Source organism: Hibiscus syriacus, unplaced genomic scaffold (assembly GCF_006381635.1).
Source record: "Hibiscus syriacus cultivar Baekdansim isolate YM2019G1 unplaced genomic scaffold, ASM638163v2 tig00110831_pilon, whole genome shotgun sequence".
NCBI lineage: Eukaryota > Viridiplantae > Streptophyta > Magnoliopsida > Malvales > Malvaceae > Hibiscus > Hibiscus syriacus.
The window spans coordinates 6082740-6226918 of record NW_024062882.1 but is presented as its reverse complement, the minus strand read 5'-3'; the positions used below and the strand labels follow the sequence as shown (position 1 = coordinate 6226918).

Below are 144179 nucleotides of genomic sequence, written 5' to 3'. Positions count from 1 at the left end.
TAATGATTTTAATCCAACAATATATGTTTTGATAAAAAAAAATTGAAACATTAAAGGAAAAATATCCCAAAAAATAATAAAAGGTAAAGTAACCATTTATATAAATATTGAGAGAGCGTTTGGTTCACGGAATGTAAGATTACCTTTGGGAATAAGATTACTTGAATGTCCGAATGCTATATTACCTTGTTTGGTTTGTTTAGCAAGAATATAAATTATTATATTTGATTGGAGGGATATAATATCAATAGGATGTGTATTTTACCAAGTTATCCCCATGATATATGTTTTTTTTAGACAAGTTAAACTTTAATATTAAATTATAAACATTTGAATGAAAATTCATAAAAAATATTTTCATTGTTAGAGTATCTAACTTTTGAGAAAAAATATATATTTAACATATAATTAATATAATTAGAATATCAAACATATTTTTAAATAATTTCATAAGTCATTTATTTATGTAAATATAATATAATATGAAAAAATATTATGATCTCAAGCAAACAAAGATATTATTTTTCAATGCATAAGATTTATTTTTAATAACTCAATGTAAGATATTATTTTAAATAATTACATATTTTATAATAATATCATTTTCACCTCGAAAAATTATAAATAATTAATATATAAATATTTAAAATATAAAATAATTTTAATTATTCAAATTTATTGGTATTTTATTAAATCAAACTTTATATATATTATTATGATGTTTATAATTTTAAGTAAAACGTGAAGAATAGAATTAAAAAAGATATGTATAAAAAACTCATTATTTTTAGCATTTTCTTGTAACATTCTCACTATTTTAACCAAAAACTACTAGTAGTAATAATTATTACCTGATAATAATAATTTTTCCCATGAATTATATGTGAGAATACAATTCCAGAAAATATTATTCTCTGATAATGATATTTTTCACAGACCAACGCCTTTCAAAGGATAATTGTGTTATCATATCAATCTTAGAGAGTTTATTTTCTTGAGAGTCTGGCAACATAATTAAAAATAGATTATCTTAGAAAAAAAAAGTGTTGATCTATTATTGATTGTTAAAAATAAAAAAAGAAAGTTGTAATAAAGTATTGAGAGGGGGGATTACAAAAAACAAAAAAGATGAAAAGAAACATAAACAGGCGAGGCAATCATATGGACCCTGCCATAAGCAGAAAACACATCATTTCCTATACAAAGGATTAAAATGTTCATCATGCATCAAGTAATTCATGTTGCCGTCAGACGAGACGCTCTACGACAGCAGCGGCAAGAAGGCTTCACGAATAAATCGTTCTATATAATCCTAAACACACACTTATAGGCAAGCGGGGTCGATTAAAAGTGATAAATATGAATCAAAATGAGAGTTCATCAGGAGCTTTACACGTGTGAACTTGGATTCCACTTTGTAATTTAGCCCCAAGAACACTTGAGCAAGGGTGGAAATGTAATAACAAACACATAAATGCAGCTGGCACCTTAGCTAAGAGGTTCAAAAGCCACTAAAGATTGGGATAAATTAGGGTTCTGCTCCACTTGAGCTCAAATACAGGCTTGAGATCGCTGATGAATGAAGTCAAGCTTGAGATAGTATAGGCTTTTTAGTAAACCTACTTAATCAAGCTTATTAACGGGCCAAACACGAGAGAGCTCAGCTTGAATTATCGCCATATTCCTCAAAAGATATGATAAAGAGCACATAGGTTAGCTCATTAACGAGTCATGCAATTGAAGCTCTTGCCATCTTTAGTCAAGCAAGTCCCATTAAACAAGTCCTATTCGTATCAAACCTAATAATAGTGTCCTATAAGAGGGAAAGGGAGAAAAATATCGCATAATCAGTGGCTAGCTCAAACACAAGAATAAATGTCCCTGAACCACGTAAAACAAACATCTTCTAACAGAAGAAAAGGAATTCAAGTCCCGACAATAATTTGATCGTAGTCCAAACCTAAGATATAAATGGTTTAATCACCCAAATCCCACAATTGTAACCTTGTGACAGGAAATGCTCCTGGGGATTCCATTTCTATCTAAAACTATGTGCAGATTTAGGTGAAATTTTAGCAAATAATATGAAATAAAAAGCATGGAAAAGCTCATGATTCTATCGTACTAAAGAGTAAAGCCGGCTATGAATGCACATATCGACTATCTATGGTAGGAGAGAAACATGCAACTACATGGACGAGGAAAGGGTAGACAAGAGCAAGCTTTACTTTAAGGGATACTATGCCCAGTGAGGGATGGGACATCAAGTTCTAGAAAATGTGCTGATAATCATGTAAATAACCAAGTATGCACTTCCTGGGGTAAAAGGATTGCTGTATAGGCATAAGAGAGTTTTAGGGTTTGCTTATAAGAAAGATGTAAATTGTAGCAGTTTTTGCCTCTTGGATGAATTAAAAATATTACTTATCCAAAGAGAGAAAAAAAGAACTAACTAGATTATTTATTATCCATTCCCAAATATTACATGAAAGAACTGAGTACAAGTCTAAGAAAGTAAGAATATAAAATGTTAAATCTAACACGAGAAGAAAAACAAATGCATCTTCAGCATTCTGAGATGAAATCTACACCAGAGTTGAGGATGGTGAACTAAATTGTGTAACCAATGGGCAGCAGAAAAACTTAGGACTATTTTATAAGATGTTCGGCGTAGGGAAAAATGCCAGTTATATGCAAAGAAGACCAAACGAGAACATAAGGCACTCTAAACATCGAAATATAGTATTCCCACAGTATGTTAACTCACAATCTAAATGTTCGAAATGCAGACCACAGCATGTTAACTCAAGAATCGCCCTTGATTTCGTCTGAATCCGAATCGCTTGCATTATAACCTAAGATACCCAGAGAAAACAGCAAAAGCAATCAAGTATAAATTATCAGTATTTAATCAAAAGGTGATGAAGATAATGATATTTACAGAGGTGAACCTGGACGCTTATCGCTGACTTTCCAAACAGAAGACCGAAGCCTCGATGCCCTTGTCATCCAAATTCTTCCCTGTAAATACCAAGCAAAACTTAGAAACAATTGGAAGCTTAATTGGAACAAACAAAATGAGAAATAAGATTAAGAATCCAAAACCTTGGAACCTAAGTAAATAAAAACAAAATGGAAATTTTTCGAAATTTAACGGTGTCAGAATAGCAAAGTATAAACCCTAAATCCCATAGGCGAAACCCAAACAAAATGAAGATAAAAAGGGGAGAAAACCACAACCTTTTGGGCATCTCGGGGAACACCATAACCGCTATAATACATTTGACTGACAAGGACCTGCATGTTAACATCACCTCCTTTGGCTTCTTTGAGAGTGTCTTTGAACCAACGCTTGAGGCAATCGGAGACAACCTCGGAGAGAGGCAGGCGTTGACTGGCGCTGGAGCACTCCATCTTCTTCCTAGGATTGGATTTGTCTTCGCTTATAATCCTCCGCGGCGTAGGAGGCGGCGGCGGCTGCGTTGGGATTTTAGCCTTTTTCGCTGCGTTGAAGGCGGTGACTTTTGCTAGCTGCTGAAGCTTGTTGGTTGCGCTGGACAGCGATTTTCCCATAAACCCAAGCACAAGAGGTGTGTCTTAATAACCAAGGCAAAATAAATTAACTTTTGGGACAAAGTACATCACAGGTGACTAACTATGTCATAATAATCTTTTTGATCATCTAACTTTCAAATGTCATAAAATGGTCATTGAAATTAACCATGAAAAGGACTGCAGTTATCATTAACTTGGTCATTGAAAGCTAGCTGCAAATATCATTCACACAATTCGAGTAGAAGTGAACAAAATTCGATCCAACTTGAAAAAGCTGATTTTTTTTAATTACACAAATCGAATCATTCGAGTCAATTCATTTTTTAATTTAAATTTTCTAGTTTGGTACCAGTTTGGATTTACCAATTTGAAAAATTGAAAAGCTGTATTTAATTATTTTACAATTTAATCATTGGTTTCTTTTTTTCTATAGCGAGATAGATGTCAAGGAAGCTTGAGCTGGGTCAATCCCTTCTATGCATGCATCAAGGACAGAGATGAACACAAGATTTATTTTATAATGGATATTTTTGGCTCTCTATGCTGCAAAAAAATTGCAGTAAATACCTATGATGGATCTTTTCCATGCCAGTTAGAAGCTATAATGAATGCTTAAGGTAAACATCTGCAAAACTGGAGAGAAATTGATAACTTGTGTTTAAAGGTGAAGTCTCAAGTCCTACTGTGCCTTTCTTCTTCCTCGTAATTAACCAAATCCAAACCATATCATCCCCCACCGTTACCGCTCCCGTTGGAAACACAACGAAAACAGCCATAGCCTTACACGGACAATCGATTTCGAGTATTACCAGACTTAGGCCAACAGATTGGTCGAAGGTCTATTCTTTGTTACTAATACTATGAACTGATTTTATTATAATTCAAAATTGTTGTATTTGGGATTCTGGATCAAGATTTTATGCAAGGAGTGCGAATTTAGAAAGCTACATTAGAAAATTAAGGAGTGAAAAAATAAAAAATTTAAGGGAGTTCAAAAATATAAGCAAAACATCAAAGCAGGCATCAATTCATTCATCCATGAATCAATTGTTAAGAGAAATCAAGACCATCAGGGTTGAATCTCCTACACTACTATATATATAATACTCATTGCAAGGTCAGGCTCCAATAGCCCAATGGGCTAACGGCGCCACAGACTCAAGCAAGGCAACTACTTTTATCACTATGCACTAGTACTACCATTTTATAAGAATAGGCATTTCTACAAACAGTTTGTGGGCTGAACAACACCAAGGGGAGTTCCACCAGCGTGCTTACATGAAGCTGCAGGTACCTCATTCTTGTCCGTAAGTGACACCCCTTGCAATCGAATCCCACTGCACGGATACTTAGAACTGCAATCGAAGTTTACGGCAACCTGCGTCGCCGACGTCCCGTGTATGTCTCGGTACGTCAAGTCGCTAACTTTGATTCCCGAAACCTGATCGGGACAGTTATTGTTGCCGGGGCAGTAGTTTTGGTCGATCACGATGGGGTTCTGCACGTTCTTCATGGTAACATGTTGGAAGACGATGTTCCGGGCAAAACCATTGCTGGGTCTGGCCCAAGATTTTATCCGCACACCGTTCAGGGTACCGATGAATGTGGCTGTTTTGATGGTCACATTCTGCACTCCGACCTCGTTCTGGTCCTTCCCCAAGTTCCCGATGCTATAAGCACGCAGTGTTATAGCAGAATATGCAGACAGTTTCTCTTATGTTGACGTTGATGGTGGTGGTGGTTTTTACCTGATGCCGTGACCGAGGCCACATGTGATTTGCTCCATCCAGAGATTAGTTGCGCCAGGGCCGACCGAGACACAATCATCGCCTGTTTGAATCTTGGAGTTGAGGATGGTCACGCCGCTCGATAATTGTACATGAATACCGTCGGTGTTGGGGCTATCACCGGAGGTGGTGACCGTCACTCCTTGCATTTTCACATTCTGGCATCCGTTGATGACGATGTGGAACATCTGGCTGTTTACCGATGTTAATCCGGCGACGACTATGTTCTTCGATTTGCTAAAGCTTAGTGACAGCATTCACAAATAAAACATAATGTAACCAAAATGTTTTACTTCAATTTTATATAATTTGACCACTTTACTATGCTTAAATTTGACATTTAGTCATTTTACTTCAATTTTATATAATTGATCATCTAGTATATTTTATAATATCATTAATTCTAATAACCATCATTATTAACTATTTTCATTAAAATGCTAACATGATATTTAGGTATTTAAAAAGATCTTTTACCAACCGGAGTTGATTTAAGTGGTAAGTAACTTGATTCTGCTTAAGCAAGGTCTCAGTTTCGAGTCCTTGTGTATGCAGAAAATCCCTGCTGGGAGACTCACCCACCAAAGTTAGGCGTGCGACACAGGTCGGTTCAGATTAGTTAGGATAAAGTCTTAACCGGGAGGGTAACAAAAAAAATTAATCTCTTTAAAGAATGAATATTGTGTAAGAATGAATATTTTTTAGAGAGAAAATGAATGTAAGAATTTTAATTAAATATTGTGTCATTCAATTATTTTCTTGGTTTTGTTTTAATTTCTCAGCTATTCTTTTTTTTCAAAATCATATAAATTTACATTTTTATTCTGTTTTAGTCTTCAACTGTTTAATAGTTAATAGTGATTTAATGTGTAACTATTAGATAAAGTCATATCATTATTGAAAAATAAAAATTATCATGTCCGTAATTATGTTTATTTTTAATTGCAGGCTACTGATGATTAAAACGGAACAAAAAAGTAAGTTTAGTCACGATTTTAAGAATGAAAAATAGTTGGTGATCAAAACAGAACCACGAGAATATTTGAATAACTAAATTCGTAGTTTACCCTATAATTTACCGATTCAATGTAACGGAAAAGAGATATCACGGCGGAGTTCAACTCACCGTCGCACCGCTGGGCAACTCTTGCCGGAGTTCTTGAAAGCCCACAAGGCAGTCCCCCTGGCATCAAGTTTTCCGCCAAAGATCAAGACTCCATCAACATCCTGAAACGCAACCCAGCTGTCGGCATTTCCGATAGCCCCATAATCCGCCGGAGCCACGAGGGTTCCGTCGATTCGTAACGAGATAGCTCTGTTCCTGCATCGTCACTGAAACTTCACCTTGCGTAGCAAAAACATCCCTCTGGGCACGTAGATGCTCGCGGGGCTCGTCGAGGCACAAGCCTGAGTCCATGCAGCTAAAGGCTTTGGTCGAGTCGGCTGAGCCGTCGGGTTTGGCACCGTAACTCAGCACGTTGAGTTTGATTACTGCACAAAAAGATGGGTTGATGAAGAGAAAGAGAAGTGGGAGAAAAAGGAGGGGACGAGTGGTCATCGTGTTGAAGAAGGAAGTAAACCGAGTGATGTAGTAGTGGTGATAATGGGAGTTGAAACGGTTTGAGTTTGAGTCGAGACTTGAGGGAGCGAATTATTTATATTCTCTTATCGTAATAAGTAATAATATTATGCTAAATAAAGTTATTACCGGTTTTGTTATTTTTTAATAAAATCGATAAAAAAAATTACATAAAATATTATTATTTATACATAAAATATTAATATTTTTTAACATTTCTGATAAAATGTCCAATAATAATAAAATCTGTAGAAAAAAATAACAAAATCAATAGCATTTTACCGGATATGTTAACAAAACTGGTAAAACGCCTAATAATAACAAAACCGATAGAAATAATAACGTTTCCGGTAATTTTTTTACCGATTTTATTAAAAATAAAATAAAATCGATAACACTTTTCTTTAGTTGTATACTAAAATTGTTGTACGTGAGACTTTTCCAACAATATACTTTGTATTAAATGGATTAATTAATGATTAGGATCATAATTAAGCAAGCTGCGCCGGAATAGATCTCCAAGAGTTATAATTGTTTCGGTTATTAATTTTAAAAATTGTAGAATAATTATTAAATTATCAGTGCAACAGTATAATAAATATAAAAATTTAAGGTAAATATAAATAGTCCCCAATTATAAAGTATTGCTTTGTCGAATCCTCTAAATATTAAAAGTTATAAAATGGTCCCTCAATTATAAAGTGTTGCTTTGTTGAGTCACTATATTTTTAAAAATTACAAAATTATCACCCAACTATTCATATGTTCCAAACTCTTCTTTTTTCGCTAAAAAATGTCGATCATATTAGCTAAACGTTAACATGCTAACTGGAATACGATTGTCTTTCGAGATTATAGGATCATGTTTTATCATATCTCAGTCAACAAGTTTTTATCCAACTCATATTGTAGTCATTTTTTAACGGAAAAAGGATAAGTTTGGAATATATGAATAGTCGGATGATCATTTTGTAACTTTTAAAGGATTCAACAGTGCAACACCATATAATCGGGAGACCATTTTATAACATTTAATAGTTGGATAACTCAACAAAACATCGCTCTACAGTTAAGACTCAAGAGACCATTTATGTATTTTATCCAAAAATTTAGTGAATTTAGTGAATTTTCTAGAATTCTTTATAAATATACGTACTAAAAAATTAAATTTTAAATATATTGAGTATCATTTTTGAACAATTTAATTGTATGTATGATCATATGAATTATTTGGATCCAAAAAAAAAAGCGTGAACATGATATTTTGATATGATACGATGAGAGCTTCCCATGAATGAAGAAAATTAATAAATTAAAAGATAATAAAAGGAGTGGTGTATATACGTACTAAAGTTTAAAATTTAAAAATTTGATAGTTGAAAATATAAACATACTAAAATATTAGTGATCACTAATATAGTTTACCATATTTTCAGTTTTTTCCCGAAAATTATAATCACTAATATAATTTTGGATGCTAATTTAAATTATAAAGTATATTTTATTTCTAGAACTTGTAATATTGTGGTACATATTTTCGCTAAGTGAGCTCTCCGTTCTGGAAATGTATTATGTTTTGACTCGGTTTGTCCCGAGATTATTACGTTTGTTATATCCAATAATTTTTTCTCTGGTAATACAAGATCCTAGGGCAGTCTTTCTCCTCCTATAGGTCTTAAAAGGGTTTTTAACGAGAACCGTTTTCTTAAAAAGAAATTTTGAAATTATAGTTCATCAAATCACTTTAGTATTTTATTTTTTTAGTTCAGTTTAATCTTTAAACCTTCTAATTAGAAAACCTTATTTATTTTATTTATGTTTATCGGGTTACAAACTTATAATGTGTTAGACGTTTTTAATAACATTTTCATTATATTTATTTAGCCATTATTTTCTTTATTATTATTTAAAGTTGTTATTTAGCCTCAAAATTTTTAATAATCGTTGTTATTAACAAATATTTAGATTAAATATTTAATAATAATATTTTAAGAATCGATCAAGCGATCTTATCGGTTAAAGAGAACGTTGTTCTCCCTCTTCATTTGTAGGGCGTGTGGGTTCATTCTCAATTGATTGAAACAAGTTTGAATAGATATTTTCATGTAACCATCGTATGCTAACAAAATATTTTTTTAATTAATAAATTTTAAAATTGCCATTTTAACTGAAAATTTTCAATAATCTTTGTTTTTAAATAAACACTTCAATTAAAAGATCATTCAGATATTTTTATTTTCACAAATATTTCATATAGTTATAACTTATAATTATTGTTATTAAATAATCTTTGTGGTAGTTACGACTGGTATAAATGTGTCGTAAATGTAAGCAAATGAGATAGTATGGATGCTTCATTGAAATTTAGAATGATTCTTTTCTTTGTAAGGTTGAGATCTTTCAAACATGCTAAATATAGGGACAGAAGCAAGATTTTATGTAGGGGACGAATTTAAACTTAGGGACGAATTTAAACTTAGGGACGAATTAAAATTATAGGGGGTAAAAACGGATTTCAATAGAAAATACAAAAAATATATATATAATAATTTTAAATTTTCAAGGAAACGACTGCCGCGTCTGTCTATCTTGTTTAGATCTCTCTATCAATTATCTACTAGTGAAAAATTAGAAATCAGGATCTCTAATAATGTTCATATTTGAGCCTCTAAACCATGCTCTCCAAGATATTTAAATTGTATAGCAAACCTAAGAATTCTACCCATGATTCAAGTATATATTTTTTGGGTAAACTACGTATTTAGTCACTAAACTATTCTTGTGATTCTAATTTGGTCACTCGACTACTTTTTTAAAATAATATCTAAAGTAATGCTTTGATTATGTTTTGGTCACCTATTGTTAAAAATTAACAAGGTTATTGATATGTCACCATAAAGTAATGTCACATCATCATTGAAAAATAAAAAATAATTCTCGTAAGTAATTATGCTTTTTTTAACATCGAGTGACGAAAATATAACTTTAGTCTTTAGGTATGATTTTGGACAAAAATAGTTTGGTGACAAAAACATAACCACAGGAATGGATGGATGACTAAATACGTAGTTTACCCTTTTTTTATAACTCTATTTTGAATAACCAAACAAAATTACCTTAGTAGTTAAAGGAATGGTTGTCATTCCTAGATGTACCGAGTTCGAGCACCATCTATTGCAGTATGGGTGATTGAGCGTTCATTGTCAAAAATAATTGACAGTATTTAGAATAAATATTACTTTGTAACTTAATATACACATACACACAATATCTAACCTTTTCTGCTTGTTGTATAATAGTTAGTCCTCGTGTGATGCCGTCTCTTTGAACTCGGACGGCGCCCTCTGTGTAAGTGAGAAGTGAAGGATTAATGGCTGCAAGTATGGCCGTTGGATCGTGAAGGTACACACCTGCAGAACGGTAGTGAATAAATTAAAAGGCCGTGATGCTCTGCTAAAATCCCTTAATCATTACCAGCAGAGAAACCTTTCGTGCTGTATGCTTCATAATGATAATTGAAGTATACCCCTAGAATTTTGCACAAAAACCGAGCAAATGTTCCAGTTGAGCTAGCCAATTTGTCACAATCAGCATCTAAAATATGTCAAATTTGATAAAAACTGATGGCAACTGAAAAGCAAGACTAAAAAATGAAGGAAAAAAGTTGCAGAAACTAGAAATATAAGGTATTCACATAGATGTATAGAGAAATAACCAACATGAGTTCCAGTGAAAACAACTAGATGAGTGACATCTATCCCCACAGCCACAATATTTGCTCCACTTGTGAACACATATCTGCAGCATCTGGATCACCAATGATCTGTCATTCGATTCAGAAATCCGAACAAGATGTAAGATAAAGTGTATGCGGCCACTACACCAGTCTGGTAAATTGTCGTGTTCGACACAGAAAAGTAGATACCAAAGCGTTGAGAAACTTACATTGGCCTCTGCAGCTGGATTCGGATTGCCGTTTACTGCAAAAGCGCCACCAAGAAGAACAATTTGCCCAATGTTTTTAACAAATGATGGAACTTGTTGAATAGCCTGCTCAAAGTAAAATCTAGCATGAAACATTAGGGTTGTCATTTACAAAGGAAATCATGCCACAATAGTGGCAAGCAAATGATCAAAACCAGACCAGTACAGGATTTGTTAGCGGTCCCAATGCCACCCCAACCCCTCAAATCGAAGAAAGACACTAAACCCCATAAATCATATATGTTTTTATTTAATTCATGAGTTTTAAAAAGATTTTGAGAAAATCTAAACAAATAAAATAATATAGGAAGATTAGACGAGTTCACCGATATTAAAGATAACTATGGAATGACAACTTCTCATTACGTTGAAATGAGTGAACAAATTATAATTTTGACGAAGAATAAGATGAGATAAAATAAAAACTTTATTTTACCTTCACATTAGCTTATATCAATTTTCATGCCAACAACAAACTAACATGTCATCTAATTGTTAATATTTTAACAGTTCAATTCATCAATTAAAAAGTAAATTAAAATTTAATGATATAATTAATGCAGATCTTAAAGTTTAATGACTAATAATACAATATGCCGAAGTAGAAAAAGAGGGTAGAAAACATGGTAAAGTTGGAATGTGAATTGGCTCATCTTTAACGGAATCTATATGACGTTTTCTTTGGACAAATTTCACGAATAATCCCTGTACTTCGCTTATGTTATGAAATCGATGTTCCCATTTTCCATTTTTTATGTGAATCTCCAAATTTTGTGAACAGTACCGTACACCACACCCCATCAGCCTCAACCGACAACCAGCGACACTGATAGACAGTCTGGTGGCTCAGCACAAATACATAAAAGATTATATCTAACTAAGCTTGGTGATTTGGAAAAACTGCTCTTGCGTTTAGCTGATGCGTTTGCATATTTGTTCATCTCATATGGACGAACATAAGATTTTATATTAAAGAGTAATATTAAATTTATAAAATAAAGTGAATTTAAACTTATAAAATTTTAGTAACGAAAATAAATTTTTAATAAAAATACATAAAAAAATTAAAATACATGTTAATTTTAAATTTTTAAGGAGACGATTGCTTCTATCCACCTTCTTAATCCATCATGGGTTCCTCTCATTGAACGTGTATTTGACATGCTTCCATGGTTAGGTTACAATTGGATGGATGGTGAGGTTAACTCTGCTAAGATCGAAAATAACGGAGACAAAATTAAATATTGTCAGGAGCCGAAATATTATACTATTTAAGAAAAATATAAAGACTTATTAGGTATTTAAACTCGAAATTCAGCATGAACTAAGCGACTTTAGTGATTAAGGGATTGTTGTTATCTTTGAGGTCTCGAGCATGTAAGTAGGGGTATGAGTTTTCATTGTCAAATAGTTAAAAATCTTTGTACATATATTACCTTGTATTCACCCTAAATTAAAAAAAAAACTCAAAAGACAACTTCTAATTTGTCTAATATTTAAACTTACAATGACTTAAATTATAATTCTACAAAAAATTTGAAAACACAGACTTATCATTTTTTAGTTCGACTCATACTTGATTAAACATTTAATAGTTTTTTATATTTTTTAAATTTAAATATTTATTTTTACATGAACCAAAATACTATTAAATCAAAATTATATCAATATATAAATTTTAATAGGGGTCGGGGCTCCCTTGGGCCCTAAGGGAGCTTCGTCCCTATATTATGGTAAATGAGATTAATTATAGATTTTTTTTATCATTTATTGATGTGAATTTAATTAAGTTTATAATTTATTTGTAACATCACAATAATGTCTATGAAATAAATTGTAGATTTTTACTTGTTATATTAATATAGATTTAGACGATTTAAACTCAACAAGTTTAGTAATAATATTTTTTTGAATTGATTACTGGTATATGATCTATTGACTAACTAATTCAGATCGAGTACTGCAGAGGAGAGAGCTCCCCTCCCAACCCAATTTATTTTATTTACAAACACTATGATTTGAATCCCTTAAAAGAACTATCTTTTTCCTTCCATATATAATATCTAAATATTTTTACTAAAGATATGCTCTTTTAAATACATTTTGCACATGATATATCTATATAAAAAATGAATGTTATTTTTTAAAAATAAATTTTTTAGTATTATTTTAATTAATAACTTTAAAAAATACTATTTACGTAATTTTAACGAATTTTTTTTTAAAACAAAGCCAATTGTCATTTGCCATTTGCAGAATAAACGACGGATAAATGTTTTTTTGTTCAAAGAAAAGCATTAAACTGACACGTGCCATTCCCTCAAGCATTTTGACTCGGCAGAGCCACCGGAGAGAGAGAGAAGAAAAGAAGAACAAAGCTCTCTCGTTCCTCGTAATATTGGCGTTGGAAATTTCTTCATTTTATCCCCTTTTTCTGGGAGAAAATCGAAGAGAGATGAAAGATATAGATCGAAAACGAATCCCACAACCTAATCTCCGAAACGTTACGTTATGAACCTAATCCATTACGCTTCAAGGATTCATTTCAACCGATCTGACCGGTTTTTATTTGTTTATTTTTTTTGACTCGACGGTCAGTGGTGAAGGAGAAGGAAGGGGGAGCTTAATCAAGTGACCGGACCGTGGAAGAGCGGGAAGGATGCCGTCAACGGGAGACCTAGAACGTCAAATCGAGCAGCTGATGAAGTGTGAGCCACTATCGGAGGCGGAGGTGAAGGCGTTATGCGAGCAGGCACGAGAGATACTGATGGAGGAATGGAACGTGCAGCCAGTGAAATGTCCGGTAACGGTATGTGGAGATATTCACGGTCAGTTTTATGATCTAATAGAGCTGTTCCAGATAGGAGGCAATACGCCTGATACTAATTATCTCTTCATGGGAGATTATGTAGGTCAGTTTGTTTCTTTGCTTAAACTTTTTTTTTCCGGATTATTTGAAATTTGATGTGATTTTTAAAATGAGTGCGAGGCGGTTTTTTATTTATTTTCTTTTTGTGGCATACTTTTGTGAAGAATATTTGGTGAATATGTTCTGTTCTCTGCTGTGCTTTGTTAATTTTTATATCATATTCATGTTTTTTTATGTGAAATTTTGTGGATTAATTAACGGGATTTTATAGAATCAGATTTGCATCAAATCTTTCCTGGCTTTGCCAAAAAAAGGAGGAGGAGGAGGCATTGGCTACCTTCAATTCTTCAAATGTGGATAGATTGGATGATTATTGTGCTTAAACTGTATCAAATCCATTGGTTCTATACTTATATGTTCTATATTCATGCTACTGAGTTTGCTGCAAATTTAATTCAGTGCCCCTCCTTGGATGCTTAAATTGCTGCGAATCTTGGGGTGGGAAATGGGAACAGTGTTTGTGCGTGCCGAGCTTCATCTATACTGTGGACAAGCGTAGTCTTTTAGGTCCTTACCTCTAACGGATAGGAGTTATATTTTCTCAAATCTGTGATACCAAATTTCTTGCTGGGGATAAGTTGGGACATGTGTCAATATTGTCAAGGGCTCTTGTCATAAATAGAAATATTAGCTATGTGCAGGGACGGACGTAAGATTTTATTCTAGGGTAATTTATAAAATTAAGCTATGTGCAGGGACGGACGTAAGATTTTATTCTAGGGTAATTTATAAAATTAAGGGGGGAAATAAATTATCAATGAAAATATAAAGAAATTCTTAAATTATATGAGAATTTTAAAACTTTTAGGAGACCACCCTCGGTGAGATATGGATTAAATTGTGTTTGTAAATTATGTTTGTCAAGTATTATATGAATTAATTGTAGTCTAGTCTAAGCTATTAGATGGTTGTGGCCATTGAGGTTATGAGATATGGATAGGAATGAGTTCATTTAATAGTGTTTCCTGTTCTCAAAAGAAAAATTGCAGTTGGTTGAAAATTTTATAATTTGAATGGATCGACTACTGAGATGTTCTTTTAACCTTTGCTTTGGGCAGATCGTGGATACTACTCAGTTGAGACTGTCACACTCTTAGTGGCCTTGAAAGTCCGTTATAGAGAGAGAATCACAATTCTAAGAGGAAATCACGAGAGCAGGCAGATAACACAAGTGTAAGATCTTTTCACTAGATTTCCTCCTTTCTTTTAATGACGTTATATCAGATACAGGAACAAAGAAAACAACATTTAAGCTTTGCTTGAAAGGATGAAAAGATTTAAATGTAAAAAGAAATTGTCGATCTAATGATTAAGTTACGAGATAGGAAAGGTGTTACAAAACTTAATCATTGGCCACTATGTAAGGCCTTCATTCTTTCTACTAGTAAAATTTCCAAACTATGTTCCCTGTTTTGTTTAAATGGGTTCACACTTTATTTTACCAACTTCCCCTGTGTTTTGAATCGATACTCCCTTCCAAGAAAAAAAAACTTGGAAAGGCCTGTGGATGCCATGCCATGCCTGAAGCAATACATAGATACTAGAGATAAGGATGTCAAATTTAACATTTGTCAGTAGTTACAAACATAAAGCAACTAATGAAAAGGGAAATCACATTGACATTTAATTTATAAAGAGAACTTTGAAAATCGTGGCAGTTTGTTTATTGGTGTTTAGAACTTCTCACATTGCATTGTACGATGAGTGGTATATGGGCTGCCACATTATCGTTTTTCTAAAGGTTTTATTTCCCCTCCTTTTCAGGTATGGTTTTTATGATGAATGCTTGAGAAATATGGAAATGCCAATGTGTGGAAGCATTTTACAGACCTGTTTGATTATTTACCACTCACAGCTCTTATTGAGAGTCAGGTCTGACTTCAACTTTACCAGACTGTTTAAGTTATTGTCATTGGTGGCTTCTGAAAACCATAGCATTTTGACATGACAGATCTTTTGTTTACATGGTGGACTGTCACCATCTTTGGAAACATTAGACAATATTCGAGACTTGGACCGTATGCAGGAGGTATGTATACGAGTGATACTCTCAGCTTTCGTTAGTCATCTTGATCCTTGTTCAAGTGGTGTACTGGTAATTTGCCATATACTTTGATTCTTACGTAACCAATTAAAGTATAAAAACTTGATAGATTATGAATGGTAGGACAGTTGAGACTTGAGAAAATGGCCAACAAGTTTCTGTTGGGGTCTATGGTGCCACTGAAATTCGTGATTAAGTTGCCTCGAATCTTTGGTTGCATCATTTCCGAAACTTTACGATGTTCATTCATTATCTGGCTCTTCTGTTTTTATAATCCGACATTCTGTTGGTCTATTCATGGTAGGTTCCCCATGAAGGACCAATGTGTGATCTTTTGTGGTCTGATCCTGATGAGCGATGTGGTTGGGGTATATCACCACGTGGTGCCGGTTACACATTCGGACAAGATATTGCTGAACAGTTCAACCATACCAATGGTCTTAATCTGATATCACGAGCACATCAGCTTGTGATGGAAGGATACAGCTGGTGTCAGGTGTGGGAACCAATTCAAGACATGTTTTCTAACATGTTTACCGTCATAGAAGTATATTGATTACTTATTATGTGCTTCCCTTCAGGACAAGAACGTGGTTACCGTCTTCAGCGCTCCGAATTATTGTTATCGGTGTGGGAACATGGCCGCAATTTTAGAGGTTGGGGAGAATATGGACCAGAAGTTTCTTCAGTTTGATCCGGCACCCCGGCAAATCGTGCCCGACACCACACGGAAGACTCCCGATTATTTCTTGTAATTATATTTATATAATGATATTTGCTGGTTGTTCCTACTTTTTAGCTTCCGTTTACTGATAAGAAGTTTTGGTCCATCTCCAGTTCATTCTTTGATGTTTAGAGTTTGTGCAGTTGCTGCACCGATATAGGCTCGAATGACCTTTTTTTTTTGTCTTTATATATTTCTCACAGTTTGCATCAATTTTTTTTTCCATCTAATTTCAATTAGTTATGATATTTCCTTGTTGTATGAAGATCTCCCAGAGGCATAACGAATCCATTACACCGATCTGTAGGTTTTAGAATTTTCTTTTTTAGGAATTTGACATAAATGAACCAAAAATTTATGCTAAAATTGATATTTTATTTAAACTTTAGATGTTAAATTAAAAATTAATTATTTTTTAAGGTGTTACGTTATCAAATAAATTGATAAACATAAGTAGAGATAACCATGGGTCTGGTTGAGTTTTTGGCCCACTTGAATCTGACCCAAAAATTAAACTCATTTACCTGCACTTAAACCAGTATTAGCTTTGTTGCCGATAACGATCCAGTGTTTATGTTTTCTCACAAATGGCGATGTCGATAGCCTTATCATGCAGCCATCTCAGTCCTACAGCCAAGCTTCCCCACTCCTCAATCTCCCCGCCCACAACGCTTCCCTTCCCTCACAAATCCTTCAGCCTCAAAGCCCCAATATTCTCCATTTGCCGTAGCCAGGTCGCTTTCTTAATCGAGTTTCGAAACCCCTTTTCTTCAGTTTCTCTAATCACCGATTTGCAACTAAATTTTTGATTTTTTTTTTAAAAAAATCAGTATGGTGGTTCGGGTTACGAGGAAGCTGAGGCGGTCGACGAACTTTTCTTCCGCGATTTGGTTGAGGAGAGCGACGACGACGAAACAGAGAGCAGCGTTGATTTATTGATGAGATTCTTGCAGAGCATGTTAAGGAAAGTCTCGAAGCGTGCCAAGAAGGCTTCTCGCTCTATCTTACCTGCTGGAATATCGCCCCAACTAGTAAATTACTCAAATTTCTTCTTGCTCTTTGTCTTTGAATAGTGTCTTGATGCTATGAATTAGCCTGTGTGTTGGGATTTATTGTTACTCTGTATGTTCAATTTACATTCTCTTTGCAAGTGTAATTAATGTTAATAGAGCTTAACTGCTTAAGTGAGTGTCAAATATCGATATAACATGGACATCGTCGTCGAATATGGATACATATACGGGCATCGTGGTCATACTTGAAGTGTTAATGTTGTGTTGCTGTGTAAATTAGCAGAATTGTTAGCACTGAGGCTCATTTGATTTGCTTGTTAGTGCCAACATTGACTCCTATTGCTGGTTTCTCTATGTTTCGGATCTCGACCTCGGAAAAATCAGGTGTCCTTTGCAGTTGATGGAGTACTCTTATTTGCTGCACTTTCCATTCTCAAATCACTTCTTGAGGTATCAGTTACACTTTCAGTTCCTAATTTTGTATATGGTTAAGACATCGATCTATGTTACTCATATACGAATATGTATCTGACACGGATATAGTTAGTTTTTTTTTTAATTTTTCATGTATTTGGAGAATCCATGGAGGCCACATCTTGGTATCCATATGTTGTGCACAAGTGTTTTTTTCTTCTTCTTTTTTTGAGAATGTCTACAAGTGTAGAACACGGGTACTTCAAGAAAAATGAAGAGTCTGAGTAACATGGGTGTCGATTGATGCTGCTAGTATGATGTTTAAGCTTTGACTAACGCATGAATACAGCACTAGATTTTCATTATCTTAAATCCATATCTTGTATGCTACCTTGCATGATATAAATAAGCTGGCCTAAATCAAACCGAACCATTATGAGAGAGTTGCATTAAGCTCATTGCTGCAGATTGAAGCTGTCTTCTGTATAGTTCTTCATAAATCATCTTCCCTTTGCTTTGATAATGAAAATAATTTGCCAAAATCCGTAATGATATGAACTATATTGATCACAGGTGGTTTGCACTCTTGGAGGCACTGCATTTGTCGTAATACTGCTCCTTCGCGTGATTTGGGTTGCTGTGTCATATTTTCAATCGATTAGCAATGGTTTTAACCAAGGTGAGGGTTTCTTCGGCGCTTTCAGCCAATAATACAACCTCATCATTGGCTAAAGATGGGTTTTGGAAGTTTTTTTTATGCAGATGTGCTCTACTATTTCCTCTTGTACATTTGACGAGGAAAATGCAAATATGACAACCGTGTACACTTTTTTACACTAGCACTATTGAATGATTGATCATACGGCGAAAACGACGGTGGAGCCGTTAGGTACTGAGTTGATCATTCTTTTAGACATCAACGGTAGCTCTGTGGCCCATGCTGAGAAAGGAAGATTGGTTTTCTACTTTCCAATGGTTTAATATGATGCGTCATGTACATCTTTGGCAACAACTAGAGGGAGCGTTTGCAGATTGTTTCTCGAGCATTTCTAGCTTGTCTGGTTCTTTTAGAACCGGTGTCGGTACACAACCACTGGGAGTGGTGTACTTCGACTCTGTTCTGTCATCACTTGTGAATAGAGTTGCACAAAAAATCCGATTTTGCTAAAAAAAATCCGAAACCGGATTTGGGAAATATCGGTTTTTTTTTAAACCGGATCAGATATTTTAAAACCGGATAGTATAACCGGTTTGGGAAAAAATTGAACGACTGGTTTTTTTACCAGATTAAAAATCGGTTTGAAAAAAACCTAATAAAAATCAGTTTTTATCCAAAAAAATCCAGTATGGGGTTTAAAAATTAGTCGTTAATATAACCGGTTTGGGAAAAAATTAGACGATCGGTTTTTTTATCGGATTAAAAACTGATTTTTTTAAAAAATCAATTTTTTTCAAACCGAAACCGGTTACATCGGTTATACCATTCGACCCTCCAAACCGGTTAGGATTCGAACCGGTTTTTTAAAATCTGGTTTTTTGGTTAGGTTAAAAAACCGGATCGGTTTTTATCTGATCTGTATCGAATTTAAATCCGACTTTGTGCATCCCTACTTGTGAACAGAATGTTAAACCGGTAGCATGAGACGGATGTTCACGGTACTTGAATGCCGAATGAAATCAACCGAGCATTGGTCGATACCATTCAAGGGAAATACCGTTGAAATGCATCATAAAAATAGCAAAGATTATGGGACGCATGTACAAACGTGTTACAGTCTTTGTAAATAAATTATTAACATATAAAAGTGTACAGAAAATTATAATATTTAGTGAATAATAAAATAATACTAACGATAAGATATAAAAATAACAAAATTTCAATGAAGATATGAAAACATGATAAAGTTCACATAAAAATTATTAAAATTTATCTAACTAAAAGGGGTGAATTCACGAGATAATGTTCTCGAATTTTTTTTTTCACGATATGGTGCACATTCCAGATTAATTGCTGGAATGGGGTGAATTCTACAGTGATCATAGGACGCCATGCAATCCAGGCGATCTTGTAGGACGCCATGCAATCCAGGCGACATACGGGGTGACATACGGGGTGACATACGGGGTGACATACGAGCCATACGAGCCAATGGGGAGAGGTTGCCATGCGAGGTCGCCATGCAGTCCTATACGAGGAATAGAGAGGTCGCCATGCAGCCTAGGCGACCTTGTAGGTCGCCATGCAGCCTAGGCGACCTTGTAGGTCGCCGTGTAGTCCCGGCGACCTTGTAGGTCGCCATGTAGTCCCGGCGCCATTCCCATCATCCATGCACATGCAGCCACATAGATTCCTTCACGTGCTCCCCGCTGCATGCTGCATGCCTATAGCTCCCAATGAAACCATGTGAACAATTTGAGCCAATGCATGCATGTGAAATAATTGGTACAATAATTGAACCATTGCTGCGTGAAATATCATAGCTGCAATTGTACAATTATTGGTGAAATAATTGAGGCAGTCGGTTGGTGAAATAATTGAGGCATCCGGTTATAAAAGAAAGAAAGAAAGGGAGAAGAGATTGCAGAAGAAAGTTAGAAGAGATTGCAGCCGAGAAAGAAAGAAAGGGAGAAAGGAAAGAAAGAAAGGGAGAAAGGAAAGTAAGAAGAAGAAAGGGAGATAAGGTAAATTTTTTTATATTTAAATTAGTTTATTATTATAAATGTTTAATTTGTTAGTTTAGGGTTTAGGGTAAAACAAAAAGCAGCTAATTAGTTTGTTAGTTTAGGGTTATATGATTGTTAGTTTAAGTTATAGTATACATAAATTAAAAATTATTTAATTAGTATATGTTTGATAGTTATATAGTTAAAAAATAATTAATTAGTTTGTTTTGTTAATAGTTAGTTATATAAAAAAATTATTTAATTAGTTTGTGTTAGTTAAATAGTTAAGTTATATTTGTTTGTTGAATTTATATTATATAAAAAATTAGTTAGTAAATTTATTAGTAGTATATTATAATGAAAAAATAGTTTATTAGTTAGTTTTAGTTATATAAAAGAATATTTTATTAGTTGTTTAAGGGTTTAGCGTTTATGTTTAACTTATATTTTAAAAAGTTTAGTTTGTTAGTTTATTAGTTTATTATATTATAAGTTATTATATTAAAGTTTAGTGTTGTAAATTAGTTAGTTAGTTTATATTAGATTATATTAAATGATTTTTTTAATATTGTTGTTTAATTTTTTTTACAGATTCATTCCAATGGCTGACCAAATTTCACTGTTGAGGCTTGACAATGAACATATTTCAAGTCATTTGGGAATAATGGTGAATAAAATATTTGTTTAATGAATTATAATTAATAAATATTTGAATATTATTTTATGATTGTGATAATTTTTTTGAAATATTTAATTGTAGGAGGACGAGCAGCGAGTCCTTCGTCTTCGACTACATAAAGTGCCCAAGCCACACCCACTAATAGAAGAAAATTTGCAAGAGGCTGGATTTTGGTATATCACATTTGTGCGAGATTACAAGTTGGTCCCAGGTTTGATCAGTGCGTTGATTGAACGTTGGAGACCAGAAACGCACACGTTTCATTTGCCGTGTGGCGAATGCACGATAACTTTAGAGGATGTGGCAATGCAACTCGGGGTCCAAACTAATGGGATGCCGGTGCTAATGTCACATGAGTTTAATAAGGTGGAACAACTTTGTAACTTGTTTCTTGGGAAAGCGCCCGTACCACCAGAGTGTAAAGGGTGGCGGGTGAGGTTGTCATGGTTGAAGAATGAATTTCAACTTCAATCAAATAGTACGGAGCACGAAATTATATATGCAACACGAGCATATATATTACAATTGATTGGGGGAATTTTGATGCCTGATAAATCCGGTAGTTATGTTCACACTCAGTATCTTCTTTTTTTAACAAATTTTGAGAATTGTAGGCAATATAGCTGGGGTTCGGCGATATTGGCGTTCTTGTATCGTGAGATGTGCAATGCGTCATTAGTCGTGAATGATAATAATACAGTGGAAATCGGTGGATGTCTGTTGCTGCTACAATCATGGGCTTGGCATAGACTTCCGTTTTTGACACCGATTAGTCGGACTGCGGTTGACTTTCCACTTGCCGGAAGGTAATATGAATCATCTATTTTAATATAAAATATTAATTAAAAAATATTTATTTTGATTAAAATTATTGAACAAAATGTCTCTATTTTTGTTTTGATTGATATACAGATGGAGGCATAAAATTGAAGGCACAGGGTTGGTGCACAACAACATTAAAGAGTTCAGGTTGAAGATCGACATTAATGTCAAAAAGGAGGTATGCATAATTTGTATTTTTTAATTATTATTTAAATTAACTATATTATCTGATTTAAATAAATTTTATTGTTTTTGTAATTTTACAGTTTAATTGGAGACCATACATGAATGAAGAATTATTTGCGTTGATACCGCACGATATTTTAGATGGGTTTCAATATTGGTGTGCTGTTACACCATTGATCAATTTTGCTTTTGTTGAGATCCAATTTGGGGATAGAGTGCTGAGGCAATTCCACTTCCACCAACCTATTCCGCGAAGTCCATGGGATCATGACCTCCTCCAAAACTTAGATGGTCGTCGTCCAGTGAATTGGGTTGAGACGCATGACGACCTGCACAGATTTGATGGTCGTCGTAAAGAAAGCGTTAATTGGGTTGAGAAGCATGTAACCTACATTAATGGTTGGAACAATAGGGCTTCATTCATGCCAACTCTTGACGTCATTCAAGACGACGACTTTAATTTTGAGACTTCGGCTTACCTTGCTTATTTTTTGGATAATGGAAAGCCGTTCCTCACAACAATAGTAGAGAGGCGACAATTTTTGAGGTTTAAGAAAAGATTTGGTAAAGCTGAATACTCTCTACCGAGTGGGAGTGGGAGTTCATCTCTACAAACTGAAGCGGAAATGACCGATGTGGATAATAGCGCACCACAATCGTTGCATCACGCAGTTGATGATTCTACTGGCCCGGCATACATACCAGAGTTTGTGCAGCCTGAGGCACCCATCTATTCTCTTACGTTTTCGTCGACGTATGACTTTGAACACATGACAGTTCAAATACCCCCAATGAATGAGGGGGATGGGTACAATACTCTTGAGCCACAACGGCCACAACGTATCAGACGTCCGCCCCGACATTATCATTCAACAACACCCCGACATCGACAACAATTGTAAACTCGTTTGCTATTTATTACAAATTATTTATTGAAATTAGACTACTTTTTTTAACCTTAACAATGATTTTTAGTATCAAATCATTACTAGTATCAAATAATTAAATATTTAGTAAATCAACTATTTTAAATCATTAGTATCAAATAATTAAATATTAACAATAAATCCTTATTAATAATAATTAGTAAATCATTAGTATCAAATCATTAAATATTTAAAATCATTAATAAATTCGACTATGTATAAATTTAAACTCAGTAATCCACACTTGTACACTCATTTGTTAGTATTCTATAATTATTAGTAATAATTATTAAATCATTAGTATTAAATCATTATTATAAATAATTACTAATAATAACTAAATAATTATTATAAAATCATTATTATAATGATTATTATCAAATCATTACTAAATCATCAAATCATTAATATTTAAATCATTATTAAATCATTTTTATAATGATTATTACTAAATCATTATTATAATGATTATTATCAAATCATTACTATAATGATTATTATCAAATCATTACTAAATCATCAAATCATTAAATATTTAAATCATTATTAAATCATTTTTATAATGATTATTACTAAATCATTATTATAATGATTATTATCAAATCATTACTATAATGATTATTATCAAATCATTACTAAATCATCAAATCATTAAATATTTAAATCATTATTAAATCATTTTTATAATGATTATTACTAAATCATTATTATAATGATTATTATCAAATCATTACTATAATGATTATTATCAAATCATTACTAAATCATCAAATCATTAAATATTTAAATCATTATTAAATCATTTTTATAATGATTAATAAATACATAGAAATACATATATGATTACTAATGATGAGGCCTATATCTTGGTAAATTAGGACAATTGTTTTTTGAATGGCCTTCACCCCTACATAATCCGCATCTCTTTGCTTGACCTCTCTCTTTAGCATGAAAATCCATACTGGTATGAATTCGAGTGGACTCAGGTCGACCCTTTGGACTTCTGCGAAGCATTGGATTTGGTAGCCATTCATCATGATCCTTTTTGGGCCAATATGATTCATTCGGGATCTGTCTGAACACATAGCTGTAGACATTTAATATCCTACGTAGGTGGAAGCATTCATCAACATAAGTGTATGCGCTTACACCAGCATACATACATGCATCGACTGCATGAGCACATGGATATTTCCATGCCTGAAAACGACTACAATCACACCATTTGTGTCGTAAATCAACTCTAAATGTTTGGTCTTCTCCTCCAACGTTACGATGTATGCACGACACGACAAAAGTATGACCAACTCGGTCGAAATTATGAACAACCATTGATGTTGCCAATCGCTCATTTGCTTCCATTGATTCCACCACTGTAGGAGCCCAAGTTTTACCTCTATTTATGAGACTCTCAATTTCCTTGCCTTTGTCCGACCAAACTTTACCCAGTCTAAAGTACGTCTCTTTCACCATACTCGCTATTGGGAGATGGCGTGTACCTTTTAGTACCGAATTAATGGCCTCAACAAGGTTTGTGGTCATATGTCCGTATCTCCGACCTTCATCGTATGCTTGCGACCATTTTTCCCGCGGTATTTTTGAGCCCACTTCCAAACACGCTGATCATCGTAAAATACCTTCAAATTCTCCAATCTCTTGTCAAAATTTGGTCGACGTAGTTCGTATCATGTTCCATAATATATTGTGTTAAACCGCAATTAAAAAAACCACGTAAAAAATACACAAATATTGAAAATAAAACTTACCCATGCTGACTATCTCGCTACGAATATGTGCGTTATGAAACTGGTCGATACTATTCTTGCCAATATGACGGATACAAAATCTCGGATATGCATACGGAGGTATCCAACGACTTCCTGGTCGTTCAATTGCCGCCAAAATACCCGTTCCTCTATCGGATATCAAGCAAACTCCATCTTCACGAACGACATATTGACGTAGATTGGTCAGAAAGAAATCCCAAGCCTCTGTTGTCTCTCCCTCAACAATGGCGAATGCAATTGGGAAGATATTTCGCTCACCATCTTGAGCAACTGCCATCAAAAGTACATGCCTATATTGACCATACAACCACGTACCATCTACTTGGATCATACGTTTGCAAAATGGAAATCCTTCAATACATGCCTTGAATTCCCAAAATAGTCTATGAAATATTTTCTTCCCTGGCAGAAGTTGACCTTCTTCGTCATATGCGGGCATGGTTTGAGACTTCACTATAGTTCCTGGGATAAATCGCTTCATTGCTTGTAGCAAATGTGGTAGCTCATTGTACGATGTATCCCAATCTCCATACGTCAACTTCATTGCCTTCATTTTCGCATTCCACACCTTGCCATATTTTACTTGATATCCAAATTGGCTTCGAATAGATGCAGCTAACACTGAACAAGATATCATTGGATCTTTTTCAACCATCGCCTTCACATATTCACATATTACATCGGAGTCCAATAGTCGGTGGTCTTGTTCGATGGAGTTTCGCAAACATGTGTGCGAACCATTGTACCTCGTGATGACCCAAACATCGTGCCTTTGATTTTTCGACACTCTGATCTTCCACTTGCACTCTGGGCCATATTTTACACTTTGCGTATAGGGTTTTCTGGTTGGACTCTGCACATGGACATCAACATGGCATTTGATGCAGTACTCTTTAATAGCCAGCGTAGCTTCATTTTTTCCTCTGAATTGCACCACAACTGAAAATTCACCAGAATTATCGAATGATTCAGTCATTTGGTACGGAGGTAAATGTGGCATGTTTGGGAATTCAGGTGCCCTCATTGCATCATAATCTATCTCGTACATGTGAGGAGTAGCTTCATACGGTGTCGGAACTTCATCAATTGCACCTCCACCAAAAATATTTTCGTCACCGCCCAAAACGGGTTCTTCAGTTTCTTCATCTTCGCTTGAATCATCATGAATTTCTCCCCATCGATTTTCAGCGTCAATATCAACAACCAATTCCGGTATGTTTCTCGTATCATACTCTGCTGCTGTAGATGTCCCCCCGACTTCATTTACACTTTCCAATAGTGCCATAAAACTGTTCGGGAACCTGTATGTCGGCTCCTCAAACTGACTATATAAAGCCATTTCAGATGGATTTTGAGCCACACCTCTTGATGACCCAGGAACATCACATATGTTACGCACATCAACAAATAATTCAATAACTGCTATATTGGTTGACTCATGTAATCCAACCATGGTTCCAATATCATCATCTTCTTCAGTGGAACTGCAGCATATCTGACTGGGTTAGAGCATATCATAAACCTATACCTCAAACCATCAACTGCAGCTCGAATTTTTCTTTCTATCTTATGCTTCATTTCTATAAATGTGATGTCTTTTTTGAACATCATATTTATTGGTTTTTCAGACTGAAAAACTACTCCGACCTCATTTTCCATAATCTGTCAATTATAATGGACAATCGTGAAAAAGTTGTTGCTCATTTTCTCTACAAATAAAAAATAAATTAAATTTAGATTAAAAAATTAGATAAGATAATTTCATAAATTATTAAATATAATATAATATACTATTATATTAATGATCAAATAAAATTTATTATTTAACTTGATTGATTGATTACTAATAAACCTAATAATGATTTGATAATTACTATTAATCTAATGATTTGATATTTACTATTAATCTAATGATTTGATATTTAATGATTTAATAATAATATGATTTAGTCATAATCACTAATAATTATTTATTATAAATATTTAATGATTTAGATTTGATACTAATCATTTAGTAATTATTACTAATAATAATGATTAGTTTGATAATATTTTTTATTTTTTAAAAATATCAAACAAATTTGTTAGGCAAAACTGTCGAGATAATGTTCTCGAAATAATTATTTCGCGAGATAATGTGTTGTCCGGATTATTTCATTCAATTAATTTTTACTTCTTACTAATATACACATACAATGTAAATTAAACAAAATATTTTTAAAACAACACTAAATATTTTTAAACACAATATTTTTTAAAACGGAAATTATCTCGCACAAATTAGTTTATATAATCTAATATAAACTTACTAACTAACTAATTTACACATACACAACAACAAAAAATGGACAACAAAAAATAATAAATTACTCACGTCTTTATGCCTTCTTCCTTTACTTTCTTTTCCTGCCTTGTTTCTTTCTTCGAATCAATCTGTACATGGGAAAATATTGTGAAATAATGTCATGTATGTGTAAACAAAATATTTATTTAAACAACAATAGCTCCCACAAATTAATTTATAATCTAATATATTATATATACCTTAAACTAATAAACTATTTCTTATTATAATATAACTTAGTTAAAATAACAAACTAATTAAGCACTAATTAATTTTTTTATAATATAACTACAACTTCAACGAACAACCTAATATACGTTAAAGACACTAACTAATATTTTTTATATTTAATAACTTAAACTAAGAAACTAATTAACTAATTTTTTATATATAATATATAACTTAAACTAATAAACTAATATATAACTTAAACTAACAAACTAATAATTTATACTAACAATCTAATTAACTAGATTTTAGTTTTACCCTAAACCCGAAACTACCAAACTAATAATTTCATATAATAAACTAAATTAAACAATAAAAAAATTACCTCACGAACTATGTTTGAGCCTTTATCTTCTTTTCTTCTTCTTCCTTTTCTTTCTCTCGGCAAAGTTTATATGTGCTGGTTCTGCTTGTGCTTCTACCTAAACCCCATATCCTTTATATAAAGCAACTGAGCGTTAACTATTGAGCATTGAAAGGCTGACAGCTAAATTAACGCTGCAATAACGCAACTATAGATGCAACACATACAGCTACGGGTGCAGGAATCTCTGAGCTATGATGCAACACATGCATGCAGCTACAACAGCTACAGGACCTTGGTCGCCGAGACTCCATGGCGACCTACCTACCACGCCGCCGTGACCTACACCGTTCGACGTGCATGGCCATGCACAGTTCCCACGTCCAATGCACAGCATGCATCCCCTCCCCCATGCATTCTCACCCCCATGCATTCCCACGTCCCACGCATCCCCTCCCCCATGCATTCCCACGTCCCATGCATCCCCTCCCCCATGCATTCCCACGTCCCATGTTGATTGCATGGCGACCTATTCCTTGCAAAATACACACAGGTCGCCCGGATGCCATGGCGACCTCTAAGGTCGCCCGGATGCCATGGCGACCTTGGAGGTCGCCCGGATGCCATGGCGACCTCCAAGGCCACTGTAGAATTCACCCCATTCCAGCAATTAATCTGGAATGTGCACCATATCGTGAAAAAAAAATTCGAGAACATTATCTCGTGAATTCACCCAACTAAAAATTGTATGTCAATTTATAATATTTTATTCATAAAAGGCATTTAAGTAAGCTACTATATATTTTTTTTTGTCAAAATAAGTCCTTAAACTATTATATATTTTACTTATTTCATTATAAATTGTTTCAATTTTTTTGTTAGAGTTTTTTTTTTCGGCCAAAGAGATAAAGTAACATTTAAATTTAAACATTTTTTTACTTATTTATTTGTGATTCAATTTAAATATTTTACTTATATCCCACATTAAATTTAAGTTAACCTTTAACGTTCAATTATATTGATGAAGCAATTGATTGATGTAATGTAATGTTAATGTTTTCAAAATGTAATTAGAACATTTTGAAGTTTAAGATCAATTCGAAACATAAACAAAAAATTGGGGATGCCTATTACAATTAATCCTTGTTTATTTTTCGAGTTTTTGTTTTGTTTTCTTCCTTCTTTCGCTCAGAAATCTCACTCCGAGTCTCGAGTCTGAACTCTGAGCAGTATTTGTCATTAGCTTTTTTTGACTCGCAAAGACGTTCTCCTTAACTCAACTGGCCACAAACTAAACAGGATTTCTGGGTTTTCACCTCTCTCTATTTTGGCTTGCATCACCTCGTTTCATAAGGTTTGATTCTCATCTTCCCTCGCTATTTTCCTCTTTTTGGGTTCCTTAAATTATTCTGCTTAAAAATTAAAATCATGGATCTTTCTAATAATCGATTGTTAGATGTGAAATTATGGGGTTTTTTTATAATTATTTACACGAATTCTTTGTTTTCTTGTTACGAATTAATGTTTATTTGCTAGTAAAATATAATTTGTTATCATTACGAATTGCCAGTATAGTAAATTAAAAATGTATATAATGAAGTAATTATTATTGGGTTCTTGTTTTTGAGTTGAAAAGAAATACTCACACACTCAACTAAATGAAAACGAATGTTACCCCTTCTGAATTCTGGTTCTTTTAGGCGCCCATTCCTCGCATTGTTATCCAAAGTTAAAAAAAAAAAATAGCCTAGCCGTCCTTAGCCATCGGAAGGCAAGGTCAATCACCAACAACTATGCATATCTTGTATTCTCACGATTTTGATATGAATATGAATTTTGCGGGTGATCTTTGGTTGGGCATGTTTAATTCAGTCTCTTATGAACTGTGAGTATATTTTTAGAATTAGCTTTGTTATAAGTGTTCAATGATTTTTGGCGCTTGATATGAATGATGGAAATGAGGAAGGATGGAAAATTTGTTAATCAAATGATTAACATTCATAATAACTTCTACTTTGAATCTTAACCATTTGATTTACAAATTTTCCATCCTTTCTCATTTTCATCCTTTATACCAAGCAAAACCTTTAAGTTTTTATGCCGCACTAAGCTCCATAATGCCTCCATTGGATGAAAAATTAGGGTTAAAGTATTAACTCTAATTGTAACATATGAAATCAACTTTTTGTTTTTTCTCTCCTTATTTTTTATGTGATTGAATGGAGGTCTAAACGTGAACTGGATTGTGTCGAAAAGATGTATTTGCATGGCTTTGAAACAATAAGAATTGTGGTAAACTATTGGAACAAAATAATGCAAAAATAAAAGTATATCCATAGGTGAGTCCTCAACAGATTCTTCATTTTGTTTTGTTTATGTATCTAACCAAACGACAACTTTTCAGCTCAACCTCAGGTTGAATTTCAGGTTTCCGCCATTGCTAAATATTAAAAAAGCTGCTTCAGAAACAGAGATCAAGTAGATAGAAACCAAAAGCAAGAAGCTGAAAATGAATCGAACAGAGTCAGAATTGCTAAAGGCCTTAACCAAAATCATACAAACCTCAAAAAACCCAATAGGTTCCTTAACTCCTTACACTCCTCTTCCATCTCCAAACATTCTCCAATCCCTGGTTTCCTCTCCTTCCCTTTCCTCCAACCCTTCCACCCTCCTTGTCCTCCACAAACTCTCCCTTTCCCTCTTCCCTTGTCTTTCTTCTTCGGCTTCTTTCCTTCTTTCCCTTCTCCGTCCCCTCCTTTCCAACCACAAATTCTCCGAATCTAAATCCCTCTTCCTCTCCTTCCTTTTCCTCTGATTCCCTAAATACCCTCTTCAACTCCCTCATTCACAGCCCCTCTCTTTCTAAATCAAAACGCTCCTTGAAATCTCAGTTTCCAGCTATGTCCAATCAGGGAAACCTCATTTAGGTTTTGTGCTCTTCTGTGCTAAGAAAAGGCTTAAAAAGAAACCCAACTTGCTTACTTGCAATACTCTTATCAACGGGTTAAAAATCATCAATTCAACCACACATAAAAAAAAAATATTCATCACAATTGCAGACATAATCAGAATTAACATACAATTACAAACCTTGTCGTCGACATAGGCAGCCCAGAATCGAGACTGGGCTCGTTCATAAGGATCGGAAGGGAGAATGGAAGGCCGAGAGGAGGACCAGAGCTCGTCGGGACTCGCAGACGGGCTTATCGCCATGGATGAGAACTGGAACTTTCTTGTGAAGGGGGTTTGATTTGAGAAGAAGCTCGCTTTTGGCCTCCAGCAAATTTTCTTCAATGTAGTCGTAGTGGATGGATTTGAGGTGAAGGGAGATCCTTACCCTCGTCACGAACGGGCTTGCCCATGTTCCCAGTACCTTCACGTCGCCATTTCAGCAAAAAGTTCAGTGCTGTTTTTATATGTATATATGGTCGAGCGATATTAATTGCGAGGCTTGAGAGAAATTTCAAGATTGGTGGCAGATTTCCACATAGTTGTGGGGCTTAGAGAAATCTCCATATTGGTGATTTGTTGCCCTTTTTAAAATCTAACTAGATTAAGAGAAATGGGATTTTTAATACATATACATATAATCATAAATTTTCTTAAAATGAGGTAATCTCCAAATTAATTTCTGATTGGAGCTTGCCATAGAGATGGTGAGTTTATTTCAATTAATTCATCATTTTTTAGATTTAAAAATCTTTCACAAAAGGATTGGTAAATCTTTAATTTTTATTTAGTCGATGGGGATATTAATTTTAATGTTAGTTGTTGAATATGCTGATTATTAGTTTTATTATGTTTTATATTATGCTTTTTGTTGCCCTCTCGATTCCAATGTTTTGACTTGACTAATCTGAACCGACCCGCATCGCACACCTGACTTTAATGGGTGAGTCTCCCAGCATAGATTTTTGTACATACACAAGGACTCGAACTCGTGACCTTACTTAATCAATAGCAAGCTGCTTACTACTTGAACCAACCACTATTAGTTTTATAGTATGTTTTTTAAATTTTAAATAATAATATCTATTCTTCTGGCACATTCTTATTTGTTCTTGTGACCCGATCCTTACGACTTTTGGTACGTTTTTGTATATCTTTGAGATCGGTTTGGTGCTCGCACAAAGACCCTCATGATATTTACTTTTTGATTGGTATACCTTTAGTCACATATTATTGAACGTTTGAGGTAGCTACACTAACAACAAGATACAAGAACATAATGCTTTCTTTTTCATTTTGCAATTCTTCATTTACAGCCTTTATATAGGTTCAAGCATACAACAGTCACACACAACTAACATTAGTTACAACTATAAACAGTTTACTTAACAGTCTAACACCCTAACTGCCTTAACTACACGAGCAACAACCTGCAACACTGATCAGCTGCACTTCATCTCCATGAGTAGTGATTGCATGTAGCACATCACATGCACATACAATCCAACATTCTCCCTACTTTCTCTCCTCTCCTGCTCCTTCAACACATCTTCACACACAATTTCTCTCGAAATTCTTCAAATGCATGTCGAGCTAGTGGCTTGGTCAAGCCATCAGCAATCTGATGAGCAGTAGACACGTAGTTAACTCGCATTTGTTTTGCTGCAACCTTCTCTCGCATGAAGTGTATGTCAAGGTCAATATGCTTTGTGCGTGCATGATAAATAGGGTTTACGCTCATAGCCCAAACGCTAGTGTTGTGGCACCATATGACTGGTTCTTCTTTTTGGCACATACCAAGTTCTGCAAGCAGTGCACCAACCTAAACCACGTCTACTGCAATGTCAGCAACGCTTTTATATTTCGTCTCTATTATGGAGCGCGAGACTGACTTTTGTTTCTTGGAGTTCCAAACCACCAAATTATTGCCAACAAAGACACTATGCCTAGATACCGACCTCCTGTCATCGAGATTGTCACCCCAATCTGCATCGACAAAGGCTGCAACTTTCACCCCAGCTCCAGCAACAGTGAAAACCAGACCAAAGTTCATCGTGCCTACCAAGTAACGCAGAATCCGTTTCACTGTGATCATATGCGATTGTTGTGGTGCATGCATATATTGAGCCACTTTATTAACACAGAATGTGATATCCGGTCTTGTGTGGCATACATAAAGTAATCCTCTAACGATGCTGCGATAGTTGTATACATCAGGTATAAGGTCCCCCTCATCACCGCGCAACTTGGTAGAACCACCATGGGAGTTGGTGTAGGAGTGGATTTTAATATGTTAGCTTTTTCCAGAAGTTCAATGATGAACTTCTTTTGTGACAGAGCTAGACACTTACATGTTCTTCTTACTTCAATGCCAAGAAAGTATGAAAGCTGCCCGAGATCCTTGAGTGAGAATCTATCACTTAGTAGTCTAACAACTTCATCTATCTCATTGCTCGAATGACCTGTGATTATTATGTTATCAACATACACTAGCAGATAGATAAAGTTCACACATTTCTTCTTGATGTACAACGAGACATCAGCTCGTGACTCTTGGAACCCGATACATAGCAAATAATCTCGAAGCTTGGTGTATCGGCTTCTAGGTGCTTGTCTTAGCCCGTAAAACGCCTTTTTCAATCGACAGACCAGCTTACTGCCATCAGGAGTAGTCTGTTTAAAGCCTGGTGGTTGTTGCATGAAGACCACCTCTTGAAGCTCACCATTCAAGAAGGCATTATTGACATCTACTTGTTGAAGGGCCCAATCGTTGGTTATTGCTAATGAGAGTGATATTCAAGGTGGTGAACTTAACCACGGAGATGAAGATGTCTCTGAAATCGTAGCCAAGTATTTGTGAGAACCCTTTTGTAACTAAACGTGCTTTGTATCAATGAATTGAGCCATCAGGGTTCTTCTTGAGCTTGAACACCCACTTACATCCAACCACCTTTCTTTCTTCAGGTAACCTGCTAACTCCCAAGTCTCATTACGTTGCAGTGCATTGTATTCTTCATATACAACTGTCTTCTACTCTGGTACTTTAAATGCTTCACGTACCGTGTATGGAACATAGTCCAGAGCAGACCCTATGTAGGCTTTGGGTTTAAACACTCCACACTTACTCTGAGTTAGCATGGGATGAGTGTTGCCACGAGGTTCTTCGGTTTCAGTATCATCATCGCTGACCACATCATCAGCATGTTGATTCATAGTGCATTCATCAACAGGTTGACTGACAATATTATCGTTTGCTTCCATATTGCAGTGTGTTGTTCTGGACTTGACTCACGTTCAACACTCCCACTATTGACATGAGCATCCATATGGATCTCATTGTTAGCCATATGTTCAACACTTTCCTCCACACCGCGAGCAGTAGTTGATGTTTGCAAGTCACCCGATGAATTGCTGCTTGCATTTGTAGGCAGCCTATGAGATTCAAGTTGCTGGGCCCTGAATTTGGTAATGTCAGTGATTAACTCAAGGGATTGAGACTGTCTCGTATTCGAGCCTGCAACGGAACTCCTGCTAGAATCACCTGCAAAAGGAAACACATCCTCATTAAATACCACATGCCTTGATATATAGACACGTCTATCACTTTCTAAGCACTGAAACCCTTTGTGTTGCATGTTGTAACCCAAAAATGTGCACACTTGAGACCGAAACTCTAGCTTGTGACGCATGAACGACCTTAGATGAGGGAAGCATCTTGTAACACCCCCAACCCGTACCCGACCCGGATACGAGTCAGAGATACTACATTGACTTTAAAATACAACTCTTGACAAATAATAGCAAAATATTTGAACTTATATTAAGAAAATACAATAATATACATATTGTAATATAAGTTTATCAAAATGTTCAGAGCATACACAACTTAACCCTTTAATTACATGCCAACTGCCATTTACATAACAAAATGACCTACTGATTAAGTTACTTCTGATCTGGTGGTTGCAGGAGTAATACTGTCAAGCTGCTTCACCTGTCTCGTCTATTTCCTCGGATCCTACGTGTGAAACACTCACACGCTAAGTCATCGACTTAGTGAGGCAATAATAATAACAAGGCAATGTAATGAAAATGTCATGATCATATGAAATGAGATGCAAGCATGTACTTAATCAATGTAGTATACATCATTAATATCCATACCTGTAAGCGTATGACTGTAACATTCATGAATCTGTATTAATAAGTTTATTGGCCCATGATAGCATATTGAGAACCTAAGGTATCGGAGTAATGTGAGGTTGTGCACTATGCTGTCACCACAGCTCGTATAAATGCACCGAAGTGCCCGTAGAATTGCACCGTAGTGCCATATAATGATCCATAAGGACCACATAGAATTCTTTAAGAATCATATACATATACTATGGATCAAGTATGTGTCTTTCAAAACCTCACACATGTTCCAAAGAATATACATATGTCCCAAAGAACCGCGTAGACCCTCTACCCTTGGCATGCCAACTATACCTATAGTTCTCATCTACATAACATGGGCTTTTACATTTCACGTAGTCTATATCGCGTAGACATGTAATTCCTTACCTTTTCACATAGCTCATAACTTTTTCCACATATTCATGTCATATAATGCATTTTATATGAACTCATGTCATGCCTCATAATACAGAATATGCTCATGTACCAAGATATAAAATCTAGACTTATCACAAGTCTAGAATGGAGTATATTTCTATAATCATGCTATGCATATGCACTCACCTATACTTCTTTGCCTTTTCCTCGATCGATCCTACTTGTAGATTGTTCCCGAACTTGTGTAGGCTCGGTATCTACATAAACATAATTTTCAAGATGATCATCAGATGTCTATGTCTTGAAATTAAGCTTTAATAGCTTACTAATTTAAGAAATTAATAGCTTAGTCTTTCTTTCTTTTCTTCTTTTTTTTTTCTTATGGGGGAATCGGTTCCCCCCTGGGGGTATCGATTCCACTCCAGCATTCTGGAAATTCATATTCGTTGAGGGGGTATCGGTTCCCCTTGAATGGGTACCGATTCCCCTAACCCGAAAATCCTATTTTGAGCTCGAAAATCCTTTTCTTTCAGCTCAAATATACATATTTCACTCCCTTTAATACTCTTAGCTCTCATACACTTACTTAAACTAATTATTATCCATTCCATACCTCTAAAGCTAAAGAAACTAATCATCCATATAGAATTGAAGAATCTTACTCAAATTCCAACTTGTTCTAATTTCAATTCTATTACCTCATACTTCTTAATTAACTTATTGACAAGTCAAAAATCTTATTCAAACTTTAAAAACTCATCCATATCAAAATTCCATCTAAAAACTCATTTCCCAAATCTATCTCTAAAACACTTATCTTGTTGTTTTAATGTCATATAAGCTTTCCTTTAGCTTATATAACATCCAAACTTTCATTTCCAATCTTAAAAATCAAAGAAACTACCAAGGTTCAGATTCTTACCTTTACTTGCAAGCTCCACGTTTGAAGAAGGAAAAGAAGAAGATAAGAAAGAAGGAAGAAGAAATGAGAGAATTCTGGAAACCTAATGCTCCACGTGGGTTCTAATATATCCCATAACATTTTTTTTTAATTATAATTTTCTTCCTTACAAATGACCATTTGGTCCTTACATCCATTTCATATTTACTAACCATTCTTTTTAAACTATATAATTATTCTACTTCAATCACCAAATGTTGAAACTTTGCAAATTAATCACTAACCCGGCATGGAGGATGTTACAAATCTCTCCCCCTTAAGAAAATTCGTCCTCGAATTTTCATTGCACGAACAAATGAGGGTATTGATGTCGCATATCTTCTTCACGTTCCCATGTTGCTTCTTCTACTTTGTGATTTCTCCACAACACTTTGATCAAAGGAATAGTCTTGTTCCTCAATTGCTTAACTTCATGTGCTAGAATTTGAATCAGTTCTTCCTCATAAGTCATATCCGGTTGTACCTCGATCTCTTCTGGATTTACGATATGGGAGGGATCAGATCGATATCTTCGAAGCATTGAAACGTGAAAGACATCATGTATCTTTTCCATTTCAGGTGGTAAAGCTAGCTGATATGCTACAGGTCCTACTCTCTTTACAATCTCATATGGTCCAATAAACCGAGGACTCAATTTTCCTTTTCGACCAAATCTCAACACCTTCTTCCATGGAGACACTTTTAAAAACACTTTATTTCCAACTTGAAATTCAATTTCTTTCCTTTTAAGATCAGAATAGGACTTTTGCCGATCAGAGGCCACTTTGAGGTTATGCTGAATTTCTCGAACTTTCTGTTCTACATCTTGAATTAAATCCGGACCAAGAACACTTCGGTCTTTGAGTTCGTACCAATTTAATGGAGTACGACATTTTCTTCCATATAATGCTTCATATGGGGCCATCTTTATACTAGACTGATAACTATTATTGTAAGCGAACTCTGCCAGCGGTAAATACTTTTCCCATGATCCTTTAAATTCCATTACGCATGCTCTCAACATATCTTCCAATATCTGAATAGTTCTCTCTGATTGCCCATCAGTCTGAGGATGAAAAGCCGTACTAAAGTTTAAACGAGTTCCCAACGCTCCATGCAAAGATTTCCAGAATCTAGAAGTGAATCGAGGGTCTCGATCAGAGACTATGGAAACATGTACTCCATGCAATCTAATAACTTCTCTAATATACAGCTCTGCATACTTTTCCATAGAGAAATCCGTTCTAACCGGAAGGAAATGCGCTGACTTAGTTAATCGATCCACAATTACCCAGATTGATTCTCTTTTGTTCGGGGTCAAGGGTAACCCCGAAACAAAATCCATCGTAACATTTTCCCATTTCCATTGAGGAATGAAAAGAGGTTGCAATAATCCTGATGGAACTTGATGCTCGGCTTTGACTTGTTGACATATCAAACACTTAGACACCAATTCTGTGATGCTTCGCTTCATCCCTGACCACCAAAATCGATCCTTCAAATCCATATACATCTTGGTTCCACCCGGGTGCATCGTCAATGGACTACAATGAGCCTCTGTCAATCTTCTCTTCAAAATTTCTTTCTTCAAATCTTCATTTACTTTGCAATTCTCCTATTCGTTCCAACCATGCTGGTTTAAGGGTTAATTCTGCACAAAGACCACCGTCTCCCGTTAAAGATAATCTTGCATCCATAGCTCGTAAAGCTGCAAACGTCTTTCTACTCAGAGCATCTGCTACCACATTAGCCTTTCCGGGATGATAGTCAATTATCACATCATAATCCTTTAAGAACTCTACCCATCTACGTTGTCTCAAATTCAATTCTTTTTGAGTCATCAGGTACTTCAGGCTCTTATGATCCGTATATAAGTAACAACGCTCCCCATAAAGATAATGACGCCAAATCCTGAGGGCGAATACTACAGCAGCCATTTCTAAATCATGAGTGGGGTAATTCCTTTCATGTGGTTTCAACTGTCTCGATGCATACGCTACCACATTTCCTTCTTGCATTAATACACACCCCAACCCGTTATGGGATGCGTCACTGTATACTACAAAATTCTTGCCAGATTCTGGTTGAACCAATATCGGAGTTTCCGTCAGAATTCTCTTTAAAGCTTCGAAGCTTTCTTGACATTCAGAAGTCCAAACAAATGGTACATTCTTTCTCATTAGCTTTGTTAGAGGCAGCACAATCATCGAAAAATTCTTAACGAATCTTCGATAGTAACCGGCAAGTCCCAGAAAACTCCGAACTTCAGACACATTCTTAGGAACTTCCCAATCCATTATAGCTTTAACCTTCTGAGGGTCTACTCTAATCCCAACTGCCGAGATCACATGCCCCAAGAAAATTACTTCCTTTAACCAGAACTCACATTTGGACAATTTCGCATAGAGATTTTTATTCCTGAGAATTTGCAACACTAGCCTCAAATGTGTGCCGTGCTCTTCATGGGATTTCGAGTACACCAGTATGTCATCAATAAAGACAACAACAAACTGGTCCAGATAGGGCTGAAAAATCCTGTTCATGAGATCCATAAAAGCAGGGTCTACTCTAATCCCAACTGCCGAGATCACATGCCCCAAGAAAATTACTTCCTTTAACCAGAACTCACATTTGGACAATTTCGCATAGAGATTTTTATTCCTGAGAATTTGCACACTAGCCTCAATGTGTGCCGTGCTCTTCATGGGATTTCGAGTACACAGTATGTCATCAATAAAGACAACAACAAACTGGTCCAGATAGGGCTGAAAAATCCTGTCATGAGATCCATAAAAGCAGCAGGTGCTTCGTTACTCCGAATGGCATTACAATGAATTCATAATGACCATATCTCGTTCGGAAAGCTGTCTTCGAAATATCTTTCTCCTGGATCTTCAATTGATGATAACCCGAACGTAGATCGATCTTCGAAAATACCGAAGCTCCTTTTAGTTGGTCAAACAAGTCATCAATGCGCGGAAGGGGATACTTGTTCTTAATGGTCACCTTATTAAGCTGTCGATAATCAATACAAAGACGCATTGATCCATCATTCTTTTTAACAAATAACATCGGAGCTCCCCAAGGTGACACACTTGGTCGAATAAATCCTTTTTCTAACAAATCTCGCAATTGATTCTTTAACTCTTGCAATTCCTTCGGAGCCATCCGATAAGGTGCCATTGCAATTGGAGCGGTTCCTGGCATTACTTCGATTTGAAATTCTACCTCTCTATCCGGAGGTAATCCTGACAACTCAGCAGGAAAAACATCAGGGAACTCTCGAACTATTGGAATCTCCTCTAACCTTTTCTCTTGAGCTCTTGAATCAATCACATTTGCAAGAAAACCCTGACATCCTTGTAACAATAATTTCTTGGCAGACATCACTGATATTACATTTGCTAAAGGATTACACATTTCACTGATCACAGTAACTTCTATTCCTTCTGGACTCTTCAGGGTTACCTTTTTCAATCTACAGTCGACATTCCCATAATAAAAAACCAATCCATTCCCAGAATCACTTCAAACTCGTCAAAGGGTAATTCCATCAGATTAGCAGGGAATTCAATTCCCTGAACCTTTATGGGACACCCCTTACAGACTTTGTCCACCTGAGTACTATGCCCTAACGGATTAGTTACTATCATCACATTACTCGTAGCTTCTATAGGAATCCTCAACTCCTTTACTAACTTACTTGTAATATAAGAATAATTAGAACCCGGATCAATCAGCACCAATACTAATTTATCATACAACTGAAAAGAACCTGCTATAATATCAGGGTCATCACGGTCTTCACTTGTTTTTAGGTTATATACTCGAGCAGTGGATCGAACTTCAGGTTGAGCAGAGAATTCAGACGGGTTCCTTCATCTGCCTCTTCCTCGTCCTCTTTGGGAGAAAGAATCAGCTCTTCCAAATGATGCCGGCTCACCAACAATCAATGGACAATCCCGGACAAAATATCCGGCATCTCCGCATCGAAAACAAGTCCCAGCAGCCATACGACAAGCTCCTTAATGGTTTTTCCCACAATGCTGACACTGTCTCCCTTGACCCGGAGTAGATCTCCCAGCACCAGATTCCACTGACTGCGTCTGTCTAGGTCTTGCCTGACTTGCTCCCCTAGCAGACGATGCAACTGATTCTGATCTAGTTTGTGATCGAAATCCCGAGTCTCTTCCCCTTTTTGTCGGTACTGATCTAGAAGAAGTAGTCGTCCTCTTTGATGTCTGAACTCTTGAGTCTCCAAATCTTTCATTCTGAGCCCTTTCAAGAGCTTTTGCACGATTGATCACCTCCTGGAACGAGGACAAGTTTAATACTATCAACATTTCTTTAAGTCTAGGGCGCAAGCCCTCCACAAACCACTCGCAAGCATCTTTTTCAGTAGGCACAAGCTCAGCTGCAAACCTGCTCAGCTTATTAAACTCACATTCGTACTCATATACAGAGCGGCTCATCTGCTTCAAATTCATAAACTCCTGCTTCATTTGTCGGATAAACTGATCTCCAAATACTTTTTTAAATTCTTCTAAAAACAAAGACCAAGTCAACTGGTCGGTTGACATTCTCATGGTGACGTTCGTCCACCATATCCTCGCCTGACCCCTTAATAAAGACACATCTCCATCTAATTTCTCCACTTCGGAACAGTGAAGACCATCTAACATGATTTTCAAATCATTCAACCAAAGATCCGCTGACACTGGACATTCCTCAGCTTCTCCCTTAAATTCGGGAGCTCCTAAACTTCTCAACTCTTTTGCTACATTAATTCTTTGAGTTAGTGGAGCAGGAGGTTGAAGACGCGTCTGACACTGGACCTTCCTCAGCTTCTCCCTTAAATTCGGGAGCTGCTAAACTTCTCAACTCTTTTGCTACATTAATTCTTTGAGTTAGTGGAGCAGGAGGTTGAAGACGCGTCAGAATAGCGTCTAACGTTCTGAAGAACGTATCTTGATCTTGCACATGCACTCCTTGAGATGCCTGTTCTTCACCTTGCCTGGCCAGGGCATGTGAATTACTGCTTTCAGCATGCCTATCTTCTCCCGCTTCACTTCGGGAGCTATTATGTCCGGACATCTAATAAGAATAAACACATTGTTCTATTAGCAAAACAACATACTCATACTATACCAGATCAGAAGTTCTCGCTATTTGTTGGCATGTATTCCATTTAAAGACTCTATAGACTCTGGTTTATGCCTAGAATCGGCTAAACCATAGCTGATACCATTAAATGTAACACCCCCAACCCTACCCGACCCGGATACGAGTCAGAGATACTACATTGACTTTAAATACAACTCTTGACAAATAATAGCAAAATATTTGAACTTATATAAGAAAATACATAATATACATATTGTAATATAAGTTTATCAAAATGTTCAGAGCATACACAACTTAACCCTTTAATTACATGCCAACTGCCATTTACATAACAAAATGACCTACTGATTAAGTTGCTTCTGATCTGGTGGTTGCAGGAGTAATACTGTCAAGCTGCTTTACCTGTCTCGTCTATTTCCTCGGATCCTACGTGTGAAACACTCACACGCTAAGTCATCGACTTAGTGAGGCAATAATAATAACAAGGCAATGTAATGAAAATGTCATGATCATATGAAATGAGATGCAAGCATGTACTTAATCAATGTAGTATACATCATTAATATCCATACCTGTAAGCGTATGACTGTAACATTCATGAATCTGTATTAATAAGTTTATTGGCCCATGATAGCATATTGAGAACCTAAGGTATCGGAGTAATGTGAGGTTGTGCACTATGCTGTCACCACAGCTCGTATAAATGCACCGAAGTGCCCCGTAGAATTGCACCGTAGTGCCATATAATGATGTCCATAAGGACCACATAGAATTCTTTAAGAATCATATACATATACTATGGATCAAGTATGTGTCTTTCAAAACCTCACACATGTTCCAAAGAATATACATATGTCCCAAAGAACCGCGTAGACCCTCTACCCTTGGCATGCCAACTATACCTATAGTTCTCATCTACATAACATGGGCTTTTACATTTCACGTAGTCTATATCGCGTAGACATGTAATTCCTTACCTTTTCACATAGCTCATAACTTTTTCCACATATTCATGTCATATAATGCATTTTATATGAACTCATGTCATGCCTCATAATACAGAATATGCTCATGTACCAAGATATAAAATCTAGACTTATCACAAGTCTAGAATGGAGTATATTTCTATAATCATGCTATATGCACTCACCTATACTTCTTTGCCTTTTCCTCGATCGATCCTACTTGTAGATTGTTCCCGAACTTGTGTAGGCTCGGTATCTACATAAACATAATTTTCAAGATGATCATCAGATGTCTATGTCTTGAAATTAAGCTTTAATAGCTTACTAATTTAAGAAATTAATAGCTTAGTCTTTCTTTCTTTTCTTTTTTTTTCTTATGGGGGAATCGGTTCCCACCTGGGGGTATCGATTCCCCTCCAGCATTCTGGAAATTCATATTCGTTGAGGGGGTATCGGTTCCCCTTGAATGGGTACCGATTCCCCTAACCCGAAAATCCTATTTTGAGCTCGAAAATCCTTTCCTTTCAGCTCAAATATACATATTTCACTCCCTTTAATACTCTTAGCTCTCATACACTTACTTAAACTAATTATTATCCATTCCATACCTCTAAAGCTAAAGAAACTAATCATCCATATAGAGTTGAAGAATCTTACTCAAATTCCAACTTGTTCTAATTTCAATTCTATTACCCTCATACTTCTTAATTAACTTATTGACAAGTCAAAATCTTATTCAAACTTCAAAAACTCATCCATATCAAAATTCCATCTAAAAACTCATTTCCCAAATCTATCTCTAAAACACTTATCTTGTTGTTTTAATGTCATATAAGCTTTCCTTTAGCTTATATAACATCCAAACTTTCATTTCCAATCTTAAAAATCAAAGAAACTACCAAGGTTCAGATTCTTACCTTTACTTGCAAGCTCCACGTTTGGAGAAGGAAAAGAAGAAGATAAGAAAGAAGGAAGAAGAAATGAGAGAATTCTGGAAACCTAATGCTCCACGTGGGTTCTAATATATCCCATAACATTTTTTTAATTATAATTTTCTTCCTTACAAATGACCATTTGGTCCTTACATCCATTTCATATTTACTAACCATTCTTTTTAAACTATATAATTATTCTACTTCAATCACCAAATGTTAAAACTTTGCAAATTAATCATTAACCCGGCATGGAGGATGTTACACATCTGCAGCCAAATACTCTCAAACCATTGTAATATAGTGTTTTTTCCATACAAAACCTTGAAGGGAGATTTGTCATGCAGAACTCGTGATGACAATTTATTAACTAAGTGCACCGTGGTCTGAACAGCATAGGACTAAATTTTAATAGGCATGGACGCTTGAGCAAGTAAGACTAAGGTCACCTCGATAATGTGTCTATGTTTTCGCTCGACTACACCATTTTGTTCGGACGTATGGGTGCATGTAAGTCGATGAAGCACACCAACCTTGTTTAGTTCGTCTGTCAAAGGACGAAACTCTCCTCCCCAATCAGTTTGAAGTGCCTTAACTACCCCATTGAATTGCATAGCAACCAATTTTTGAAATAACCTAAATGTTGTTACAGCTTCAGCCTTTGTTTTTAGCAAGTACAACCATGTAAACCGTGTGACAGCATCAACAAATGATACATAGAATCGAAAACCATTTGAGGACATGTGTGAAGGTCCCCATAGATCCGAGTAAACAGTACTGGATTAAGGGAAATGTAGCTTGTGACTTTTACCCAAGTGACATGTTACACAATTTTTATTGATATCATGAAAGGCTTTTACATCAATTTGTTTACAAACTTTAACAAGCGTGTCATAACCAGGATGCCCCAGTCTTCTGTGCCAAGTTTCAGATGTCTTAGAGGATGTTATGGCAATATGAGCTTTAGCTTCATTATTTCTTCTCTGAGTGATGTCAGCTTTGAAGGAGTAAAGGCCATCACATTCTATGCCACGCAACAACATAACCTTTGTGTCTTCATCTCTAACACAACAGATTTTAGCATGGAATTCAATAAACACACGATTATCCCTAGCAAGCTTGGAAACAAAAAGCGGATTCTTAGTAATAGAGGGAACATGTAGAATATCACTTAAAGATAAGGTGCGCGATGAGGCTTGTAATTCAGCCTTGCCAACTTTATAAACAGTCAACGAATCACCATTCACAACCATTAACTTACCCAGATTGTTATAGTTTGAGTATGAAGTAATCGATGATACATTAGAAGTAACGTGGTGTGTTGCACCAGAGTCAATCACCCACTGTTCTTGTCCAGCAAAACTAGAATGTCCCTGGTTTTGCCCTGCACTTTTATTGCCATCATGATATGCATTTCCATGACTGCATTATCCACATGCACTACCACTGACTACATTGATAGCATAATATGCTTTAGAGCCTTCAGACCCAGAGGTATGATCATCAAGCGTGATACCAGTAAAATCTTCATCAAACCTATGCCATCATTGACTGACAAGGTGTCCATTTTTTTCACATAGTTGGCACTGTACTTTGGGTCGAGTTCTGCCTCTACCACGAGACATTCCTCGTAAGTAGGTCAAGTTACTGCTTTATATTGTTGTTTCTCCCTATTCTTGTTAAAGTCAGCTTCTAGCTTCCCTTGTGCAAGACTCGCACTAGCAGGAAAAGACTTGGGCTGATAATCAAAGCCCTCAAGTTACGTTTCAACATCAATGAGCATGGTGAAGATGTTGTCAAGTGACAACGAGTCACACATGGCAGATATGACTGCAATGAAGGGCTGGTATTCCCTTGTAAGACCTTTAAGGGTGCTAGCAATGTGTTCAGATACTGAAACTGGACTGCCACAAGAGGTTAGTGCATCAGTGACTTCTTTCACTTTGGTAAGATAAGCCCTCATGTTGTCTCGTCCTTTCTTGAGGGACTGCAGCTTGTAATGTAGACTCATTACACCAGTGGCAGATCGATTTACAAAGAATTGTAAAGCTTTATTCCACACCTGTGCTGAAGTTTCAACACCAACAAACTGTGGGAGTAAGTGAGTGCTTACTGTTGATAGTAACCAATAAGCTAAAGCGTTGTCTTGGGCCAGAAATTCTTCATACTCTTCATTGGCGACTGCAGTTCCTTCTTTGCCAGCCACAATTTCTGGAGGAGGTAGCATCGTTCCTGTCAGCATCCGCTCAAGACGATGACTCCGTACGGTGAGTAACACTTGTTGCTTCCAAAGTAGGAAGTTCGACTCATCAAGAATCACGTTCACCCTTTTGTTGGTGAACACTTTGACGTTTCGAGATGAAAATTCCATTGAAGTGGTTATGGAGGAGGCACTCTGATCCATAGCAGCAAAACCCTTATGATAAAGTAGCGAATGATACCATATTGAACGTTTGAGGTAGCTACACTAACAACAAGATACAATAACAAAATGCTTTCTTTTTCATTTTGCAATTCTTCCTTTACAGCCTTTATATAGGTTCAAGAATACATCAGTTACACGCAACTAACATTAGTTACAACTACAAACAGTTTACTTAACAGTCTAACACCCTAACTGCCTTAACTACACGAGCAACAACCTGCAACACTGATCAGATGCACTTCATCTCCATGAGCAGTGATTGCATGTAGCACATCACATACACACACAGTCCAACACATATAATCAGATCTCTTCTTTGGTTTTAATGTTTTTATCTTTGTATGAGTATTTTGAGACTATTGTTCTCATTTATTTTTCTATGTTTTGGTGTGTTCGTAATTTCAATTCATTCCGTTCTTTTGTTAACGAAATCCAGTTGTTATTGTTCAAAATAAAAAAAAATTGTAAAAAATAAAATATGTTATTTTTATATAAGTATTTAAAATAATTTTTAGTCTTAATGTTATTATTTTAGTGAAATTATATACTGAAAAGTATTTTTTTTTTATCAAAATAGATACTTAAAATATACTATCATTTTCATTTGAGTACTTAAAGTATTCTTTAATTAATATCACATGCCAACTTTTTAGAACTTAAAAAAAATGAATACTTGAAATAGATATTTTTACCAAAAAATATTTTATGTGCCTATTTTGACAAAAATGATAATACTAGATACTTGCTTTGACCAAAATTACCTTTAAGTACTTAAATAGAAAAAAAAATTTAATAGAAGTTGCTAGTATTATTAAAAAAAGTGAAAATATCCAAAATTATAATAAGAGTTTACAACTATAATCATAAACAAAATACATAATTTAGACTTTTCCTATAATATTGAAACTAGCCACTTTAAATCATATAATGATCATACATGAAAAATGTTAAAAACTCAACCAAGAGACTTGAACAAAAATTAAATCCGCAAACGAACCATAAAAGAGATTTAAGTTTTATGTAATAATAAGGATGATAATAGGTCGGTGTTATTGAAAAGTATGTAACCTTTCGACAACGAAGATGATGGTTGGAGGTGGTTGCTGACGACTGAAAATAGGTTTAAAATTAAAATTTTTAGGGTTTATTTTGTGATTTTTTTTAAAAAAAGGGTTTTTAAAAATAAATTTTAATTTTTTTAAAATAATTTTTTAGAATTTTATAAATCTGACACGTGTCACTTAATAACCATATTTAACTACATGCATCTAAAATTATATCATTGGAAACATTAAATACATATTTTTATTAAAAGATTCTTTAAATACTTAAAATTAATTTTAACTATAATTTAGATACTTATTTTTACATTAAAACTACCCAACTGTCTTTATCTTGATCTTCATAAATGTTTGAAAATTGCAATTAAAATCTGGTGCAATTTTATAAGCTAAAAAAGTGGCGACGAATATAAAGTAAGTATAAGGTAATACTTAAAATAATTAAAAAGTAGGATCAGATTAATAATTAAAATAATATTTAAAACGAAATAAATTAAAATTAAGTAAAATTCATATATATTATTTATACATAATAAAATTAGAATTTGTAATTTAAATTTTTATAATACCTTAAATGTTATCATTAAATTAAAATTTTATTGACAAATTGAATTGACTTGTTTAAAATTTATTTCATACTAAATTAATAGCTACTTATCTATCTAACTTAATTACTACTTTAGTCTAGTCATTACTTAAGCTAGTCTAAAGAATTAAAAAGGTTCATTACGAATCTAAACCTAAACTAATATTTTTTTTATTAAGTTATGGTGATTACAAAATAGTATATGTTCAGGATATTTTCAACCATTTGATAATGAATGTTCAACCACCATGCTGTAGTCACTAGTGCTCGAATCTGTGACCTCTAGGAACAACAACGATTCCTTTAACCACGGAAGTAAGTTGATTCGTGTCCTATACTAATAAATCTAAACTAACAAAAACACAAGTGAATGAATTTAAGCTAATCTAAAGAATTACAAAGGTTAATTACTAATTATCTATATTTCATTGAAGGCTGACAGCACGGGAATACTATTCCCAAGGGGTTTCTGTTTTCGTTAGATTCTTTCTCTCTCTCTCTTTGTAACCCAAAAAAACTAACAAAAAAACACTAGTGAATGTACTGAGACTTTCAAATAAGAATAGAGGCTGTGAAATCTTAAGTTAATGGATATTAATAATATAATTTTATGGGTAAATTACAAATTCCATCACTGAATTTTACTCTCTCCTATTTTGCTCGTTGAACTTTAAAAGTTTTCAATTTCCTAACTGAACTTAATACGTTGGGTTTTTTTGGTCACTGAACTTTACTCTCTTCCATATTTTGGTGACTCCGTCGTTAAATAGTTATTGGCGTTAGAAACGATGTCGTTTTTAAAAAAAATAAAATTTTCATCAAAACGACATCATTTTGCATATATTTAACTGTTCATTTTAACGCTATTAACTATTTAATGGCCGAGTGACTAAAAAAATCAATGTATTAAGTTTAGTGAGGAAATTGAAAAGATTTAAAATACAATGAATGAAACATGAGAGGGAATAAAATTCAGTTACCAAATTTGTAATTTACCTAGTTTTTATCTAAATCAATGTAAAATGTAAATCAAGTTAATGGATATTAATAATATCTTACATGCATGTAGATAACTTCTAAGTTAATGTAGAGCTCCATGAACCAAATGATCTCAATTTTAACAAAATTTTGTTCATGATTTCAATCTTCAAGGAATTGTCATTATCTCTTAAAGTATCATATTCGAGCATGATGTAAGGCTAACCAAGCTTCTTCAATAATGGAGAAGTTGGCAACCTTGTTGTTTCCCGATCTAGGAGAGACACCAAATGCTACACTTTAAATTGATAAGTAATCTGCAAAATTAAAAGAAAGAAATGATTAAGATGGAAATATAAATAAGAAATGAAAGAAGAAAGGAAATGATAAGAAAGGAAATGATAAGGAAGGAAATGGAAAGAAATGATATCAAAGTATGCTGCGGAATTGTTGTAGAAGTATCCTTCAATGGAACTTGAATTGGCCTCCAATGTTGTTAATGGATGTTGCCTCAATGATGAAGGAAGGATGCTTCAATAGTGATTAAGATGGAAATGGAAGGATGGTAGAGTTGGTGTGAAAGTGATGGAATATGATGATGGAAGATGGTGATGAACAGATAGTATCTTATAAAACTAAGAAGGAACCAATGCTATAAGGAGCAAAGACCCGTTTCTTATAAGTTTTATAAGGGATGGTAGTAAGGACTTTGACCCACTAGTTATAGGAACTAGGAACCAAAAGTATCAAGGGAAAGGAATGACACCACAAACTTAAAAATTAAGCTTGCTTAATCGATATAGTTCTAAAAAGAACTTGAAGAGAGAATAATCTCACAAGGATTTTATTTATCAAAGGGTTCTTCTTGCAAGGCTTTAGTGTGGTTGCAACCATAGGATGATGTCTTGAAGTCCATGGAATGAAGATATGTAGCAACTAGGCGTGACTTAGCTTCCAACGTGCATCTAGGTGTCATAGTCTTCAATGGGCAGCAACTTGTCATGAAAGGTCACATTTGTGGAAGGTAACTTTTCATCATTTGAGCTATTTTCCAAGTGTTTGAGCTGAAGATGAGCTGGCCATATATGAAGGATATGTGTATGAGTCTTAGGAAAACTCCTTGTGAAAAGGCACTTCTCGGAATGACAACTCTTCGCGAAAAGGTACGAATCTACAAAAATTGACCTAGACCATATTTGAAGTTTTCTGAGTGGTGAAGATGATGGTGCAACTCTCCAGCTGAAATGAGGTCTCTAGCTAGCTCAAAAGTCCAGCTCAAGTGAGCTATGAGCTCGGGGGTCAGCTGGCAACTTTGTCCCGAAATGTTCTTGAGATGTCCCAGAGTTGTCCTAGTTAAGTTTCCATAGCTCTTGGACTCCAATGCTAGCTTTAAGTCAGCTCCCATCATGTGGCCGAACATGCATCTACAAAAGAAAGCATAATATCAACTAAGTATATGAATTATTATAAAGTAATAAGAATGTGTGCATATTATAAAGATGTGAACTATAGGTTATAATAATAACTCATGCATCATATGATAATGAATGAATATTATTATTACAACTATAGATTATATGCATGAATATCAATCAATGATGCAAACCATAGGACATAATGAATGAATGCACATGTTATGATAATTCAAGCATAGTTTAATATGAAAATGTATGCTCATAATAATATATAGTGCATAAATGAGTAAATATAATATAAAGTAAGGTAGAACTCCCTTATATTGAGCTTGATGGATTTTCAATGATGTGAGTATGTCATGCAGAAAGTTGGTGCTAGACAGGATCACATCAGAGCATAAGATCTATAAGGGTATATGAGTGTTTATTATCAAATAGTTGAGAATTTTTCGAACAAATATCATCTTGTATTTGCACCAGACTAATAAAAAAATATTTATTTTTCAAAGTCTGGTCAAGTTTGTTATCGCTTCATTATCCGAAAGCAGCCCTTTTGATTCGATGCACGACTATTTCGGATTGGGTACGGGGTATTACAAGAAGGTTGATGTATTGGACATATAACTTGTATGGGCTAAAACAATGAAATAATTAATGAGGGGTGGGAGAGTCCCCATGTGTATCTTAAACATCATATATACAGTTTACCAAAAATTTGTTTAAGTTGTCATCTCATGTTGCAGCATTGTGGCTTTACTTGGTTCACTAGCTTATCCCACATGTATAACATTTGTCTCGGCGATTGGTAATGCGCGGTGAAGTAATCCTCGCATCCGAACTGGCAGAATTTCAAGCTGTGTTGGTACTCCACCGGTTTCGAGCTGTTGAATTTTCCACCCACATTCCCATGCTCACATCTTCCACCTTGAATAGCTGCAACAATGGTGTTTTAGTAGAACAATGATCGAAACTACTGCTGTTTAAGAACATACATGCCGAGAGGAAGCGTATTCAAGATGGTTCACTTACTCTCAACTTGTGTTTCTCAAACTCAGCTACAATAAACGGTGCAATGTCCGACGAAATTACGTACCCTGGACCGTTTGCATACTGTGGGTAGTTTTCTTCTGGCCATTCCTGGAAATCGGAAAAATAAATAATATAATGCGTATGATGCTATGCACAAACATGATCAGGCTAATGATTTATGAGAGAATAAATAATTATTAGTTGGCTGAAGGCCATGTTGACTCGGTTTAAGAACTAGTGATGTAATCATGCAATTAAACACGGACTTTTTTCGTTCCAACATTCACAACTCAGGTAACTTCCATGCAGGCATTACGATGGCATGTAAACAAACACCCAGGATTAGCTAAGTGCAGAACGGAGAACACATACCTCGTACGATATTGCCCATTTGCCATGGCGCAGGGGTTTGTGGTAATAATTCATATTCCCGATATAAATGCTTTTATCTCCAAACTTCTTCTTTGCTTCCTTAATCACAGAGTCCACCCGAACAAATGTATCATCATCACACTTCATAATATATTTTGCTGCCATTGTACGGATCTGTGAACAAAAACATACAGTTGTCTAGGACTTAAAGAGTTTGCAACTAAGAAACAATACATTGCAATTAGTTTTGCATATGCACTAAATCTTATGTTTGCTCAAACTGGAATTCTGTTGGATATAAAATAGGCAATGTCGGATCGAGTGCTCACCCCATATTCAGAAATGGCAATTGTCTTCAGTACAACTAGGTCGTAGTTATCCAGGTAGGGAACAATAACGATATTACCGAAACACTCTGCTTTCTTTTTCAGTTCAACGTTTACTTCCTTTCTTCCACTCTGAAAAGAATGCAAATATATTAAACATGGGGAATTTCTGAAGGAAAGAACCGGCTCCACCTTTCTCTACCTTACCAGTGCTACGACAAAACGAGCAACGACTTTCAAAGACCTGATTAACTTATGCTGCATCCATGACTTCCTCACAGCCATCATCTCAGCAAAATGATTGCCAGCGGAGAGGATGCCTATAAAAAGCTCTACATCTCCTTCGGGAAGCGGTGGCGCCTTCCATTTACTCAATCTCTCTCAAGGTGATTTTGTGGATCGAAACTTGGATGTGAAATATGCATGGAAGCAGCAAATACGGAGTGCACATCAAGGTCACCCTTTAGAGATAACCCGGTAGCATCCTCGAGCACAAAGCCCTGTAAATGCCATCAAAAAAAATTATAGGGCAATGTATATTTCCAACAAATCATTAAGCCGAGAACATGTTACTCACAGTTCGATACGGAAATGAGGTAATATGACTGTCAACATTAACATGGTAACCCTCCAATCCAGCCCTCAATGTGAGAACAAATAACTTCCCCTCAGCAAAAGGGTACTGGCAATTAAGTGTCACCTTCCTCTTCCTTCCTATCAATCTGTTTAGCCACCATGTAGCCTTTGATTCTTCCGAGCCATTGTAACACCCCTAACCCGTATCCGACCCGAACATGAGTCCGAGGTGTCACATTGACTTTTCAAACTTTGTCACTTAAAGAAAAATAGGGAAATTTTAAACTTTCATTAAAACAAAATACGTTAATTTACATAAAAGATATCACGAAATACACAATTGATCAGAGCATTCGTAATTAACAACTTATTACATGCCAACACTCTATACACAACCCAAATTACCTACTTTGCCAATTACTTCTGATCTGATCTTTTAGTAGTGATGCTATTCTTGCCACTTCTAGTACTGCTCTTCTTGTTTCCTGGTACCTACGTGTTAATCACTTACACGCTAAGTCATAGACTTAGTGAGGTAATAAATAAACATGTAGCTATAGATTCATGAATATGCATTCATACCATTTGATCATGACATTTCAATATGCATGTATATATTTCACTATAACCGATATAATCATGTCATGTACATATGAAACTTATTTTCTTGTATAAATTTCACCTTAATTTATCTTTCAATTGCCCATGTACATTATTGAGAACAGAGGTATTTGAGTACATTGAGGTTGTGCACTAATGCTGTCACCACAGCTCAATAAATTCCCTCATGGGGCACTGAACATTTGTTCAGTATTTGTCCCGAAAGACCACTATGTCCCGAAGGACCACTGGATATATCCCGAATGACCACTGGATACGTCCCGAATGACCACTGGATACATCCCAAAGGACTAATAGACCCTCGACTCTTGGCATGCTAACTATACCTATAGCTCTCGTATCATATAACATGGGCTTTAATATGAATACATTTCTCATTTCATATTTCTTTCATCACTTTTCATATAAACACATAATCTTTTCCATTATTTCACATACTTGGATTATATTCTCTGGCAATGATATTCGTTCATTCAATGTCATATGAACATATAATGAATTATGCATGCAATCACTATTACAATAGTATATGTATGCATATACATGGGTATGAAATCATTAATTCAACTATCAGAGATAGACTTATCACAAGTCTTGTCTATACACTTTAACTATAAAATGCACTCACCTTAGCCTTTCTTTGATTTGATTCTAATCCTTCGATTGTTCTGGAATAAGTTTACGCTCTAAATCTACATAGTAATACATTGATACTTATCAGCATACGAATTGATATATTCCAAACTATTAATCCTTAGGTTAAAAGAAAGTTATTTCCATCTCTTACTGAAGGTATGCATCGATGCACTACACCATGTATCGATGCATTCCTTGACGGGTGCATCGATGCACTACCCATGCATCGGTGCATAAATCCTATTCGATGTTTGTATTTTAAGCAGGTCCATCGATGCACTCCTTATGCATCGATGCACTAATGGCATTCGATGTTCATTTATTTTAAATGAGTGCATCGATACACTCCATGTGCGTCAATGCACCTTCAACAAATTCTAGGATTTTCTCTTGATGCATCGGTACACGTTGAATGTGCACCGATGCACTCTGCCCAGAATTCAGTTCTTGAACCCGAAAACTTATCCATTTCAGCTTAAATCTTTCATGTTTCATCCCCTTTTATATTCTTAACTCCAGTACACATACTTAAACCAATCTATACTCATTTATTTCATCTTAAACCCCAGAATCCTATCCTCCTTATGAAATCCAAGAATTATACCAACTTTGCAACATGATTTAATTTCACTTCTAACCCTTAATATGTCTTAACTAGATTGATGACAAGTCAAATTTAACTTCCAATTCTAGATATGAACTCTATTCCAAGATTTCATTCAAGAACCTCTAATCTTTAATCTCTTCTAACTCCATCATCCTTTGATTTTAAGATAACCTAAGCTTTCCTTAAGCTTAGTTATCATATAATAATCAAAAACCAATCTTAAATTTAACAAGAAACTCAATAATCAGAAAACTCACCTTGTTTTGCTTTACACGTACAAGGAAGAAAGAAGAAGAAAAGAACTCTGGAAGCCTGTGTGTTCTCCCCTCTTCAACCCACGTGGGTACATATATAACCCTTCTTTTCTTATTCCCTTAGAAATGACCTCTTTGCCCTTCTATTCCTTCTTTCTTTCAATTCAAATCCATACAATAATTTACAAATAAATCTTTATACTATTCAATCATTCTATTTTAATAATCAAATTATGAGACTTTACAATTTAGTCACTAACCCGGTATTGAGGATGTTACAAATCTCCCCCTTAAGAAAATTCATCCTCGAATTTTCATTACGTAAAGAGATAGGGGTACTTAATCCTCATGTCCTCTTCACACTCCCATGTTGCTTCCTCTACTTTGTGATTCCTCCACAAGACTTTAACCAATGGAATAGTCTTGTTTCTTAGTTGTTTAGCCTCATGAGCTAGTATTTGAATAGGTTCCTCTTAATAAGTCAAATTTGGTTGAACCTCAATCTCTTCAGTATTCACGATATAGGATGGATCAGATCGATACTTCCGAAGCATTGAGACATGAAAGACATTGTGTATCTTTTCCATTTCAGATGGCAAAGCTAGCTGATATGCTATTGATTCTACTCTAATAATAATCTCATAAGGTCCAATGAACCGAGGACTCAATTTTCCTTTACGTCCAAATCTCAGAACCTTCTTCCAAGGAGAAACTTTAAGAAACACTTTGTCTCCAACTTGATATTCTATTTCCTTTCTCTTTAAATTTGCATATGATTTCTGTCTATCAGCTTCTGTTTTGATGTTACTCTGAATCACTTGAACTTTTTCTTCCATTTCCTGAATCAACTCGGGACCAATAATTTCTTTATCATTAAGCTCAAACCAATTCAAGGGCGTACGACATCTTCTTTCATAAAGAGCTTCATAGGGAGCCATTCTGATGCTTGACTGATAACTATTGTTATATGCAAATTCAGTAAGTGGCAAATACCTTTCCCGCGATCCTTTGAATTCGATTACACAAGCTCTAAGCATATCCTCTAGAATTTGGATAGTTCGCTCGGATTGTCCATCGGTCGATAAAATGGACTGACTTAGTCAATCTATCTACAATCACCCAGATTGAATCTCTTTTGTTCGAAGTTAAAGGTAACCCCGTCACAAAATCTATTGTTACATTCTCCCATTTCCACTGAGGAATTGATACTGATTGTAATAGTCCTGACGGAACCTGATGCTCAGCTTTGACTTGTTGACAAGTCATACACTTTGATACAAATTCCGTAATGTCTTTCTTCATTCCAGGCCACCAATATCAACTCTTGAGATCCATATACATTTTGTTTTCTCCTGGATGCAATGTTAATGGACTACAGTGAGCTTCCGTTAATAGATCAGTCTTTAACTCATCATCATTTGGAATTACCAATCTCCCTTGATAATACAAGTTCCCATCCAACTTGATTTCATAATCATTTAGCTCTTCATTCTTAAATTGTTACAATTTCTTCAAACACATTTCATCTTTTCTTTGCAATTCCTTAATTCGATCCAGCCATGATGGTTTGAGAGCCAATTCCGTACAAATTGCACCGTCTCCGCCAAATGATAGTTTGGCATCCAAAGCTCGTAAGGCTGCAAACGTCTTTCGACTTAAGGCATATGCTACCACATTCGCTTTCCCTGGATAGAAATCGATCACTACATCATAATCCTTGAGAAATTCCACCCATCTTCTATGTCTTAAATTCAACTCTTTCTGAGTCATCAAGTACTTTAAACTCTTATGATTCCTATACAAGTAGCATTTTTCACCATACAAATAGTGATGCCAAATCTTAAGAGCAAATACTACGGCCGCCATCTCCAGATCGTGTGTAGGATAATTCTTTTCATGTGGTTTTAGTTGCCTCGAAGCATAGGCCACTACTTTGCCTTCTTGCATTAACACGCATCCCAAACCGTTTGTATGTCTTAAATTCAACTCTTCTGAGTCATCAAGTACTTAACTTTATGATTCCTCCTATACAAGTAGCATTTTTCACCATACAAATAGTGATGCCAAATCTTAAGAGCAAATACTACGGCCGCCATCTCCAGATCGTGTGTAGGATAATTCTTTTCATGTGGTTTTAGTTGCCTCGAAGCATAGGCCACTACTTTGCCTTCTTGCATTAACACGCATCCCAAACCGTGAGACCACATCACTGTAAACTACAAAGTTCTTGCCAGACTCGGGTTGAATCAACACTAGAGCTTCTGTCAAAATCTTCTTTAACCTTTCAAAACTCTCTTGACATTCGTGGGTCCACAAAAATTTTATCTCATTTCTCAACAGCTTAGTTAGGGGTAATGCTATTATGGAAAAGTTTTTAACGAACCTTCGATAATAACCAACTAATCCCAGAAAACTTCTAACTTCCGATACATTCTTTGGAACTTCCCACTCCAGAATAGCTTTAATCTTTTGAGGATCCACATGCAGAAATTACATGTCCAAGGAATGTCACTTCACTCAACCAAAATTCACATTTTGAAAGTTTAACATAAAGCTTCTCATTTCGTAAAATCTGCAAGACAATTTTCAAATGCGAACTATGCTCTTCCTCTGAGTTTGAATATATTAAAATATCATAAATGAAAATCACCACGAACTGATCCAAATAGGGTTGGAATATCTTGTTCATTAAATCCATGAAAGCTGCTGGTGTATTCGTAACTCCAAAAGGCATCACGATAAACTCATAATGACCATACCTCGTTCTAAACGCCGTCTTTGGAGCATCTTTCTTCTTAACAAACAAAACTGGAGCTCCCCATGGTGAGACACTCGGTCTGATAAAACCTTTATCCAGCAACTCTTGTAATTGAATCTTTAATTCTTGCAACTCTTTTGTAGCTATTTTGTATGGTGCCATTGCAATAGGTGAAGTTCCAGACATTATTTCAATCTGGAATTCCACTTCTCTATCTGGAGGCAAACCCAGTAACTCTGCAGGAAAAACGTCCGAAAACTCTCTGACTATAGGAATTTCGTCAATCCCTTTCTCCTTGGTTCTAACATCCAATACATTAGCAATGAACCATTGACATCCCTGTAACATTAACTTCTTCGCTGACATTACTGAAATTACATTTTCCAATGGATTCCATCATTCACTAAATATCACCACATCTACCCCTTCTGGACTTCTCAGTGTTACTCTTTTCATTCTACAGTCAACATTAACATAGCAACGGTATAACCAGTCTATTCCCAGTATTACCTCGAATTCGTCAAAAGGTAATTCCATCAAATTAGCAAGAAATTCAATTCCATGAATCTGTATGGGACATCCTCGACTCACCATATTTACACGAGCACTGTGCCCTAATGAATTCGTCACTATCACCTCATTACTAGTAGTTTCTAACGGAATGTTTGATTCTCTCACTAACTTACTAGTAATGTATGAATATATCGATCCTCTAGCGGAGGATGCCACTGAATCTAATCTCTCTTGGGGTTGAGAACCAACATCTTTGCCCCTTTTTGATGGTGCAGAACTTGAAGAAGCACCGGTTCTTTTGACTGTCCGAGCTCTTGAATTTTCAAATCTCTCATTCTGATCTCTTTCCAAAGCTTTGGCACGATTGACTACCTCTTGAAACGAGGATAGATTCAATACAATAAGCATTTCCTTCAACCAAGGACGTAACCCCTCTACGAACCATTCACAAGGATCATTCTCTGTAGGAACAAGTTCGGCAACAAAGCGGCTCAACTTATTAAATTCACACTCGTACTCATATACAGTGTGATTCCATTGCTTCAAATTCATGAACTCTTGTTTCATCTGTCGAACAAATTGATCTCTGATGTACTTATGCTTGAATTCTTCTAAAAATAATGACCTAGTTACTTGATTACTAGACATCCTCAATGTAACATTGGTCTACCAGATCCTTGCTTGCCCTCTTAACAAGGAAATTACTCTATCTAGCTTCTCAGCATCGGAACAATGAAGTCCCTCAAGCATGACTTTCACGTCATTAAGCCAAAGGTCCGTAGTAACAGGACCTTCCTCAGCTTCCCCTCTAAACTCGGGAGATCCTAAACCCTTCAATTCTTTCGCAACATTCATTTTCAGAGTTGAAATAGTAGGTGGTTGGAAACGCGTCAATACCTCGTCTAACGTTATAAAGAATACATCTTGTTCATTCACAGGCACTCCAGAGGGTGTCTGTTCTTCACTTTGCCTGGCCAGAGCAGGTGAATTGCTACTTTCAGCGGGTCTATCATCTCCCGCTTCATTTATAGAACTACCATTTCTGGACATCTATTAAGACACAATAATATCATTCTATTAGCAAAACAACATACTTATTATTCTATCAGATCAGAAGTTTTCACTATTTTGTTGGCATATATACATTATAAGACACTCTAGATTTCGGTTTATGCCGAGAATCGACTAAACCGTAGCTCTGATACCATTAAATGTAACACCCCTAACCCTTATCCGACCCGAATATGAGTCCGATGTTGTCACATTGACTTTTCAAACTTTGTCACTTAAAGAAAAATAGGGAAATTTTAAACTTTCATTAAAACAAAATACATTAATTTACATAAAAGAGATCATGAAATACAAAATCGATCAGAGCATTCGTAATTAATAACTTATTACATGCCAACACTCTATACACAACCCAAAATACCTACTTTGCCAATTACTTCTGATCTGATCTTTTAGTAGTGATGCTATTCTTGCCACTTCTAGTACTGCTCTTCTTGTTTCCTGGTACCTACATGTAAATCACTTACACACTAAGTCATATACTTAGTGAGGCAATAAATAAACATGTAGCTATAGATTCATGAATATGCATTCATACCATTTGATCATGACATTTCAATATGCATGTATATATTTCACTATAACCGATATAATCATGTCATGTACATATGAAACTTATTTTCTTGTATAACTTTCACCTTAATTTATTTTTCAATTGCCCATGTACATTATTGAGAATAGAAGTATTTGGGTACATTGAGGTTGTGCACTAATGCTGTCACCACAGCTCAATAAATTCCCTCATGGGGCACTGAACATTTGTTCAGTATTTATCTCGAAGGACCACTGGATACGTCCCGAAGGACTGATATACCCTCGACTCTTGGCATGCTAACTATACCTATAGCTCTCGTATCATATAACATGGGCTTTAATATAAATACATTTTCTCATTTCATATCTCTTTCATCACTTTTCATATAAACAGATAATCTTTTCCATTATTTCACATACCTGGATTATATTCTCTGGCAATGATATTCATCATTCAATGTCATATGAACATATAATGAATTATGCATGCAATCACTATTACAATAGTATATGTATGCATATACATGGGTATGAAAACATTAATTCAACTATCAGAGATAGACTGATCACAAGTCTTGTCTCTATACACTTTAACTATAAAATGCACTCACCTTAGCCTTGCTTTGATTCGATTTTAATCCTTTGATTGTTCTAGAATAAGCTTACGCTCTAAATCTACATAGTAATACATTGATACTTATCAGCATACGAATTGATATATTCCAAACTATTAATCCTTAGGTTAAAAGAAAGTTATTTCCATCTCTTACTGAAGGTATGCATCGATGCACTACACCATGTATCGATGCATCCCTTGACGGGTTCATCGATGCACTACTCATGCATCAGTGCATAAATCCTATTCGATGTTTGTATTTTAAGCAGGTGCATCGATGCACTCCTTATGCATCAATGCACTCCTTATTCATCGATGCACTAATGGCATTCGATGTTCATTTATTTTAAATGAGTGCATCGATACACTCCATGTGCATCGATGCACCTTCAACAAATTCTAGGATTTTCTCTTGATGCATCGGTACACATTGACTGTGCACAGATGCATTCTGCCCAGAATTCAGTTCTTGAACCTGAAAACTTATCAATTTCAGCTTAAATCTTTCATGTTTCATCCCCTTTTATATTCTTAACTCCAGTACACATACTTAAACCAATCTATACTCATTTATTTCATCTTAAACCTCAGAATCCTATCCTCCTTGTGAAATCCAAGAATTATACCAACTTTGTAACATGATTTAATTCCACTTCTAACCCTTAATATGTCTTAACTAGATTGATGACAAGTAAAATTTAACTTCCAAATCTAGTTATGAACTCTATTCTAAGATTTCATTCAAGAACCTCTAATCTTTAATCTCTTCTAACTCCATCATCCTTTGATTTTAAGATAACCTAAGCTTTCCTTAAGCTTAGTTATCATCTAATAATCAAAAACCAATCTTAAATTTAACAAGAAACTAAATAATCAGAAAACTCACCTTGCTTTGCTTTACACGTACAAGGAAGAAAGAAAAAGAAAAGAACTCTGGAAGCCTTTGTGTTCTCCCCTCTTCAACCCACGTGGGTACATATATAACCCTTCTTTTCTTATTCCCTTAGAAATGACCTCTTTGCCTTCTATTCCTTCTTCCTTTCAATTCAAATCCATACAATAATTTACAAATAAATCTTTATACTATTTAATCATTCTATTTTAATCGTCAAATTATAAGACTTTATAATTTAGTCACTAACCCGATATTGAGGATGTTACAGCCATCCTCATCGTCCCAAATCCACTTCTCGCATTTAACTTCTCCATCAACTACCCAAAGAAAGAAACAATCAGAAGATCAGTAAAAAACATTAAATATCTTTTAAAACATCCCCTTCCCCACAAGATCATAAAGCAACATCTTTAAGTACTTCACTACCTACAATTATTAAGAAACGAAAGTAAACTACAATTTCAACCTTTTCTCTACCTACATTCTCATTTGACATGGCAAAGACTCAAATGCAGTAAAAAGATAACATGTTTCTTCATCAGCTCTAAAATTCCACCCTTTGCACCTCATAGTCGATCCCCGCTGCATCCGATAACAAGTATTCTGCTCGATCACCGGCTTCCCGCTCCAATCACCTTTCAACCTTGGGTTGAACTGAAGGATCTGGGGCGGATCCTCACTGTCAACTGTCTTCAAACCCTGCAATTCCATCATAAACTGTGATACCATCACTGATTCATCCCCTTCTTTCAAGACTGTGACTTTCGGGTCATTTTTTGAATGCGCCCAATGTGACATACCAACCACCGTAATTTGAGAACCTAATGTTAACCTGCAAGGAAGCACCAAGATTTTACCTCGATTTATCATATAGCCAATATATTTCCCTTTATCAGACCAAACTTTAGCCAAACTAAATTACATCTCTTTCACCACACTCTCTATTGGGAGATGACCTATACCTTTTAGTATTGAATTAATGGCTTCAGCAAGGTTTGTTGTCATGTGTCTGTATTGTCGACCACTATCGTATGCTTGCGACCACTTTTCCTACTCCATTTTCGACCCCCACTTCCAAACACGCTCATCTATGACCTTCAAATTCTCTAATCTCTTTTCAAAATTTATTGGTTTAGTTCATATCTTGTTTCATAATATATATTTTGTTAACATCAATTTAGAAATAAAAACATAAATGGATACACATGTTGAAAATAAAACTTACCCATGCTACTATCTCACTACGAATGTGGTTGTTATGAAACTTCTCTGTAACACCCCCTATTTAAGAAATTAAGGACTAAATTGAAAGATTTGGAACCTTGCAGCCTATATTTGAACTTTTAAAGAGTTTAAGGGCTAAACTTTAAATTTCACCAAATTTTAAGGTTAGTGGAAAATAAACCCCTATTTTCCCAGTGTTTGTGTTTTAGCCCCAAAATCCCAAATCAAACAAACCTCTCACCCTCGTCATCCTCAAGCCTTCGATCCTCGATACGCATACCCTCGGCCGTCGTTACGGTGCTTGGACACCGTTAGACGAACCAGTAGCCCTTGTGACCCATTCCCGAACCTGTAATTACCAAATCGGTTGTCAATTTACCGCGAGGAATGGAGGAAGCATCGTCAAGCAACTCATCTCCGATCAGCAGTCACCGATCGATGATGGCTTACCCCGCCAGTACCAGGCGAAGCGCCAGCCACGTGCGACCAAAACCCCTCTTTCAATTCGTTAAGAGGAGCCTTCATTAGCCTTGGGGAGCCATTTGAAGAATGCCGAAGAAACATGGGTCATGACACGGGTTATTGGAAATCCCTGTCGATACGGCGACTGTCTTGCATCACAGCCACCGTAGCCAACCTCCCCATATCTGTGCGCTCAAAACCCAGTCGAAAGGTCACCGTGTTATCATCGTTTTCATCGATCGTCAATTAGGGTGAGTTTTTTTATTTATTTTTGGTAATATTTGGAGTATCTTTGCTGTGATTTTGGGTTTGTAATGACTAAATCAAGTGTGTATATAAACAGGGAGTGAACGGCCGTCCAAAACAACCTCTGTTGTCGTTGCATGTGCCGTCACGAGCTGGTAGTGCTCGTGGGGCTCCTCCACCGATCCAGGAAGTTTTTGGAACCGGTACAATCATATCGAATCAGTCTGAATCGGGTATGTTTGACCCGACCAAGTCAATCCGAACTGAGTCAACTCGTTGACTTTGACCGTTGACTTTGACCAAAAAGTCAAATTTTTTGAAAATGTCTCAATTTATGTGCTTTGAAGTCTCGAGTTTGAATCCGAAGTCCGTTTTGCCAAATTCACACCCTATAAGCTATTTTTCAGTGATTTACCTTCATATTCAATATGGTTTCTCAATTAAGTTCAGTTTCTGACGTAAAATTGTTTGTTATGTATCCGAGGAATTATTGGACATTAAATAACAGTTTGAGGGCGATTGAATGGAATTTAAATAGTCGATCGATATGGCATAAAAATCGAGGTAATACTCTACTACCTTTTGTGTGCTCTTCGAAACTCATTGATAGATGGTAAATGCATGAATGGAAATGATTGGTCCATTATATGTATTTAACTATCATTGGACTCAGACGTAGATTGGATTAAAGACAAAACATTGTATAAGACTCTGATGGCTCGAAAAAGAGAAACTAAAATATTGATCGGAAATAATTATAAGTTCAGTGATTCAATAATAATTGATTTGATTTCAAGATATGTAAAATTTGATAAATTATTTTAAATGTTAAATACCAGGATTATTTGGATAAGAAATTACCAAAAATAACCCTATGGGGTAAAATTACTAAAATACCCTTGTACTGTAACATACCAAGACTTCCCTGAATAGTGAAAGATAACCCAGAAAAGACATACTTGACTAGTTATAAGAAATATTGCATATAAATGAATTGAAAGGAATTACCGAAATGTCCTCGAGCTTCGTAATAACTATAATAACCTCCACTGATCAAAGGAACAAATACCCTTAACTCTAAAAGAACTAGAATACTTGAAACCTAATATATCAGAAGTAATGTTACTGACAGATTAGAATGAAATATCGATGATACACTTATAATGTAAAAAGCACAACGGATGGTTATGATAATGGAGATGACCCGATAACTCATATCTTGAACCACTTGAATCTTGGAAACATCGATTTAAATTCCGGATCTATATTGGAATTACAGAATTGCCCCTGAATTGCAAAATGACCAAAATGCTCTAAAATGTATAATGACCTAAAGTATCTCCAAGCCATGGAATAACTAAATACCTTCAAGCTCTAAAATGATTAAATCAACCTAGAATACCAAAATGAATTTATTATATGACCAAGTTGAACTGAACGGAAGTACCATATGTATCCGAATTTCATAAACGTCTGAATTACTCTTGAAACTTCGAAGTGACTATATGGATTTAACTATTGAATGACCTAAATACCCTCATGACCTATAAATGAGTGATTGTTATTGGATATATTCTGAAAACATAAGAAAATCTAAGTATTGTATCGCCCTTAAAGGTTGGGGAGTACGACTCAAGTGTGTTGGTCATCTTGGTGATTGTTGCAATTCATAAATTAAGCTAATACCATCGGAATAAGTTGAGTTCCTCAAGCTCCGTTCAAAGATGATTATGAAGATTATCAGTTCGAGTCAATCTGGTATCCTAATAAATTGACATGAATCTTGAATACCATGAATCATCAATTTATCCTTATTAGATTAAGTTGCTAAGATTCTACTAGATATCGTAATGTCTAAAATGCCCTTGCTGGCCTAGATAATGGAATCACACTCAGTGAAATTAGATCTTGAATTATTCAGATGTAAAGGTTCCTGAACACCTTCCTGATGTACCTGAATCATAAAGGGGTCATAAAGTATCAACTTTAAATGTCTTATAGATCCATTAGTAATCAATCCCTTTCAATAGAACCTCGTTCCTATAATCCGATCAAATTACATAAGTTCCATGTTTTCCATTCTTGATAACTATTAAGTGCCTCTGAAAAATACATGTATCCTCTAGTGTGTTCCCAATGTACTACAACATTGTTTTATATGTTTTGAAATGAGTTTTACCGAAATTTATTGATTTACTGGCTTATAAACCATGGCAACATGGTATGTGTTCTCCGATTACGGTTTTCACTGAAAAGTATGATTATTTATGATTTATGGAATCATGGAATTTACTGTTTATGAACTGTGGTTTCTATTTTCACTGGTTATACTTGAACTGTTTTATTGGGATTTTATCTAGGTAGGCTGAAGGTTCAGCTCTGATCAAGCTGGTAAATCCTCACGGACCTAGGGTGACCCTTGGGTAGGCTCTGAGGCCTCGAGAAACTTTATTGGGTAGGTTATCAAGCCCCAAGGCACTCCCTTGGGTTAATTATGGGACTATATATTGTGTACAAGTAGAGGGCAATTATATGGTTTATTTCATTGTCACGTTTACAAGATTATACTGGATCACGATCCAGATATTATGGTTTACTATTAAAACTTATTTCTACTGGATTTTATATGGGTAGAATTATGGAGAATGGAGGTTCAGTCCTGATCCAACTGGTAAATCCTTACAGACCTAAGGCGACCCTTGGGTAGTCCTCGTGGCCCCGAGTAACTTTCTTGGGTATGTTCTCGGGCCCCAAGGCATTCCCTTAGGGTGGCTCCCTTTGCTGTGTGCTTAGGATAAACTCTGATGGACGCAGTTCTGGGGAACTGCATAACGGTGTTCGGTTGGAGGGTTCTATTATGGTTTTGAAAACATGTTTTAAACAGTTACTATTTTAAAAAGAATTATATCTTTTCACTGGTTTTGGTTGAAACAAACTATTCTAATATCTTGAACATGGTTCACTGAATGCTTCCTCTGAACTGTAATCTTAATGCCTGTTACTCGAATAAATATCAGTGGAATCGCAACTCATTCTGAAAATATGTATAAGTCTAAGTCAATAAGGAAATTTTATTGTTTTACATTTATTTGCATGTCTTGTAGCATCAATTGGTAGTTTTGTATTGCTGAGCTTCCCAAAGCTCACTCTTTGACTCATTATTTCAGGTTAAAAGAATCAAACCAGTGCAACTATCAACTTCAGTAAAGAAGTTCCTCCGGCATTGTTATCAGAGTACGATGTATATGATTAGGGGGCATGTAGGTGTATTTTGTTTTATAATGAGTCTAAAATTTGTTTTATTTCTGAATATTAGAAAATTTTACTTTTGTATTTATAAATCATTTCATGATTTTAAGTGTTTTAACATAAATGTTAATTTTTCTGGGATTTTTACGGTAGGTCGCTCCGGTGGCCCTAATGTGACACCTCGGATCGAATCGGGTCACCCGCATCAGTCTGTGGGTGTTACATTCTCAATACAATTCTTACCAATATGGTGGATATCAAGCAAACTCCATCTTCTCGGACGACATACTTACATAGATTAGTCAAAAAGAAATCTGAAGCCTTTGCAGTCTCTCCTTCAATAATGGCGAATGCAATCGGGAAGATGTTTTGTTAACTATCTTGGTTAACTGCTATCAATAATATATGTTTATATTGATCGTATAACCACGTACCATATCTTGGACCATACATTTACAAAAATAAAAAACCTTATATGCATGACTTGAATGCCCAAAAGCGTTTATGAAATATTTTTTCCCTTGAATAAGTTGATCTTCTAGGTTGTATGCAGGCATGGTCTGAGACTTCATAATGGTTCTAGGTATGAATCGTTTCATAGCTCATTACAAATCAAGTAGCTCATTGCATGATGTATCCCAATTTCCATATAAACACCTCATTGCATTCTCATTCGCATGACAAATCGGTTTGTATTTTACATTGTATCTGAACTAGTCTCAAATAGATGCAGTTAACACCGAGCAAGGGATCATTGGATTTTGTTCAACCAACACCTTCACATATTGACATATTACATCAGAGTCCAATAGTCGGTGGTCTTGTTCGATAGAGTTTTGCAAATATATGTGTGGACCATTGTACCTTGTGATGACTCAAGTATTTTACCTATATTTTGGACACTTTGATCAGCCACTTACACTCGGGCCAATATTTAACACAATTCGCGTACAGAGTTTTATGGTTGGACTCTACAACCTTGCAATCAACATGGCCTTTTATGCAATACTCTTTAATCGTCAATGTATCTTCTTTTTTTCCTCTAAATTGCTTTCCAAATGATAATTCACTAGAGTATTCGGATGATTCAATCATGTGGCCAGAAGTTAAATGTGACATCTCTGGGAATTCAAGTGCCCTCATCGTATCATAATCTATCTCGTGCATGTAAAGGGTAAGTTGATACAGTGTCGGATATTCATCAATGGTCATATCATGTTTATTACCATCGAAAATATCATCATAGTCTACAGCTGCAGATGTTCCACCGACTTCGTTTGCACTTTCAACCATCGTCACGAAACTGTTTATAGACCTATATGTCGGGTTCTCAATCTGAATTTCGAAAACCATTTGAGATGAAGTTCCAGCCATACTTCTTGATGACCCAGGCATATCAGATATATTACACACCTCAACAAATAACTCAATAATTGAAATATTTATTGAGTCAGACAATTCAATCATAGTTGTAATATCATCATCTTCTTCAAGTGGTATTGCAACATACCTGGCTGGATTTGGACATACCATAAACCTGTACCTCAACCATCAGCTCTAGCTCAGATTTTCCTTTCTATCTTCTCCCTCATTTCTACAAATGTGATGTCCCTTTTAAACATCATATTTATAGGTCCTTCAGACTAAAAAATAACTCCGACCTCATTTTCCATAATTTATCAATTGTAATGGACAATCATGAAAAATTTGTTGCTCATTTTTTCTACATATACAAATATAGATATTCAGAATAAATAAAAAATAAATACATTTTGTGACATATTAGATTAAAGTTATTATTATTATTAAAATTAAAATAATTATTTTTAATATTTTTACTACAAATACTAAATCAATATTATTTTAATATTTTTAACATTTTTACTAGAAATACTAAATCAAATGTTGATCTAATTATTTTAACATTTTTACTAGAAATACTAAATCAAATGTTGATCAAATTATATTAATGATTCGTAAGGTAAAAAATAAATTTACTAAACCTTGCAAAAAATGTAAATATATTAACAGTATTTTTTATCAATTAAAATAAGAATGTTATGTCTTTATTTTGAATATTTTATAACTACTTATGATTAAATTATAATAATGATTAAATATAATTAAAACTTTATTAATTATAAGAAATTCTATTGATGTTATTATTTTTTTCATTATAATAAATATTATTTTTTGTCATTATAATTATATTTTTTAACATTTCTACTACAAATACTAAATCAATATGTTGATCTAATTATCTTTAATATTTCTACTACAAATACTAAATCAATAATGTTAAAATTATAATAATGATATTCACATAACAATAAATCGTAAACTGATATTTACTAAGTCAATATGTAACTAACAATAAATCGTTAAATACTTTAAATAAAAAAAATTGACACTTACTTGAGAGTTTCTTCCGACAAGTTGATGTTATAAAAAAACTTTTCAAATTTCTTACTCCTTTTTTACCTGCAACAACATATTAAAATTAATATTTTAATATTAAATAATACGAGATAAAATAGAGATATTTTATTTGAATAATACTTCAAATAAAATTTTATTCGAATAATACTTTAAATAAATTTTTATTCGAATAATACTTACAAATTAAATATTGAAAGAAACTTTTTAACAAAATTTTCTCTAATATTCATCCGGGATGCTCACTCTTTCAATTGTTCTCGAAATTTTGCATGTTCTCCCCTCTCCTCTCTTCTCCTCTACTGTGATCTTCAATTCTCAACCAAAACACCCAACTTTATACCATCCTAATATATTAATGATGCTCCCATGTTTCTCGTTCAACTACCAACTTACCTGACTTATTAATGGACAATTAAATGTGTCATTATTACTTATTTGTTTCCCAGGCAACCTACATGTTTATGCATGGCCTGAAGAAGACGTGCACTCTTAGAGTCTTATCCATTAGTCTGAAGACGCCGTGCACTCCTGTAGTCTTATTCGTTAGTTTGAAAACATCGTGCACTCCTGAAATCCTTACGTTTGGCCTGAAGATACCATACAATCATAAAATCTTTATGATATTACTATAATTTTCACCTTAAATAGAGAAAAAAACACCGATGTACCTTATCTCGAGAATTTTTTCCAACAACAATATCTCGACAATTTAGTCATAACGCTAAATGATAAAGATAAGCACTTGCTCACGTGTTTCAATCAATTGCCTTTACCAGTGGCCTATTCTATGTCAGAAAGTTGGTGACGTATTCAATGCTTTATATTTACTAAGAGTAAATTATTTAAAGGATAAATTACGTATTCAGTCACTTAGCTATTCCAAAAATTCTATTTTATTCATCTTATTATTTATTTTTTCAAAATCATACATAAAATTACTTTTTGATTTTATTTTGGTAACCTGCTGTTAAGAAATTTAATGATAATATTGATATGTCACCATAAGATAATGTCATATCATCATTAAAAACATAAAAAATTAACACATCATCAGTTCTATTTTTCTAAATGACGTGACCAAAATGGAATTTTATATATGATTCTAAAAATATAATAATTTAATAACTGAAATAAAACTGCAGAAATAATTGGATGACTAAATCCTTAATTTATCCAACGAAAAATTATCAACACCAATCTCCTTGGTTGTGGAGTGGGTGAGAAGGTAGGATGTAATTATTAATAAAATCTCCTTCCAATATCAACAATCGGAATACTAATTAATTTAATGTTTTAAATATAAATTTAGTGATTAAATTTTAATATTATGAAAGAAATAAATTAAATTAAAAAATATTAATTCTTATAATATTTGATTCAAATTAATCCATCTATTATCATAAGGGTCATTTTCTTGCAAGTTGCTGCATGCTATTCAAGTACCAAAGTGAAAAATCTGATATAGGCAAGGGTTAAATCATGAATAAACTCTCTTTTTATTCTACATGCAAAATGTTAATAAGGGGATACATATCATGCAATGTTAATAAGGTCAAACAAACCATTGTTATGTACATAAAGTAAGTTATACACTTGAAACAACGATCAACAGTAATTCAAGCACGAGCAAATACAGTCTTTGAAGCGATGAATTCGGACACGATCTCGTACGATAATCTCGACATCGAAAACTCTGGAGATCTGTTTTGTCGCCTCATGACAGTCATTGCATACTCTTAGGCCCCGTTTGGTTCAAGGTATAATTCATTCCTAGGAGGAATGTTTTTTTCCTTGAGAAATATTCCTACGTTTGGATCAACTACATTACCAAGTGCCAGGAAAATATTAAGACCACAGTGATTTTTTACTCTGTTTTCCCAAGAATATCTATATCCCATCTCCCTTAGGTAATTTCATTATTCCCATCCCGTTGTCTAAAATATCCTTCTCCCTACTTCAATCTGGCTAAAATCTTCTTCTCCTTCTCCTTCGACTTGGTTATGGCTCAAAATTGGAATTCCCAAAATTAAAATCCCTTTGCAAAGCCACTCATTCCTTCCTCACGCTCCACCGCTCTAGCCTCCAGTTGTGCACTCTCGGTTCGCAGTCCTTTGTTCATATTTGCTGCCAAAAGTCTCCTCCTTTATCCCTCAAATATTCTTTTCTCTCAAAACCCACAAAAACCCAGTTTTCGGCTGCCTTCAAAACTACCCAGAAGAGGTCTTCTTCGCATATAGTCTCAATGAGTACGGAAGCAGGCATTGGAGTGATGGGCACAAAGCTTGGAATGATGAGTTACTTTGAAACCGATGGAATAGTTGTTCCGGTGACTGTCGTAGGTTTCAGAGAAGGAAATATAGTGACCCAATTTAAGACATCGGCTACTGATGACTATGATGTTGTTCAAGTTGGGTACAGGAGAGTTAGAGACAAGAAGCTGATGAAACCTGAGTTGGGCCATTTGGGGAAAGCTGGTGTTATTCCCATGAGGCATTTGTAGGAATTTAGGTTGCAATGTGTGGAGGAGTTTGAGACTGGTCAGAAGTTAGCTGTTGAGGAGATTTTCAAGGAATGTGATCTTGTTGATGTCTCTGGGACCACTATTGGAAAAGGATTTCAAGGTTAGATTTTATTTATGTATTGCATTTTGAAGGTGATCAATTGATGGTAGATTGCTTGATTTTAGCATTATTGAAGATGTTGATGAATGAACATATAATGCTTATATGTAAGTTGAAATGAATTAATTGTGTGGTTCACTGCTTCATCGTGAATATATGCTGGTGTCACAGACTTCAATTTCATGTTGGTCAAATTGCAGAGTTCAAAAATGGGTGTATTCTTTTTTCTTTGTTATTGATGTTGCATGCATACATAAACATATTATTCGAACTCTGTGTTTTTGGTTGGTATATTCTCTTCTAAGTATGTTCTTTGCTCATTTAACATTGTTTTATCATCTTGATATGGAATTCTAGGGTTTTTCTTTGAAAGCTTTAGCTTCCTTTGCCATAATGTGGGTCTTATTGGTTTGGCAATTCAAATTCCCCATTGGTGGAATGTAATAACATACATGATTTTTGCCCTAATTTTTACACAGGTGGAATAAAGCGCCATAATTTTAAAAGAGGTCAAATTTCTCATGGTTCTAAGAGTCACAGAGCATTGGGGTCTATTGGTGCTGGAACAACACCTGGTCGTGTGTACAAGGGGAAGAAAATGCCTGGCAGAATGGGAGGAAGCAAAAGAAAGATCAGAAAGCTCAAGATTGTGAAAATCGACAGTGAGCTTCGAGTCGTGATGATCAAAGGTGTTGTCCCTGGTAAGCCTGGAAATCTGCTACGTATAACCCCGGCTAAGATTGTTGGGAATAACATACCAAAGAACTAGTTTCATGTATTGTACTTCATTTCAATTTGGTTAGTCTTGCTACTTTAAAAATGGCAAGTCCTGCATAACTCTTTTTGTTTTAACTTCATGTACTCGAAATTTAGTATTTCAATCGTGGAGACTTTTGATGCATTATTTGGTGTATGAGTTTGTGTAGAAATTTACCTTGTTTTATTTGAATTGATCATTCAATTTAACTTGTTAATATGCTCAGTATAAGTTCCCTCGGCTGTACTGCATAATACATATCCTTTGCACCATCTGAATTACCTCAACTCCAATGTTACTGTACTTATTCATTTTTTGTGATGTATTAATGGTTGATACTTTTATCCATGCATATTTAGATATGGTAAGGAGTATGATTCTCCAAATATATGGAAAAACTCCAAAAACAAATTTCACATATCCATGTTGGACACATATACAACCAAACATTCATCTTGAGTCGAAGTCATGTAGACTCTTATTGGGAAAAGTTTTAAATCAATAGGAAATAACCGATAATAGGTCTGCATGTGGACAAGAAAGACAAAACAATAAGCAATAAAACATTAGGTGGAGAAGAAAAATCATATAGCGATTATTAGTTTTCAACCTCCAAGGTCTAACATAATTGTCTTGCTATGTTTATGAAGGCCTATATTCTGAAGGAGATGGATGGTTGAAGCAAATTATTTTGATGAATCAATTAACATAGAAGAGACTGGAGTTTAATATATGGATGAATTCTCATATTTCTTTACAATTTTAATCATCAACCAATAAGGTTTGATATAAAATGCCCTACCATCTTCATGATTTGGCGCTAAGTTTAGGAAAAGGGAAAGGGCTGCAGATGTTGACATTTGAACTTCAAATAAGTAAAATTGAACGTGATATATTTTTATATAAATTATGTTGAAGTAAAATGTTAATATATTTTTTAAATAAATTATGTTAAATTTAATATTAATTAAAATTAAAAGAATACATGATATATTTAAATAATAAAATAATATATTATCGATGAAATTTTATATAAATAATTTTTATTTAAATATATTAACGATGAATTTTTATATAAATAATTTTTATTTAAATAATTAGAATTTCACTTGTTAAAAAATATAGAACAAAGTCAATTTGGTAAAATATACATTCCATTAATCTTTTATTCCTTCAACCAAACACTGTAATCTTACATTACTGCCAAACAAACCAAACACAGTAATATAACATTCCAGTAATGTGTTAGGTAATGTTACATTCCGGTAATCCTATTCTCACTGATAATCTTATATTCCGTGAACCAAACGCACCCTTAAGGTTTTTAAAGATGCGTAGTGGCATACCTGGTTGCAGCTTCAAAAGCCTCAAAGCAATGGCCAGTCTTTCACTGTGCAGCCTAAGGGAATGCTGTCTAGTTTCATTATGTTCGACGATCATCGGTGCTTGTGGATAGTCAGGTGAATATCCGACCGATTCTAGTTTTTCATCGATCACCTCTAGCACATGGTATATTTCTTTAGTTTGAGGATGAGACGTATCTCCCGCGAAAAGTTTGTGTGTAACACCGTTGATTTCGATTGAGCTGCAACCAGGCTCTTTCGTTACACCTTTATCGGTCATTAATTTCCTTACCATCCCTACATTCCTACATCGTCCCACCGACAGGCCGATGCATAAACTCTTGTTAACAGGACATAAACACCATTGCCTCCTCCTGATTCAACGACTTGCTTGGCCAACTCTTCACTGAGCTCAATGCTTCCACTCTTCTTGCAACAAGCATCGAGTAGACTTCTCCAGATGACGGCATCCGGTCTCAGAGGCATCGTCGATACAAGGTCAAGAGCTTCATCGATGAACCCTGCACGGGCCAGAAGATCAACCAAGCATCCATAATGCTCCAATGCAGGCTTGATCTTGTAATCAGTAACCATCATATCGCAATATAAGCACTCAGAAGACCGATGAAAGTGATCTAATTCGGTCTGAAACTCTCCGTCTGAATCATTTTATGAAAACATTTAATTGCTTCCTCTGCTTTACCGTGCACTGCGAATCCTAGGATCATATGGTTCCACGAAGTTAAATCACGTTTTGGCATCCCCTCGAAAACCTGCCGAGCTAATTCTAAAGAACCACATTTGCAATACATATCCACCAATGAATTCTTAATCAGCACATCGATAGACGCATAAAAAATCACACCTTTTCAATAAATAAGCGTGAACCCATGCACCCAAAGACAGAGCCCCAAGACCAGCACAAGCACTTATAACACTCTGCAGCGTATACCCGTCAGGATCGAACGTCTTCCACATTTCCCTGAACAGGTTTAAGGCGCTACTAAACTTACCAAACTGAACAAAACCTTCAAGCAAAACATTCCAGGAAACCAAGCTTCTTTCAGGCATTTTAACAAACATTTTTTCGGCCAAGTCCAAACACCCACAACTTGCATAGAAATGAATCAAACTGTTGTTTACATAAACATCCGGACCGAACCCATGTTTCAAAGCATGGGCATGCCATGAACCTGTTTCCCTTCGGAGAAAGCAGACAAGTAATCGCAACCTTTCAAAACAAATGGGAAAGTATGCTTATCTGGGAGAACCAGAGCTTGCTCTAGCATCTCCAAATAAAGCCGTAAGGCTTGTTCTTTGTTGTTAACTTTATGGACTCAGGCTCTTATGAGAGTGTTCCACATGAAGGAATTGGGGTTTTGGATTTGGTGGAAGAGTTTAAGAGCCTAGCTGAAGTCGAGGAAGGAAGACAAGCGGAGGATCTGAGAGTATAAAAAGAAGGTTTTGGGATGGTAAGGTGAAGTGGAACGGTGGGTGTGGGCGTGGATTTGTTTGAGCTGAAACATGTGGGTGCATTGCTTCAAAGAGATGAGGATGCGGCTGTGGTGGTCCGGTGGAGGGGCGTTTGGGATGTTGGTGGTTTTAGATGGAAGAAGTTGCGGCGGTGGCCTTGGCGCGGTTGCAAGCGCCATCGTTATGCTGTAAGGATAGGTAGTTCAGTTCAAGAACTGAGTGGCTCTTCTAAAGGATGACTAGTTATATGTTGACAATGAGATGGCTGAATATTGATATTTTTGTTTAGAAGTATAAATTCTCTATTTTTTTAGTAGGGGGTGATTAATGAGCTCAGCACATTACGAGCAGATTGAATTGTACTCTTGAGTAGATTATGGGCAGATTATGGGCAGGTTGAACTTAACTCAATAAAATTTAGAAATTTTTTAATTTAAATTGATTTAATTTAAACTCGATTTTGATTCTAGACTTTAACTAGTTGAATCAAGTAAAATTTAATTTCACTCGATAAATTCACGAGCAGCTTGTTAATTTTTTATATAAATTTTAAAAGTTATCTTAAAATTATTTCATTAAAAAATACAAATTTATTAATAGATAAATAAAAACGATAATAAGTTATTAATCTATTCATTTTTAATAACTTTTTTGATAATTTTTTTGGTTAAATTTATTAATTTATATTTATATCAATCTCTATATGTATTAGTAGATTTTACGTATAGTTAAGAAAATATGATAAAAATTTCAGTAAGTTTAACGAATTACGAATCGAGTTGAGTAAACTTAACGAACTACGAATCGAGTTGAGCAAAAAAATATTAACGGGCTCAAGTCGAACACTATCCAACTTGTGATCGACTCGCTCGATAAACACCCTTATATTTGACCACTCACTTATTACTTATTTTCTATTTTAGTTAATTATTATTTTTTAAGTTATACCAAATGTTTGATTTATTTTAGTCATATGCTCTTAAAAAAATTAACAGAAACACGTAAGGCTTGTTCCCAAAAAATCCCCGTGGGGATTCTTCCCATAATATCATTGTAACTGAACTACAAAAAATAAGTAAAATGGGGTGTTCCGGAATACTACGATATCGACATCAACCCAAATTCAAACCATGTAATCGACGCACAAAAAGTACATTCTTAACACCGTCCTGGAAAAATGGATCTGATGGATGCTGCCGTCACGAGGCAACACCGACATCAGCTGAGGGATTACCACCCTGAACAACTGAGCCCTGGTTGTTTTTATTTTTATAAAATTAGGAAATTAATACAGATAGAGATACACACATTATTGGAAATTAATACAGATAGAGATACACACATTATAAGAAATTAATACAGATAGAGATACACACATTATAAGAAATTAATACATATAGAGATACACACATTATAGGGGTCTCGTTAAAAGACCACCTTAATCCTAAATGGAAGAAAAAGAGTGTCCCAAACAATGGCTAAGGAGACAACAGTCCCAACTAAGCACACAAAACAAACTCCCAACAAAGCACACAAAACAAACTCCCAACAAAGCACACAAATCAAACTCCCAACTATGCACACAAAACAAACTCCAATGGTAAAGCCTCGACCCACTCCACAGGCAGAAACGGTCAAACCAGAGAATATCCAGAGCAGACGAAAACTAAACAAAGCTAAACAAACTGTGTTCCAAATAATGCAGCCCAGACATAACACCCACAACTAGACCTAAATCATCATGCCAAAGAACCAAAAACAACACCCCGTGGTCTCGGCATGGTCAACAACAACAACAGTCCGAGTTGTCATCATAGTCATCGTTCCTACCACCTCTGCCCCTGTTGTTATGTTGGTTCCTAGAATAAGGACTGTCAGGTTGATTACGCCTATTCTGGTCGGTTACATTTCCCCTTCCACTGCCTCGACCTCTATGACCACCCCTACCGCCAACCCTTGCACCTCGCCCAACCCTTGCACCTTGTCCACCTCTTGCACCTTGTCCACCTCCTGCACCTCGTCCACCTCTTTGGTTCTGATTTGGTAGTTGTTGAACCGATTGTTGCTCCCTGGATTCTCCATTAACTGCTTGCAGTCTGTCATGTTCGTGTTGAAATGTAATATCTTCTGCATGATTATCTCTCTCCAAATCATCCTGCAGGGCACAAGCCTACAATACTTAAACTTTATATAAGTCCGGTTGGAAACTATAGTGTTAAAGTTAACTGAAAGAACCTCATGAAGATCCTCTGTACTACCATATTTTTTTCTAAAAGGGAAAAAAATGTTAATGCCATGACAAGTGACGACACATACCGCATCGATAACATGGCCACTTCCCTGAAAAGATGAAGCGAGCCTAAACAAAAAACACCAAGCCAAATACACTGCCTCACCAAAGGCCATCTTTTTTTACCTACTCAACTGCAGATTTGGCAGCTATAGAAGCCAAATTTGTATACTTCTGGAAGGAAAAGGAAAAAATAATCTAGGAAAAATTTCTCCTTTTTCCAAATTCTCCTTGTATCAAATGAGACCGCAAAGCACCAATTTTACCAGGAGCTACCAAAGTACAACATGCCTATCGGAAAACAATTCTAAGGGACAGAATAATCACTAAGCAACAACCAACAAGTCGTAACAAAAATGAAATGTATTTCAAGTAAAAGGAAAATCAAAAGAATGCATTCCGCCAAATATGCCATCCATTACAATAATCAACAGCAAGGACTGAATAAATTGCAAGTGACATGAATAAGAAAGAATCCCATTCCTTGAGCAAAATAGGTCAACTGATTCAAAAAGCTTTATGCTAAAGATTGAAAATCAATTTTCAAATTCAACACATACTTGTAAAACAAGAAAGTACAAAAGGAAGTTGAGGAAACCCCCGTCAACTGAAATAAGACACAGACGCTGTCCACACAAAACTAACAAGATTAAAATGATCCTCAAAGGCATTTACATGTAGCCAAAGTTCAGAGATCAAATCAGTATTGAATAATCCACCAGTAAAAACCCTTCTTATCATGTTAGCCTTGGAATTTAAGCTTTTACCTAAACATTTTAGGACTGAATCTGTCGACTTTGAAATCAGTAAGTAGAATACCTTAACTCTAGGAATACGCATGTAACCTCTTTCGACTAATAAAAAACTATTTCATGAGAATTTTAGCAATTATGCCTATATGGTTGTTAACCTGTTCGATCTCGGGTATTATATAGGACCACATTACATTCGTTCTCTTATTAAACTAAGTCCAAGCATAAATAACTCAAAATACGGCATGTGTTGTACAGATATTAATCAAACCTTGGATCATCTCCATAAATAGAAACTCTTCTTAAAAGCCTATGCTTGCTTGCAACAATTTCCCATTAAATCAAACCTTTGATCAGGAGTTACCTGATATAGTTGAGCTCCCCAAAATAAGTGACCAACAAGTGCACAACTTACAAGAATTTCAAATAATGCATCCATTCTGAACCAACCTTTTACAAATCATGCCACACCAACTGTAACATCCCAAAAGTCGGATTAGTGATCAAAATGAATTTTTTTTGAAATTTAGTGATCAATTTCAGAAAAGATTAAAAGTGCAGGGACTTAATTGGAGAATTTCGGTGTTGAAGTTAATAGAAAAGTTTGAAAGTAGAAAGGGTATAATGGTCACTTGATAAGAAAGATTTTTATTTTCCCTTTATAAGGGGAAACCACGTGGAAATGAGAGAAAAGAAAAGAGAAGTCTGGAAACTTTGCTTCTTCTTCTTGCTCTTCACCGTGAGCTCATTTCAAAGGTAAGTTTCTTACAAGTTGATTATTCCTTAATTTTATGACAGGTTTTGATTCTTTGGGTATTAAGAAAGCTTAAGGAAAGCTTAAGTTGTCTTAAAACCAAAAGATGAAGGAGTTAGGAAAGATTAAAGATAAGAGGTTTATTAGTGAAAACTTGAAATAGAATTAATAAGTAGAATTGGAGACTAAAATTGACTTGTCATAAGTTAAATTAAGAAGTATGAAGTGTTAGATATGAAATTAAAACATGTTGGAAATTTAGCAAGATTATTGGTTTCAAGAATTTGAATGAGATATGGAAGATGATGAGGTTTCATATGCATATAAAAGGATTTGAATAAGTGTAGTTAAGTTTAGTGACAAGAAGGAAGTTTTAAATAGAAGGTTTAAGTGAATATTGGTTAATTTTCGGGTTAGTGAAGCAGAATATGGGCTGGTAGTATCGGTACTGGTTGGGTAAATATCGATACTACAAGGCAATATTAAGTGATAAGTTTGAGTAGGGTATCGATACTGTATGAACAATATCGATACCACAAGGAAAATGTTTATAAAATCTTCATGGGGTATCGTTACTGAAGTGATAGTATCGGTACCATGGGTATCGATACCAAAAGAGAAGTATCGGTACCATTCTTGAGATGAAGTTTCAGAATCGAAAATGGGTATCGATACCGTATAAGGGTATCGATACCGTATAAGGGTATCAATACTACAAGTATGAGAGTATCGATATTGTAACAGTAGTATCGATACTACTTAAGTTGGGATTAAGAAAGTAGTGTTTTGGTTAGTTTATATTCGTAAGAATCTTTTCGAGTAATTCAAATATCAATATTTATTGGATTTTACATTCGTGTAGATAGCGATCGAGAGCAAAGTCCGGACGAGTTGACCAAGTAATATTCATCAAGAAAGAGATAAGAGATCGATATTGACTAGTGAGGCCAGGTGAGTGCATATTAGTTAGTATATGATGATGAATGGAAATTAGACTTGTGATAAGTCTATTTCCTATATTAGAAGGCATGAATTCATGATTATAAGCATGTGTTTGATATGAATATATGTGATATATGCTATGGTATATGTTATATGATTGTTGTGAATACATGTTATGTGAATATGATATAAACCATGTGATAATGAACTGTGTGAGCATATGAAGAGTGAAGTAAGCTAAATAATATTGAACTATGTAACTATAGATGAAATTGTATAAACTATGTGATTTTAAGGTATATGAATATATGTCTATGAGATAAGCCATATGATGTGAATGATATAATAAGAAGCTATGTGATAAGAAGCTACGAGCCTATGCGATATGAATATGTGAAATAATATAAATGACAATGTCCATGTTATGTGTTATGAGAGCTAGAGGTATAGTTGGAATGCCAAGAGTCGAGGGTTCTACATGGTCTTTCGGGACATATATGTAATTCTTTGGAACATATATGCGATACTTTGGTACACTTATTTGGTCCATTGGAATATGTATATGGTTCTTAAGGAGTAGTCCTTCGGGACATATGTGTTATATGTGGTCATTCGGGACATCTATGTGGTCATTCGGGACATTTCTACGCGGTCCTTCGGGACATTTCTATGTGCCCCTAGTGGGAATTATACGAGTTGTGGTGACAGCATATGTGCACAACCTCTATGTACTCACATATCTTTAGTTCTCACATGTGTACATGGGCTAATAAAGAAATAATATAAATAAATTTGATATGATAATATGTTTGTTTCCTTGTGAAGTGATATGTGATGTGTATAAATGATAAATATAGGATCATATGATAGAATGAATTGTTGATAATACTAAGAATAAAGATGATGATATGTGCATATGTGTATTTGTTATATGAAGGATATATGCTTTTATATGATATGATAGTATTAATTGTTCATGCATTGATATGAGTTAGAGTTTACATTACATGTTTTATATCCTCACTAAGTCATAGACTTAGCCTGTGTTTGTTTCACACGTAGGTTCCGACATGAGAAAAGGGAGTGAAGGTAGGCGATCCAGGTCAGCTCCTCATTTCCACAAATCAGAACATAAATATATTCGAATATATGTATTTTATTATATAGAACGTTGTTGGCATGTAGTTAAAAGATTTGAATTGTATAAGTTCTGATAAGATTTGTAAACTCTTTGATTTAAATTGCATGAATATGTAGCTTTATTTAATAAAAGTGGAAACTTTTCATTATTTTGTAAAAGTCAATGTTTTGAAAAGTTAATGTGACACCTCGGACTCGGATCCGGATCGAGTACGGGTTGGGATGTTACACCAACCCAATACTTTCCTCTGTAACTCAAGTCTCCAACAAGTTCCTATTTAGATGTTTTACACTTTCATCATTAACAGAAGAAAACCTTGCTTAGACAACCTCCTCCCTTCCAAGAAAATGGAAGGACAGCATCTGAGGTAGATTTGCCATAATGATATTAGCGAACACATAATGATCTTCCACAAACAAGATTATTCACCGTTTTAAATACTTTTATCTGCCCCAACACACAGAAAAGGAATTTCTATAGGAAGCATGGGAAGATGACACTCACTAAATAAAATTGATAGACATAAATAACAAATAGCTATGAAAATCGATAAACAATTAGAAAATCAAGAGAGGGAAATGATATCACTCAAAGACATACATATGAATTTAAACTCTCTAATATCAATGCAACTACACAATATACAAAAAGAAACAAATAATTAAGCAGGTTGCAGGCATGATTTAAACTTTGCTTCTCCAACACTCAGTTACTATCAACCTATATATAGCTGAAAACCAAGATATCAATGTATTTGCATCAAGTAAAACAAATTAACAATAAATTCGATAATGCTAACACATATCAGAAACAAAATGCAAAACTTAATACCCTTGGCTGGTACTGAGCAGCTGAATCATCCACGATAGGCACCAGAACCTGGAAAGGCGTAGAAGCCCCGGAGGCAGCAGCAGCAGCAGCAGCCACTTCAACAGGATCATTGGATTGAGCTTCTGAGGTTATCTTTTCTAGCCAAATTGTTTGACTCTGTGGGGAGAGAAAGATTTCTTCGGAGACGGCGGCAGAAAGAGAGTGTCGAAGATGCTCAAGTTCATTGATCCTGACGGAGACGTCGGCTTTAGAACGGAGGACATTTTCTTCCTCTTGGAGGAAGTGGTCGTATTTATTGTGTAGTTCGATGAGGCGATTTTCTATTAAGCTATGGACGGGGCCGTCCGAAGTTGTGGCTGTTGTGTCGTAGGAAACAGTTGCTTCCTCGGCTGTAGCCATTGCAAGAATGTTAGTGGAGATGGTCGTCGTGAGCGAGTCAATAGGATATTTATTTTATTTTATTTGTGAGTAAATTTCATGTTTAGTACCTATACTATCAAAAACATTTAGTATCTAAACTTTTATTTTTAAAAACCATACATGATATTTAGTTTTATTTCATTTTAATACATCGCCGTTAAAAATTAATGGCTATGCACTTTAAAGGGTAAATAAATTATAACATTCATCACTTAACTATCTTCTTACTCTTATTTTGCTATTAAAATTTAAAACATTTCAATTTAACTACTCAACTTTCAAATTGCTCCTATTTTAATCACTCTAATTTATTCTATTTATAATTAAAATTGAAAAATTGAAATTGAAAGTTAGAGTGATTAAATTATGAGTAATTTGAAAGCTAAATAATTAATATAAAAAATTTAAACTTTAGTGACCAAAATAGAAGTGAAAAGATAGTTGAGTAATAAATGATATAATTTACCCATAAGAAAGGCACCTCGTACAAATCACCCTTTAAATTTGTAACCGCGATGCACTAAAACGAAAAAAAAACTAAACATTAGATATGATTTCGAAAAAAATTAAAAATTTGGATACCAGAACGAATCAAAACTGATAGTTTAAATCCTAAATTCGTAGTTTACCCTTTAAATTTTATTTGATATATATATATATATATATATATTCTTCAGTTAAGCATACAATGGTAAAACTGAACCATAGTTTAATTCAGTCTTTTTTTAATAAATTTGGGGTTGTTTATTAGATTAAGTAACATTAAAAAATTGTTAGTGGAAATCTCTAATATTATATTAACTACTAGTCTATCCTTACTATTGCGTCTTTGTCGTATCAATATCAAGGGCATAGTCAATCTGTGTTCTAGGTGGTTTCTAGTAAGCAATCTTTCTCTTGTTAGGGCCTCGTTTGTGCCTTTAAAATATAAGTTTTATCGGCGGTCTTAATTTATAATTAAAGAAATGTTATTGGTTTTAATATTTTTTTAATAAAATTAATAAAAAAAATTACGAAAACATTATTATTTCTACTCAAAACATTACTGAGTACTTTATCGAGCTTGGTAATATATTCGGTAAAGAGCTATTTAAAATATTATTTTTTTACCAGATATATTACCAAACTCGATAAATCGTCCAATAATAACAAAATTAATAAAAATAATAAAATTTTCGATAATTTTTTATTGATTTTATTAAAAATAATAATAATAAAATCGATAATATTTTTTCTTAATTATATATTAGGCTCCATGTGAGAGATACTTTAAAAGAAGTGCAAAAATCAGGATAAAAGGGCAACTTTTTAGGGGCTATTTGAAAACAATACAGAGAAAATTGAGAAAAACAAAAAATAAAAGACAGAAAATTTTCCTTACACGTGATTTTAAAAAGACGACTTTCTAAGTCATAAATAATCACAAATGATTGATGACAACTTTAATCTTTGCTTTTAAAATTTGGGGTTTTTCAAAGAAACACAACCATTTGCATATTTTTCGTTTAAAATATCATCGAACTTAGGACCCCTTTTGACAATTATTTCTACTACTTGTGAATTGTTGGCTTAATACATTATTTTGCCCTTAAACTATATCTTAAAATACGATTTAGTACATAAAGAAATTCTTTTTGCTACAGTCTTAGGTATCTACTGTTATATTTTTTAATTTTTTAATAATAAAAATATTATTTAAAAAAAATAAAAGCCCCACCCCTACATCGTCGCACTTCATCCCATCCCCCACCGTCGATGACGAAGGCTCATCGTCAGTCGGGTTTTGTTCAGATCAAGACGAGAAACTCAATGGTGGTGGTCGTGCAACATATGGAAGGTTGTAGCCATCAAATAGCCGGAAAACAACAACAAAAAATTCAAAAATTAGGGATCCTTTGCGGTGTTTTTCATGACAATCAGTGCAATGGGTAGGGGACTGGGTTTTGGTCATGGCGACGAGATGGTTATGATGGTGTCAACGGTGATGACCACGGCCCGACGATAGCTGATCGACAGGGGAAAATTAAAATTTGGGGGTTTTGTTTTTAATTAAAATATTAATTTTTAAATAAAATAATTTTGAATTTTTGTACATGTGACACATATCAGATAACGACCAAATTTAATGGTAGTTACGATCCAAGTACTAGGGGTGTAAATGCACATGACGTTCAAAGAACAGTTCGTATAATGATTGTTTATGTTCATTTGTTAAGCTAAATAATCGAGTATGAATTTTTTTTTGTATTTTTAACAAACAAACAAACACGAACAGATGTGTGTTTGGTTCGTTTATGTTCATGAACTAACTCGTTTATCGACTCGTTTATTTATGTTCATGAACAAGAAGTTTTCCTTTTCTTTTCTTTTTTTACATTTTAAATATTGGTGAATGTATTTATTAAATTGAACACATAATAAAATTTGAAATTTAAACTATGAATTTTAAAGAGTTTAAGAACAAGTGGTGTAATTTTACCATTTTTCTTTAGCTTGAAAAGATAAAACTAAAACTAAAAATTGAACATATAAACGAACGAGAAACGAACACTCAAGCCCGTTTCTGAGATTTTGGTGGCCCTCGGCGAACCAAAAAAATGATGCACCTATTCAAGAATTTAAGTTACAATTTACATTTGTGTCTTTGGTCGCGTTGCGTTTATAGCTATTGCGGGCAAAACGCATGATATTGTGGTCACTGCAAGTATCATGATTGTGAATTTTTAATAACATATGCTAGTGTCGATTTGACATTGTCATGACTGATCAATATGACACTTATCTAATATCTTGTTGATCTTTCCTACTTTGTACCCTCGGTTTGGATTTAGATACACGATTTGTGTTCGCGTATAGTTTTTCACGTCGCTCAAATCTGATTTGCATTTTGAAGTTGGTCTTTCAATAGTTTGATCTCCTTTTGCGGTTTGTTTGTAGATACGATTAGTTTATTTATAACTTTGTTCGAGTTTCTTGATTAGATTTAATCTTTCCTTATATGGTCCTTATGTGCTCTTAAGTTACTAGTTTTGTTTCAATGATTATAGAAAAAATTTCTAATTATGTGTTTTATTTACGATTGTGAATGAAAATCTTTATTGTATTCGATATATTTTTTATTTTGAATAAAATTAATTGCTTCTATAAATAAATATATTCGATAGAATCCTATTAGAAACTAATGACCCAATCGATCCAAACCCACCTAATAGGCTCAACTATTCATTATAAGAATGAAAAACTAAACCAGCCCATTTATGAGCTTAAAGATCGTATTGGCAACTATTCCTACTACTTATAAATTGCTTTCTGTATTATAAATATGTCATTATAATATGACTTATAATTAATTAAATTGTTCACTACTTAATAAGTTAATTTAATTGCTTTATTATTCTTTTACATATAATTTAAAATGTTTATTTTAATCATTAAACTCAATGAAAAAAATGTAAAAAATCTATGAAACGTAAACTAGTCAGTGGCGGATGCAAAGCATATCTTGGGTGGGCACATACCCACCTTATAACCAAATTTCTTGATATTAGTTGTCCATTTTATTATGGATGTTTATTTTAAAATTTTATTTGTGTTCACTTCATATAAAAAAATTTAATAATTAATGTGTGTCCTCACCTCAAAAATATTTATGGACCTGCTGAAACTAGCTGTACATCTTTAAGTTGAATACTCCTACTTTTAGTGGCATTCAAAGTAGCAAGAAAAGTTGGAGAGGATGAAGTGCACGCGATGAAACAATTATAAATTTGATTTGAAGGCCGAAAGAGAGATTTTGACAAACTTACCTTAGAGAGGGGCATGACTCGAACTTGATAGAGTTTCAATCTGATTTGATCGGGTCAAATTTTTTTAGAAAAAATTAGGTTCGGGTTCGGGTTGATCGGGTTTCTTTAAGTTTATGTTTGCATCGGGTTGGGTTTATGTTTAGGGTGAAAAATAGACAATCCGATCTGACTCCAAAAAATATAATTTTACCCTATATATTTGAAGATAATTGCAATGATATTCTTCTATATATTATTTTCTTTCCATTAAATTTCTATTTTTATTTAATAAAAATAATATTTTTTTATTGAAAAATAATAATATATTTTTTAATAAATATATTATTTACGGTAGGATTCAGATTTTGTTTAAAAAAATTGGGTCAAATTCGGGTTGATAGAAGATATATAATTTTCTGCTCTAATTCAAATCGAATAAAAAATTTATAGTTTTCGAATCAAGTCAGATTGATAAAAAATTCAATCCAACTCGACCCATATCTTATTCACGACAACGACCGTTTGTTCTATCATGAAAGCTTAGATTTCATGATAGTCCAACTACGGCAAGTGGGTTAAAAAGTCAGACTGGAATTGATTTCTTTGATCTTTACATGTTTGTCTCTACTTCACATTAAATGTTGTGCGGGTAGAAAGATTAGAAGAATTTGTGTTTCCTTTAGTGTTTTGCAATAATTTGATTAATATTTGTTCAAGATATTTTCTAATCATCAATAACAATAGCACGTTTTATAAATGTAACTGTTTAAATTTAAGTTTTTTTTAAAAAAATAATACAGTAATTAACCACAGAAATTATTTAATGAATTCAAAATTTTTGTCTTTATATAATAGTACTTTGTTTAAATTTCGTATACTATAATTATATAATGGGTAAATTACATGCTTACTTCCTAAATTTTAACCTCTCTTCTATTTAGTCATCGTATTTTTAGTTTTTTTTTAATTTATTCACTGAATTTTATACATTACATTTTTTGGGTCACTCCGTCGTTTATTCAGTAACAGTTGCATGATATGGCATTTTTATTAATTAATATTATTTATATATTTTTATTACTCTCATCTTCTTCCTCACCTATTGTTCATCTGTCATTTTCCCTTTCCCTTCTTCTTCCTCATCTTAATTCCCTACAATTGCTGCACCTCAGCCGACTACAACATCCTACACCAAGCAAAAGAAAAAAAGAAGAAGCTCATGCTCTGTTTTTGTTTCTTCACGTTTTTCTCATAAACTAAATTCCATTCTTGCAGCACTCTTTTTCCCGTTAACACTACCTTTACTCGGTTGTAATCAGGGTCGTGTAGGGTTTTCAAGGGCCATGTACAAATTCTTATAAAGGGACCCCTATTTTCTAGATATATTCGATTTCGGGGAAACAATAGTGACGTTTTCTTGATAAACGCCGCGATAGATCCATCTATAAAGGCGTTTTATAAAAAAATCTGTAATAATAGTGGTGTTTTTTTAAAAACGTCGCAATAGGTCCATCTCTAGTGGCGTTTATTGAAAAAACGCCACTATATATATATACTTTTTTGGGCCTATTTTTTGGGGCCCTGCGCGGTTCGCGCCGCCCCAGCCACGGTCCTGGTTGTAATACAAGCCACCGTCCCACTGGTCATTACAATTATAACATGTAAAGAAGAAAACAAAGAAATGAGAGCAAAAAAGGGGAAAAGAAAAAACAAGAAAAGAGGAGAACTCTCGATCACCTCCTTAAAATATCATTTCTCTGTCATTCAATCGATCAAGCCTCCTTCACGGTTAATCTTGCCTCCACTCTACTCACTCATCTGAGTCATTCACCACTATTTTCACAATGTCCAACCAACAACATCAACCACTCCACTATCCACCATCACCCAAAATCAAACTGTGAACCAACCTTGTCATCTATTTCCAAAACCCCTAAAGAAAATTAACCAAATAAATACCCATAAACCCCAACGACCAAAAAAGGAGAAAAAGATAACCATTGATTTCATGTCTATAAGGGCTGCAAAAATCTTCACTTTCGGTGGCAGTGGAGCAACTCATTGTTTCCTAGGGTAAACATATTTCAATTAAGTCATTTTTATTTTATTTCTTTTAACATATATTTTAATGATTAAAAATTAATTAATTAAGCCAGGTCATGACTACGTTAGAAAGTTAAATACAAAATGACCAAAAAAATGTACAAAGTTTAGTGAGCAAACTAAAAATATTGAAAGTACAATGAATGAAATGGAAGAAACAGTAACGTTCAGTGAGTAATCGTGTAGTTTACCCTTATAAAATTTCAGGTAGCAAAATGGAATCTTCCCATCTGTGTAGGAAATGGTTCAAAATATACAGCACGATAACACTTTTAAAGGTATGGGTTAATTACGTGTTTAGTATCTAAACTATACTTTAAATTTTTTCAGTATCTAAACTTTCATTTTTTTTAAAACCATACCTAAATTTTACTTTTTGTTTCATTTTAGTACAGTCATTAACTTTTTGTTTTATTTTAGTATCCCACTGTTAACTTTTTGTTTCATTTTACTACCTAAATTTTTAACGACTGGGTGCTAAAATGAAACAAAAATAAACTTTAGGTATTGTTTCGAAAAAACTAAAATTTAGATACTAAAACGGAACAAAAATGATAGTTAAATACTAAATATGTATTTTACCCTAAAAGTATTTACGGACAACATAGTGAAAGACAGTGGAAAATCATAGGAATAGACGTGACAGACATTTTCAAGGTCTAAATGCAAAATAAGGATTCACATTGCTTTATATGTATGTGTATGGATACGATCCACTTTCTAACTTTACTTGCTTTACCTAGAACCTCAGAAACTTAAATTCACGTGGCTGTCAATTTCTGGGGGTTAGCATTTTGTTGATAGCATTATTAGCCACTTATGACTTGGGTTTATGCCAATCAATTTTTTTTGTTTCCGTCTCTTTTAAAATAATATGTAAATCAAATTTATCAACAGATATTAATGATAAAATAAATATTACTTTTAATTTTTTGCGAGTTAAAATAATTACGATTATAGAATATGTTTATATTATTAATAAATTAAAAAAATTATGAACATATATTATTTTATTATTTTCTTAATACGTAAATCTAGCTCAAAAGACATATTATGTCATCATTAATAATTATACTTTTATTCAATTCGTTTTGCTTCCTATACTGCATCTATTTTGTAGATATCATGATACCTTAATACTCGATCTCGAATTAAAATATTTATAAGATAATATATGTTTATAATTAAAAAAAAATACGTTTTAAAGTGCTTTTTGTATGGACGGTGACCTGACATAGATTTTTAAGCATTATCATATCCATTCTTCTAACCTTCGTATGTATGTCTGAGGAAGTGATTTAAAAGACGATGGACGTCTCGAATTTGTTTTCTCTTAAGAAGAGAATGGTCATGGGGTTCAACATAGAGGTGGCAAACTAGGATTAGATTTGGTTTGGATCATTTTGGGTCGGGTTATTTTGGATCATTTTATTCGGGTCGGATCGAATCTAGTTCGGGTGTATGATAAATCGGATTGGTTCGGATATCGGGTGGGGTGATTATCGGATTGGTTGTTTTTCGGTTCGGATGAATATCAAATCGGTTGATTTTTAGGTCGGGTTAATATCATATCGGTTAGATTTCGGGTCGAGTTAATATTGGATTGGTTGATTTTCGATTTAGGTCAACCTTTAGATCATGTCAATTCGGGTTGAATTGATTATGAGTCTAATCAAGTATATATAGAGTTATTGATATATTCTTATAAAATAATATGTCTTATTGTTTGTTAATCTTATTATTTAGGTCTAATTTCAATTATCAATCGTTCAATAGTTTGAATTAAACTATCATTTAAAGATGATAAATCAATAATTTGACATAAATATGATCCTATAATGCGTGTTAGAATTTGTTATTTTTTTTATTGATCTTGTATGAAAAGTTTATAATGATAACTATTTGATAAAGAAATAAATTTTTTATTAAATTTTTTATTTCCAATTATAAATTTAAAATTTTTATTAAATTTAAAAAATAATACATAACTTTATTTATTAAGTTTTAGTGGTAACATAAGTAAATTTTATATTATTTTTATTATAAATCTAATATTATTTCTTTTGTTTTAGTTGTTTTCTAATATTTTTATTATAAATCTAATATTTTTATTATAAGTAAGATAAATAAACTTTATTTATTATTGTTTTCAATCTTACAATTAGATTCTTATTTTTATATTCCTCTTATGTAATAACACAAATAAACTTTCTATTTTTTTATTAGTATAAATCTAATATTTTAAATAAATTATCAATTTTATTTAAATTAATTTATTATTCGGTTCGGATTAATTTCTGTTCGGTTTGCTTTCAGGTCGGGTTAAAATCGGTGCGGGTTGCTTTTGGATTTTGTTAAAATTCGGCGTGTTTATTTTGGTTCGGGTTACGTTGGGTTTTGCTAAATTTCAAGTCGGGTATAGTTCGGATCCGGTATTGGTCAGGTATCAGATCAAATTTGATTATCATACTCAAATTAATATCGAATATCGGGTCGGGTAAATCGATTCGGATAATCGAGTTCGAGTTAAGTTTGCGATGTCTAGGGTTCAACATCAATGATGTGAGCTGCATTTTTTGCGAAAACAACAAGCATAATTGTACATTTTATCATCCAACACTTTGCATATGGCATCATACCTATCTTGAATCTTTGTTTGTAAGTCATGCATGCGTATTGCCAAAAATCCAAACACAAGATTCCAAATCAAAAATGCCCCAGCAGGCATCTCTTGGCAGGCATCAAATCATGCATGCGTGCTGCCAAGTACAAACACAATGCTAAAATTCGTGCCACCTACAGATTCGGTCCGATACGGGTGTTATATCTCTGGAGATACTCTTCTTCACCTATCTATCAGCGATCGACGATCGTGGAGAATGATCGACATGAATCACCTATTGTGATTCTAGATCCAAGCATGTTGATTTTTTTGCACATAGTTTCGTTATATAATGAAAAAGATAAAGTACAAAATATCATTTATTTAACTTTAATATATTAATATTACATCAGCTTAATCGGTTTCATGGTTTCGTCGGACTTAGCTCAACATCGGTTTCAGATGATTTCGGCTCTATCTGTACCTGCCCCTTGTACCTATACCGATGTGCAACATAGAGGAAATAAACGAAATTGAAGACCCCCATCACTGCTAAAAGATAGTAGAAGTAATCTAATCTGCCGGCGTTAATATCGTTCGTCAGCCAGTCGGGCCGGCCGTGCCTGCCCGTGGTATGATGAACGATATTGACGACCAAGCTGCTCAAGTAGCTCGAACCACCCAGGGAGCAGAAGAGAAGAGAATTAGCTATGCTTCTCATGTGCTCGGGGAACTGCTTGTTGAAGAATTCGATCTGCCCGAGAATGTTGAACGCCTCGCAGAAGCCCATGAGCACAAGCTGAGGAGATAGCCAAAAGACTGAGATCGGTGGGGCACCGGGGTGCAATGTGGCTGAGTTCCTTCTCTTTTGTTCGAACAATCCTGCGGTGATCATGGCTAGGATAGAGAAAATGATGCCGATCCCGATTCGTTGTAGCAGCGTTATCCCGCCTTCACGTTTGGTGATTTTACGGAGAGCCCGAACGATGATTCGGTCGTAGACAGGGAGGAAAATCCCGATCGTGATCATCGATATGGCCCCCATGGAACCGGCTGGGATTTGGAACTTGGGGCCAAGATGCCTGTCCATTTTCAAAGCTTGTGATAAGGTGAATGTCCCCTGTTGTCCCATGGCGGTGAAGCTAATGATACCGGAAGCCCATACAGGGATGATTCTGATAATGCATTTCACCTCTTCGACATCTTGAACGCCGCACAACCTCCATTGCTTAATCGAACCATCGGGTTCCATATCGTTCTCCGTCGTTATCGCGGCTTTGTTCAAGAATCTAACCCAAATATTAACAAACCAACAAATGTTTAGTGCACTAAAACCAACTTATCCAATGAAACATACTATGGACTCAACGAACCTGAACTGGTAGGTTAGGGGTAGCTTTAACAACACGTAATCCTTTAAAGGAGGATCATAGTAAACACCACAATCCATTCCCTCTTCAGGAAGCTTTAGGTGTCGTTTCTTGTAAGCAGCGACGAACACTTGCGCTATGCTTTTGAATATGCTTCCGTGGGGCTTCACGTGCACGTAGATTCTCGTTCCGACGAGAAATAAAACGATCGAAGACACCATTAAGGCGGTAGGGATTCCGAAGCCGAGGACCCAGCTCACTTGGTCTTGAATATAAACCACAACGGTTAATGTGAGCAGCAGGACCAATGTGAATGTGGTGTAATACCAATTGAAGAAGCTGCCTATCCCTTTCAACCCTTCCTCGGTGGTCGGATCGAATTGATCGATCCCGAACGGAATGCCACAGGGTCTTATTCCTCCGGTGCCGATCGATAGCAAGCCTAACCCTGTTATCAGTACTCCTATTTGAGCCTTGCTCGGACCAATGCAGTGACCATGTAATTGCAGCTCCGGTTGGCATTTTGGCGGCTGGAGGTACGGGATCCATGCCGTCAAAGTTATGGTCAGCATTCCCTGTCAAAGTAAAAAATTAACGTAAGTTTTTTCCGCTAAAATAATTCTCTCATTTCCGTTTATTTCATTTGTAATATCAAAATTCAAATCATAAAATGTATTTTGCGAAAAAAAAATATTATCTAATCATTCAAGATTTGTAAATAGAATAAATGGAGCAGGCGGAATCCATAAATGATAGTTTTTTCAATTATGGAGAGTACTTTAAAGTTTTAATCATTGGCTCACGGCAGCAGACAAGATAAAGTTAGTACCTAATTAGTTTTGAGTAAACTATGTATTTAGTACCTAAACTATTAGTTTTAGTTCGTTTTAGTACCTAAACTTTAACTTATTTTAAAATCATACCTAACGTTTAGTTTTTATTTCATTTTAGTACCCTGCCATTAAAAACTGAACGAGTTTTAATACCTAAACTATCAATTTTAATCCTTTTTAGTACCTAAACTTTCAAGTTTTTTTTCAAAAGTTAAAGTTAAATTTTGAACGTGTACTAAAATGAAATAAAAACCAAACTTTAGGTATGGTTTAAAAAAATAAAAGTTTAGGTACTAAAATGGACTAAAACTGATAGTTTAGATACTAAACACGTAATTTACCCTTATTTTTTTCCTCTTTATTATTATTTCCAATAAAAATAATGTGAAGGCAATATAAATTATGTGAACAACTTCAACCTACCCATGGTCCTATAGCATTAATTATGTGAACATGCAGTGTTGGCACTAAAAACACCACCATTATTATGCATAATCCATTTAAATTTTCAATTCATATCGTGTATTTTACATCTGTCACATACTTTATTGATGAACTTCGATTTTGAAATTAATATCATTCAATTATGGGTCTAGTTTCCAACAGAAACATTATATGCATGGCAGAAGATTTAGCCCCACCACGTTTAACCTCTGCTTCAGATACGTGTCTGTAATTTGGTTTTGTAAGAAAAGAAGGCGGTGGTTTTGGTCATTTCATACCAGAAATGAAGCGACGGAGGAGAAGGCGATGGTTAGAAACCTTCCGACGTAGGCGTCGGAGATGAAAGCGCCGACGAGCGGTGCGAAATTGGTGACACCGGACCAGATGTTGAGCACATTGGAGGCCGAAACCTGGTCCATGTTGAACTCTTTCATCAAATACACCATGAAATTCGACAACAGCCCAATCGTTGCGAATCTCTCGAACGTTTCGTTCCCTGCAACAACGGCCACACGCTTTTTGATGTTAGTTACTACACCACAACTGAATACAAATAGACCCGAATTTGAATAATTATATTTGTACTCGTTATTAACGACTAATAAAGACAGATGTTACCTTATAATCATCTTATATTATTAAAAGTAGAGTAGACTTAAAATCGAACCTAAGATGAAAGGCATAGCTTTCCATCCTCCGGGCTTCTTCTGGTTCGAAACCGAGACCGACAAAGCATCTTCTTCGGTCGTCGTCGTCGTTCCTTTTGAGCAGAGATGGAGAAAGAAGGAACTCGATTTGTCTTTGATGCTCTTCACCACCATGTTTAGACTCTGTCTAAAGCATGTGAGGTAGATTCTGGGTTTGAGTTTTGTGAAGTGCGCAACTTAATATATATTGGTCTTGAGTTCATTAAAGGAGATGAGGATGATTGAATGGGTGACGAAAGACATGAGGTGAATAATACGTAGAGACAAATCAGGCTTAACAGTTTGCATGCTTTCCATGTATGCTAGTCATCGCTTCTCAAGTGTGGAATTTGCCCACTTTGCCTATCCCAATCACGGATTGAAATATGGACGGTAACGTTCGTTGGTTTGTGACTTCAGTTTTACATCTATGGTTTAACGTTTAGATTACAGTCTTTAAGATTTTGGGATTAGGGTTTGAAATAAGGGTTTTAGGGTTTAGGATTTTGAGTTTAGGTTTGATATTTTAGATTGTGATAAAAAATATATTATTTTATTGTGAGTTAAAAGATATTTATTTATGAATTATGAATTTTAATTAAATCTAAGTCATTTATTTATTTAAATCTAATGATTAATTATAAATTGGTGTAAAACTAATTAATTTTACGGTAGATCCTAACCCATATATATATATATATATACACATCAGTTTATAGCTATTATATTTAAATAAATAAATAACTTAGATTTAACTAAAATTTATAACTCATAAATAAATATTTTTTTAATTCATAGTAAAACAATATTTTTTTATTAAGATTTAGGATTTAAGATTTAAGCTTTAGAGTTTATGAAGTAGAGTTTAGGGTTTATGAATTAAAGTTTGAGGTTGGCTTTTAGGGTTGGGAGTTTGTTAGTTTGGGGTTTGAGATTTAGGATTGAGATAAAAATATATATTGTTTTACTGTGAGTTAAAAGATATTTATAGTTTTTAAATTTTAATTAAATCTAATGGCTATAAGTTAGGATCCTCTAATACAACATAAAACTTTTATTAATTTTACATAAGTTTCAGATCGTTAGACGAGTGAAAATAGAACAGTGAGATTAACTCATTGCTTGTTTTTCCTAGTAAATATCTTCGCATTTTCTACCCTTAATCTCAAATTTCTATTTTCAATAATTCAACAGTTATAAATCTATGTAAAACTAAAAGGTTTTAGATTATGTAATTGAATATTAAATCCCTTAAACGGATCTATGATATATTTAAGTTATCCTAGTTGAGTGAGATATTAAATACCTTACATAGATTCGAATTGTGATGTTTACGAATAGAAATTGAGTTGAATAAGTCATTCCATAATGAGTCAATATAAAATCCGATCTAAATTAATCATTCAGTAAATCAAATACAAGTGGATAAAAGATATGATAAATTATCTATTTGGTCACCAATCTATTATTCAGTTTATGTTTTTAGTCACCCAATTATTGTTTTTTAAATCTTGCCTAACATAATATTTTGGTTCTATTTTACTCATTGTTAAAAAAATAATGGTTATGCTGACGTTGCATTTTTAAATTATTTTTTTATTATTAACATGGTATTATCTTATGGTGACACCTTAATATCACCGTTAATTTTTTAATACTAATGATCAAGACAAAATTAAAATGTAACATTTAGAATAATTCTGAAAAAAGTAATAGTTGAGCAACCAAAATAGAAATAATATAATAGATTGATGACCAAATAAATAGTTTATCCAAAAAGAAACTATACCACGATGAACGAACTCAATTATTCGAAACTCTGCAATCCGAGAGGGCTATTATGACTTGTTCAATTATCACGGACTCAATTATTCGAAACTCTGCAATCCGAGGGGCTATTATGACTTGTTCAATTATCACGGCACGTACTTAAATAAGGTCAGAGGTTTAAATCATGACGTTTATGAATGAATTAAACTGGGTTGGGAGGGTCACTCTCGCCTCTACAGTATTTGATATGAATTAGCCTGTCAATAGATTGAATATCAATTATTAATTAAAAAAAAGAATAAAGAGAGAAAAAAAAATTAAAATAGGATATCATAAAGTTTGTTTGGTTCAATTATATGAGGAATATTATTAATATATTTGGGTTTTTTTTTATTAATTTGAGTAAATACATGATAATATATGTGCAAATACAACTCTTAACCATATGATATTGAATGCTCACAACTCTAGTGATCCTAGTGCTCGAACCTGGGACCTTAAGAAATAACAACAATTCATTTACCATCGAGATTGTTTGGTTCGTGCTTATGAATATATTTAGTTATCTCAAAAGAATATACGGGTGGCAACGGGGCGGGGCAGAGACGGTTTTGCATTACCCATTATGTCTCCAACACTTGCGGGTACGGTTTTGGAGAATCCTATTATATGTTTCAGGGAGTTTTTTGTCCCCATATTCATCCCTTACGGATCTTTGCGGGTTTCGATTAATCCTCATCACAATCCATACAACATCTAAAACTTGTAAGATATATTAGATTGTCTCAAATTGGTCTCTATCTATAATATGAAAGTTTTAAACGTCAATATTCATCTAACACCTAATGTATATGTACACTTTTAACCATTGTGGTATTAAATATATATATAGTTAGGGTTTTTTTTTATCATATATAATTTTTATTAAAATATATATATTAATGACATATAGGAAAACGCTTATAAATATATTTTTAAAATTTTGTAAAATATCAAGGATCCCTACAGATAATTTTTGAGGATCTCTACAGTTATTTACATGGGTATTGTTCGGTTATCCCCACGGTTCAGATATAGCAATCTCCGTCCCCTTCTCCATCCCCATTTGAGCTTCGAGAATAAAAATTCATCCATCCCCATCCTCGTGAGTAAAGATTTCAATTATTCCATATCCCGTCGATTCGGATCCCCACTATTTTCGGGTTTTCCTCATCCAATTGACACATCTAAAAGAATAGGCTCGAATGAATGTAAGATATTAATTTACTTCTCTTATAATTAAACAAACTTTATTATAGAAATAATAATAATTCTAATTTTGTTAAAAATATTAATGATATTTTTACTAGTATAATCTATAATTGTACAATTATACTATGCTTGACTGAATTTAATGCAAATCAATTCAAGAGCATCAACTCAATTGAAAAAAAGTATAAAAGATTAGATTATTAAATAAACTTAATATATAAACCATATTATTTGACCCACACTAATGGTTGCTTAAATCAGTTAAGAATTGTCACTGAAAAAAATAAAAGGAAGAAAATAGTGATATAAAATGTTGCCAAATTATGGCTCTAATTTTAAATTAATTTTTAAATTATAAAATATTTATATTAATTCTTAAAGTATAGTATTTAATATATTGATTTTAACTTTTAAAATATTCAATGTCAGTCCTTAAATTATAATATCATTTTGACATTTTTATTAAAATATCGTTAACTCTATTCATTTTAAGTGGTCATAGAAATTAAACAAATGATCTTCTAAAAAATCAATTTATATTTTAAGTCTTAGAATTCTTTTTAGAAGGTTACGATTTCAATTTTTAGAACCTCCGTAAATATATTAAATTTAATCTAGTCCATTTTGATATTTTGTTACATTATTAAAAGTTATCAATGTTAATAAAAGGCAAAAAGGGTAACATTTGTTCTGGTAGTAGACTCAATTTATCATTTTCGTCTCTATCGTATTTTCACATCAATTTAGTCATCAAAATTGTTCAACTGCATCATTCTATATCCTACTCCTAATTTAAAACCCTAAATTCTAAATCTTAAGTAGAGTTTAAGGTTCAGAAATTGTGGGGTTAGGGTTAAGGGTTTAGAGATTTTGTGGGGTTATGTTTTGGGATTAGGTTTATAATTTAGGATTTTAAGTTAGGGGTAGGGTATAGAATGATACAATTGAACAACTTCAATGGCTAAATTGATACGAAAATACGATAGGGAATGTCTACTACAGAGACAAAAGTTACCTTTCGATTTATTAAAAATATTAAATAATAGGTGGAATTAAAGTTTGAGTACCAATTTAGAAGAAAAATTCTTCAAATGCCAATTTAAAAGGTGTCTAGTTCATATACCAAAAAGGTATATTTTAGTTTTTCTTCATCTAATAATAAGCTAAATTCACTGCAATGGGTTAGTTGCTGATTTCATGTGGTTTGATTTGAAATTATGATGTGATCCTTAATATAATGTAACTGAATTAGTTTTGGTTATTATATTATTGGGCTCATGTGAACTGGCCCATAACCAAATCTAATAGGTTGTTAGGCTTAATTAGCATAAATAGATGTGTTGGGCTCTTGACCCATTCATTGCAATTCATTTACTGATTTAATTAGCGTAAAACAAAAATTTAACTACGGGTGCTGAAATGAAAGAAAATGTAAACTTTAGGTATGGTTTTGAAAAAATTGAAAGTTTATGTATTAAAATAGAACAAAAGTGATAGTTTACCTAAAATTCTATTATCTTATAATTCAAACCTTTCTTGTCCATCACCTTCTTCGTTCACGCATATTTCCGGGCACCGATGCCCCCCCCCCCCGGGCGGCGTCTCACATGAACTATAGTCCAATAATTAATCTACCTTGGAGGTGGAAGGGAAATTGCCCCCCATTTTTTATGGTTTGAGAACAAACGCCGCAAAAGGTCGATATCTATAGCGACATTTTTTGAACAAACACCGCGAAAGGTCGATTTCTATTGCGGCGTTTTCTGAACAAATGCCGCAAAATGTCAAGATCTATAGCGGCGTTTTTAGAATAAATGCCGCAAAAGGTCAGATCTATCACTGCTTTTTTTGATACAAACGCCGCAAAAGGTCAGATCTATAGCGGCGTTTTGGATACAAACGCCGCAAAAGGTCATATCTATAGTGGCGTTTTTAGATACAAACGCCGCAAAATGTCATATCTGTAGCGGCATTTTTGGATACAAACACCGCAAAAGTTCAGATATATATAGCGTTTTTTATACAAACGCCGCAAATTAAAACTACTTTTTCAAATGTTGTTTTGTATTCTTTTGTTACCCAAATTTAAAATTTTAACATATAACATTATCCAATAAACTTTACATCCATAACATCAAACTTGAAATTTATAACAATAAACTTGAAATATATAATAATAAATCAAAGTTTACATTAATGTAGTTCAACATTATTAACTAGAATAAACAATAATATGAGCCATAACAACCAAAAAGTATAACAATACTCAAATCCGAAAACCCTTCACAAAATAGTTGGCAATCCCACAGTTTTCCCCTCATCGATTCTAGTTTCCGGAGCATTGAATGAACTGTGTGGCCTTACTGAAAGGTGGAACATAATCAAATTAGTCAGGACATGTCAGAGAACATTAAAGAACAACAAAATCACAAGCATCATAACAACCCACAAAGAAAACAAGTTGTCCTCTCGAAGCCATTTGTTCGGATGCCAAAACATTGGGAGAAGCTTGTCCTTTCCCATTTACTTCGCTGCACAAGGAAATAGAACACATCCTTAGTATTCATGAAGTTAAAGGTGGGCTCTTAAAACTAAACTTTCCCAACTTGTCTTGTTTGTGCAAGAAACATACCTAGTCAGAGACACAAGAGCCAGCGGAACAGATAGAGAAACCAACCATGTTGGAAATGAAATCGAACTTATATTAAGTTGGGATAAAAATGAAAGCATAAATGAAAGAAATTTAATTTAAATGTGCTTTGTTAGAGTTACGAAAGCACCTTCATAGTTTGGAATGTGGATATTTGACCATGTATCCATAGCATGGTAGTGGTAACATCACCGATAGGAGTCCAAGCACTACCAGCATTTGCTGCTATCACGATGACAGCTCCTAGAAGCCTATTGCAATGTATATTCATACATGCGGCTTCAAGATATTAATATCATGCAATGCTCAGAACCAAAACAGAAGACTCTGTTGCATAACATACTTGCAGAATTCCGAAGGAGGTACTAGTTTCCTCAACAAAGAAATCATGACTATTGTAGATGTCAAATTATCAAGGATAGCACTAAGAAAAAATGTCACGAAGCCAACCTACAATTTAAAGGAACAGGTGAGACGCTGGTATTAGTTTGATTAAACATGAGAAACATACTACTAATAAAGATAAAAAAAACTTCGACAAGAAACAGAAATTACCGTTGATCTATATTCAAAACAGAATGACACAAAATTCCATATAAGGCTTCACTGTATTAAAATTTCTTCATTTGGCTCATTCTAGATAAAATACTAAAATACGATAGGATCATAAGCAGATAAATTATGTTTTGGCAGCATAATAACGTTGGCCGTGACACCTAAGCAAGCGGGTTTAAGATTCTTCTGAATGTATCTTATTGATATGTGTCATTCACATCGCTCGTGGGTGTCATGCTTCACTGAGCTATTGAACAGACTGTCAATAAGACCATAGCCAACAGAAATCAACTCACCACTCACATTAGAGTCCGCGGCTTTCGAGTGGTAATGTTGTTAGTAACCAGCTTAAATCCTTGATGGGCATCGACTATCTCTACAATGGTCATCACACCGAGCAAGAAAAAACACTATCTCACCGACTTCTGCAGATGTATGCGATAACTCTGAAACAACTATATCAGGTGAATGTGCCTAAAAATGAAAATCAAGTATCCAATACACAACAGAATTTTGTGTTTTCATCCTAATTTACGATACGCTAATCCAATATACAAGATGAGGCACAAAGAGAAATACAGTCCAATATCAGATATCCGAGTATCATTCTTACCCCGATGCTTCGTACTACCCACAAACTCACAACCATCAACAATCGTACTCCACTTTTATTAAAGGCTAAAGACTCCTCAAATATAAAGCCAACATATCCTATTCCAAAAAAGCAATGCCATAGCAACATCCTGCAGTATGAAGTTTGATAAATTCAGGAAAGGCTTCTGTCTATAATCAAATAATACGAGAAACATTGGTCAAAGACAAAGAAACAATTAAACCTACAAAGAAAGGATTACACAAGGAACTAGAGATAAACCTAGTTGTCAGTAACCCATGATAGATTAATCACCACAGTCCCGGTTAAACAACCCCGAAGAAAAACAAAATAAATCCCAGAAAAAATAAAAACAACCCCGAAGAAAAATTAAATAAATCCCAGGAAAAAAAGTGAAAGCTATTTTCAAAATTTTCTTTACCATTTCTCAGGCCGATGCTGGATTCTTCAGTGTTGATATTAAACAGGCCACTTTTGAGGAAATGAAAAGCCAAGATTTGAGGAAACTAGGCCTGTAAACGAACCGAACGCACACAAACGGATGTATGTTCATGTTCGTTCATTTAATAAATAAGCGAACATAAACGAACACGAACATAAATGAACAAAAAATTTTTTGTTCATGTTCGTTCATTAAGGAATATAGCTTGTTCATGTTCGTTCATTTAATAAATAAACGAACATAAACGAACACAAACATAAACGAACACGAACATAAATGAACACGAACATAAACGAACATAAACGTTGGAAACCCTACCTTCCATTGTTCTTTCATGCAAAATAGTCGACAATGCAAATCAACCAAATCTACAGTGATAATAGCGTAAGAGCTGATTAGCAGTGATGAAATGTTTGAAGATATCAGATATTTCGATCAATCTTTTAAAGATATTAAATGATTCATACAACTTTAGAGTTAATTTGTTCAAACACGACAAAAATATACATAAATCATAAGTAAGCTATATGAATATAATAAAGTCTTAAAGTTAATTTGTCCAACAAAACAATATTCTTGAAATCCAAACAAATTCAATAATATTCGTAACATATTCAACTTGCATTCATAATCAGTCGTTAATTCATCATCTATCCTGATCAAAATCAAACAAATAAAATTATATTATATTAAAGGAGTTATAACAAAAGATGAAAAATATACTAAATTAGCGAGGTTATACCAATTCATTCATCCTCATTTTCAAGGAATCTCAACATGTATGATATCTTCGTTTTGTTACAACAAATCAAAAAACCAAAAATATATTAGTCATTGTAAAATCAAATTCAATAAAACTTAAAACATAAAAATACTTTGTTTTTATTTTTCTCCAACCCATAGTATTGACGATACCAATCATCTCCACAAACAAGAATATCTACCATCTTAGTTCCTAAAGAGGATCGATGCGGATCAATAACCCTCCCACCAGCACTGAAAGCAGATTCAGAAGCAACAGTAGTGATCGGAATTGCCAATATGTCAGCAGCCATTTTTGACAAAATGTTAAATTTAATATTGTTCTCCTTCCACCATCCCAGTCCACAGTCTTCATCTTTCCCAAGCCCTGAACCTTCCTACCATGCGAGTCCCTCATCTTCCTTATGCCCGAGTCTGACTCGTTTCAATTCAAATACCTCGACTCACCTCCTTCCATTCCTCCGCAACATTGCAGTCATATCCAGCAGCGCTCCACTGACCACGCCACTTTCTTCCCCCACTAGAGGATATAAGCGCAAATCTGACTGGGACTCCCTAAGGGCAACTCTAACGCGGATGACTGGGCAACGATGGGTGGGCTGGAGAAGACCGACTGATCGAATGCACCGTTCATAGCGGCGTACAAGGGGTTCCACATCGTTCAAGATGCCACAAAAAATCCCTAAATTCACACCCCAAAATTAACAGACAGAAAAAAAATTCAAATTATTTACCTTATGAAATCACGTTCAAGAAGGGAAAGAGATAAAGCTCTGTCGAATCGTTGCAGTTGAAGACTTGAAGCTCCGTCGAATCGTTGCAGAAATGAAAATTGTGGAGGGTGGGGAGAGTTGAGAATCAAGAACAGCTGAATAACGGGTTGGAGAAGAGTTGGGAAAATATTGTTTTTAGATTTAGGGTTTTTTATATTACCGCTTAATCAGGCTGTAAATTAGGTTAATTATGAAGTTGGTCATCAAAATATCATATTAATTAATATTTTTAAGATACATACAAATTGGTCACCAAAATTGATTTAAGAATATTAGGTTAAACATAAATGAACGCACATAAACGAACATAACTAAACGCATATAAACGAACATATCCGAACGTTCACGAACGTAAATGAACGAACGAGACCTATGTTCATGTTCGTTCATTTAATTAAACGAACACAAAATCTTGTTCATGTTCGTTCATTTAATAAATAAACGCACATAAACGAACTTCCCGCCGCACGGTTCATGAACGGTTCGCTGAACGTTCAGTTCATTTACAGGCCTAGAGGAAACTCAAAAATACAGAACATGCTTCTGGTTCAACAAGCAATTTTTCAGCAATCTCTCTTATTTTCTCATGAATCAAACACAAACCCAGCTAAAAGATTAAAACGCACCATTTAAAGTCTGCTACCGAGAACAATTAGTCGATCCCTAAGCATAAACCAAAGTTACGGAAACAAAGAAAGCTTGAAGTATAAAATGGTAACAGAAAGGGGAAGAAACGAAAACAACAAGATGAAATTAAGCACAATAAATACATATCTTCCCGTTTTCTTTTCTCGTTAAATAAGCGAGTGAGAAGAAATGGGTAAAAACCAGATTGGAGGAGATGATGGCGGAGAGGTGGCCGTGAGAGGGAAGGTTTGAGAGAAACTTTGAGCTGCCAGACGTTTTTAAACTACGACTTAAAGGGTGTCATGAGTGGAAATGAAAAGGGTTAAAGGGGTTGAACTTTGTGCTGCGTTTTTAAACACGAACGCTCCTAAAGTATAAATCTTTAGCGGCGTTTGTATAAAAAGCCACCAAAGTACTACTTTATAGCGGCGTTTGTATAAAAACGCTACCAAAGTACGAGTTTATAGCGGCATTTGTGTTTATAAACACCGCTAAAGTAAGAATCTTTAGCGGCGTTTGTATCAAAACGCCACTACAGTACTAGTTTATAGCGACATTTGTATAAAAATGCCACGAAAGTATGAGTCTTTAGCGGCGTTTGTATAAAAATGCCACGAAAGTACGAGTCTTTAGCGACATTTGTATATAAACGCCACGATAGTACGAGTCTTTAGCGGCATTTTTACTTAAAACGCCGCTATGCATAAAATTAGTGGCATTTCTATTAAAACGCCACAAAATTTGTTATTTTGCGACGTTTGTTCTAAAAACGCCGTGATAACAATAAATTTATCAGTGTTTGTTAAAAAACGCCGCTAGAAATACTGCTATAAACCCATTTTATTGTAGTGGTTCAATCTTAACTCCGTCCGTGGGTACACTGTGACCCATGCCCTATTAGATTTACTTGTTGATTAGTTGGAGCTTCATGTTTTGGCATTTGGGTTTACTACATGTCTAGGAATATTAAAAAAGGATAGCTAGGCCTAGTCGTGGGATGGTGCTGCCAATTTCATGAGGATGCCTGCAAGAATCGACAGACAATGCCTAAAGACATAACTTGACAGTGCATTATGTTGTCAATCATCATTCATGCTCTACAGTCAATAGACAACACACTTTGCTTTCTGACATGCCTCAATTAACGTGACCACTGTTAAGCTCAAATGGTATTCCAATTTGCAAGCATTATCTAGTACATTTTTGCTGCGTCATGTTCAGATCCCATTATTGTAAAATTTAGAGGCATTTATGGTGTGCTGCACTGAGAGAGAGAGAGAGGTAACATTCTTAAAATTTTTAAATTTTCATATAGTTTTATATTTTTTATTGATATTATGGCAAACAGGTCATTTGTATTGAATTTGGTTTCGGTTATTTCGGTTTAGACTTAATTCGGGTCAGTTTCGGGTCATATCAGGTAATTTCAAGTTTTGATATTATTCGGGTTTATAGTGAGTCGGGTCGGGTCATTTCGGGTTTATTCGGGTCTATAGTAAGTCGGGTCGGTTCAGGAATCGAATCAAGTCAATACTGGATCGATAGATTTCAGGTCGGATCGAGTCGGATCCGTTGATTTTCAAGTCAGATCAATATTCAATCAATTATTTTTGATTTGGGTAAGCTTTGGATCTTCAGATTATTTCAAGTTGAGTTGGGTATTAGTCAAATCAAGTATATATAGAATTATTGATATATTTTTGTAAAAAAATTGTCTTTTTTTAAATCTGATCATTTTTGTTCAATTTCATTCAAATTCAATTATCATTTATGTATTATAATTTAATTCAAAGTCGACCTATAAGATATATTAGAGTTTGTAATATTTTTGTATTGATCCGGACTGAAAAGTTTATGGTACGATTTATTTGATTAAAAAAACAAATATTTAATTATAAATTTTATTATCTATTAAAATTTTAAATTAGATATTTAACGTTTAATTATAAATATAACATTTTTATTTCTGGAAGACGATTGTGAAGTTGTGTCCTTCTGAAGGTACGTAGTTTCGTGTGGAGACTTGCAACTGAAGTCTTACCAGTTGGTAGTAGAATACTGGCAATCAGGTTAGGTGATGGTATTTATCCATTATGCAAGGTTGAGATTGAGACAACGATTCATGCATTTTGGGATTGCCCTTGTGTGAGGGACATTATCTGAATAGCACATATATCGGGTGTGTTCATTACTTCAATTTATACTTTTACACTTTTAAGGCTGGAAGTCGCATGTGATACGCTTGGAGTTGATTCTTTTGCAGGTTTTATGGTGCTTCTTTGGAATGTCTGGAATGGTCGAAATTCACTAGTGTATGAAGGAAGGGTACAACCAGCTTGGGTGATTGTGGCCAACGCTAAAGCTTTGCATCATGACTTCCTTAGTGCTCACCGAAATCAACTCGTCAGAAGGCATAGTGTTCCCGAGGTTAACTGATGGAGGCCGCCGGTTGCACAAGTTGTTAAGTTAAATGCCGATGGTGCCTACAACCCAACGATTAAAATGACAGCGGTAAGTGTTATTGCTCGCGATGCAAGTGGTTCGGTTCTGGGCAGTTTAGCTATTACTTCCGGAGGTATCTATGTACTAGTTTTGGCCGAGTTGCATAGTCTATGGCTATCAATCTTGCAATTGCGGAGGAATGGCGACACATTATTCTTGAGTTGGATTCTACTATAATTGTTAATATTTACAATGATACGTCTGGTGATGAATCTAATGTGGTTGTTCACATGGTAGATATTTGAGAGAAATGTATTGTGTTTAATAGTTGCATTGTATCATATGTCAATTGGGAAGCAAATAAGGTTGATCATAAGCTAGCTAAAATAGCCCTTGATTGTAATCTGTCCTAGTTTTTTAGTATGTTGTCCCGATATTCATTGCGTCTTGATGTAAGACACGATTGTTTGATGGTTGATTAGTGGATATTAATCAACCATTAATATCCATTAATCAACCTCTAGGAACCCAACCTCTAAGTTGATAGAATGAATTTTTAATGAGGCTCGTCTTTCTTTAAAAAAAATAAAAATAAAATAAAAGTAATAATAATATATTATTTATGTTTGAATAAATATAATTCTAAAAAACAATTAGTTGACCCTATTCTCATATGTAATGGGGATAAGGGGAGGTAGGGTAGAAAGTTGCCTCCAACGCTAGGTCGTGGAAGACACAATTATGAATGATATTATAATTTTATAAATGATATTATATTATTATATTATTGATAATATTTAAATTTTAAATTATAATTATAAATAAAAATAAATATATATTTTATATTGTAAAAATAAGTTATTTGTGTTGTATACAAATAATTTTTTTATATTAAATTTAAATAACTATATTTTTTCATATACGAAAGAATTAAAATAATTTGTAAATTAATTTAATAGTTTTAGAATGTTATTTCAGTAGTTCAAAAGTAAAATATTAGATTAATGATGAATTGAATCATATGTCCCTAAACTATGACTCTTATTTTAAATTAGTCCTTAAACTTTTAAATATTCTAATTTCATCCTTAAACCATGACTCTCATTCTAAATTAGTCCTTAAACTTTTGATCATTTGAATTTCATCCCCAAACTATGAATCTCATTCTAAATTGGTCCCTAAAATTTTAGATCTTTCAATTTCATCCAAATATGTAATCCATTTCAACCATAGTTTAACCTAAATTTTCCCCAAACATATAATAATATAACCTGCCTAATGATTTTATTAACAAGATATATGGTTAGTATATACGAATAATTTAGGATAAAATTGAAATATTAAAAAATTTTGGGGACCAATTTAGGATGAAGATCATAGCTGGGGATGAAAATAAAATGTTCAAAAGTTTAAGGACTAATCTAGAATAATAGTTATAGTTTAAGGATGAAATTGAAATGTTTAAAAGTTAAGGGACTAATTTGAAATGAGGGTCATAGATTGAGGACATATGATGAATTAACTCATTAATAATTCATAATTTGTTTTAAATAAATTGAAAACCAATTTAATAAGTTATTTTAGTATTTTTATACATTTTAACTCAATTATAGGGTTAATATTCGATTCATATCAGGTTTGGATAAATTAAAATTGGGTTACTTTCGGTTCAGGTTATTTTCAGTTCGGTTGCTTTCGATCCAGCTTACTTCCGGTTTGGTTAAAATTCCGGTCGGTTTTGGTTCAATTCGGTTTTTTCCCGTTTCGGGTCAAATTTAGATCGTCATGTTTGGGTCTCGATTCGAGTAAATTGATTCGGGTAATAGGGTTCGTGTCAAGTTTACCAGGTCTAATTGATAATCTAATTTCATACATCTTAAAATTTTATAATTTACACCCCTAAATTTTCAATATAACTTCCGACATTTATATCCTTAACATAAATTCTTGAGTCCATCGTGCATCCATGTGCATACATTTTATGTTTCCAATGTTATTTAGAACTATAACGTGTTGATTCATGGCAAGCATTGGCTCATTCAATCTTAGCTAGATTCTTCCAACTCATTAATTTGCCTAAAGATGATGCTTCAACTTTGAAAGTATATTAATAGAAGAAAAGGTTATGCTTCAACTTTGAAAGTATATCAATTAGCCTAAAGTCCTTATGCATATCTAGTAAGGACGTGGATGGCATTTTCCCCTAAAAATTAGAAATAAAATAGGATAAATATTAAGTGGACTCAAGCTTTAATTAATAAAGAAAACCTTGAACTAATCCACGCTAGACCTGGTTGTTTAAGGTGGAGCAATCCACTTGTCCGTGAAATTGGACCGAATTTGTCATAAACTATTTTCAAATTCAGATTGTTTTCCCCAATAGATTCTAAGGTTTTATTACTTTTTATTAGTTTAAGATGAATATAAGGTGATATATGCAGGCACGAAGCTATTCTAGGGTTCAAGGAAACTCTAACCCCTGTTAAAATTTATATATTTAATATAATTTTAATTTAATAGTATTTTGGTTTATGTAAAAATAAATATTTAAATTTAAAAAAATATAAATATTTATTAAATATTTAATTAAGTAGGGGTCGAACTTAAAAATGATAAGTCCGTGTTCTCAAATTTTTGGTCTAATTATAATTTAAGTCATTGTAAGTTAAATTTTAGACAAATTAGAAGTTATTTTTTGAGTTTTGAGTTTTTTTTTTAATTTATGGTTAATACAAGGTAATATTTGTACAAAGACTTTTAACTATTTGACAATGAACGCTCATAGTACCCCTACATAAGTGCTTGAACTCGGGACCTCAAGGATAACAACAATCCCTTAATCACTAAAGTTGTTTGGTTCATACTGAATTTCTAGTTTAAATACCTAATAAGCATTTATATTTTTCTTAAATAGTCTAATATTTCGGCCTCTGTCAATATTTAATTCTGATACCGTCCCTAACTATGTGTTCGAAAGATTCACATATATTTGACAATAATTATTATTCGAGTGACTCTCATTCATTTGAAAATGAATGTTTATGCATCTTTATAAGTATCGTATCCTAACCCAAGACCTAATGAAATAACAATAATTTTTTAACTACCGAAACCGCTTTATTCGTACATTAATTCCAAATTAAATCTATATATTTGTGATCTTTGAGGAGGTGGGTTTTTACCAATCAAACAAAAAGGTGAAGGAAAATACGTGGAAAAATCTTTTAATAAAATATTTTTTTTTACAAACGAAATGATGTTCGTCCTCGGCTCAACAATATTTTTTTTTTACAATCTTTAAAAAAAATATTTTTTAATATAATATAAGATTTAGAATTTAAATTTTAACATTATAAAAAGAATAAACTAAATTAAAAATATTATTTTATAATAAATTTATGTAAGCATCTAATTCATATAATTGATTACTAAATTAAACACGAATACTTATATGAACGAACATATAGCATTAATCTATGTTTAAAGTGAATTTTTGAGTTTATATTGATGTAACGTGTGTTCGAATAATGTTATCATCTTTTCAATTGATTAATCTATTTCATATTCAGATCGATAAACTGAATGTTTACCAATTTTTTATGTAAGCACGAACTAAAGTGATCTCTGTGATAAAATAATTGTTGTAATTCTTTGAAAATTCGGGTTCGAATACCATAGATGTCGAGGGTGTGAACGATCAATGTTGAAAGATTGAAAAATATCTTTAAACACAGATACTACCGTATACTTTCCCCATATTATTAAAAAAAATCATGTAAAAATTAGTACTTCAAAACAGATACAAAAAAATATTATTTTTTTTGGACCATATTACTTAAATTCGAAATATTTTTTTTTATGAAATTAGAAAAATAGATATTATTTAATGTGCCGCGTTCATTAGAACACATTCATTTTGCCAACCTGGGAGAAGAAAAAGATAAAATAAAAGGCAAAATTACGACCCAAAGGAGAAACGAGAAGAAGGAAACACATTCTTCTTTACTGCACAAATACAAAGAAAAGAAAGAGACGTGAAATGAAATCTCCAAATTGTTTGCACTGGCAAAAGTTGGGTTTTTTGGAAATCTGAGCCGGAAACCACGTTGAAGTAGCTTCTCTATAATGTCGACTCATTTTTCGAGCTTAGAAGCCGGAGGAGGAGGAGGAGTGGCGGTAATGGCAGGTCCTTTGAATCCAATCGATCCATCCACACCGTCCAAGTCAAGGCTGAGTTCGACGGCCTCCACCGAGCTGCCATGGCTTTTGCCACCAACCACGACGGTGCCGATCTTAGTTCCCTGTTGGAGAGATGCCATTTTCTTCGTGCTATATATAAGCACCATTGCCACGCAGAAGATGAGGTTCATGCGTTGTCGTTTTCCTCATTGTTCCCCTTCCTTTTTTTTAACATTAGTTTTGGCTTTATTTTACCCCTTCCTTTGAACCGACTAGTGTTGTGTTTGTTTGGGCCTTATCTTTTCCGAAATTGTTACTAAATTCGTAGATTTTGTGATGCTTTTGTTGTGTTTTAAAGGTTATTGTTAAAGGGAAAGAATTTGATTGATTATAGAACTTGAATGTGTCACTATTTTTAGATATGGGGTAATTTCTGTATAGCATGATGTTGTAGCCACCTACTTTGATGGCTTAAAAGATGTGAGAAAGTCCCAGTGAAATGAACTGCCTTATTGTACTTAATTATCTAACTAAAGTTAATTTAGTTTCTCCGAGTTCAATTTATTTTTTCCTTTTGAATTCTTCATTTTTTATGAGATTCTTGTTGGTTGCATCACCACCTTATATATGCCTGATGTGTGGGACTGATTACTGAGTTCAAAGCTATCTTATGTGTAGGTTATCTTTCCGGCTCTTGACAATCGTGTGAAGAATGTGGCTCCAACATATTCACTTGAACATGAGGGGGAAAGTGTACTGTTTGATCAGTTGTTTGTATTGCTGAATTCAGATATGCAGAATGAGGAAAGCTATCGGCGAGAATTAGCCTCTTGCACTGGAGCCCTTCAGACTACAATTACTCAGCATATGTCCAAGGAAGAGGAGCAGGTCGGTTAGATATTTGGGGCAAATGCTGCATATGAAACATTAAACCAGATTTTGGTTGTTTTGTTCTTGATGTGAGATAGAGCTCTTCTGCTGTATGTTGGAGGTGGATGACTTTGCGATATAGATTGCTGAGATGATTATCTTGATTGATCAATTGTCATGATGCATTCCATTTCAATTTTAGGATCAGGACTTGAACCTCCTAGCTTAAAATTAGCTTTTAGTTTCACATGATTGCTTTGGAATTGGCAGGTATTCCCCTTGCTTATTGAGAAGTTTACATTCGAAGAACAGGCATCACTCGTATGTCAATTTCTTTGCAGCATACCTGTTAATATGATGGTGGATTTTCTTCCATGGCTTTCCTCCTCAATATCATCTGGTGAACTTTGAGATATGCGTAAGTGCTCGACCAAGATAATACCAAGAGAGAAGCTTCTTCATCAGGTGACAAGACTTCTAGGTTATATAGGATATTATTAATAATTAATTTCTCAAAACTCGAAAGTTCCTTTAAGAACCAAATCTCACATTTTTAGTACTGTTGCGAAGATTATTTTCACCTGGATGGATGATGTTAAGACCGCTGAGAAATGTAAAAATTGCAAAGATGAGGTTCAATGCGAAGCTTCTGGGCCTAGTGTCTTACCATGTCCAACTGAAAGTGGTCACTGTGCTTGTGGATCTTCCAAAATTTGTAAAAGAAAATATACGGAGCTAAGTTCTAGACCTAAGGATTGTACTCTGTCATGTCCTATAGATGAAATTATGCTTTGGCATTATGCTATTAAACGAGAACGGAATGATATAGCCGAGTCTGCTAAGAAAATACAACTTTCTGGTGATTTTTCTGATTTATCTGGCTTCAAAGAGAGGCTGCAGTTCATTGCTGAAGTATGCATCTTTCACAGGTGTGGATTTTCTATGTGTTTTCCCTTTCAATAGTTAAATTCTGATAAAATGCTATTGTAAAAGCTGTTTTTATGTTTGAAAGAGACCAAATTAGTAATCATCTTTGATTAGGGTTATTATTACTTCATAGCTAGCACTTTCTATGTTGCATGTTCTTTTGAAGCCTGATTTTATTTTAGGTGGCTAAAATCACCAATTTTATGATCCGGTGTGGAACACAGAAGAAAAGAACTTAATAACTTGATGCATGAAAGTATTAGTACAACTTATTATATGCCTTTGTGACTGGTTACATAATATATACCTATTATGAAATTATCTTCTCTCTTGCTGCAGTATTGCTGAGGATAGAGTTATATTCACTGCTGTAGATGCAGAACTATCTTTTACTCAGGAGCATGCAGAAGAAGAAATTCGATTTAACAACCTCAGGCGCCTTATCGAGAATATTCAAAGTGCGGGAGCTGACTCATCTTCTGCTGAATTCTATGCAAATTTATGTTCACAGGCTGATCAAATAATGGATCGTATACAGAAGCATTTCCATAGTGAAGAAGTGCTGGCAAGTATTTTATTGCTTCAATTTCATGAGTTTCTACTCTTCTTTGTATAATTACATTACATGCTTCTGTATTTCTCGACATTTGTATAATGGTTGTACCAAATTGTTTGCAAGTTTACCAGAACATATCACTTGAAACTTCATTTCTCATCTCTTTTTGGCCCTTGTTCTGTCTTTAAGGTATGATGTGTTGCTTGTCTGCAAGTTTACCAGAACATATCACTTGAAACCTTGTTTCTTGTCTCCTTCAAAGTTCTACCCCTAGTTCTGTCCGTAAGGTATGCTGTGCTGCTCTAGTAGGTACTTCCACTTGCTCAGAAGCACTTTAGCCCTCGAAGGCAGAGAGAACTTCTTTATCAGAGCTTATGTGTGATGCCCTTGAAATTAATTGAGTGTGTCTTGCCATGGTTGGCGGGATCGTTAAGTGAAGAAGAAGCTAGGTCTTTCCTTCAAAATATGTATTTGGCAGGTTTGATTATTATTGACCAAGTGCTTTAGTTTATTTTATTCCCTTGTCTGTTTCTAACTTTCTTTTTACACGGACAGCTCCACCATCAAACTCTGCACTGGTTACACTATTTTCTGGCTGGGTGTGCAAAGGTCGATCTGCAGAAGTTTGTCTGTCTTCCGGTGCATTCAATGGCTGTCCTGCAAGACTACTTACTGGAACCCAGAAGGATATTGACCAACCATGCTGTGCATGCACCTCTATTTGTTCTACCGAGGAAAGGGCAATGTGTGTTCAGGCAGATGATAATAGAAGGCCAGTAAAGATTGGAAACTTAGTTTTTTCGGAAGACTCAGATTCTTTGCAGTTAACAGGAATAATAAATAGCTACAATTTATCTTGTACTAATCAGTCTTGTTGTGTCCCAGATTTAGGTGTGAATAACAGTAAGCTGGGCATGTGTTCTCTGGCTGCAGCAAAATCTTTGCGGTCATTATCTTTTAGTCTTCCTGCTCCCGCCCTCAACTCCAGTCTTTTTAACTGGGAAACAGATATTAGCTCTATCGATGTTGGAAGCTTACGACCGATTGATAACATATTCAAATTTCATAAAGCCATCCGTAAAGATTTGGAATATTTGGATACTGAATCTGGAAAGCTTAATGATTGCAATGAGACTTTCCTTAGGCAGTTCACTGGCAGATTTCGCTTGTTGTGGGGTTTATATAGAGCTCACAGTAATGCTGAAGATGATATAGTATTTCCAGCGCTAGAATCTAAGGAGACTCTTCATAATGTTAGCCACTCTTATACTCTGGATCACAAACAGGAGGAGAAGCTTTGTGAAGATATTTCGTCTGCACTTTCTGAGCTTACAGAACTTTGTGAATGCTTGAATAATAGTAATGTGCATGATAACTTGGATGAAGATAACTCTGATTCTTCTGAGCAAAATGATAAAATTCAAAAGTACATTGAGAAAGCCACAGAACTGCAGGGCATGTGTAAATCCATCAGAGTAACACTGGATCAACATGTGTTCCGAGAAGAACTTGAGCTTTGGCCGTTGTTTGACAGACATTTTTCTTTGGAGGAGCAGGACTAGATTGTTGGTCGAATTATTGGTACTACAGGTGCAGATTTGCACCAGTCAATGTTGCCATGGGTAACTTCTGCCCTTACTCAAGAGGAGCAGAATAAAATGATGGACACATGGAAACAGGCAACGAAGAACACAATGTTCAGTGAGTGGCTTAATGAATGGTGGGAAGGAAATGATGCATCTTCACCTAAATCAACATCTGGGAGTTGCATTTCACTTGGTCTGTTTAATGCTTCTGTCCACACTTCAATTATTTTATTTATCATTTTAATATCTGAATTTAAGGATTTTTCAGATATGATCTCTTCCTAATGAAATTTAAAATCTTTTTTAAGGCATTGATGCACATGAGAGCCTTGAACATAGTGATCTCAATTTTAAACCCGGGTGGAAGGATATCTTTCGTATGAATTAGAATGAGCTTGAAGACGAGATCAGAAAAGTTTCTCGGGATTCAACTCTCGATCCAAGGAGAAAAGGTTATCTTATTCAAAATCTTATGACCAAGTTTAATCCGCCCATAATTCAATCTTATGAGCCCCATGAGTGTCTGTGTGTAGTTGTATTGTTGCTTCATTCTAATAAGATTGTTGATTATGCCAGTCGTTGGATTGTTGCACAACAGAAGTCAACTCAAACCTCAGCAATTGAAAATTCAAATGAGGAAGACTCGCACGGTTGCTCTCCATCTTTCAGAGATCTAGAGAAAGGAATTTGGATGTGAACATTACAAAACAAATTGTAAACTTCGTGCTGTTTGCTTTGGAAAATTATAGAGAAAATAACTTCAGTGACCGAAAATGTCTTATAATATACGATTTTAACCAACTTTTTTTTGGATTTGCGAAAATAATCAACAAATTCGCAACGCGAACTCTAGTTTCGCAACACATTTTTCAAAATCGCAACGTGATTCTCTAAAATTGCAACGCGAATTGCGTAACGCTAATTATCGATATAGGTAAACACAACTATTCGCAATTCAATTTTCAAATTCGTAACGCGAATTTTGTTTTCGTAACTCGAATTTCGCAACGCTAATTACTGATATAGGTAAACATAACTATTTGCATTCAAATTCATAACGCGATTTTCCAAATTCGTAACGCGATTCTCAAAATTCGCAACGCGAATTTCGATTTCACAATTTGAATTTCGCAACACTAATTACCGATATATGTAAACATAACTCAGTTTTCAAATTGTCGAATTCGGATTTTTATCGTATTTTTTCTATTAAGTTTACCTATATCGGTAATTTAGTTGTGAAATTGGCGAATTCGAGTTGCGAATAGTTGTGTTTACCTATATCAGTAATTAGCGTTGCGAAAACGAAATTCGCGTTGCGATTTTGGAGAATCGCATTGCAAATTTAAAAACTGAGTTGCGTGTTTACCTATATCAGTAATTAGCGTTGTGAAAACGAAATTCGCGTTGCGATTTTGAAAACTGAGTTGCGTGTTTACTTATATCGGTAATTTGCATTGCGAATTTGAAAACCGCGTTACGAATTTGAAAACTGTGTTGCGAAATTGGTGTTCGCGTTGCGAATTTGTTGATTATTTTCATAAATTCAAAAAAAATTGGTTAAAATCGTATATTATAAGACATTTTCGATCACTGAAGTTATTATCTCAAAATTATATACATGTAGGTTTTGCCATGACAAAGTCAGTGACCATTCAATGGATAGGTAATATTCTCCCATTCTTGTTTTCTTAGTTTTGGACAAACTTCTATAAGCTTAATTTTTGTTTTATTTAAGAGAAAATAACCTCAGTGACCAAAAATCTTAGATAATATACGATTTTGACCAATTTTTTTTGGATTTGCGAAAATGACCAACAAAATCGCAATGCGATCTCTAATTCGCATTGCGATCTCCACTATCGCAAATTCACGTTGCATTTCGCATTGCGATAGTTGAAAATCGCGTTGCGTTTTTCCATTTCGCGTTGCGATAGTTGGAGATCGCGTTGCGATTTTCCATTTCGCATTGCGATAGTTGAAATCGCAACGCGATCTCCATTTCGCATTGCGATAGTTGAAATCGCAACGCGATCTCCATCATCGCAAATTCGCGTTGCATTTCGCGTTGCGATAGTTGAAAATCGCGTTGTGGTTTTCCATTTCACGTTGCGATAGTTGAAAATCGCGTTGCGATTTTCCATTTCGCGTTGCGATAGTTGAAAATCGCGTTGCGATTATCCATTTCGTGGTCGTGGTCGTGGTCGTGGTAATACGTGTCTTCGACACGTCCGCGCGGATACTATCTTTTTAGAGAAAATTCTTAAGAAACAAAATCTTTTTTTTTAACTATCACAACGAATTTGGAAAATCGCAACGACAACTGTAGACTATCGCAACGAATTCGCAACGACAACTGTAGACTATCGCAACGCGAAATGGAAAATCGCAACGCGAAATGGAAAATCGCAACGCGACTGTAGACTATCGCAACGCGAAATGGAAAATCGCAACGCGAAATGGAAAATCGCAACGCGATTTTCCATTATCGCAACGCGAAATGCAACGCGAATTTGCGATAGTGGAGATCGCAATGCGAATTAGAGATCGCATTACGATTTTGTTGGTCATTTTCGCAAATCCAAAAAAAGTTGGTTAAAATCGTATATTATCTGGGATTTTTGGTCACTGAGGTTATTTTCTCTTTATTTAATTGTAGGAAGACTACAACTGAAATGATGTGCATGAGCTGCCTGAAAATCCAGCCTGTTGGACCAGTTTGCATGACACCTTCGTGTGGCCAACTCTCAATGGCGAAGTACTATTGTAGCATTTGCAAAAAAAAATTTATGGTGAAAGGTGCAACCAATCTCTTTAGAATTCTTTCTTTCTGACTTTGTTAATACTAGATGTAAAGAATTCAATATTATTGTGAAGATTACTATAAATGTTGAGTAATTTTGAAATTTGTTAATGAGTCTGTTGTCTCTTGATCATCTGGAGCTCTGAAGAAACCTTCCAAAAAATATGGAGAACGCTTGTACTTGATTTGCTCTTTTTCTGCTTGTTAATTCGGTAGAATTTCTAAGTTTGTCTTGGTCCCATTTCTTTTAGAAGGAGCTATTTTTAGAAAATGAGTTCTTGTGAGAACTCTGTGAACTGGTTCTTATTTCAGTCTGGAAACTTCTGATAGTTTTGTACAAAGCTGTTGCTGTTCTTTAAAAAAAATTATCTTGTATGTCTCCATTTATTTCAGGACTGTCTATCATTGCCCATTCTGCATTTTATGCCGTGTCGGAAAGGAACTTGGTGATGATTTCTTTCATTGTATGGTGTGCAATTGCTGTCTGTCCAAGAAGTTGGTGGACCACAAGTGTCGAGAAAAAGGTCTAGAAATTAACTGTCCTGTCTGCTGTGATTTTTTGTTCACGTCTAGTGAAAGCGTTAGAGCACTTCCATGTGGTCATTTCATGCATTCAGCATGTTTTCAGGTCTGTTCAGAGTTCCTCTACCTTTTTGTTCTCATTCGACACATTAACCTCATCTTTGATGTAGTGAGAATAATATTGTAGAGTGCTTAATAACAAATTCTGCGCATACTTTCTTTTGTCAGGCATATGCATGCAGTCCCTATATCTGCCCAATTTGCAGCAAATCAATGGGAGATATGGCGGTATGAAAGTTAGTTTTAAGTTATGACTGCATATAAAATTGTTTTAGGGGTCAGGCGGGTTGATTTTTTGTTTCAGGTTCAGGCATTTTAATTTGCTTGCATAACTTATATGACTATTATCAAAGTAATTGTACCCGTCACCTTTCTTCCTTAAAGTTCACCTTAAATATCATATAAACCTTAACTGTTTAGTGTGACAATTTTATTCAGTTTGTATAAATTGTCAGCATGCCAATTGGAATACGCATTTTGCTGTTGCAACTTCCAATTGACAAGTTACTGCTAGTGGAAGAATGAACATCTAGATTGATGTGAGGTATTTTTTAAAAATAATTGTCAAGTTTGAGGAAAAATATGTGATGTTTGAAACTAGAGGGATGGAAATGATATTTGAGGCAACCTTTAGGACAATGAATGGAATTTTCTCATTATCATTGCAATTGAAGCGCATTGAGACGAGGGATTTCGAGGAGGAATTTAATTTTTAGAAAGGGTTTCATATTCTTTTGTCTTTTGTATATGTTTATATTTCCTCACTCTAACTAGAAAAATCAGTTTAAGATATATAGTTTAACTACGTTATGTTATTATTAACACCTACAGTTTTTCATGAATTATACTCGAATCCTCCAGATTTTTAACTCTCTTTTCAGGTTTACTTTGGAATGCTGGATGCGCTTTTGCCTACTGAGCAGCTCCCTGAAGAATACAGGAGTCGCTGTCAGGTAGACCATGCATGACATTTTAAGCTCATACAATACCAGAGCAATCAAGGTTGAGTAATCAATATTGGCATGTATGTAAATACCTCAAAAAGCGCCCACTTACGTACAAGGCTTGTAAAAAATTAAAATTATTGCAGTAATCTAAATCCCATTTTTCCACATTTTCATCCCTATAGATGGAAGAAATTAAGCCTCGTTTTTTCTTTTCTTTCAATGATTTTAATTGTTGTTGAAAGGCAGAGCAAGTTTTACGCATGTATTCAGACATTTTTACCGTCTATTATGCATGTTGTTTCACATTGCTGCCTTGCACGGGCATAGGGTTTTTGGCTGAAAATGGAAAGAAGGTTGTGGTTTTCATACTTGCACATTGCAATCCCCAAATTCCTTTCCATAATCTGCTATCATATGCCCAATGGTAAGAATTTTTGTTCTTTACTATCTGCACTTGCTGAGAAATATTTGTTCCTTAATATATTTGGAGAACAACACATCATAAATACTTTGAAGAAAAATAAAATTACTGACATAAAATTATACTAATTCACTTGGTACTTGTGGTTATTGATGGACCAGATAGTATGCTATTTGACAATTAAAATAATGCTCTATTGGATTGAGAAATTTACCTGGTAGAGTTGCAGCTACTCACATATGCAAACACCTCTCACCCCTTTTTGTTTACTGCAGTTTTCACAATCCTCGGAATTGCAAAGGAGTCCGGCAGGCAATGCTTTCCGCTCTGGTTATTATGAAAACCGGAGACCGGGATTGTAAGGTTGGTGGTGACCGGTGAAGTCTCAGATGAGATGAGCATGGTGGATCTGCCAGTGGCGTCTCTGTATAGGCTTCCTTTGGCAGGAACAAGAGTATTAGTTGATTGACGGTCCAATTGAAATGATCCCATCTTCTGACTAGTTTCTTTATGACTCCGTCGCTTTCTTTTCAATACTTTTTAAACTGGTTTTCCTCTGTTCTTTTACATAAAATCAAATATTTAAGGCATTTAATAGCAGTTGATGAAGTCTATAGTTAAAGTGACAATGGTTATTATATGAAATCAAATGTTTGAACTGAGTTGTCTTAGCCTCTAAAAGATTCGGATTCGAACATTTACATTTGTAGGTGTAAGCAAATTCCGAGCTAAACAAAATAGTCTATTATATTATTTTCTAAAAAACTATAAATATTTTATAATTAAATTTAAATAAAAATATGATAATTTTATTATCAACACTTTGATTCGAATCAAACCTGTGTGTTATTCTTGAGATATTTTTTAATCTTAAAGAAAATCAAATCATATAATCTCCTTATAGGTACTATGCATTAGGTATCACACTGAACTAAAGAGGTATGCAGTGACTAATTTTAATAGATATGAATCCTGTCCTTTGTTGCTATGATTCTGCAATGACAGACTAAATTTTTTAACTAAAGTTGTTTAAGAAATACCAACTCGGATTGGTTTCCGATCAAGAACCATATTCTTCATTCACAGACCTAACGAAGGGATCTCTGAAGTTCAGCAACGATTCAATGGGATTCCTCATGGCGAAGGAATTGAACAAATTTTGATCTGAACTCTGGAGGTATACGAGCAGGACGATAGTTTTTGTCGAGCCATACAGCTGTGGCCTTTGCCTCCAGAATAGGCTGTGCATATTTAAGCATCAGATTTCTAAGGAAAACACCAAGTCCTTGACTTGAAACACTAGTTCTAACAAACCTCTTCATTTGGAAGCTTAAAGATGAAATGCTCAAAGTACAGGCGAGCACCAGAGGAGTCGGAGATCCTCACCTTAACAACAAATTTGTCTCCACTCTGGTTTCCAGAAAGTACATGAGAAATAGACAAGAGTAAGATGAAAGAAGAGCTCAGCCCAGAAGGAGAAAAGCTAACCATCCTATCAAAAACAGCAACAGACATACTGAATAGGCAATAACTAACATTACTAATAAATTTTCCGAGTTCAATTCTCAAGTGATGCGAACATAATCTGCATATATGATATACTTAATTCTAATCCAACTTTTGGATAAAACTCATTTACCACTGTCAAAAATGCAGTTCTCACATATCCTAGCACTTCAAACATGTTTCTTAAAAAGTAGGCAAAGTGATTTAGTAACGACAAATATAAAGAAAGTGGCATACCCTTAAAGGTCCAAGAAATTTGAGCGACAACTCTGACAGTGCTAATGAATCACCGGTACGGGCAACTCCATCACAACTGACACCAATACTATTGAGTAGTTCATGACGACCTAATTATTCAAGCAAGATTATCGGTATAATCAACAGAATGTGAACACATAGCAATCAGAACATAATGAACATGCAAGGGCTGAATAAACTGCCAGGGTAAACTGCAACGTAAAACACCAAAACTATCATTCACTTCATCTGTGACAAGCAACAGCATAGTTCCAGCGGCATGAAGTCATTTCCATCATAGTTTGGGACATGAAAGAGAACAAACCTTTCGAAATAAGACCTCTCCCATGGTGATCCTAGACTGAATTCATGGACCTCCACCTTTTGAAATCCTAGCATTTTAAAAGGTTTTTTGGTACAAAAATAAATGGGATTTCAATTACAAAGCACATACTTTGTACTTCAGAAACTAAATCAATGAACTCTCAAGAGGATACTTTAATAAATTAATAATGCAAATGCAGCAATTTCAAACAATGAGACCAAGAGGCTGAAATTTAAAGCATTCAACCAAGCAATAGTCCAAGGTAGAACTACATAGACCAGAAATTACTACAATTCAAGGGTTTATACTCAAATTTTAGCCAAAAAAGAAGGAAAAGTCACATCAATGGTTGAGGGCTAGACGCACCTCTAATCAGTATTATAATAAAATCCATTGATTTTGTTCACTTCCCAAATTGTTAAAATGAACTCAATTTGACAAAAACTTGACTCCTATCAAATCTTAGTAAGAAAAAGAAATTTCCTTTTTAACTTGGATTACTTTAAATCTTCTCGATTTTATTCTAGTTAAGAAAATTAACCAAAAACAAATTAATAATACCGCAAGTAAAGTACCCTTTGCCGCCTTTGAGATCGAAAAAAGCTCGGGCAGCGAAGCTCCTAGCGGTGGAGAGAGAAGGGACACGCGGCGACAACAACGGCGGAGAAATTGGGAAGGATGAAGCCGGTGGGCGAAGATTGAGAAAAGTAGCATTTGGAGGGGAGGCGGCGTGCGCCGGAAAAACCGAAGCCAGGAACAACTGGTTGGATCTTACCGGAAAGTTGCTGGAGAAAATCATGGAGATTGTAAGGTCTTCTCAGAATTGATGGGCGATAGTTTCCATGCACGCTGCTTTAATGTTTAGTATTGAAAACTATTTTTTCCCAAAAAAAAACATAATTTTTGTATTGAATTTAAAAAATATTTTTTAGTATGATGTTTTCTAACTTTATTATTTCTATTTCTATTTCTATTTTATTACATTTATAATAATGTTTTTTTTACCTTTCTCTAGTAAAAGATATGATGAGTATATATACTTTTGGATTTTCGGTGTACGTTTATTTCAATGGTTTCTTCTTGGTGTATAGTTATACGAGATTTTTTTAGTTGTTTGTTTTCTTATGTTTGGTTTTTTTCGTTCATTCGTATATGACATTTTGTTGATTTTTGAATGTTTCGATTCTCTTTTTTATATTTGGTGCTCGAATATGTTAGAGTGTTCCATCTCTATATGTCATTACCTCAACTAATTACATTGTTGCTCATTCGGATGTCACTAATCATTCATCGATATATTTTACTTATGATTGTCCTGAATGTATATCTAACTTTGTTCTAAATGATGTCCTTTATGACTAATGCAATCTACGTACTTTTTGAACATTCTAGTTTCATCCTCAAACTATGATTCTTATTTTAAATTAATCTCTACACTATTAAATCTTCAATTTCATCCTCAAATTCATCTAAACATGTAATCAGTTTCAATTGTAGTTCAAACTAAATTTTATTTTTTTCAAACATATAATTATATAACTTGACTTAACGATGTTATTAACAATGGATATGGTTAGTATATACATATAGTATAAGATGAAATTGAAATATTCAAAAAATTTGAGGATCAATTTAGAATAAAGGTTATAGTTTTGTGAAAAAACTTAATTGTTCGAAAGTTTGAGAACTAATTTAGAATGATACTCATAGTTTAAGGATGAAGTTGGAATATTTAAAAGTTTAGAGAATAATTTAGAATAAAGATCATTTTGAGGATACAATTAACTATATATAGTTCTAGGGTAAATTATTGGTTTGATCATCTTACTTTCATATTTATACATTTTTAAGTTTCGATCATTGATATTTATTAAATTTTGATCACTTACATTATCGATTGTTACATTTTGATCATTGAGTAACTCTTTTATTTATTAATTTGGAGTGAGTACAAGGCAATAATTCCTTTAGCACTGATTCACTTGATTCGTGCCATTGAGTAACTCTTGTTGGTTTGATGTCATGCACATTAGTTAAAAGGGGTTAATTTTTAATTTTACCATAAACTTTAGATAGAATTGTGTTAGACCTTGAACTTTATATGAAATATCATTTTGATCCTAAATTTTAGATAAATATCAATTTAACCCATGAATTCGACCAAAGTCTCTCATCGCCGTTACCACCACTCAGTGGTTGCCCCCCTGAAAACTGAATTTCTTCGGTTAGTTACTTATTTTATTAATGGTGCCCACACTAAGATTTTATTTATGTCCACCACATTAAAAAAATTATTTTTAGACCTTGCACTATCACCACTCATCATTGTCACTATCAATCATCATCAGTCGCATCAACTGTTGTCATTGTCGACTGTTAGACCATAAAATTTATTGTTCACTAATTTTTTACATTTTGAATGCGAATTTGGTGTCCATTTAACCAAAAAAAATTTGAAACTCAACAAATCTAGCCTATAACTATTCGACTTCCTTTAAAATTAAATCATAAATTTATAATTAATATTCTTTTAAAAATAATTACATAAAAACTATTTTTTATATAAAATTAAACCCGTAAAGTTTGTTTATAATATTGTTATTTATACTTTTTATATTTAGAATGTTAATTATAAATTTTTAATATGAGAAAAATCATAAATAAGAATATACAAATTTACATAAAAAACTAAAACGAGAACAATCACGAGCATAAAAGATAAATTTCACTAAGCCGACAAAAAAAAAAGGTGTTTTTACTGAAATATCACTCTTATACCAATTAATTACCTGTCAGACATCTTCTCTCATAATATTACCGATCTAGCACATTTTTTGACAAAGCGCGGATGGATTCTGTCCGAATTGACGTCACGTAAGGAAAGGCGCAGATCGCCATTCATATCTTAGCTGAACCTTTGACATAGACATATGCAGAAGGTGCAAATAATGAAGCATGCCTTCTATAGGTCAACAACATACCTCAAAGCATTTTTAAAAAATATGCTTTAAAAAATTTTAAAAATAAAACTATAGGGATTAACATTATAATTTAATACATATTAGTTACATGCGTTGAAGAGCTTAAAGAAGTTAGTTTATATAGGCATATTAGAGTGTTTATGTTATGTTTCTTGATAATGTGGGATAAAAACTAAAATGTGTTTTCCTTAACTTTTTTTATTTTTATATCTAATGAATCTACTTATACACTATTGTTAAATTATATTAGGTTAATATTTATTATTAATGTTTATATTAATTAAGATTATATATTTTTTATATGTTAATATATTTAAATAATTACATTAGGTTAATATTTATTATTAAGGTTTAAACTAAAATAAAATTTGAAGCTGATATATATCAAAGGGGAAACAATATACTCATGTAAGATCGAATATAAGATTAATTATATTCAGGTGACTTAAATGCCTTAAAATACTGTATGTTATTTTATTTTAAATCTAGATTAAAAGATAATGGGCAATTTTCATATAATTTATTTAATTATATGTTTTTGCTGTAGTAATTTGAGATGAAATAAGCTACAAGATGTTATTCCTTCTAATATTGGCGAGCTTAAGAGTTTAACACATCTGTAAGAAGCACCTAGAAGTATTTTTTTCACTTTATGATAATCAAGATTGTTGTTTTCTACTAAAAAAATTGAGCTTCAACAATTTTAAAGGGAAGATCCCGAAGTAGTTAACAATAGTGTATAAGTAGATTCATTAGATATAGAGATAAAATGTTAAGGAATACACCTTTTAACTTTTATCCCACATTGTCAAGAAACATAACCTAAACAATCTAATATGCCTATATAAACTAACCCCATTAAGCTCTTCAACTCATGAAATTAATATGTATTAAATTATGATGTTAGTTCCTATAGTTTTATTTTTTTAATGTTTTAAAGCATATTTGTTTTAAAATGCTTTGAGAGATGATGTAGACCTATGAAAGGCGTTCTTTATGATCTGCGACTTCCGTATATATCAGAGGTTTAGTGAAGGTGCGGATGATGATCTGCGTCTTTCATTACTTGGCTCCAGCTCGAGCAGAACCCTGCTAAGACATAAATAGTGATATGTGTTTGTTAGAAATAGTGATAGATCGATAATATTAAAAGAAATAGAGTGTATGACAGATAATTAATTGGTCTGAGGATGATATTTTGATAAAAACGCTGACAAAAAATACGAGAGGATTTTGCAAAAGTACATCAAACCCTAAAATTATGATTACATGTACATAATTGTACGAGTTGGGCTATGCCGTAACCACAAAATTTTGAAATTCGAATTAAAATCCTCTGCCCCTTATGTGTGACCCTTTATATACCCCACCAATAATTTAACGCCGCGTGTTAGTGAATTTTAATTAACTTAACAGAAATTTATTGCCATTTTGCATGGATATCTAAGGAAATACAATTTAATATAAGGTTAAAGAAATGTACTATTGAAAATGTTAATTTTGTTTTAATATTTTCGGTGAAATATTATCTAAAATGTTAATTTCGTTACCTAAAATATTATTTCTTTTAACGTTTTCAGTTACAACCGAAAATGTTATAAAAAAATAATATTTTAAATAACGATATTAATATTAATATTTTAAATAACACTTTACTAAAAATATTAAATTATTATTAACTTTTTCAATTACATCTTTCCTTAATTTATATTAGGTTTTCGTACATTACAACTACCTCTTTTATCTTTCTTTGGATAAAAAAAAAAAGAACTATTTTTCTTTCTCCAACCTCCTCCACCCTCTGACTTTAACTTTTACCTTTTATTTCTGCAACTGGACCTTCACCCTCTAACTAATGATTCTATTGGTAAGTTATTACTTATAGCGGCTGTATCGAAATTTTTTATGACGGTCAGACGCAGGGATGGATCGAGTGAGAATGACATTAGTCCTCTATAAATTTAAAATTATTATATATTTTAAATTATTTAATTTTATTTTTTTTTATGTATTTTATATTAAAGATCTGTTTCGCTCCTCCACCCTCAAACTTTTTAGTTAATTCCCTAAAATTTTAGTTTACCCCCTTAAGATTAAATTGGCCTCCAACATAAAATTTTACGTATATCTCTCACAACAATGTGGTGGTTCTCTAGCACCGTGTTGATGATTTTGTTCCCGTCATCCAGGGCAGAGCGACGATGTCTGTCCTTTAGGTTAAAACGACGACACTATTTTGTTGTCCTCTTCAGTTGAATACGAACTCCTCCGTTTTGATAGCATGGTGCTATAAATTTAGAGGTTAGAAATTTAAAATTCATATTGTTTTAACAGTAGACAACAATAGATAGAATAGGTCAAATATATTCCAGTGTGGTGTGGTCAATTGGCTGACCTTGTCTTTGAACAATGAATCCCAATAATTATGCATGCAGAAACTTAAAATTTGAACGATGAATCCCAGTAATAGATGAAATACCCATGGTGAGATAGCATAAACTATGGAGTAAAACTTAACTCCAACAAGAAGCAAAACGCAAATAGCAGGGACTAGAACCATCGTAAACCTCGCCGAAATATATACCTCCCACCATGGAAAATATTCTGTGGCAAACCTCAAAAGAGGAGATTCAGAACCACTTTGAACTAAACAATGAAAGACGACTGCCGAACTAAGCGAACATAAAACATGACCGCAACCACCAAATCTACCAGTCTGGAGCAATGAAGATTCGTCGATGTTTGACCGATAACACAAAGGGGGTTGAAGAATCTTCAAACAAACAAACATAACTAAAAGATTAACCCAGAAAACAATGATAATGGATAAAAGTCGACAACGAAACAGGGAAGAAAATGAAAACAAAGGACAAAGGAAGACAACAACAAGAGATCATCGCTCCGCCCTCAACGATGCAAACTAAATCTTTATTGTGTTGGAGAACCACCACACCATTGCCCACGCAAGACCTTCCTCAAAATTTCAGATGCAACCGCTAGGCATCAAAGTACCAACTCACCAATGGTGACCATTTGTTAGAGAAAAGTGAGGAAAGAAACTAACAGACGGTTAAAAGGGGAAAAAACTGTTTGGAAAAAATGTGATAAATTTGAAACTTTGAGGCATATTTTCTAAGTGTAAAGATAAATAATTAAATAATAAATTTACTGATTCATATTATACTAAGTGAGATCTTTACAACAATATTTCATATGTTCAAAACGGTTGAATGATAAATGAGAAATTAAAGCTCAAAATAAGATACATATGAATTGTATTATGTAAGGAAAATGAGAAAACCGATATCATTGGTCGGATATCCTACCTTGGTGGGATATTAAGCAAGGAAATAGTTTATACACACAAACCAACTTATTAATTATTGAATGATTTAAGTTAAAATTGTGCCTTATATCAGTTGCAGGAGAGGTGCAAATTTAAGATTGCCAACCCATTTGGGTTAGGGCATGTACCTGCATGACATGTGATGTGAATGTTCGGGGCTTACGGATATTTTACTTCACTATAAAGAGAAAATAACTTCAGTGACAAAAAATACCTTATAATATACGATTTTAACCAACTTTTTTTTGGATTTTCCAAAATGACCAACTAAATCGTAATGCGATCGATAATTCGCAACGCGATCTCCGGTATCGCAAATCAGTTTCCAGATTCGCAACGCGATTCTGACTATCGCATTGCGATTTTCCAAATTCGCATTGCGATTTTCCAAATTCGCGTTGCGATTTTCCTAATTCGCAATGCGAATACGTAAATCGCAATGCGAATACGTAAAGCGCAATGCGAATACGTAAATCGCAATGCGAATCTGACTATCGCAATGCGATTTACATAGCGCCATTCGTATCCAACGCGTATTTTTTTTCTTCAAATTCCAAACATGAATATATTAATATATCGAACACTGAACCGTCCACAGTATATCCCATAATCGCAACTCATAACCTAAAACCCTAAATCACAACTCAGTCTCATCTCCATCTCTCACTCTCTAAGGCGACATCCATACCCATCTCCGACGAAATCAGTCCCCATCTCCGACGATATCAGTCTCCATCTCCGGCGAAATCATTCACGGTCAGAAATGAAAAATCAACCAAATCAACCACCGAGGGTTAGTTTTTTTAATTATTTTTATTTTGAAATTTTTGCATTATTATTAGGTATTTCATATTGAAATTGATGATAAGTTTACTGGTGTTTTCAATAATAGATTAACCATTTCACTTAGATTGCTTATTAAATTCATTCAATTGCTGCCAATACTGCTAAACTGTTTAGTTTTTAACCCTGTGAAGTTAGTATTTGTCTTTGTTTTGTCTTTTGGTTGAAGTAATGCAATCCATTCAAGTTTCTTTCAATTTTAGTATTTGAAACCGAGAATGATTATCGCAATGCAATTATGTCATTACGATTTTCATTTCGCGTTGTGATTCTTGCGTTGCGATAGTCAAATTCGTGTTGCGATAGTCATTTTCGTGTTGCGATTTTCATTTCGCGTTGCGATTCTTGCGTTGCGATAGTCAAATTCGCGTTGCGATAGTCCTTTTCGTGTTGCGATAGTCATTTTCGTGTTGCAATTTTCATTTTCGTGTTGCGATTTTAAGTTTCAGAAACTATTCTTCTTATGCAAATTGAAACTTGAATGAATTGCATTACTTCAACCAAAAAACAAAGACATACTAAATTCACAGTGTTGCAAATTTAAGTTTGAAGAATAAACTACTACTCTTTATGTTTATGGTTTTTGTTATATCTTCACAGTGTAGTTTTTGGTATATCTAACTTGGTATGTTTATTATTTTTGCAGAACTTTTATTTGGCTCAATTGACCTTAAGAAATAAAGTAAGCCTGGCTAAAACAATTGCGTCGAAGCTTTCACCTGCACAAAGAAAAATATTTGAGGATACTTGCTTCGGGCAATGGCTGAAAGTACAACATCCGGGTGGAGATGCTATGTTGACCCATCTGTTTCTTCAAACCATGACTAGCGATCTACCAGAGACTATACAACATCGTGATGAAGAGATATGGTTTGATTTTCCACCGGCGTATACGTGTTTTGGGCGGGAGGAGTTTTTCTTAATCACCGGTCTATGCTTCGGACACGATGATGTAGATCGGTACACTAGACATATTACCCGCCTATCATGGTTTTCCCGGGTTTTTACTGAGCTGTCGAATTTACCGCCTAAATGCATGGAACATGTTTTCGTGGGGTTCGTATCTATGGAAAGCTATATGGAATAAGTTGTCGTCTGCCTTTGATGATCGGAAAAGTTTGCGTGGCGATGGTTCCAAATACACTTTGTCAGGCTTTATTTAGGCCTTTAAGGTAATAATTTTTATATAATGTTTCCAAAATTATAATTAATTCTTTAACAATTACTAATGTTTGTTATTATATTGTTTGTAGATTTGGATATTTGAGGTCTTTCCCGCCATGTAGACATATGCATTAAAAACTTCTAATGATATTCCTAGGGCTATTTCTTGGAAGAGGAAACGGTCATTGCAGCAATGGGAAGATTTACTACTGTATACTACAATAAATAATGTAAGTTAACACAAATACTACCATATGTTTATAAACAAGTTATTACTAGTACACGTTTAACTTTGTTTGAGCTTTTATATTGTTAGGAGGCCAACACTCCATTACAGAGGCTGACACCCACGGAAGCTGAGCTTGCCACTGATTGGTGGCAAGCTAGTAAGGGTTTTTTTGATGGCACGGATGGTGAGCAGCCACCACTTCGAGAGCCATCACCTCACCCAGAGTCATCACCTGATCGACCCGAATATACACATCCACAACGAGAGTCATCACCTATTCTGTCATATCATCGAGCCTCTTCTCCACCATCACCTCATGATAGGTGACCGGTAAAGATGCCACGACGTTTATCTCCCTGTTCTCCACCTCCACCTCCACGGGATGAGTTAGGGGAGTTACGTAAGGAGGTCAATGCCTTGCGTGAGGAGGTCGGTACTTTACGCGATGACAATGGTGCATGGCGTGTTGAGGTGTCTAGTTTACGTAGTGAGGTAACAGCTCTACGTGAGATTATAGCATCGTTAGAGAACGAGGTTCATACTCTACGCAACAAGGTAAGTTTAATATTTTTCATATTTAACTTGATGATAAATTTACTCGTAATTTCACTTAGATTGCTTAGTAAATTCATTCAGTTGCTGCCAATACTGTTTAATTATTTATTCTTTAACCCTGTGAAGTTAGTATTTGTTTTTGGTTGTCTTTTGGTTGAAGTAATGCAATCCATTCAAGTTTCAATTTGCAGAAGAAGAATAGTTTACTATCACAATACGAAAATGACTATCGCAACGAGAAAATCGCAACAACAAAATCGCAACGCGAAAATGACTATCGCAATGCGAATTTGACTATCACAACGAAAGAATCGCAATGCGAAATGAAAATCGCATTGCGATTCTCTCGTTGCGATAGTCAAATTCTCATTGCGATAGTCATTTTCGCATTGCGATAGTCATTTTCGCATTGCGATAGTCATTTTCGTGTTGCGATAGTTATTTTCGCGTTGCGATGGTCATTTTCGCGCATTGCGATTCTCTCGTTGCAATAGTCAAATTCGCATTGCGATAGTCATTTTCGTGTTGCGATAGTCATTTTCGCATTGCGATTTTAAGTTTCAGATTCTATTCTTCTTCTGCAAATTGAAACTTGAATGAATTACATTACTTCAACCAAAAGACAAATACTAACTTCACAGTGTTGAAAATTTAAGTTTCAAGAATAAACTACTACTCTTTATGTTGTCATTGAACCTGCACTAAACCTATATGTTATCCTTTTAAATGTTTATATAAGTGCTTACTTCTAGAATGTTATCTGATGCATTTTGTGAACAATGATATAATAATGACTTGGGAGAATACAGTGCAAGTTTGAAATATATTTGTCTTTGTTTTCACTGTTTAATATCATGTCTGTTTATTTAATGATTTATGTATTAATTTATTTTTAGCGGCCCGCTAAGGTGGATGCTCTACGTCGGGTTTTTCTTGCAAGATGGAGTTCACGCATCAGACGGCGTGCATGTGCTATTACGTCTCCGTTCACCCCAATAGTGCGAAGAATCTGTAAGAAAAAGCCTGACTCACCTGTCATCGTTCAAAAGGCCTCCCTTATCGTTCAAGAGGCCCCTATCATCCCTCAAGAGTCCCCTCCCACCGTTCAAGAGGCCACTGTCATCATTGAAGAGGTCACTCCCAACATTCTAGAGCCTGATTCATACGGCGTAATATATCGAATTATTGAGAAGCCCCCTCACGTGCCGGACATGATGGATGAATGTTGGCTTTCGTATATGTTACCGGCCAGTACCATTCCGGCAGATGAAGTGGAGAGGAAACAACTACCAGAAACAATTCTGGATAATACCCTTTGGGCTAAGACCGCAGTTGATTTTTATCTACATGAGCGGAGCCAAGGGTGTTACGCTGACATATACAAACTCAACGATGATATGCATTTGTTGATTGAACGGTCTTGGTGGGGTGTATTATTAGGGGTTGAAGACAACGGCTATTTCGATGGGGGGTAAGTCTTATATTTCTTCTTATATTTCAGTTTGATTAATTTTTTTTTAAATTTATGTAATTCACTAATATATGTCTTTTATTGTAAAACAACATATTGATGCATAGGTGAGACGTCTTCTAATTGTAAGGAAATTGAAGAAAAATATAAAAAAACGTGATATACAATTATGCTGACGTCTTTTCACGTAGTTCACTTGAAGAATCAACGACATTCATATGTGTTTGCTAATGGACAAGCTAAACTTTATCCTGCATGGTGGGAGGTCGATAAGGTTAGTATTTATTTGTTTAAATATTTTAAAGGTGTTCATAAATAAGTGCGCAATTTGAATTATTACATATCGATGCAGGTGTTTATCCCTGTTTTGGAACGTACTCATTGGCTTCTCGTCGAGCTTCAGCTCCCATCCCTAAAGACAATAGTATATGACAGCATGATAAATTACATATCATTGTCTGATTTGAGAGATATTATTAAGGGATGGAGCTCTCATTTGGCTAAATTCTTGGATGCAATTAATTATTGGACTAATTCTATAAACAAGAAGCCAAAGAAGTTCAATGTTACAGTTATCAGATACGAGACCGCGCCACAACAAACGAAGGAAGCCAGAGGGGATTGTGGTCCTCTCGTATGCATGTGCTTGGAGCGTTTGACGACATGAAGTACACAGTTTCTACCTCCCACCGATAGAGATAGAGGTGCAGTAGGCTTGTGGTTTCGGCATTTTATGGCTAGAGCGATATATGCGAGACGCTGCCTACATGCATCCGCGTTATGAAAGTGTCCATAAATAATTTGTAAGTCAAATGCAAGTGTTGTTAAACATATATACTCTTTTTGGTTTGAAAATGTTTGGTTAAGTAGCTAGAATTCAATAATTTGATGTTTGTAGGTTTTAGATGTGTAGAAAGTGTTGTTGATTCAATGTTTGGTTTTTGCAGGTTAATCCTGAAGTGAGCTGCGTGAAATGGATGTATGGGTGTAAAAGTTGATTCAATAATTGATGAGGAAATAATTCTTATTATTATTTTTTGATTGTTTAATTGATTTGTAAAAGATAATTTGTAAATGTTGATTTGTTTAATTGATGTGTACATAATTATTATTTGTGCTTGTTTAATTGATTGAAATGTAATAGTTGATTTGTTGATTTCAATCTGCATTATGTTGAATGCAAAACAGACTATCGCATTGCGGAAATGACTATCGCAATGCGAAATGAAAATCGCAACGAGAGAATCGCAATGCGAAAATGAAAATCGCAAAGCGAAATTAGTTTCGCATTGCAATTTTCATTTTCGCATTGCGATTCTCTCGTTGCGATTTTCATTTCGCATTGCGATTCTCTCGTTGCGATAGTCATTTCTGTGTTGCGATAGTCATATTCGCGTTGCGATAGTCAAATGAATGTCTAATAAGTGATAACAACTGAACATATCATAGCAATGTTCAAACTCAAGTTACTAATACATGCCTAACTGAAAATGTTAAAAGTTCACACATAATATACAAAAAAATACAACGTTTGCATTTAAAAATCACCTAAGTTAACAGTCCCAAAAGGTGAAGCCGGTTGTGATTGGGATTTTGATGAGAATCCATATTTTGGTAGAGGAAAATATGATTGTGATGGCACTGGTGATCCACATGTCAACCTTGTATGACCACTTTTCTTTCACCGACTACATGTCGATCTCTTCTTCTCTTCACCCTTAGACGATATACGATCGTGACTTTTTGGTCGGCCAGGTAGCCTTCTGTCCATGGCTGGTGGCAAAACTGTTTGTAAGTCATCTGGTATGTCCCACTTAGAAGGATGTGGAATAGGGTAGACAATCTCGACATAAGTCTGTTGATATACTTCTGTAGTGTAGGAATCCATAACGTATGCACTTGAATCATCTTGGTTTAGATGAAGAGCAACTTTTATAACATGGCCACACGGATAACCAGATGTTTACCATTTCATACAACTACACGTCTTTGCATTTAGATCGACAAGCCCATTTAAGTTATTATCCAGTACTTCAAACAAAGTGTTTGAACATGGTTCAACTCTCCATGACGTTGACTTCATAACACGTTTCGTTATCTTTTTTTCAGTCCATGGTGTAACACGATGTTCCAATGTTCCTGTAAATTTAAATAAATAATACTTAGTAAAATATATGATAAGTTACGAATTTAAAGAAATAATACCTGCATGGTTTCTTTTCTTGTAGTACCACTGTTGAATAGAGGCTCGAAAAAACTCCATTAACATAGTAATGGGTAATTTTCGGGAATGACGACTTAGAGCGTTGATTGATTCTGCACTATTAGACGTCATGAAACCATATCTTGCTCCAAGTTGATGTACTCTTGACCATCTTTCAAACCCGACATCTTCTAGTGTTTGAGCACACTGAGGCAAAACACGTCTTAAACAGTTTATATGCTTATTAAAATCCACTTCCTGATAAACTTTTACAGCCTTTCAGTATGTCCATTTGTAATTTTTTATACTAGCAGACCTTGATTTTAGATTTCTATACAAATGAACACCACAAAGTCATGAAAAGCATCTGGGAAACACCTTCTAACAGCGTTGTCAATTGAGTTTGCCCTATCGGATATGATTGTCAGATTGCTAATAGGACCTATACAATCCCTAAGATGCCCCATAAACCATGTCCATGAATCAGAGGTTTCAGATTTGCCAACCCCGTAAGCGATTGGCAGTATCCCATTGTTAGCATCCATGGCTACTGCTAATAAGTTTACTCCAAGGTATCGACCTTTTAAATGTGCTCCGTCAACTATAATAACTGGGCGTATGCAAGTAATAAACGAACGAATCTACAAAATCATATACACAAGAAATATAATCATTTAAATGTGAAATGCATGTAACTAACAAAAATGAGTCAACAAAATTATATTGATTTACTAACCGCAGCACCAATGGCGATAAACAGCAACTCAAAGTGTCCATCTCTATCTGTTTTGATATGAGTTACCGACCCAAGATTTTTCAGCTTTAAATTGTGACAATAAGCCGACAGTTGGGCAAACGATGCTTCTGGCGACCCCCTCAACAATTCCAAGGCATAACATTTGGCTCTCCAAGCTTGAGAATATGAGATACTAATCTTGAACCGAGCATTCATGTCAGTCATAATTTCATGTCCCCGATATACCCTGCCATTCAAAAACATTAACTCAGCCAGAAAACCACCCAATACCTTTTTGTTTGCCTGTTTATGGTGAGGAAAAATTTGGGTTCTTGAACATGTATGTTTATCAATAAAAGTCCTAACTTGAAACATTTCACAATCTTTTATCCTCTTTTTAATCATACGCCACGTACAGTTTTTGTCAATCATACATATTGTTTCGAAACGATCTTTGCTTGATTTGTTAACTTTTAGTTGATAGACATCTTCCACACATTTCGTATACAAAGATATCTTCAAGTCTTCCTTTGTATCAAAACAATCATCTTTCTTGATACGAATAATTTTTGTGTAACAATCAACTGCTATCTTTACCAACTCTTCTTCCGGTATCTGAAGTAATTCTGGCATATTCCAGTTATACTCCTGTGGTATTTTCTTCGGGGATTTTTCTTTGGGGATTTATTTTTTTCTTCTTCTTCAGGGTTATATGAATTACAGAATGGATGTTCAACATGTTCATTTACAGTCGTAACTTCCTCCTCATTATCATCAACAACATCTTCCTCGGCAACGGCTGTTTCATCATCAAAATTCGGGTATTGACCAATATCAAAATCATTACACGCATGGTCTGTTTCTTTTTCTGAAAAATCATCAAAATCCGAGTATTGACCAAGATCAAAGTTCGGGTATTGACCAAGATAAAATTTCGAATACTGACTAGCACTCACAATTTTTTCTGTTGGCTCATCATCGTCTAACTGGTCAATACAAAAACCGAAATTTGGTGCTGAAAGTTGATTGGGATTTGGATTAGGGAAAGGTTGTGGGTTTTGAGATTGTGTTTGGTATTGGAAATGTGGTGAAACAATATTTGCTTGGTGATGAAATTGTGGTGGAACCATTAAATTTTGAGCACCATAAACTGGGGTTGAAAAACTTAGTTGATTATTACCCGCTACTTACCCAACTTCACTACTTCTAGGTTCAACAACATACAATGTAACATCATCACTTGAAACACTAATGTAAGCAATGAATCGTTCAACATCTTCATTGTCGGTTAACAAATAAACTTTACCATTTCTCTGATAAGATAGCCTAAATCCACTTAGGGGCTCTAAATTCAATTTATTTGCAAAACGTAACATTAGAGTTTCATAAGTTAACTTTTTAATGACAGTTTTAGTTGAAGATTCATGGGTAAAGGCATATATTGTAAAACACCATGAACATTCTCCCATGACCCTCCAAAACACAAATCTATCCAAACATGATCAACATTAGATGATTTCATTATTGTAAATTAATTTACTAAACAAACGAGCTGCGAAACTAAAACCTGTTGCCGGATGGGGAAGGATGTCGTTGGATATAGGAACGGATGTCGCCGGAAAGAGTGATAGATGGAGATGGAATGAGTTGCAATTTAGGGATTTAGGTTATGAGTTGCTGCTGCTGCGTAGTTATATACCCAAAACATTTATGTTGCGAAACTAAAACCTGTTGCGAATTCAGAAATTGAGTTGCGAATTTGAAATTCAGTATTGCGATAGTCAGAATCGCGTTGCGATAGTCAGAATCTCATTGCGATAGTCAGATTCGCGTTGCGATTTACATATTCGCATTGCGATTTACGTATTCGCATTGCGATAGTCAGATTCGCATTGCGATTTACGTATTCGCATTGCGATTTACGAATTCGCATTGCGAATTAGGAAAATCGCAACGGGAATTTGGAAAATCGCAATGCGATAGTCAGAATCGCGTTGCGAATCTGGAAACTGATTTGCAATACCGGAGATCGCGTTGCGAATTATCGATCGCATTGCGATTTAGTTGGTTATTTTGGCAAATCTAAAAAAAGTTGGTTAAAATCGTATATTATAAGGCATTTTTGGTCACTGAGATTATTTTCTTCACTATGAATTAAATATTTTCATTAAGTGAAACTTATTTTTTTTTAATATTTTGAATTAAAAAGAATATTATGTGATTTCTTTTTAATTTAAATATTAAATATGATAAGACTTGCAATTCACGAATATATTTGATATAATAGGATGTTAATTGATTATTTATGATTTTATTCGGATGCTAGTTAACAACCAAATTTTATTTGAGATGATATTAATTAATTGTTTTTGATTTTATTCGGATACTAATTAATAACCCGAATATATTGTTTCTAATTCGTCTCCCTTGTGAAACACTATAAATACCATGATAACCTACTAGGTTAAACACGGTTCAAAAACTATCTTCTTCGTCTCTTGTTTTCGGTGATAGTCTCTAATAAGATTTGGTTCGCGATCTCGCAAGTTGTGCTACTGTGCGTTGATCATATCGTTGTTATATCCTGGGAGATAGATTACCAAGATATCTCGAGCACCAACGAGTGACCAAAAATCTATCTTAATCTATATGCGTTGTTGTAGGCCTCAACCTAATTCAAGTTCGATATCCTGCTATTATTCAGGTTATTTACTCTAAACTACTTCTTCTATTTTATTTTGATTTTCGTATTGGTATAAAAAATGTTGCAGTATAGATAAACTGACGGTTAATTTTTGTTAAATTAAAAAATTATATTAATACACGTGGCTTTAAACTATTCGTGAAATTCGGGTCATAATCTCTAACATTATTGTAACAAGTTTGACATATTAAAGTATCTTTTTTTTTTTCTTTTTATTTTAAAAGAGTTTTTTGACATTAATTAATATGTTCCAACTTGGAATAACCTTATTGCAGACAAGGTTTTAATTTGATTCAAATAAATTTATTTGATTGGAATAAAAATAAATTAAATTGAGTTCGGTAAGATGAATCATCAACTAGACTAATTAAAAAATTTGTCACTCAATTTCAAGGGCGAAAATCAATATTTTATGTTTGGGGTGACGAACTTATAAAACTTTAAAGAAAGAAATTTATAAAATTTTAGGTGAGTGAAAACATATTTTCACTAAAAAAATCTAAAAAAAATCTAAAAAACATATAAATATAAAATTTTTAAGGGAAGCGACTTCCCCACCTAAATATGTCCATGCTCAATTTTACTCGATTCTATTCAACAATCACATTTATTGTATTTCTAATTTTTATTTATCTATTTTGCAATCAAATTTTCTTTTTATCTTGGGGCAATATTGTTTGATGGTTAGGATCATGCTTTCCAATCACAATTAGGGATGGGCATGGGTCGGGTCGGGTTTTTGGTCCACCCGACCCGACCCAAGAATAAGGGATCCTCCACCCGAGATCTGACCCGACACGACCAAAATAAGGTTTTATCCGACCCGAACCCGACCCGATATATAATTTAGAAACCCGACCTGACCCGAAATAAAAAATTATTTTTATTTAATAAAAACAGCGACTTAACTGGAAAAAATTATAAATGGAGGGGTATTATTATAATTATTCTTAAATATATAAGGTAAAATTATATAAGGTAAAATTATATATTTTTCAGATCGGATCGAGTATTTTTCACCCTAAACTCGAACTCGGATAGACCCGACCCGAACCCAATTTAAAAAAATCCGACTCGATCTGATCGGATCGAGTTCGAGTCTCATGCCCATCCCTAATCACAATGCTCATCATATTCATATCTTTCTATCGGCATAGATTCTCTCTTATACTACGAGAGTAGTAATGTCATTAACAATTAAAATGTAATTACATTATATTTTATATAATTACGTTATGATGTTTAAACACTCCCTAAATGAAATTAAACCATATCATTACTTTTGCTTTCCCTTTTCTTGTCCGAATCAAAACGTAAGGTAAATTAATCAAGCTAATATCACTAAAATTCAAGCCCATCTTTTTCCTCCAACCGAAATGATAGAATTATTCAAACCAAACAACTATATAATAACTAGGGGTGCTTAATGAGTTGAGCAGCTCGAACTCGACTCAGTCAAAGCTCGATAAAAACTAGACTAAGGATGACTCGGCTCGAACTGGAGCTCGACTCGAGACCTTAACGTGTTGATTAGAGTAAAGTCCAACTCAGCTCGATAAGTTTGCGAGCAGCTCTGTCGACAATCATTTTTTGTCTCGTCTTTTAATATTTCATTATAATCATTATTAATATTATTATTAATAACTTTTTTATTGTTTTTATTTTTCTTTTCCAAGGTTTTACAACAAGCCCAAACTGGGCCCAATTACAAAGGATCATCAGACCCAAATTCAGAATCCGACAGTAACCCATATCCAGTTGAAATCCGGTTACAACCTGACCCAATGGTAGCAACTTCACCACAATCACCCATGCCTCCCACGTGGATTATTCCAACCGAGCAGTAGCTCGTGCACGCCCTGTCAGAACCCCAACTGAGTAGCATCCCACTACCTGCCAGCCACCCAAGCTGACCCAGCTTGTGCCAACCAAGACTTGCAAACAAGAAATCAAAATATCATCAGCATCAATCAAAGTGAAAAGAAAAAAAAGCAATTTAATTCGGAAAATTTCGGGATTTCACTTTACTTGCTCCAATCAAAGTCTCACAAAAAATGAAGAAATTTTCATGCAACGACAAAGGAGATTAGGTGAAGAAGAAGAATCAAAATCATTCGAACAAGAGAGTCTCTCGAGGATAAAAAGGAGACCAAAAGCTGAACGCAAACGGGGGCAGCAACAAATTAACAACGGGGAATATGTTGTAAAAAAATCAAGTGTGTAACCACACAATTCAAAATCAAAAAAGCAATATAACTATTATTTTGTTTCGAGGTATTCTAAAATTTCTTTCAATTTCCAATTTGTTTTTGTATGTGATTATTATTTTGAAACTAAAAAAGATTTGCGGTTGGCTTACCTGTGTTGGACGAACGCATATGGAGTTTCGATAACTCCACTTCTTCGTCATTTGAATTCCATTGTAGAAGAAAAAGGGTCGGGTTCTTACCTTAATGGTTGTAGTCGAGTGGAGAATGGCCACCGAAATGGTGGCTGACTTGGTGGTCGAAGGGAAGAATAGGAGGTGGTTGGGGTCTTTAGAATGAAAAGCGCTGCGTGAGTGATGAGTTCTTAGGTGGCGTTTGGTTCGCTGAAATGTTTATGAGGGAATTGGAATCTATAAAGGAATTAGAATCTGTAATAATTGGAATCCAATTCCATATTCTGTTTGGTTCGCAGACATGCTAGATGAATTTGATTTCAATAATGTAAAATGACTGAATTGCCCATCTTGTTTTTTGCTTTATTTTAGTTTATTTTACAACTTACATGTAGTAATATATTATAAAAAAATTAAAAAATATTAAATTTTCATTTTATTGATTGATTATTCATTTCAATAAATTATAAAAATTATGCTAATAAACATTATAAGTTAAAAATCATCGCAATCAAAATATGTTAATAAGTTACCAAAAGATAGAGCAATATTTCGATACATTCAAATCGGAGTATATTAATTAGTTACCAAAAAATATACCAAAAACTATTTTTATTCAATATATGAATTAGAAACTCGACCAGACACGACTCAAAATAATAAAAAAAATTATTTTTATTCAATAAAAACATTGACTTAATTGAAAAAAATTATATAGAGGGGTAATATTGTAATTATTCCTAAATTTATAAGGTAAAATTATATATTTTTTTCGCGTCGGTCCGGTTTTTTTCACCCTAAACCCGAACCCGACTCGACCCGAATAACACACTTAAAAAACCCGACCCGACCCGAACAAAATAAAGTTTCATCCGACCCGACCCGACCGGAAATAATAAAAAATTATTTTTATTTAATAAAAACAGTGACTTAATCCGACCCGACCCGAATTATATATATTTTCGGGTCGGTTCGTTTTTTTCACCCTAAACCCGAACCCGACCCGATCCGACCCGAATAGCACACTTAAAAAAACCCAACCTGACCCAAACAAAATAAAGTTTCATCCGATCCGACCCGAATATATGAATTAGAAATCCGACCCGACCCGACCCGAAATAATAAAAAAATTATTTTTATTTAATAAAAACATTGACTTAATCCGACCCGACCCGAATTATATATATTTTCGGGTTGGTCCGGTTTTTTCACCCTAAACCCGACCCGAATATCACACTTAAAACCCCGACCCGACCCGAATAGCACACTTAAAAAACCCGACCCGACCCGAATATCACACTTAAAAAACTCGACCCGACCCGAACAAAATAAAGTTTCATCCGACCCGACTCGAATATATGAATTAGAAATCCGACTCGACCCGACCCGAAATAATAAAAAAATATTTTTATTTAATAAAAACAGTGACTTAATCCGACCCGACCTGAATTATATATATTTTCGGGTTGGTCCGGTTTTTTTACCCTAAACCCCAACCCGACCCGACCTGAATATCACACTTAAAAAAACTTGATCCGACCTGACTAAAATAAAGTTTCACCCAACCCGACCCGACCCGAATATATGAATTAGAAACCCGACCCGACCCGAAATAATAAAAAAATATTTTTATTCAATATTTGAATAAGTTACTAAAGGATTGATGAGGGTAGTATGGTCAAATTTGAATTTCCTCCAATAAGGGAATTGAATTCCATCCATTTTTTGATGTAATTAACTGTCCCTCATTTGATGGAATTGAATTCCATCAGGGATTCCAATTCCCTTAAAAAACTTGAACCAAATATGGGAAAGTGGTAGAATTGGATTCCAATTCCCACCAATTCTAAGGGATTCTATCCAACCAAACGCCACCTTAGGGTTTTTGATCGAAGAAGAAGAAGATAGGGAGAGAATAGAGAGGGGTTGAGCGGCAGAGGAGTTTAGCTTAGGTTTAGTTTTAGTTTAGGTTTTATATTAAGATTTATGGGTAAATTAACTTTCATTGAAACTTTAGGGTAATTTGTTTTCGTGCCCTTGTACCTTTGTCGTTTATTTGCATATTAGTTACTGGTAAGCACTAATTTTTAATTTAGCCTTTTATGTTTGTCTTGGTTTTATTATTTTCAAAATTTATATTTTAGGTATAATATTTTGAGTTATTTAGTTTCATGTCATCGTGTTTTCATTATAATTCATCTTAGTCCCTAATTTAATTTGCATGTTTACTAGAGTAAGTTGTATTTCCATGTTTGAATATATATTATATTAGGTACTTTTATTTTATTGTTATTATATTAGGTATGATTGTTTTTAATGATCTATATTTTTTCTTAAAACATGTAATTTTGTATTAGGTAAATGTCAGTAGTAATCCTTTAATATATTATATTATATTGGGTTAATAATTGGTTGTTAAATACATGGCATATTCATATATATAATACATATGATTTTTTTATAAAGATATGGCATGTATATATATATATCCTTTTGTAAACAAATATGTTATGAATGCTTTGCATAGCCTTTATTAAAGAATTTAATATATATATATATATATATATATATATATATATATAGGTGTGTTGACCCTATAATATTGTTTAATGTTTTATTTCTTTCCATGTTAATATATATATATATATATATATATATATATATATATATATATATATATTCCTTTATTAATGAAATGCGTTAATCATGCTTTACTTTACCTTTTATTAAGGAATTTAATATATTATATATATATATATATATATATATATATATATATATATATATATATATATATATATGTGTGTGTGTGACTATGAAATTGACATTTCTTTTCTTTCCATGTTAACGTAATATATGTGTATATATTAATATGTATTTTTTTAAAAACAATTGGTTGACAACTTAGTATATATACAAAGTTACTACTTTTGTATATTTCTTTGTGTATAGGTATATTTTATTTAATTTGTATGTTAACCTCGTATGTATAACTTGACCAAAATATAATTGGATATTCGAGTATTTTAAAATTAACGAAAGAAATTTTTTAATATGTGAATATTTACTTCATTTTAATATATAGCATTATGCTTTAATACTAGAACCTACATTTTAGATTTGAGCCCTAGGTTCCGTAATTTTCATATTTTGACACTTTAAGTTAAAAAAAACCTTAATTTACTTTTTAGTTTAATTGTGACAAATAAAATTTTATTTGATTGCATTGTTTTTTATAAATCAAAGGCATTGTTTACTTATTAAGGAATTAATAATATATCTCCCGCAATCGTGCTCAGGGGTGACTACTGGTAATTCCTTGAATAAGTAGACATCCTTTTCAAAATCACATCATGTTTTCTAAAAATAAGGTAATATTTGGTTATTAGGCATAATAGCTGATCTCCCGCATTTACGCTCGGGGGCGAATGCTATCGGTCTTGATAAACGAATATCCTTTTCAACTTTGCATCCTTAATGATTTTTAAATTAAATAAAGATCGAGCTCCAAATTTTTGATTTTAAATATAGGGTAATCAACTATGTACCAATTTTTAGGCGTTTGTGGGGGTGCTAATCATTCCCCACGCGTAACTGACTCCTGAACTTGATTTCTGGATTTTCACAGACCTCAAAACTCGAGATTTTGATAAAAACAAAATGTTTTATTAAAATCATCCGATTTATATGGTATTCCAATCGCACCTCAAATGATTGGTGGTGACCCCTCACCTTTCAAAACAATTTTCAAAGAGAAAAAACCCTTTGGTATCGGTCTTTCCCCTCCCGGGCGAAAAACGGTTACGACAAGCTTGTCAATTTTTTATATAATTTTTTTAGCAGTTATCTTAAAAAATTATTTCATTAAAAAACTAATTTACTAATAGATATTAGAAAAGATGATAAATTACTAATCTATTAATTTTCTAATAAACAATAAAAAATACTAAATTATTAATTAGCATTTTACTACATTAAAAAATCAATCCGTATTTATTATTTTAATGTATTTGTGGATTGTTACTTTAGACTTTGAAATTGTTTCATACACTCTTTTGATAATATTTTTTGTTAAGTTTATTAAATTATGTTTATATTAAGCTCTGTATAGTATTATTAAATTTTACCTATAATTAAGAAAATAAGGTAAAAATTTCAGTGAGCTTAACGATCATCGAGCTTAACGAGCAATGAGTCAAGCAATAATATTTTTTAATGAACACGAGTCGAGCAAAATTTTAACGAGTTTAAAGAGAAACGAGTGGAGTCAATCAGCAAAATTTTTAACGAGCACCAGTCGAGCACTGTCCAACTCGTGATCGATTCGCTCGATAAACACCTTAATTAATGATAACAAGTTTCCTTGTCTTGTTTTCCTTTTCTCCGTAGGATAATTCCATGTCTTTGTCTATGTTTAACTGAGAACATGAATTTAAATAGCGGTCGTTATTTAGTAGTAGTGATAATGTCTCAAATTGTTATCGCAAGGCCGTTATACTCACAATAATCATAATAACATTAAATATGTCTTCAATCACATAAAATAAACCTAATGTAATCGAAAATAGGCTCCAACAGTAATATAAGTCGTCTAGTGAGAGTTAACTATGGATTCTGAAATGCAGACGAGTGGTGAACAGTTTTGTGCAGTCTCTTCTGCTTAAACCTATTGCTTTGAGGGCACACATGTTAGGCTAGCTAGGGTTAGGGTTTAGGGTTAGTCTCTAAACTGCTCGTCTTTGAACCTCATAATAGCTTTTTTAATCCAACCCAATCACCCAATCTTTGAAATCTCAAACGCCTGGAACTGTTGATTTTTTAAATAATATTTATGTTTAACATGTTTGTCCTTTTTCCTTCAAGCCACTGCCTGCATTAAATTATGCCTGCAGGTAACTCATTAGCTGTTGAGGCTCTCTGATTCAGTTGCTAGGGCTTTCTTTTCTGTTCTTTTTTACTTTAATTTGAAACAGTCTAACATGTAATGGGAAGACAAGGGAAAAGAAGAGTCATCAAAATACTGTACTACATTTTAACTTAAGTTCTAGAAGGACAATAGTACGGTTTCCATGTCTAAAAACGTTGCAGATTTTACTGCGGTGAAAAGTGGTGTTCAAGATTTCCTAGATCTCTTACTCAAAATGGAGATTTTCCCATATCTCATTGGATTCATTTAGTATAAATTCAAGCAATCTCAAGATTCAGTTTTTTTTTTAACAAGTTGCGCTTATTGGTTTTTTAAACCTAGTAGCCTAATAATAAAAAGA

At 34.2% G+C, this 144179-nt stretch overlaps 5 protein-coding genes, 1 long non-coding RNA gene and 8 pseudogenes across 6 annotated transcripts; 5 read left to right on the top strand and 9 right to left on the bottom strand.

Annotated features, from left to right (window-relative positions):
- Positions 1-2254: 2254 nt before the first annotated feature.
- Positions 2255-3573, bottom strand: LOC120142692. Its single transcript, XM_039157212.1, has 3 exons — positions 3241-3573; positions 2952-3021; positions 2255-2855 (listed from the first exon to the last, which is right to left on the bottom strand). The coding sequence occupies exons 1-3, from the start codon at positions 3571-3573 to the stop codon at positions 2806-2808; spliced, it is 453 nt and encodes a 150-aa protein (XP_039013143.1). The 3' UTR covers positions 2255-2805.
- A 1204-nt stretch (positions 3574-4777) lies between these two features.
- On the bottom strand, positions 4778-6967 carry LOC120142689 (annotated as a pseudogene).
- A 6283-nt stretch (positions 6968-13250) lies between these two features.
- LOC120142690 lies at positions 13251-16665 on the top strand (annotated as a pseudogene).
- On the bottom strand, positions 13720-36068 carry LOC120142693. The gene is made up of 3 exons (XR_005517874.1): positions 36058-36068; positions 26922-26936; positions 13720-13840 (listed from the first exon to the last, which is right to left on the bottom strand). It is a non-coding gene; the product is annotated as an uncharacterized LOC120142693 (long non-coding RNA).
- LOC120142691 (protein SHORT HYPOCOTYL IN WHITE LIGHT 1-like) lies at positions 17145-18889 on the top strand. The gene is made up of 5 exons (XM_039157211.1): positions 17145-17336; positions 17433-17633; positions 18000-18065; positions 18603-18708; positions 18792-18889. Exons 1-5 carry the CDS (start codon positions 17190-17192, stop codon positions 18821-18823), a joined length of 552 nt encoding a protein of 183 aa, XP_039013142.1. The 5' UTR covers positions 17145-17189; the 3' UTR covers positions 18824-18889.
- A 14560-nt stretch (positions 36069-50628) lies between the features above and the next one.
- LOC120142903 lies at positions 50629-61579 on the bottom strand (annotated as a pseudogene).
- Positions 61580-62495: 916 nt separating this feature from the next.
- Positions 62496-71851, top strand: LOC120142901 (annotated as a pseudogene).
- Positions 71852-72200: 349 nt separating this feature from the next.
- Positions 72201-74724, bottom strand: LOC120142900 (annotated as a pseudogene).
- Positions 74725-75889: 1165 nt separating this feature from the next.
- On the bottom strand, positions 75890-81645 carry LOC120142821 (anti-sigma-I factor RsgI-like). Its single transcript, XM_039157311.1, has 2 exons — positions 81234-81645; positions 75890-76678 (listed from the first exon to the last, which is right to left on the bottom strand). The coding sequence occupies exons 1-2, from the start codon at positions 81630-81632 to the stop codon at positions 76307-76309; spliced, it is 771 nt and encodes a 256-aa protein (XP_039013242.1). The 5' UTR covers positions 81633-81645; the 3' UTR covers positions 75890-76306.
- An 8860-nt stretch (positions 81646-90505) lies between these two features.
- On the bottom strand, positions 90506-93658 carry LOC120142820 (protein NRT1/ PTR FAMILY 2.13-like). Its single transcript, XM_039157310.1, has 4 exons — positions 93458-93658; positions 93069-93286; positions 91517-92088; positions 90506-91432 (listed from the first exon to the last, which is right to left on the bottom strand). Exons 1-4 carry the CDS (start codon positions 93609-93611, stop codon positions 90568-90570), a joined length of 1809 nt encoding a protein of 602 aa, XP_039013241.1. The 5' UTR covers positions 93612-93658; the 3' UTR covers positions 90506-90567.
- A 5249-nt stretch (positions 93659-98907) lies between these two features.
- Positions 98908-101812, bottom strand: LOC120142899 (annotated as a pseudogene).
- Positions 101813-109306: 7494 nt separating this feature from the next.
- Positions 109307-111852, top strand: LOC120142915 (annotated as a pseudogene).
- A 217-nt stretch (positions 111853-112069) lies between these two features.
- On the top strand, positions 112070-118239 carry LOC120142898 (annotated as a pseudogene).
- Positions 118240-119206: 967 nt separating this feature from the next.
- On the bottom strand, positions 119207-121149 carry LOC120142897 (acyl-acyl carrier protein thioesterase ATL3, chloroplastic-like). The gene is made up of 5 exons (XM_039157372.1): positions 120836-121149; positions 120301-120331; positions 119976-120085; positions 119547-119642; positions 119207-119473 (listed from the first exon to the last, which is right to left on the bottom strand). Exons 1-5 carry the CDS (start codon positions 121097-121099, stop codon positions 119354-119356), a joined length of 621 nt encoding a protein of 206 aa, XP_039013303.1. The 5' UTR covers positions 121100-121149; the 3' UTR covers positions 119207-119353.
- Between the last annotated feature and the right edge of the window lie 23030 nt (positions 121150-144179).

Coding starts and splice junctions, on each gene's coding strand:
- LOC120142692 (XM_039157212.1), bottom strand. CDS start 3,573: ATGGGAAAATCGCTGTCCAGCGCAACCAACAAGCTTCAGCAGCTAGCA. Junction 3,022..3,240: donor TTCCCCGAGATGCCCAAAAG/GTTGTGGTTTTC, acceptor TGGTATTTACAG/GGAAGAATTTGGATGACAAG. Junction 2,856..2,951: donor AGTCAGCGATAAGCGTCCAG/GTTCACCTCTGT, acceptor TGGGTATCTTAG/GTTATAATGCAAGCGATTCG.
- LOC120142691 (XM_039157211.1), top strand. CDS start 17,190: ATGGCGATGTCGATAGCCTTATCATGCAGCCATCTCAGTCCTACAGCC. Junction 18,066..18,602: donor TTCTCAAATCACTTCTTGAG/GTATCAGTTACA, acceptor TATTGATCACAG/GTGGTTTGCACTCTTGGAGG. Junction 18,709..18,791: donor TAGCAATGGTTTTAACCAAG/GTGAGGGTTTCT, acceptor TTTTTTATGCAG/ATGTGCTCTACTATTTCCTC.
- LOC120142821 (XM_039157311.1), bottom strand. CDS start 81,632: ATGGCTACAGCCGAGGAAGCAACTGTTTCCTACGACACAACAGCCACA. Junction 76,679..81,233: donor CTGCTCAGTACCAGCCAAGG/GTATTAAGTTTT, acceptor TGTGCCCTGCAG/GATGATTTGGAGAGAGATAA.
- LOC120142820 (XM_039157310.1), bottom strand. CDS start 93,611: ATGGTGGTGAAGAGCATCAAAGACAAATCGAGTTCCTTCTTTCTCCAT. Junction 92,089..93,068: donor CCTCCGTCGCTTCATTTCTG/GTATGAAATGAC, acceptor TTACTTTGACAG/GGAATGCTGACCATAACTTT. Junction 91,433..91,516: donor CCCCTAACCTACCAGTTCAG/GTTCGTTGAGTC, acceptor TATTTGGGTTAG/ATTCTTGAACAAAGCCGCGA.
- LOC120142897 (XM_039157372.1), bottom strand. CDS start 121,099: ATGATTTTCTCCAGCAACTTTCCGGTAAGATCCAACCAGTTGTTCCTG. Junction 120,332..120,835: donor TTAATTTGTTTTTGGTTAAT/TTTCTTAACTAG, acceptor AATTCAGTCTAG/GATCACCATGGGAGAGGTCT. Junction 120,086..120,300: donor GAGAGGTCTTATTTCGAAAG/GTTTGTTCTCTT, acceptor TTGAATAATTAG/GTCGTCATGAACTACTCAAT.